The sequence below is a fragment of the Epinephelus fuscoguttatus genome, linkage group LG11, assembly GCF_011397635.1.
Source record: "Epinephelus fuscoguttatus linkage group LG11, E.fuscoguttatus.final_Chr_v1".
NCBI lineage: Eukaryota > Metazoa > Chordata > Actinopteri > Perciformes > Serranidae > Epinephelus > Epinephelus fuscoguttatus.
In genome coordinates this window covers 814,789-954,885 of record NC_064762.1, presented here as the reverse complement: position 1 = coordinate 954,885, position 140,097 = coordinate 814,789, and the positions used below count along the sequence as shown (strand labels likewise).

General features: G+C 46.0%; 11 protein-coding genes and 2 long non-coding RNA genes across 19 annotated transcripts in view; 5 read left to right on the top strand and 8 right to left on the bottom strand.

Moving 5' to 3' along the window:
- LOC125896708 (ankyrin repeat and SOCS box protein 2-like) overlaps positions 1-6,276 on the bottom strand; it is an 18,700-nt gene extending 12,424 nt beyond the window's left edge. Inside the window, exons 1-3 of the mRNA XM_049589520.1 lie at positions 6,107-6,276; positions 5,563-5,901; positions 1,687-1,797 (exon numbers count right to left, since the gene is read on the bottom strand). Of these exons, the coding sequence (XP_049445477.1) occupies positions 1,687-1,797; positions 5,563-5,894 (443 nt within the window). The 5' untranslated portion in view covers positions 5,895-5,901; positions 6,107-6,276. The remainder of the gene's footprint in view (positions 1-1,686; positions 1,798-5,562; positions 5,902-6,106) is intronic.
- A 3,613-nt stretch (positions 6,277-9,889) lies between these two features.
- On the bottom strand, positions 9,890-17,226 carry asb2a.2 (ankyrin repeat and SOCS box containing 2a, tandem duplicate 2). Its single transcript, XM_049589519.1, is given in 10 exon segments — positions 9,890-10,589; positions 10,591-10,718; positions 11,711-11,864; positions 11,954-12,485; positions 12,755-12,926; positions 13,016-13,261; positions 13,476-13,631; positions 15,284-15,453; positions 15,993-16,551; positions 17,091-17,226. Coding segments are annotated over 9 exon segments (1,989 nt in total). The 5' UTR covers positions 16,310-16,551; positions 17,091-17,226; the 3' UTR covers positions 9,890-10,475.
- Positions 17,227-31,897: 14,671 nt separating this feature from the next.
- ppp4r4 (protein phosphatase 4, regulatory subunit 4) lies at positions 31,898-57,919 on the top strand. Of its 2 annotated transcripts, none has more exons than XM_049590935.1 (25): positions 31,898-33,375; positions 38,227-38,300; positions 40,201-40,303; positions 40,447-40,594; positions 42,123-42,196; positions 42,629-42,735; positions 43,538-43,645; positions 43,731-43,852; positions 43,945-44,070; positions 44,820-44,959; positions 45,076-45,195; positions 45,485-45,562; positions 47,994-48,077; positions 48,244-48,417; positions 48,509-48,614; positions 48,862-49,009; positions 49,106-49,250; positions 50,260-50,298; positions 50,397-50,468; positions 50,553-50,610; positions 50,852-50,929; positions 51,340-51,430; positions 53,830-53,891; positions 54,037-54,601; positions 57,575-57,919. In XM_049590935.1, exons 1-25 carry the CDS (start codon positions 33,265-33,267, stop codon positions 57,618-57,620), a joined length of 2,979 nt encoding a protein of 992 aa, XP_049446892.1. In that variant the 5' UTR covers positions 31,898-33,264; the 3' UTR covers positions 57,621-57,919. The 2 variants fall into 2 exon arrangements, with proteins under 2 accessions (XP_049446892.1, XP_049446891.1); XM_049590934.1 differs by having other exon boundaries at positions 50,547-50,610.
- A 78-nt stretch (positions 57,920-57,997) lies between these two features.
- Positions 57,998-65,745, bottom strand: serpina10a (serpin peptidase inhibitor, clade A (alpha-1 antiproteinase, antitrypsin), member 10a). Its single transcript, XM_049590940.1, has 6 exons — positions 65,620-65,745; positions 61,984-62,277; positions 61,614-61,907; positions 60,818-61,091; positions 60,566-60,713; positions 57,998-59,100 (listed from the first exon to the last, which is right to left on the bottom strand). The coding sequence occupies exons 2-6, from the start codon at positions 62,261-62,263 to the stop codon at positions 58,921-58,923; spliced, it is 1,176 nt and encodes a 391-aa protein (XP_049446897.1). The 5' UTR covers positions 62,264-62,277; positions 65,620-65,745; the 3' UTR covers positions 57,998-58,920.
- A 657-nt stretch (positions 65,746-66,402) lies between these two features.
- Positions 66,403-73,226, bottom strand: xrcc3 (X-ray repair complementing defective repair in Chinese hamster cells 3). 3 transcript variants are annotated; one of them, XM_049590942.1, is made up of 7 exons: positions 73,028-73,226; positions 69,050-69,187; positions 68,752-68,964; positions 68,350-68,504; positions 67,837-68,049; positions 67,289-67,326; positions 66,403-67,119 (listed from the first exon to the last, which is right to left on the bottom strand). In XM_049590942.1, the coding sequence occupies exons 1-7, from the start codon at positions 73,080-73,082 to the stop codon at positions 66,906-66,908; spliced, it is 1,026 nt and encodes a 341-aa protein (XP_049446899.1). In that variant the 5' UTR covers positions 73,083-73,226; the 3' UTR covers positions 66,403-66,905. The 3 variants fall into 3 exon arrangements, with proteins under 3 accessions (XP_049446899.1, XP_049446900.1, XP_049446901.1); XM_049590943.1 differs by having other exon boundaries at positions 69,050-69,142; XM_049590944.1 differs by lacking the exons at positions 66,403-67,119; positions 67,289-67,326 and adding an exon at positions 67,416-67,576.
- LOC125897540 (uncharacterized) lies at positions 67,495-67,907 on the top strand. The gene is made up of 3 exons (XR_007450444.1): positions 67,495-67,595; positions 67,696-67,759; positions 67,824-67,907. It is a non-coding gene; the product is annotated as an uncharacterized LOC125897540 (long non-coding RNA).
- Positions 73,227-73,488: 262 nt separating the features above from the next.
- Positions 73,489-114,117, top strand: brf1b (BRF1 RNA polymerase III transcription initiation factor subunit b). 2 transcript variants are annotated; one of them, XM_049590936.1, is made up of 19 exons: positions 73,489-73,780; positions 76,707-76,915; positions 90,733-90,813; positions 90,977-91,150; positions 91,302-91,333; positions 91,408-91,480; positions 102,425-102,574; positions 102,674-102,767; positions 103,321-103,447; positions 103,533-103,572; positions 106,217-106,312; positions 106,391-106,705; positions 106,801-106,862; positions 107,035-107,116; positions 107,203-107,255; positions 107,430-107,710; positions 109,015-109,066; positions 112,887-113,076; positions 113,469-114,117. In XM_049590936.1, the coding sequence occupies exons 2-19, from the start codon at positions 76,732-76,734 to the stop codon at positions 113,504-113,506; spliced, it is 2,124 nt and encodes a 707-aa protein (XP_049446893.1). In that variant the 5' UTR covers positions 73,489-73,780; positions 76,707-76,731; the 3' UTR covers positions 113,507-114,117. The 2 variants fall into 2 exon arrangements, with proteins under 2 accessions (XP_049446893.1, XP_049446894.1); XM_049590937.1 differs by lacking the exon at positions 76,707-76,915.
- LOC125897531 (uncharacterized) lies at positions 78,727-89,888 on the bottom strand. Its single transcript, XM_049590932.1, has 20 exons — positions 89,543-89,888; positions 89,031-89,077; positions 88,703-88,795; positions 88,466-88,593; positions 87,993-88,133; positions 87,809-87,886; positions 87,290-87,460; positions 86,975-87,071; positions 86,654-86,877; positions 86,363-86,528; positions 85,433-85,641; positions 84,093-84,210; positions 83,804-84,012; positions 83,323-83,440; positions 82,869-83,038; positions 82,361-82,458; positions 82,090-82,205; positions 80,477-82,012; positions 80,009-80,377; positions 78,727-78,768 (listed from the first exon to the last, which is right to left on the bottom strand). Exons 1-20 carry the CDS (start codon positions 89,566-89,568, stop codon positions 78,752-78,754), a joined length of 4,131 nt encoding a protein of 1,376 aa, XP_049446889.1. The 5' UTR covers positions 89,569-89,888; the 3' UTR covers positions 78,727-78,751.
- btbd6b (BTB (POZ) domain containing 6b) lies at positions 93,252-102,407 on the bottom strand. Of its 2 annotated transcripts, none has more exons than XM_049590938.1 (5): positions 101,628-102,407; positions 100,009-100,276; positions 98,896-98,986; positions 97,427-97,545; positions 93,252-95,517 (listed from the first exon to the last, which is right to left on the bottom strand). In XM_049590938.1, exons 2-5 carry the CDS (start codon positions 100,194-100,196, stop codon positions 94,485-94,487), a joined length of 1,431 nt encoding a protein of 476 aa, XP_049446895.1. In that variant the 5' UTR covers positions 100,197-100,276; positions 101,628-102,407; the 3' UTR covers positions 93,252-94,484. The 2 variants fall into 2 exon arrangements, with proteins under 2 accessions (XP_049446895.1, XP_049446896.1); XM_049590939.1 differs by having other exon boundaries at positions 101,759-102,407.
- Positions 109,612-110,686, bottom strand: LOC125897539 (uncharacterized). The gene is made up of 4 exons (XR_007450443.1): positions 110,672-110,686; positions 110,442-110,551; positions 110,312-110,411; positions 109,612-109,761 (listed from the first exon to the last, which is right to left on the bottom strand). It is a non-coding gene; the product is annotated as an uncharacterized LOC125897539 (long non-coding RNA).
- A 102-nt stretch (positions 114,118-114,219) lies between the features above and the next one.
- Positions 114,220-120,246, bottom strand: LOC125897536 (activator of 90 kDa heat shock protein ATPase homolog 1-like). Its single transcript, XM_049590941.1, has 9 exons — positions 119,951-120,246; positions 116,212-116,402; positions 116,016-116,098; positions 115,815-115,932; positions 115,623-115,735; positions 115,416-115,553; positions 115,185-115,286; positions 115,055-115,106; positions 114,220-114,958 (listed from the first exon to the last, which is right to left on the bottom strand). Exons 1-9 carry the CDS (start codon positions 120,028-120,030, stop codon positions 114,801-114,803), a joined length of 1,035 nt encoding a protein of 344 aa, XP_049446898.1. The 5' UTR covers positions 120,031-120,246; the 3' UTR covers positions 114,220-114,800.
- Positions 120,247-121,695: 1,449 nt separating this feature from the next.
- On the top strand, positions 121,696-129,731 carry vipas39 (VPS33B interacting protein, apical-basolateral polarity regulator, spe-39 homolog). Of its 2 annotated transcripts, none has more exons than XM_049589127.1 (19): positions 121,696-121,752; positions 122,350-122,442; positions 123,391-123,499; positions 123,589-123,726; positions 123,826-123,864; positions 124,133-124,197; positions 125,493-125,549; positions 125,659-125,751; positions 125,832-125,865; positions 126,344-126,446; positions 126,552-126,579; positions 126,703-126,776; positions 127,240-127,315; positions 127,443-127,577; positions 128,531-128,572; positions 128,653-128,829; positions 128,980-129,069; positions 129,227-129,331; positions 129,407-129,731. In XM_049589127.1, the coding sequence occupies exons 2-19, from the start codon at positions 122,350-122,352 to the stop codon at positions 129,425-129,427; spliced, it is 1,479 nt and encodes a 492-aa protein (XP_049445084.1). In that variant the 5' UTR covers positions 121,696-121,752; the 3' UTR covers positions 129,428-129,731. The 2 variants fall into 2 exon arrangements, with proteins under 2 accessions (XP_049445084.1, XP_049445085.1); XM_049589128.1 differs by having other exon boundaries at positions 121,709-121,752; positions 122,321-122,442.
- An 829-nt stretch (positions 129,732-130,560) lies between these two features.
- Positions 130,561-135,502, top strand: LOC125896528 (probable G-protein coupled receptor 132). The gene is made up of 2 exons (XM_049589129.1): positions 130,561-130,697; positions 133,685-135,502. Exon 2 carries the CDS (start codon positions 133,690-133,692, stop codon positions 134,773-134,775), a length of 1,086 nt encoding a protein of 361 aa, XP_049445086.1. The 5' UTR covers positions 130,561-130,697; positions 133,685-133,689; the 3' UTR covers positions 134,776-135,502.
- Positions 135,503-140,097: the final 4,595 nt, after the last annotated feature.

Below are 140,097 nucleotides of genomic sequence, written 5' to 3'. Positions count from 1 at the left end.
AAATGAGAGGCAGTGTTTTTTTTGCTGTAAGACAGGCCACTTAATGACTGACTGTGTCACCTGGAGACAGGGGTCCCCTTTGAAACCAAAGGGGGTGGGGTTGATAAAAAACATCTCTCAGTGACACATCCATCGTGTCAGGAGTGCCAGATGACTGTTTTAAACCTTTCATTTTCTCCTGTCATTTGTCTCTCAAGCCGGAGGACCAGCATCTGGTGAGAGTCTTACGTGACACCGTCTGCTCCCGGTCTCTCATTCTTTCCAGTGTACTGCCGGCAGGTGTCACATCTGATGGGAGTGCTGTGGTTAGAGGGATTGAAATGGGTTTTGTTCCTGCACCCCTGCGTCAGGTACATGTGAAATCTGGTTTAGCCACTGGTTTTTTCCCTGTTGGTGTCCACTCCTGTTTTCCCATTGAAGGAATCGATTTCATCATGGGAAACGACATTGCTGGCCATAAGGTATATCCTGTGCCTGAGGTGGTTACCGAGCCTATTTCCCAGTCTGATAAAGATGATGATCGAGTTAAACGGCACCCTGATGTTTTTGCAGTTAGCGTGTTAACTAGAGCCCAGGCCTGTAAGCAGGCCCAGGAAGCTGATTTATCCGACTTTCTGTTTGTGTCTGCTCTGTCCCAAGATGTGTTGCCCTCTGGTGGTGGTTCGGTGGATTGCGGTCTGAAGGAGCCAGGAAAGGTGACTGAACCTGTTACTGATCCTGTCACAGCTCCTGCAACCCCCTTGCCCCTACGCCGTGAGGCACTCATCGCTGCTCAGGCAGCAGATCCCTCTCTAGCTAAGTGTAGGGCAGCTGCTGTGGAGAAACCTGATAAGTGTGATGGTAAACAGCCCTTTTTCTTCGATAAGGGTGTCTTGATGCGCAGAACTTGCAGCACCTGCCAAATTGGGAGATAACCTAATCAACCTCTGCCGCCTGCTCCCCTACAACCTGTCCCTGCTGTTGGTGTAGCCCTGCCATTCCTTTTGTTTGGAATGCTGACTGTGAATGTGCCTTTGCTGCTGCTAAGTCTCTCCTCTGCAGTGCTCCAGTGCTGGCTGCACCCAACTTCTCTATGCTGTTCAAACTCGAGGTGGATGCTAGCGCCACTGGAGCTGGAGCAGTGCTGCTGCAAGATGGTGACGACAACGTGTGTCATCCCGTGTGCTACTTCTCGATGTATAACAGCAACCAACGGTTGATGCGCTGGGCACTCCAAGCCCAGCATTACAACATTGAAATCAGGCACAAGAGAGGGGCTGAAAACCTAGTGGCTGACATGCTGTCCTGGGCGTAAGAATATTTCTTAAGTGTTGAGATGTGTTAAGGCCGTGAATCCAGCCTCTGTGAGTGAATTTATTTATTTATTTTTTGCCAACATACCTGCGGAATTGTGGTTTTCGGGAGTGAGAGTTTCATTCTTATGGGTGGGGGTGTTACGTGCCGTGTTGTGTTTGGTGTTGTTTTGTGTTTTCTCTCACGCCAGGCAATCGGCTCCCCTTATTTGGGAGCTTCTTTGGTGTTTTGCATCGTAAATAAATCACTGCCTTGCAGTCGCTTTAGTTTACTCCTGTGTTCTTCAGTATTCGTTATTGGTTATTTGTGTTAATTGTTACCTCCCCCTCCCCGAGGCCTTTAAGGGTTTGTAACACATTTACAGAGATGATTCATGAACAGGACTTGACTCACTCTTCAGGTTCCGGACCCACGTAGACCACAGTGTCGTCAGGCCTGCGATACGCCACCATTCGCTTCCCAGAACCCGTCACAAAGCGACTGATTGTCCCATTAAACGTCTTCCTGCCACATCAATGCCAAGAAAACAGCCAATCAGAGCACAGACACTCATCATCCATCTCAAAACTTACAACATCTTTTAACAAGCTCGTGGTGATCACTGAACGTGACTCTGACCTTCATCTTCTCAGCACGTCAAAGAAAAGAAGGTTTTAGTGCTGACACTCGTATCAAACAAGAGTTCCTCTCAAAATATTTGGGACTGGTGTCCTGAAGCTAATCACTGATCTGATCTCCTGACAGTCAACTGTTCAGACTGTGATCAATAACTGTCTGTAAATCTGGTCTGAGATCAGGAGGAGACTGTCTGTTGTGTCGTCATCCCGCTGGTGGACTGAGACTGGAGGTGCTTTTCAAAGTCAAGGATGCCTCTGCTTGCAACCCTTTGCTGCATGTCAGAGCACATGGAGGAAACCCACGCTGACACAGGAAGAACATGTCGGAGCACCCGGAGGTAACCCACGTTGACACAGGGAGAACATGTCAGAGCACCTGGAGGAAACCCACGCTGACACAGGAAGAACATGTCGGAGCACCTGGAGGAAACCCACGTTGACACAGGGAGAACATGTCAGAGCACCTGGAGGAAACCCACGCTGACATGGGGAGAACATGTGGGAGCACCTGGAGGAGACCCACGCTGACACGGGGAGAACATGTGGGAGCACCTGGAGGAAACCCACGCTGACACAGGGAGAACATGTCAGAGCACCTGGAGGAAACCCACGCTGACACGGGAAGAACATGTCAGAGCACCTGGAGGAAACCCACACTGACACGGGGAGAATATGTCAGAGCACCTGGAGGAAACCCACACTGACACGGGGAGAACATGTCAGAGCACCTGGAGGAAACCCACACTGACACAGGGAGAACATGTCAGAGCACCCGGAGGAAACCCACGCTGACATGGGGAAAACATGTCGGAGCACCTGGAGGAAACCCACACTGACACGGGGAGAACATGTCGGAGCACCTAGAGGAAACCCACACTGACACAGGGAGAACATGTCAGAGCACCTGGAGGAAACCCACACTGACACAGGGAGAACATGTCAGAGCACCCGGAGGAAACCCACGCTGACATGGGGAAAACATGTCGGAGCACCTGGAGGAAACCCACACTGACACAGGGAGAACATGTCAGAGCACCTGGAGGAAACCCACACTGACACAGGGAGAACATGTCAGAGCACCCGGAGGAAACCCACGCTGACATGGGGAAAACATGTCGGAGCACCTGGAGGAAACCCACGCTGACATGGGGAAAACATGTCGGAGCACCTGGAGGAAACCCACGCTGATACGGGGAGAACATGTGGGAGCACCTAGAGGAAACCCACACTGACATGGGAAGAACATGTGGGAACACCTGGAGGAAACCCACGCTGACACAGGGAGAACATGTCAGAGCACCTGGAGGAAACCCACACTGACATGGGTAGAACATGTGGGAGCACGCGGAAGAAACCCACGCTGACACAGGGAGAACATGTGGGAGCACCTGGAGGAAACCCACGCTGACACAGGGAGAACATGTCAGAGCACCTGGAGGAAACCCACGCTGACACGGGGAGAACATGTCAGAGCACCTGGAGGAAACCCACGCTGACACAGGGAGAACATGTCAGAGCGCCTGGAGGAAACCCACGCTGACACAGGAAGAACATGTCAGAGCACCTGGAGGAAACCCACACTGACACGGGGAGAACATGTGGGAACACCTGGAGGAAACCCACACTGACACAGGGAGAACATGTCAGAGCGCCTGGAGGAAACCCACGCTGACACAGGGAGAACATGTCAGAGCACCTGGAGGAAACCCACGCTGACACAGGGAGAACATGTCAGAGTACCTGGAGGAAACCCACGCTGACACAGGGAGAACATGTCGGAGCACCTGGAGGAAACCCACGCTGACACGGGAAGAACATGTCGGAGCACCTGGAGGAAACCTACGCTGACACGGGAAGAACATGTCAGAGCACCTGGAGGAAACCCACACTGACATGGGTAGAACATGTGGGAGCACCTGGAGGAAACCCACGCTGACACAGGGAGAACATGTCAGAGCACCTGGAGGAAACCCACGCTGACACAGGAAGAACATGTGGGAGTACCTGGAGGAAACCCACACTGACACGGGGAGAACATGTTGGAGCACCCGGAGGAAACCCACACTGACACGGGGAGAACATGTCGGAGCACCTGGAGGAAACCCACGCTGACACGGGAAGAACATGTCGGAGCACCTGGAGGAAACCTACGCTGACACAGGAAGAACATGTTGGAGCACCTGGAGGAAACCCACACTGACACGGGGAGAACATGTCAGAGCACCTGGAGGAAACCCACGCTGACACAGGGAGAACATGTCAGAGCGCCTGGAGGAAACCCACGCTGACACAGGAAGAACATGTGGGAGTACCTGGAGGAAACCCACACTGACACGGGGAGAACATGTCAGAGCACCTGGAGGAAACCCATGCTGCCACAGGGAGAACATGTCGGAGCATCCGGAGAAAACCCACACTGACACGGGAAGAACATGTCGGAGCACCTGGAGGAAACCCACGCTGACACAGGGAGAACATGTCAGAGCACCTGGAGGAAACCCACGCTGATACGGGGAGAACATGTCAGAGCACCTGGAGGAAACCCACACTGACACGGGGAGAACATGTCAGAGTACCTGGAGGAAACCCACGCTGACACAGGGAGAACATGTCGGAGCATCCGGAGGAAACCCAGGCTGACAAAGGGAGAACATGTTGGAGCATCCGGAGGAAACCCACGCTGACACGGGGAGAACATGTCGGAGCACCTGGAGGAAACCCACGCTGACGCGGGAAGAACATGTCAGAGCACCTGGAGGAAACCCACGCTGACACAGGGAGAACATGTCGGAGCACCTGGAGGAAACCCACACTGACACAGGGAGAACATGTCGGAGCACCTGGAGGAAACCCACGCTGACACAGGGAGAACATGTCAGAGCACCTGGAGGAAACCCACACTGACACAGGGAGAACATGTCAGAGCACCTGGAGGAAACCCACGCTGACACAGGGAGAACATGTTGGAGCACCTGGAGGAAACCCACACTGACACGGGGAGAACATGTCAGAGCACCTGGAGGAAACCCACGCTGACACAGGGAGAACATGTCAGAGCACCTGGAGGAAACCCACGCTGACACAGGGAGAACATGTCAGAGCACCTGGAGGAAACCCACGCTGATACGGGGAGAACATGTCAGAGCACCTGGAGGAAACCCACGCTGACGCGGGAAGAACATGTCAGAGCACCTGGAGGAAACCCACACTGACACAGGGAGAACATGTTGGAGCACCTGGAGGAAACCCACGCTGACACAGGGAGAACATGTCAGAGCACCTGGAGGAAACCCACGCTGACACAGGGAGAACATGTCGGAGCACCTGGAGGAAACCCACACTGACACAGGGAGAACATGTCAGAGCACCTGGAGGAAACCCACACTGACACGGGGAGAATATGCAAACTCCCGCAGAAGGGCTCCCCCATCCCGGGGTGCGAACAAGGAATGCTTTTACTGTGAGGCGACAATGCTAACCACTGAACAACTTTATCTGTAAACAGCACGTTCCCTTTAAATATTCTGAATCAGGCCTTGGTAGGAATTTTTGGATTTGGGAATAAGGTAAAAAACACCAGAATATTTTGTGCATGTAAACGTTGCTGAGTTGTAACAATATGGAGGAGGAAAATAAAAACTGTGTTACATACGGATCAGGAGGCTGTTCACGGGGAGGATTTGGAGAACTGTAGTGTACAGCGGTCTGGGCTGGAGGTGGATTGTGGGAGCTGTAGTTTGCAAGTAGATTGCGGGAGCTGTGGCTGGCTCGGTTGGTGTTCCTGGCTGCAGGGTATTGTCTGCTGCTGTCAGGTTGGTGCAGAGGTGCGGTAGCAGGAGCAGCAGTGATGGCGTGGGCAGTGTTGCAGGATGTTTCATCCAGACTGCGCTCGATGGCGAGCTGCAGCAGCTCGTCGTCACTCAGGCTACTGTACAGAGAGTAATCCTCCAAGGCTCCAGAGCGAGAGATGCGGGGTGCCGCCATGATGGAACTGTGACATCAGAGGATGAAAGCGTTTAAGAGAAACAAACTGTTCAGAACAAAGAGTACAGCTTCAGATGTTCATCAATACAACAGACAGCAGATGAAACACCAAAACATGTCAGTCAGACTTGACACAACCAGCAATACTCACAGTCAAACTTTGTTCAGTCAGCAGTGAAACCAGAATCTGACTGAACAAGAAAAGAACTCACCTCTTGCTCAAAGTGCTCCTTTATCAATCCAGCGTCTCCTCAGAGTTAATACACGCCTGTGTTTTGTTTGTCTGTCTGTAATCTGTCTGGAATAAAGACTGCATTTCACACTGTGTCTGTGTGTCCGTCTGTGTCTGTGTGTGTGTGTGTGTGTGTGTGTGTGTGTGTGTGTGTGTGTGTGTATGCATGTGTGTGGGGGGTGGGGGGGTACTTGAGGTTTATTTTAAGGACTTGAAGTCTGAGCCATTTGACCAGCTGACCTCTAATATTACAGGTAGACTTTCTAAACCTGCAGGGTCAGTGCAACAGAAGAAACATGGTTATCAAACATGTTCATATGCAATCTTTCAGGATTAATCACAGATCAGTTTCAGATTCATCTAATTTCATCCAAAAAATCATGTGTAATCTGTTACTCTGGTTTATTCTTAATTTTCTTCAGAGTTAATCTGAGGTCTTTCCATGAAAAATTTGCAATCTGACCCCAAATTAAGACCAGATTTGTCTCAAATAATCCCAAATTAGTCTTAAATTAATTCCAGATTTGCCTAAAATTAATCTCAGATTATTCTCACATTAACTCCAGATTTGTTATAAATTAATCTCAGATGTCTCAAAATAATCTCAGATTTGTCTTGGGTTAGTATCAGATCTTTCCAAATTTGATCAGGCCCAAATTAATCCTAAATCTGATCAGGACTAATCCCAGATTTTGGTAAATTTAATCTGTAATCTGTTGAGAGTTGAGACCCTGTTTAATCTGTTGTAATAATCCCACGTGGACCCTGTGGTCAGTGTGACAGATTCAGAGGTCACAGGACGGCTGTTTTTGTTTACCAGGTTTTCATCTTCAGGCTCAGCGAGTGCTCAGATTAAAGGAGCTGTTTGGCGACATTTGACTCTCCTAACACACGACATGCAGCGATCACGTGTCGGTCAGGAGGAACAGGTGGTGAAAACACAGAGCGTGAAGGATATAAAACACATCACAGAGACTATCAGCTCTGTAAACAAGGTGAGACAGAAACACAGTGGATACGTGAATCTGTTTATTTCAGCTCTGTGTTTATCACGGAGGCGACAGCTGCACATTCTGCAGCTCTGACACTGTGAGCTGAGTTCAGCAGGTTTAAACTGTCGCACATAGACACAGAAATCACTTCAGTCTGACTGAATATTATCTGTGATCAGTAATCAATGTTCCAATCAGTGATCTATCAGCTGGACAGCCGACAGTTTCCTGCATCACCAGCTGAGTTTGCTCTGCTGCACCTGCACCACTCCATCAGGTGTCATTACCGATGTTTACATGAATATTCACTCAGCTGAGAAGACAGAATATGATCATTAATATTCACTCTCTGAACATAAACTGGTTCGGACCAGGTGAGGTCTGCAGCATCAGTTACCATGGTGATGTAGCCAGGTTAACAGGAAGACTCAACACACCTCACTGACACGCTGACCTCACTTCCTGCTTCGGCCCAAGGAAACTATAAAAGAAGGAAAGGACATGACATCACAACATTTCCTCAGAGAGCAGTTTGTACGATATCATCTGAGTTACTGCCCCTCGAATGACGTTACGTCCTTAAGGTGGTGAAGAAGAACCTTAAAATGACTTAAAGTTCATGTGGTTTTGAACGGCTATCTCCTGGTGAAAGTCCAGGTCTTTGTATTCCACCACCACCATCTGCCTCCTCACAAGACCACTCTGACCTGCTTCCTTGTTAAATCCCGTCAGCACGTTGGTCACATGACTTTTCAAAACATGTACAAATGTGGATGACTTACTTCTTTGGTGTCGATCCTGTTCTCCTCCTGTAATGACGCACAGAGCTGTGATCTGTTTGGAGACGAATAACGAGGAAAACGAGCACACGTTTTAATAAAAACCATCAGGTGATGTTTGATCAGTTAAAGGTGAGACAAAGATATGACAGGTTATAGTAGGACGTGTCATGTCCGCCCCACTCACTTATACATAAGTGGCTCCAATGAAAAATTCAAATACCGTCACCGACCTCGTGACCTTCCCTTCTTTCATAGTTTCCTTGGTTCAGACCTCAGGTCTCAGATTTGTCTTCTCCACTAACATGGAGCCAGTTTGGTTCCAGTTCCTGCACCTGAGTTTGAACCAACTGGAGAATTTTGACCAAAGATAAACTGGTTCAGAACCTCAAGAGTTGGTGAATGACCTGTGATGACATCAGTGGGCGTGTCATATTCTACAAGGCGAAAGAAGAGGATGGAGACGGCAACAGTAGAGAAGTCAAGAGAGACATCACCAGAGAGTGTGCAGTGGTTTCAGTCGTAGCTGGTCATCGATTGGTTTTTGGGTTTTAAAAAAACAGAACAGTATTTGCATATTGGAACATTTTTAATGTTGCCCTGAGTGACGTGTGTCCGTACGAACCTCTGCTGTGTTTGAGAGAAACCAGAGACAAAGTTCCACGGAGGACAATGAAGTTCATTTTTTTATCCATCAATCTAAAAACAAATAAGTGTAATAATGAGGGCAAAACAAAATGTTAATGTCAATTAATTAATCACAGAAAAAATAACGTTTGAAAAATCAGCACTGATTAATGGCGTTCCCTGGTGACCTTTGACCCGCCACAACATTAACCCAGATGGAGCTGCTGATAGGAGCAGCGTTCTCTGAAGGTTCTGTTCGAACCATCGGAGAATTTTAGTCTGAAATACCACCTCAACACAAAGAGGTCCGAGCTAGCTCAGCCTCTGATGCTAATGCTAACAGTTAGCCTCCACCAGGTGAGTCAGTCTACCTGTGACCGACTCACTAACTCTCTGCAGACCAGTTTGGGTGGTCGAGGACAGAGGGACACCTGTGTCCAACATCCTGGAGGACAGGGGGACACCTGTGTCCAACATCCAGCAGCTTCACTACGATACATCTGATCAATAATCATTAAATACTTTCACAGTAATAACTGATGTGATGTTTGTGATGGTTCAGATGAACCAATCACAGAGCAGGTTGTTAATTAAATGAATTATTTCCTGATTGTAACAGAACTAAAGGTCAAAGTTCACAGTTCATTCGACAGCATCAAGGTTCCAGGAATCCTGAGCCGGAGCCAGAGGGTGAGAATGATGTCATCCAGACATATTAAAGTTTCATGTTGTGATAAATCTGTAGCCTGGCACTGGTTCCCAACTGGTCCACATTTCTACTGAGTCATGAGCTGAGGGTCCAAACACTTTAATATATTCATGTCGTTGAGCTGTCTGTTCGTCACTCACTCTACTGCAGGAAACGGCACTTCAAAATAAAAGCTCTGTGCAGGAAATTCACTGTGCCTAAAAATTAAGTGTGTTTTTTACAAACTCAGTGTTTATGAGTCACTTGTGGTCCATTCAGAATGAACCTATGACCCACTTTTGGACCGCCGCCCACCAGTTGAAACCCCATTTTATTTTTGGACTGAAACTACCTGATTAACCAGTGAACTGAAAACTAATAAATCACATGATTATATCTGACCTACTAACTCTGTGTGTGTGTGTGTGTGTGTGTGTGTGTGTGTGTGTGTGTGTGTGTTATTTTTAGACTCAGCTGCTGTAAACTGAGCAGACGGGTCGGAGCGGCGCTGCACGAGGCCTCAGCATGAAATAAAAACATATAAAACAGAGTGAGCGCTGACAGCGACATCGTTAATCTGAAGGTGAACTTTCTGATCACACAGCAAGCGTCTACACACCAGTTCACAACACACACACACACACACACACACACTGAGCACAAAGTGCGAGAAAAGCTTCAGAGTGAGACCTCCGTCTGCTGACGTGCAGCTTTATTTCTGTGTGACCTTTAATGACACGTTTTAAAAATCATATAACAGAGGTCAAAGGTCACTGACAAACATTCAGTTCTGTCTCCTTCAAGTCTAAAATCACCAGCGGTCTCACTTATAAAACAATGCACAGGATCCGGACTGAAAATATACATAAGGACAAAAGCCAAAAAATACTCAACAGTGTCTACAGTCAGGCTTCGACGTCACCGTCCGCGTCGCCAAAAGCTTCATTAGCACGCACCAAAGTTTCTCCCATCAAATCTGTTTTTAAAGATCACACCTTCTGCGTGTGAAGCGGCGTCCGCCTCTTTCAGGCCTTGTTTTGTGTGTACGCAGTGTTTATAAATGAGACACCTGCTCAGGTCAGTGTGGTGTAAAACCAGTGCGACCAGTTCAACTGCAACAACACAACAGATCAACCAGTGAAGTCAGCACCAACACAGGAAGTCTTTCAAATTCAGTTAAACTCAGCTAAGCTAACATGCTAACAGGCCAGCTAACTGGTGACCTTTATTTTCTCTCTTAACAAAACATTAGCGGTTAGCTCGTTAGCTACAACAGTCGACCACCGAGCCCTGCGAGCGCTCCCACATCATGAACATATACACGTCACTTTGTGGTGCGACCACACCACAGCAGGTGAGTTCAGGTGAATGAGCAGGTGATGTCATAGTGCAGGAAGCGGATGAGTCTGACAGGAAGTGGCAGCGTGTGGAGCAGTTTGAGTCTTCGGACTCCAACCTGACGTCTGATCTTCAACCTGCAGAGCTGCATCAGAGGATGAGGAGGACCTGGACATGAAACACAGAGGACAGGTGAGAGACCCCGCCCCCAGCTCAGCCAGCCAATCAGACAGAGGCAGTGATCTTTAATAGAGACAGAGCGCAACGTGTCATAATCTGAAAGCCACGCCCCCAAAGGGAAAACGAGGCCCGCTTTCCCCTCTGCTTCTTCCCTTGTTCGCTGTCATTCTGCCTCCGCAGCTGCGCCTTCAAGTCTCCACGACTGAATTGCTAGCTAGCTAATAATTATTAGCTATAGCTAGCTAATAATTATTAGCTATAGCTAGCTAATAATTAGCTAATAATAAGATGGCAAAGGATTATTTTAACACGCTATGCCTACCAGAGAGGCAACGGTATATTGATAAGCTTAATATTGTAGTGTCCCGTCTCCTTACCTTGCTCGTCTTGGAAAAAACATGATGTGGAGATTCGTTTCTAAGAAGATGAGCATTTCGGCATGCTCAGCCGTCAGCCTGCTCCTGCTACCACTACCACCCTTAAAGTGTCGAGTTAGCTTGCTAGCTAGCTAAATGAAGACCAACCTGCTGTACAGGAACCAGTGAAGGGAAGCAGGGAAACTTTACAGATATTCAACCAGCTCTGTGGCATCACAGTGTGTGCAGATGCCCCCAGAGCTCCATGCTCCGTGCAGGGTGCTGGCGGCGGCACGAGGGGAAGCCAAACACTGTTCATCCTCACACACTGTGATGCCACACAGCTGGTTAAAAATGCCAACGTTTCCCTTTAAATCCATCCTCTTCTGTCTCGATCATCAGTGATGAGTTGGTTCACTGTCACACTGTGATCTGAATGTTAGCCTTTAGCTACTGTCTTTAGCTTTCTGACCTGTTTCTGCTGATGAGTCAATTTGACTCCCTGATTTATCGTTCAAACACAAACTGCAGACTCTTCTCTCTAAAATCCAGCTTGATGGAGCATCACAAAGGGGCGGGGCTTACCAACGTGTCAATTGTCAGCATTGTTTTTGTTGTGCTTACGAGCTTTCAGTATGATCGGCATCCAGTCGCTGCAACTCCTCAGGACATCCTGCAGCTGAGAGCACAGGTGGACGTGGCTGACGTAGTCCAGCATCAGTGAGATGATGGGACCGGCGCTATGGCAGAAAGTCGGGGTGGAGACGGCCTCGCAGAACTGAAACAGGACAGAGACAGAGACTCTTTACTGTGCTGGACATTTCTGATTCGGCTTCATGCAGCACTGCGCGGTGCTGCTCTACTGACCTGCATTTCTTCAATGGGACGGCGTGATGGCATGACAGGATGTGGTTTTTGGCCATACGGACAGTCAAAGCAGGACTGAGCGTCGCAGCCGTTGTCCAGTAGCAGTTTGAGCATGGACGGAGACTCCATTCTCAGCAGGATAGCCGCCGGGAACGAGGACGGCTGGGTGGCGATCTGAGCATTGACGTTGGCGCCGTAGCTCAGCAGCAGCATTGCCATGTCCATCCGGCAGAGCCGGACGGCTATGAATAGTGGGTTGAAGACGTCCAGGTTGGGGTCAGCTCCGGCCTCCAGCAACATCTCAGCAGCCTCAAGGTTCCCGTTATAGACACTGAAGTAAAGTGCCGTGCTCCGCCGGTCCTCGTACATCTTGGAGCGGTCCTCTGACAGCTTGGTGTTGACGTCAAAGCCGGACTCGATCAGCAGCTCCATGATGTCATCACTGTTGTTCTCTGCAGCAATGTGCAGAGGACTGATACCGCTGGTCCGGATTCTGACCCTGCTGGTCACCGGGATCAGCAGCAACACGATTCTGGAAATACAAAAGATCAGTGAGGATTTAGGATCAAACACCTGGAAATGACCAGCAGAGACAGGCTGACTGTGGGTCAGCAGAACCCTGAGCCTGAACTTCTGGCTCCAGACAAACAAACAGGTGTCTACTTTACAGTTTGAGACCTCAGACGTCTTTGGTGTTTGTTCTGAAAGCTCTTAAAATATTGTTGATTTATTAGAAAGTATCAGTGAAACACAGAATGGTTGATAAAGGAGAGACAGTGACAGACAGAAAGTGTCTCAGACCGTGTGTGATCATTCTGAACAGCCACATGAAGAGGCAGCAGGCCAGACTTCGTGGATCGGTTAGCGTCGGCTTTCAGAGACAGCAACACCCCCACAGCAGCAAAGTGACCATTCTTACAGGCTTCATACAGCGGCGTGGCTCCGTCTTGTGCCTGTCCATTTATATCTGCACCTGAGGGACAAAAACACCTTAAGAAACACCTTCGTATCAGTTCCTGACAGACACGAAAGATAGTTTGCGGACAGGTTTGTAGGGCTTACCTTTCTTGGCGAGCAGGTGCAGGGCGTCGACGTGTCCGTGCTGTGCGGCGGTGAAGAACGCTTGGATGCCGTAGATGTTCCTGGTGTGTAGATTGGTTCCGGACTCCAGTAACGTTCTGCAGATCTTCACCTGTCCGTGTCTGCAGGCTTCATGAAGAGGACTCACTCCCTGAGTGCTGCAGCGATTCACCTGAGCTCCAAACTTCAGCAGCAGATCCACGATGGCTTCGTTCGGGTTCTCACAGGCTGAAAACAACGACAGTGAAACAAGAGGAGGTTTGTTTCATTTTTCTGAAGGTGTCCAGCTGAATACTCCCTAAACGTGCACAAACTTTACATGTTTGACAGAACATGAATCTCTCCATATAAACTGCTGTAAGATCCTAGGTTTCTTTTTACAACTGTGACATCACTGCACCTGTCAGCGGGTGCTGTGATGTCAGCTGTGATGTCACTTCACCTGAGAACAGTGGCGTCTCTTGGTCCTTGTTGGCGATGTTTGGGTCAGCTCCGTGTTTCAGGAGAAAATCGACACAGGAAACTTTTCCTCGGCCTGCAGCCAGCTGCAGAGCTGTCTGATTCCTCAAACTGCATCTGTTCACCGAGTCGGGATGAGCTGCAGACCGCAAGAGGTCAAAGGTCAAACTTTGGGTTTGTTTTTATAGTTCTGATCACATTCTCACCAAACCAAGTGGTGGCAGGTTGGGCTGAATAAACAACTGCAGAGGACGTGGACACTGACAGAGATTAAATAAAGCAGGAGGCAGTAATGTAACGAAGACGCCGGCTGCCAGAAACATCATAAATGATAAAACTGTTGGTTTGGTTGGAACCATTAAAGCGTACATAAAAATGTCAGTAATATTTCTGAAGAGTCCAGAATTATGATGGATGGCTGGTTCAAAAATTAAAATTAAAATCAAAATAAACCACACTGTCAACAGAAGCCTCTCGTGAATGAGACTTGGGTTTTACTGAATGAGTTGTGTCAGAGTTTGTGAGCACACGTTTCATCAGCAGCTTCAGCTCAGCATCTTCTTCAGAAATTTAACATAACACAGGGCCGAGTAACTGATGTACAAACAGTCATTTAGAGGGTGAAGTGTTCCTTTAAGAATCATCCTGCCATGAACCAAAGCGCTGGATAGTGGAACAGATGATTTATTTATGTGTTTATTTTTTCTATGCACACATAAAAAACTGTATAAAATCTAAATAGTAAAAAAGAAATAAAAATGAGGCTTCTCGACCTCTCCTGAAACATTTCGACGACCTCCCTTCGACTGAAGGAGAAAAACAGACAATGACAAAACACCTGAACTAACAGTTTACAGAACTGTTTACAGTTTACAGTGAAAAATAACCCAATAAAACTGAGTAATACAGAGAGCACAGAGCAGAGGAATCAAAAAGGGGAAAATATATTTATTTACAAGTCAAGAATTAATTAGACACCGGGAATCAAATGCAATAAAAATGTTCAAAGGATAAAGAGCTGCCAACAGCATTCCACCTCATCAGAAACTGGGGAGGGATTAAGAGGAATATTGGATTTCTCTGGAAGTAACTGGCGGGTAACACTGGCGGTCCCGGAGAGTGAGTGACCTGACATGGTGCGTTGGTAAATTCAGTCTGACGCTCTACACTAAAATGAGAGCCCTGTTGGTGGAAGAAACGCAGCGTTATATTTCTACATGAATGAACCAACGGTTAAGTTAATCACACATTCACTCCGCTCGGTGCTCTGCTGCTCCGTCTCCACAGACAGAGTGTCCAGAGTGCGCTCTGCCACTCTGAGAGTGCGCTGCTCTGGATAACCCAACGCTACATTCAGACAGCGCTCCCAATTTATCAACGCTCCAGTTTGTGTCAGAGTGCGCTCCCACACTCACAATGAGTGTTTCTGAACGCACCACTCACATCATCTTCCTCCATCGTCTAAAACAAGACAACACAACTTGTTAGCTAGCGCTAGCTAACGTCTGTGGAGAACTGTTTTGCCTCCAGCTAAGCCCCGCCCACCAAGAAATATCACTGTTCACCAACAGTAAAAGGGTCTAAAGATAGAAAGTAAAACAGGACCCAACACAAATCCCTGTGAGACACACGTTCTCTGTTACTGGAGTGAAGAGATGAAGCAGGTTTGGTCATGATGAAGAGTGTTGTGTAGTTCACTGTGGGGTCGATCATGATGTCGACATGAAAAACCAAAGAACAAACTAACTCAAACTGTCTCTTTGATCAGACGACCAGAGACCAGCTCCTCACCTGTGACGAGGACGATGACACATTGCAGCTGTCCATAATAAGCGGCTTCATGAAGAGCGATCCAGCCGTCATCATTCGGCTCCGTCAGACAGCTGGACCCACGTCTGACCAGATCCTTCAGAGCCTCTACGTCTCCGTTTATAATCAGAGACTGCAGAGGACTGAACTCGCTGAGACAAAGACAGAGACAACACTCAATACAAGGACAGGAAGCTGGGGTAGACAACAACAAGACACTGTAAACAAACATCTGGTAAACAGCCAACATGTGTTGAAGGACTCTGCTGGGTCAGCAGGAAGCAGCTGGAGCAGATCCTCCGTCTACCGAACTGAAGAGTGGAGAACCTCAGCTGGAGTTTAAACAGGTATCTGATGAACGTCTCTGTGGACTCAGAGTCCGTCTGTGGGGACAGGATAAATGGATGAAGGTGGGTGTACAGGCACCTCCATCCCATAATGTACAAAGAGAGGTGCACCACCTGAAGGAGGGTCCTCTAACAGGTCGTCTGCTTAACAAAGCAGGACTCAAAGATCCTGATTTTAAATTAGATTCTGTCAGAGATCTTTGACCCCTGCTGCGTCCTCTGGGACCTGGTCTGTGAGAAGTCTGCAGATGTTTGTTGGTTGTTTACAGATGTTTGTTGGTTGTTTACAGATGTTTACTGGTTGTTTACGTACTCTCTGGACAAGTCTGTCCGGACTGTCTCACCTCCTGATGCCTCTGTAGATGAACTGGAACAGGCCTGTTGGAGGGTTGACGGAGTTTTGGACACACGGCTGTGATGGAGGCGGAGGGTTGGGGTGTCTCTGTTCGGGGTTTGGGTTTGTTCGGGTTGGGGCAGCACAGGGAGGAGGTGCTGCTGCTGCTGCTGCTGATGATGATGATGATGATGAGCTCTGACCTGAGGGGAGGTGTGTGTCAGAGAGGCTCCTCTCGACAGCGATCTGCAACAGCTCCTCATCAGACAGGTGACTGTAAACACTGTAATCGTCCACATTCACATCAGCGGCGGCGGCGGCGGCCATGTTGGATCTGAACTCTGGAGAATCAGATTCAGTCTGTTGAGTTTAATGTCAGTGATGAAGATGTGAAGACTCAGAAGATGTCTCTCTCTGAGATCCAGCAGCAGTGGATCCCATCAGATCTCCAGTTACAGGTTTTGGCAGCAGCAGCTGATGGATGTCAGATCAGTGAGAGAGGTTATGGAGGTCAGTGGTGTTTCTTTTCTCCGCCCTCGATCCAAACTGTTTGCACTCACTGAGACCACCTGCATGAAAACCGTGTTTTATTTCTACAGTTCTGACCAACTGGACGAACATATCGACAAAGACCAACGACATTTACATGATGACATCATCTACGTTAAAACAGCTTCACAGATTCACTTTAACTCTATAACCTGTGACGCTGAGTTCATTCATCATGACATCACTCAAACCTCTCCTCACAACCTGACATGAGATGCTAGCACACAAAACATAAATACAACATAAAATGACATCATCACGTGATAAAATAACAGCATAAACACACGATACAGCAAACATTAAAACACCGTACATTAACTGATAATATAATATAAAGACGTAAATAACATCAGAACTATAGACAGTATATAATCATTTATGTCATGAAGCTGAAACACTGAAGATAAAAAACTGTTTCATTCATTCATCTGAATTTTAGAAAACACATCATCTGACTGAAGGCAACTCATCCATTCATCATTTATCAAAACATCTGGCAGTGGAGCCTGAGTCAGGATGAAACCTTTAATGAAGGGATGAAACGTGGACTCGGTCCTACCTGTGAAATGATCCAATCAGGACGCAGTCCTCTGTCTTCAGGTCTCAGCAGAGACGTCTCTGTGTGTCTCTGCTGTTCAACAGTCTGTTGGTTTAATGTGTTCACATGCTGCTGCGAGTCCAAGCCAAAACTCTGATACTGAAACTCTGCTGGCTCCGAGTCAAACACACCTCAGACACTTAATATATAAATACACAGTATACACACACACACACACACACACACACACACAAATATACTGTACAGACGAGATTTTTTATGTTCAAACTGATGAACAGTATTGTTGTAATAAATATACTCAGTCTGAATTTGATTTGACACATTTCAATAAAGTTGTGACAGCAGCAACAACAGAGTGAGAAACACCTGTGTGTGACCTTGCACAGGTAAACAGGTGAACAGGTAAACAGGTAAACAGGTGAACAGGTGAACAGGTAGCAGAGTGAAAGCAGCGCCCTCTAAGGCTTAGCTGTTCAGGACGGACACTTTGATACAAACTGTGAGGACAAACAGTCCAACAGTTTCAGATTTCACATCTACATCCCATAATATCATCAACAGAAATGCAGAATGCAAAAATCTCTGCATGTAAGGGACAAGGCTGAATGTCAGTGACCTTTGACCCCTCAGACTGTATAAAGGATATTACTACATGGGCTCTGGAACACTTTGGAAAACCACTGTCAGTAAACACATCGCTGCATCTACCAATGACAGTTCAGACTCTACCAGGCTCCGCCCACTTCTCTGAAGCCGAGCTCATCTGAGATGGACTCTGACCAGTCCATCAGGGATCTTGTCCTCCGGGACCAGCAGCCGTGGTGGATTGAGGTGCATCATGGGTAACTTCAAACACTGAATATACTTGATGTATCTCATACGATACATAAAATGACACGTCACGAACATCGAGTTAAAATGATCACATAGTTATTTTAAGCCACAGACACAGACTCTCTTCACTGTTTCAGTTCTGTCACAGACACACACTCATAAATGAGGACCCACAAACATGAGGCCACAGAGACTCACTGATATTATTAATATATAAACTGGAGAGCTGTTAGTTTGTTTTACAGCTGACAGGTAGTAAATCATCACATTTAACGACGACGCAGTTTAACTTTTAGTTTCGATTAGTGTGAGTAGATGGAGCATGTTTTTGTACCTTCAGAACTTCAGACTCCACCTACTGAGCCACATTTTGTGACCATGGAGCACCACCAAGACTATTTAGTCACATTTTGTGACCATGGAGCACCACCAAGACTATTTAGTCACATTTTGTGACCATGGAGCACCACTGTGACTATTTAGTCACATTTTGTGACCATGGAGCACTACCAAGACTATTTAGTCACATTTTGTGACCATGGAGCACCACTGTGACTATTTAGTCACATTTTGTGACCATGGAGCACCACCAAGACTATTTAGTCACATTTTGTGACCATGGAGCACCACTGTGACTATTTAGTCACATTTTGTGACTATGGAGCACCACTGTGACTATTTAGTCACATTTTGTGACCATGGAGCACCACTGTGACTATTTAGTCACATTTTGTGACCATGGAGCACTACCAAGACTATTTAGTCACATTTTGTGACCATGGAGCACCACCAAGACTATTTAGTCACATTTTGTGACTATGGAGCACCACTGTGACTATTTAGTCACATTTTGTGACTATGGAGCACCACTGTGACTCGCAGATATTGATATATGAAGTGCAGAGCTGTCAGTTTGGTTTCAGCTCACAGTGAATAAATCATCACATTTAACGACGACGCAGTTTAACTTTGTTTATCTATGATGTGAGTAGATGGAGCTTGTTTTTGCACCTTCAGAACTCCAGACTCCAACTACTGAGCCACACCACCGAGACTGTTAAGTCACATTTTGTGACCATGGAGCACCACTGTGACTATTAAGTCACATTTCTCTCTGTCTCTCTCTCTCTGTCTCATTGTGTCATACAGATTACTGTTAAGTTATCATGCTGATCTGTTCTGTACAACATCTATTGCACGTCTGTCCGTCCTGGAAGAGGGATCCCTCCTCAGTTGCTCTTCCTGAGGTTTCTACCGTTTTTTCCCCATTAAAGGGTTTTTTGGGGAGTTTTTCCTGATCAGCTGTGAGGGTCATAAGGACAGAGGGATGTCGTATGCTGTAAAGCCCTGTGAGGCAAATTGTGATTTGTGATATTGGGCTTTATAAATAAAATTGAATTGAATTGAATTTTGAATAAATCTTCAAGTTTAAAGGGCCAGTGTGTAAAATGGGTTGAAAACAGTGACATCAGTGGTCAAATTCTAGATTGCAGGGCTCACACACTCACCCCTCCCATCGGGTAAATGACGGTGGCCTCGTAGGGACAAAAAGCCTCGTGCAGACATGAGTTTTTCAGGAGTAGGTCTATCTACTGATGAGGTGAATATTTATTTAGAAATCTAAGCCATGTTATGATATTGTAATGAATATCTCATGCGCAGGAGACCAGAGGAGCGTTCGGGAAAAAGGCCAGTTTATTTGAGCACTCCAAAAACTCCGGTAACACTCCAGGGGGTAAAAGACTCCGTCCCAAACTCTGACTCTTCTAGCGTAACACACATACACTTCATAACTTTACACACATACTCGTTTACCATACTGAGTGGGGATCCCCTCCCCTCTCTGCTCCACCAATCTCCAGCCCGCACACTGACTGACAGCGTAGCCTGTAAACAGAGCTCAGCTGTTTATTTAGCCTAGCAATATCTCCGGACTATAGTAGCTGCAATGGACGACTTTGAACGCGATTTTGAAGAGTTTCTTGTAGCGGACACAGACCCAGAGCCATACCTGTTTGAGCCGGAGCACACAGATGAGGAACTCCATGTGTTTGATGCTGAGCGGCGAAGAGAGGCTGAATGCACAGAATGGGATTCGGTGCTACTGCTGCCATCGTTGGGGAGATATATCATCAGGAGGAAAAGCGCTGCAGAGAGTGCATCACAAGGAGTGAAGTTGCGTCTTCTTTTCCTCGCAGATGACCGTTCGGGTTCATTCTCTCCTGTTGCGTGGTAAGTGTGGTCCATTCACATACTTTATAACTAAAAAAACTTTTCACTACTCTCTATCGACGAACTACTAACACTCTCTGCTGTTTCCTCCTCCTTCTTCCTTCCTTCCGCTGTCTTCGTTGGTTTATTTATACACGCGAAACATGTTCTCTGGCTGGCTGGATTGTCCACTCGGTCTGCCGTACATACATGGCGGCGCAAGATGGCGACCTCACTAAAGCAAGGCCCTTGCTATATTATATATATATATATATATATATATATATATATATATATATAGATACTGAGGGGCCAATCCATGTAAGATTTTAAAAACAAACAACAGAATTTTGAAATGTATTCTAAAATGAACAGGAAGCCAGTGTAAGGACATCAGAACAGGTGTAATATGGTCCTGCTTCTTGGTGCCAGTCAGGAGGCGAGCCGCTGCATTTTGGACTAGCTGCAGGCGACGAAGGGAGCACTGATTTAAACTAACATAAAGAGAATTACAGTAATCAAGTCTTGATGATATGAAGGCATGAATGACCCTCTCCACCCTCTGGTGAGGGTGTTCAAATTATGAAAAGAGTAAATAGAACATTCTGCATATCCAAAGACAATAACCTCAGTTTTCGTATCATTCAAATTAAGGTGGCTTTAGCTCATCCAAAACTTGATGTCAGTCAGACAGGCTAATAAGGGATTCAGCGAGTGCTCACAGTTCATTTTTAGAGGGAGATAGATCTGTACATCGTCTGCATAACAATGAAATGATATATTATGCTTACGAAAAATGGACCCAAGAGGAAGCATATACAAAGTAAACAACAACGGTCCCAAAATAGACCCCTGAGGCACCCCACAAGTTAGAGGAGCCATGCTAGAGGAGAATTTACCCAACATTACAGAAAAAGTCCTGTCAGCCAAATAGGACTGAAGCAGCATGAGGGCCAACCCCCTGATCTCCACATACTGATGTAGACGCAACAACAGGGTCCTGTGATCAACAGTATCAAATGCTGCAGTCAGATCTAAGGTCACCAAGACAGCAGCACATCCTGAATCTACAGTTAAAATGATATCATTAAAAACCCTTAGAAGGGCTGATTCAGTGCTATGGCGGGGCCTGAAGCCAGACTGAAACTTCTCAAAAATATCATTTTTCTCAAGATAAGCTAACAGCTGATTAGCCATTACCTTCTCCAGCACTTTTGATAGAAATGACAATTTAGAAAAAATTGGAGAGGACAGAGGGGTCAAGATTGGGTTTTTTGAGAAGCGGCTACACTATAGCTCGCTTCAGCGGAGCTGGAAAACACCCTGAAACAAAACAAGCATGGACCAACATTAAGACAAAAGAACCAGTGGAGTTAAAAACCTTCTTGAAAAGGCTGGAGGGGATGCTGTCTGCTGGACAATTTGTGGGTCGGAGCTCGTTCACAACATCAGATAACTCAGACAGTGATATCAGCTCAAACTGGTCAAAAACAGCAGAACACATGGGGGGGGGGGGGGGGGGGGTCATGAGCAGCAACTGGTGAAGTTGACCGCAAAGTAAAAATTTTTTCCACAAAAAAGTTTAAGAAGTCATTGCAACGAGTAGGTGTGGGTATAATTGGGTCAGTATTGCCAGGGTTAACAAGAGAATCTAGAACATTAAATAAAACCTTGGGCCTGTTGATGTTATTGGAGACAAGCTTTGAAAGGTAGTTGGCTTTAGCAGCTTTCACCGCATTCTGATACTCTAGTAGGCAGTCACGCAAAATATCAAATGACACCTGTAGCTTGTCTTTCTTCCATTTTCTCTCAGCACGCCTACAGGAGCGCCTGAGAGCACGGATAGAGTCATTGATCCATGGTTCAGAGGGAGCCTTGGAGCATTTGCTCCGAAAGGGAGCAATAGCGTCCAAAATGCTAGTGCACTTAGATTCAAAGAAAGCTACAAGATCCTCAGGACTAAAAACACAAAACTCATTCATCGTTGCATTAACAGATGCATCAAAGATTGTGCAAAATTGAAGTGAGGTATCTGAATTAATAACACGGAACTGACGTGTAGGAGGACGAGCACTAACACCAGAGCAGGGGACATTAGCAGAGAAAAGAACAGGCAGATGATCAGAAATACAGGCACTGTCACAAATCTAATTTATACTAACAGGCAGGCCATGGGATAACACCAGGTCGAGTGTGTGCCCCTTTTCATGTGTTGAATCAGAGACCCACTGGGTAAGATCAAAGGATTCAATAAGAGAAAGAAATTCCTTAACCAGTGGTTTATCCTTACAACATACATGAATGTTAAAATCTCCTTGGATTAAACATTTGTCATTGGTCACCAAAATACTAGATAGGAAGTTTTCAAAGTCCTGCAGAAAGTGTGTACTATATTTAGGTGGACGATAAACCACTGCAAATAACATGGGAGGAGAAGAGTTCAGTTCAATCAGCTGCAACTCAAAACTGGAGTAGGTGGCAGATGGAATTTGTCTACAGTAGAAGCTGGACTTGTACACACACGCTGACCTGAGAGTAATTAACCACATCCAAGTCTAAAATAGCAGAAGTGATGACTGGGGTGATGGAGGAGCTGCCAATAGGACAGTAGGGGGGGCTAGCGATAGAAACAGTTTGCTCTAATGAAATCAGAGAGGAAGAGGAGGAGGGGGAAGTCAGTGATTGTGTGACGTCAGATGTAAACAGTCCGCTCCATGTGGCGAAACGCACAGCGTGTTGAATGTTGACGGTCAACATTTGATGGCCCAGTTTATTTGGGTGGATTCCGTCGTGACTGAGCAGAGGCCTTCGATTCCAGAAGAGATTAAAATTGTTAATAAAAGTCACATCATGGGCTCTGCAGGCGGACAGAAGCCAGTAATGAAGGGAGAGGACTCTACTGAAAAGGAGAGAGCGGTGCAGTGGGGCCGGAGATGAAGATGGATTTGCCAGATTGTTTTAAAAAGTTTAGAAGGTGGATAAAATCGGCCTTGGTCACTTCAGACTGTTGGCGAGCAGTGTCATTAATGCCCACATGGATGATGAGCCGTTTTCAGTTCAATCAGCTGCAACTCAAAACTGGAGTAGGTGGCAGATGGAATTTGTCTACAGTAGAAGCTGGACTTGTACACACACGCATTAAAAAAACGAACACTCCTAATTATTGAATCACCAATTATCAGTGTGCTGGGAGGAAAGAGTGGACAGGGAGATGGAGGCTTTGTGCTACCAGAAGGAGACGGCGCCCTCTCAGCAGTCGCAGAGCGGGGCGAATTCACCTGTTGAGGATGAGCAGGCTGGACTGGCGGGTGCTGTGGTGATGTGGAGCGGTCCGACACCGGGGGCTGTACACCACTGGACCGCAGGCAAGTCGAGCCGCTGGAGCGTCTGTTCACTGCCTCAATCAGCAGCCTGCGGCGGTGGGAGGAGGACTTCCCCGGCTGTTTGTTTTGCCGTCCCACGGTGGATCCAGCGGACCGGGTAGCCACGCGGTCAGCATCCACAACAGATGTCGCAACGACAGCAACAGGCGGAGAGGAGGCAGGCGGAGGAGACGGAGCAGCGGCAGGAGGAGCGGTGTTGCTGGCAGGCGGTGGAGGAGACGCAGCGGCAGCATGACGGGCCGCCAGAGCCGGAACAGCAGGTGCATCGCCAGGATGCACCAGAGCCTCCTCCATCAGGATGGCGAAGCGGTTGGAGAGAGCCACAGGTGGGACTTGCCTCCCATCCGGATCTCCCTTTCGACCACGGGACGCCACTGCTGTCCAGGGCAGCTCAGACAGCTTTGGAGTGGAGCTGTACACCGGGACCATGGGCCCATTTCCTGAGCCGACCTCCGGCCCAGCTGACGGCGGCGTTGTGATGTCTTGGTCCGCGGCAGCAGCAGTGCTGAAAATGCCCGGTGTTCCTACATCCAGCAGTCCTTCATCTAAATAAACCAGGAGTTAAACTGTGTGATTCCAGTGCTTTAATTATTACATCGACATCTTTTGTGTCGTTAACAACTGAAACTACACTCTTGGCTCATACAAGGAAAATTATTTTATTTATCTTTTTATTTAACCATGACTTCTCTGCTGTAATTAAACCTCCTCTAATCACAGTCAGCTGCTGCGTGTGATTTTAGAAGTTACCTGACTGACTGAGTCACTCTGTTTAGTTCAGCTGACAGTCTGAACTTTCTCTTTAGCTGGGGAGTATTTTATCTATCCATTTTTTGGTCGATCACCTGTGAACACATGGACACTGAGGGCCGAATTCAGAAAAGGATTGCGTGGCTTTTGCAGCTGCTAAACCGGTAAAAATGGAGCAAACAGATACGGTCTAATTCACAAAGCACGCGCAGAGGGTGAAATGCTCCACTAACTGCGCTGCCAAGCAGATTGCGTCTCGGTGCTCCGGTGTTATTTGCACGTATTTAAATGAGGTAATATGCATATATTTGGCACAAAAATTGCCCCTTTCTATGCAAATGCGCCTCACTGATAAACAACGTGTAATTCACCAACACCAGCGCTAACAGCCACACGCAGTTTGAGTGAAGTAAATAACGTCTTTAGAAAGCTGGTGCAAACTGGGCGCTCCTCTGTGGAAGCCTCTCGCCCAGACTTTCCAGTGATCGTGGCAGCAGTGATCGTCTGTTAAATCAGTCTGTAAATAATATTTTGACATTATTATTATAATCATTATTACTTTAATGGCATCCGAAGATACTGATGCGTTGAACAGGTGACAGTCTGCGGCCGTTGTCAAAACGCACTTCAAAAGCAACTTTCAATAATTTATTTTACGAAACGGGGGAAACAAACGTGAACAAAAACGGTTCCATAATTCATATGAAATTCAAAAGATAACGAAAAAACAGCTACAAGTGAGAGGGAATAGTGATAAAGTGGTCAAACTGGGTCAAATGGCTAATTGCAATCAGGGGCAAACGGCACTCAGCTGCCAAACTTTGTGGGCGTGTTTGCGCTGGTATATCATTAGCGCAATATCCTTTGTGAATAGGACGTTAAGACGGCGCAAACTGCGGGTGCAAGGGAAGTGCAATTCAAGGTGCTATCAGCGGCCGCAGTTCATTCTTTGTGAATTAGGCCCTCAATGTTATATTTTGCGAGCATGTGATTTTTTAATTGTGTTTTGTCATAATTTCATATCACATGTACATTTACAAAGTAGATTTGTTCTGTTACGTCACTTTTTGTTTTGACCCTCTCCTCATAAGTACAAGATAAGATTTGTAATCATGAGATCAGGATCTCGTCATCGTTGACGGCGCTGCCACAGTTAATCTGCTGTCACTTCCTGCTTGGTGTGAGACGTGTGGAAATATTAATGTTCCTTAAAATGAGGATACTTTTCATGGCTGTTATCTTTAATAGCTCCGAATCAAAGCCTCGGTTTTTTGGAGATGTTGGAAACTCATTCAGGCAGGTACCTCACAGTTTTAGTCAATACGAAATAATCAGAAATGACAACGCAGTAAAGAGCACAATGACATGAAAGTCTGTCCAATGAACCTGTGACTGATTTATGAATATACTGACATCAAATTACATGTCATGATTCTGTGACATCAAGTCACAACGTTAACAGCTGGCAGTTTGGGGGGGAGCCCTCGGCAAATGTGTTCGCATCATTGTCAGTGATGATCACCTTAAATCTGCACATTTCAGAGTTGTGATTTCAGTGGATTTCTCATGTATGAATGCTTTGATCTTTGTGGTAACTACGAGATAAGGTGTCATTTTTTTTTTTATCATTCAGTGACAGTAACGCCCTGCTGTACATCACTCTTTGATGTTTGAAAGTTAAATGAAAGCTTCCGTCACACACGATGTGTCTGAGGACAAAACTTTCTGCAGGTCAGGAAGGTTTGTTTTCTGCAAAATTCTGTGGTAAAATAAATTCAAAATACAACCATATAAATGTGTATGTCCCGCAGACACAATAAAAAGCTTCAGTCCCTCCCCAGTGCTTTAAGAATTATTTGACATGCCTCCCCCTTTTTGCCCCTCCTCCTCATACATAACAAACAGTCCCTAAACTGGTGTCTCTCAGAGCAGCTCTCAGCACTGTCAGACGTCATCACGACAATGATAATGATTCATTAATCTTACCCAGAAACAGAGTGTTGCAGACAAACTGGAGGTTCAGAAGCTTCCAGAGTGACGAGGCTGACAGGTGATAAACAACAGGTCAACATCCAGGTGAGTCCACAACAGGTGACTGGAGAACAGGTGACAGAGACAGATCAGACACTAATCAAACTCAGAGAGAAGAAGAACATGAGGACGTCTAACAAAGACTGAGAGGGAAAGGTTGTGAAGTTCAGAACTGATGAAGGGAGTCAGGACAGGTGTGCAGGCGGGAGAGGACGTCAGGTGACCTGGACTGAGAGTCTGAGGACATCTAGTGGACGGCTGGAGGACAGCAGGTCTGAGCAGTGAGTGCAGGGGACACAGAGACAGGGACAGACAGTCCTGATGACACATTTGGCTCCATGTGAGAAACAATATTCCAACAGATCTTCTTCTTCTTTTTTTTGTATCCAGGATTTGTCCTGATTCTGATCTCAGACTTTCTTTACTGCAGTAAAGGATCTGAGTTCCTCCTCCACCCCTGCTGAGACACTTTCACAGCCTCACAGGTGTTTTATTGTTGATGTGTTTTTGATTTTCCTGTAAAAACAGGACTGATGGAAAATCGTTTTGCTTGGTTTAAGTTTATTTAACATACTTTTCACTACTGCTGAACCTCTTCTTCTTACAGCCTGTTTTTGGTCTCATCTCTCCAGTTCTTTGGTTCATGTGTCAGAGTCTTTGCACACGGCACCACACCTGTCCTGATATGGTGTTTAGGGGGCGTTACCTGTGCTAACAGGTGACTGGTGATCGTTCAGCACAGCTGGGTCAGAGCAGGTCTGGATGGTAAAGAATGTTTTGTGCATCTGGAGCTGACTTCTATGAGAGAAATTAAAGAGCATGTTGCTCCATCGTGTCTGTGGGGAACCCCAGGGTTCTGTACTGGGTCCTCTGTAGTTCTCACTAGGTCCGGTTCTGTTTACAGTCCTGCTGATCCTGCTGCTCACAGACACACGGTAAATCATAAAACTGTAAATCATAAAACTGTAAATGTAAAACTGTAAATGTAAAACTGTAAATGTAAAACTGTAAATCATAAAACTGTAAATGTAAAACTGTAAATGTAAAACTGTAAATGCACAGCTACACCTCTGTCTGTGATTTACATTTATATTAATGACATGTGTCAATATTAATGTTGTTCATGTGAACATGTATAAGACAGACCCTGATGTGTCTCAGACCCTGATGTGTCTCAGACCTGATGTGTCTCAGACCCTGATGTGTCTCAGACCTGATGTGTCTCAGACCTGATGTGTCTCAGACCCTGTTGTGTCTCAGACCTGATGTCTCAGACCTGATGTAAAGACTGTCTCAGACCTGATGTGTCTCAGACCCTGATGTGTCTCAGACCCTGATGTGTCTCAGACCTGATGTGTCTCAGACCCTGATGTGTCTCAGACCTGATGTGTCTCAGACCTGATGTGTCTCAGACCCTGTTGTGTCTCAGACCTGATGTGTCTCAGACCCTGATGTGTCTCAGACCTGATGTGTCTCAGACCCTGATGTGTCTCAGACCTGATGTGTCTCAGACCCTGATGTGTCTCAGACCTGATGTGTCTCAGACCTGATGTGTCTCAGACCCTGTTGTGTCTCAGACCTGATGTGTCTCAGACCCTGATGTGTCTCAGACCTGATGTGTCTCAGACCCTGATGCGTCTCAGACCTGATGTGTCTCAGACCCTGATGTGTCTCAGACCCTGATGTGTCTCAGACCTGATGTGTCTCAGACCCTGATGTGTCTCAGACCTGTTGTGTCTCAGACCCTGATGTGTCTCAGACCTGATGTGTCTCAGACCTGATGTGTCTCAGACCCTGATGTGTCTCAGACCTGTTGTGTCTCAGACCCTGATGTGTCTCAGACCTGATGTGTCTCAGACCCTGATGTGTCTCAGACCTGTTGTGTCTCAGACCTGATGTGTCTCAGACCTGTTGTGTCTCAGACCTTGTTGTGTCTCAGACCTGATGTGTCTCAGACCCTGATGTGTCTCAGACCTGTTGTGTCTCAGACCCTGATGTGTCTCAGACCCTGATGTGTCTCAGACCTGTTGTGTCTCAGACCCTGATGTGTCTCAGACCTGATGTGTCTCAGACCCTGATGTGTCTCAGACCTGATGTGTCTCAGACCCTGATGTGTCTTAGACCCTGTTGTGTCTCAGACCCTGATGTGTCTCAGACCTGTTGTGTCTCAGACCCTGATGTGTCTCAGACCTGATGTGTCTCAGACCTGTTGTGTCTCAGACCCTGATGTGTCTCAGACCTGATGTGTCTCAGACCCTGATGTGTCTCAGACCTGATGTGTCTCAGACCCTGATGTGTCTTAGACCCTGATGTGTCTCAGACCTGATGTGTCTCAGACCCTGATGTGTCTCAGACCTGATGTGTCTCAGACCCTGATGTGTCTCAGACCTGATGTGTCTCAGACCCTGATGTGTCTTAGACCCTGTTGTGTCTCAGACCCTGATGTGTCTCAGACCTGATGTGTCTCAGACCCTGATGTGTCTCAGACCTGATGTGTCTCAGACCCTGATGTGTCTCAGACCTGTTGTGTCACAGACCCTGATGTGTCTCAGACCTGATGTGTCTCAGACCCTGATGTGTCTCAGACCTTGTTGTGTCTCAGACCCTGATGTGTCTCAGACCTGATGTGTCTCAGACCCTGATGCGTCTCAGACCCTGATGTGTCTCAGACCCTGATGTGTCTCAGACCTGTTGTGTCTCAGACCCTGATGTGTCTCAGACCCTGTTGTGTCTCAGACCCTGATGTGTCTCAGACCCTGATGTGTCTCAGACCCTGATGTGTCTCAGACCTGATGTGTCTCAGACCCTGATGTGTCTCAGACCTGATGTGTCTCAGACCTGTTGTGTCTCGGACCCTGATGTGTCTCAGACCTGATGTGTCTCAGACCTTGTTGTGTCTCAGACCCTGATGTGTCTCAGACCTGATGTGTCTCAGACCCTGATGTGTCTCAGACCTTGTTGTGTCTCAGACCCTGATGTGTCTCAGACCTGATGTGTCTCAGACCTGTTGTGTCTGAGACCTGATGTGTCTCAGACCCTGATGTGTCTCAGACCCTGATGTGTCTGAGACCTGTTGTGTCTCAGACCCTGATGTGTCTCAGACCCTGATGTGTCTCAGACCTGTTGTGTCTCAGACCTGTTGTGTCTCAGACCCTGATGTGTCTCAGACCTGTTGTGTCTCAGACCTGATGTGTCTCAGACCTGATGTGTCTCAGACCCTGTTGTGTCTCGGACCTGATGTGTCTCAGACCTGATGTGTCTCAGACCCTGATGTGTCTCAGACCCTGTTGTGTCTCAGACCCTGATGTGTCTCAGACCCTGTTGTGTCTCAGACCTGATGTGTCTCAGACCTGATGTGTCTCAGACCCTGTTGTGTCTCAGACCCTGATGTGTCTCAGACCTGTTGTGTCTCAGACCCTGATGTGTCTCAGACCTGATGTGTCTCAGACCTGTTGTGTCTCAGACCTGTTGTGTCTGAGACCTGATGTGTCTCAGACCTGTTGTGTCTCAGACCTGTTGTGTCTGAGACCTGATGTGTCTCAGACCTGATGTGTCTCAGACCCTGATGTGTCTCAGACCTGATGTGTCTCAGACCTGATGTGTCTTAGACTCTGATGTGTCTCAGACCTGATGTGTCTCAGACCCTGATGTGTCTCAGACCTGATGTGTCTCAGACCCTGATGTGTCTTAGACCCTGATGTGTCTCAGACCTGATGTGTCTCAGACCCTGTTGTGTCTTAGACCCTGTTGTGTCTCAGACCTGATGTGTCTCAGACCCTGTTGTGTCTTAGACCCTGTTGTGTCTCAGACCTGATGTGTCTCAGACCTGATGTGTCTCAGACCCTGTTGTGTCTCAGACCCTGATGTGTCTCAGACCTGATGTGTCTCAGACCCTGATGTGTCTTAGACCCTGATGTGTCTCAGACCCTGATGTGTCTCAGACGCTGATGTGTCTCAGACCCTGATGTGTCTCAGACCCTGATGTGTCTCAGACCCTGTTGTGTCTCGACCCTGATGTGTCTCAGACCCTGTTGTGTCTCAGACCTGATGTGTCTCAGACCCTGTTGTGTCTCAGACCCTGATGTGTCTCAGACCTGTTGTGTCTCAGACCCTGATGTGTCTTAGACCTGATGTGTCTCAGACCCTGATGTGTCTCAGACCCTGATGTGTCTTAGACCTGTTGTGTCTCAGACCCTGATGTGTCTTAGACCCTGATGTGTCTCAGACCTGATGTGTCTCAGACCTGATGTGTCTCAGACCTGTTGTGTCTCAGACCCTGATGTGTCTCAGACCTGATGTGTCTCAGACCCTGATGTGTCTCAGACCTGTTGTGTCTCAGACCCTGATGTGTCTCAGACCCTGATGTGTCTCAGACCTGTTGTGTCTCAGACCCTGATGTGTCTCAGACCTGATGTGTCTCAGACCTGTTGTGTCTCAGACCTGTTGTGTCTCAGACCTGATGTGTCTCAGACCTGATGTGTCTCAGACCTGTTGTGTCTCAGACCCTGTTGTGTCTCGACCCTGATGTGTCTCAGACCCTGTTGTGTCTCGACCCTGATGTGTCTCAGACCTGATGTGTCTCAGACCCTGATGTGTCTCAGACCTGTTGTGTCTCAGACCCTGATGTGTCTCAGACCTGATGTGTCTCAGACCTGATGTGTCTCAGACCTGTTGTGTCTCAGACCCTGATGTGTCTCAGACCTGATGTGTCTCAGACCCTGATGTGTCTCAGACCCTGATGTGTCTCAGACCCTGATGTGTCTCAGACCTGTTGTGTCTCAGACCTGATGTGTCTCAGACCTGATGTGTCTCAGACCTGTTGTGTCTCAGACCCTGTTGTGTCTTGACCCTGATGTGTCTCAGACCTGATGTGTCTCAGACCCTGTTGTGTCTCGACCCTGATGTGTCTCAGACCCTGATGTGTCTCAGACCCTGTTGTGTCTCGACCCTGATGTGTCTCAGACCTGATGTGTCTCAGACCTGTTGTGTCTCAGACCCTGATGTGTCTCAGACCTGATGTGTCTCAGACCTGATGTGTCTCAGACCTGTTGTGTCTCAGACCCTGTTGTGTCTCAGACCTGATGTGTCTCAGACCCTGATGTGTCTCAGACCCTGATGTGTCTCAGACCCTGATGTGTCTCAGACCCTGATGTGTCTCAGACCTGTTGTGTCTCAGACCCTGTTGTGTCTCAGACCCTGTTGTGTCTCAGACCTGTTGTGTCTCAGACCCTGATGTGTCTCAGACCTGTTGTGTCTCAGACCTGATGTGTCTCAGACCTGTTGTGTCTCAGACCCTGATGTGTCTCAGACCCTGATGTGTCTCAGACCTGTTGTGTCTGAGACCCTGATGTGTCTCAGACCTGATGTGTCTCAGACCCTGATGTGTCTCAGACCTGTTGTGTCTCAGACCCTGTTGTGTCTCAGACCCTGATGTGTCTCAGACCTGTTGTGTCTCAGACCCTGTTGTGTCTCAGACCCTGTTGTGTCTCAGACCTGTTGTGTCTCAGACCTGTTGTGTCTCAGACCTGTTGTGTGTGTTGTATAAACCGGACTTTGTGAATGAGTCTGGTCACTAACAGTCAGCCGTTTCCATGGAAACCGGTTTAGCTGCTGCAGTGCAGGGCGTTAGCCTCCAGCTAGCCCGCCCTGCTGCCGATCACCCGGTTCTGGTCCGGTGTCAGTCCGGTTCCGGTCCGGTGAGCCGGGCTTTGGCTCCATCAGCAGCGGGTCGGTGTGATGTGAACCAGACTTCATTCACATCTGTGACAACTGAACAGATTCACACTCCGTCCAGACCAAGACCCGCTGCAGGAGGCCGGATCCACATCAGCTCTCAACTTGTGTCAGGTCCTCTCTGCTCGGTAACGGAGACGGTTCCGCCCTCCGTGTGGGAGCGACCGGACGGACCCGGGTTCAGAAACAGCGCCATTGGATTGAATGACTTCAGGCTGGTGCAGCGAGAGGAGGCCGAGACAGGATGCTCTGAAACATCTCATTTTCTGGAGCTGTTCCGTGTCGCAGGTTCACAGCTGAGCTCAGACGCATCATAGCGCTCAACATTTAACGCAGTCCGGCGTGACGCTCCAACCGGACAGGACCTGACGGTGAAACGGGTGTAGTCGGTCTGGATTTGACAGAAAGATCTGATTGAGTCGGTGCTGTGTGTGCGCCGAAGTGAAGAAGACACCGTGTGGATGTGTTAGAGGTGTGATGTTTGAGGGGTCCTGGATTCTGCCTCTTATTAAATAGAAAAGAAATTGTGTAATGCGAATTTTGAACCGAATCTGGCGTGACGTTTCCTCCGCACAGCACAGAGCAGGAGGAGCAGGAGGAGCAGGTGTGAACGCTCCAGGTTTTATATAAATGTGTGATGAACTGAAGATCCGCCGAAATGTAAACGTGTCTCAGAGATGGATGCTGGTGTTCGGTTTGAAGCCTCAGCAGCTCTCCGGCTTCACTGCGGAGGATCAAACCTTAAAACGCTCATTTTTTAAACGCAGTCTGGTGTGAGGTTTCCTCCGCGTGGGAGAGACAGCGGGTTTGGGCCGATTGAAGGGTTCATGTGACGGTCACTGACAGCGGCTGCTGCCGGATCTGCTCCCTGCTCTCGGGCTTCTCTCCTCAACACATGATTTTAGAAAAGTGCAGATTTGGCTCAAACAGTCGCAGCTGGGAGGACGCAGTGTGCGCCGAACAGAAGACTGGACGGTGTTGGTGTGTGAAGTGTTCACTGTGAGTCTCTGACACATCGGCACATCTGCAGATGAGCCCAGATTTTTTATATCTTTATAATTGTGAACGGAGTCTGGCGTGACGTTCAGCTGGAGCAGCCATCTCCTTGGAAACGGTTAGTGACAGTCCCCCTCCCCTCTCCCCTCCTCTCATCGGGGATGGTTGGTACTGAGATCCTCCGCCTGCTCTCCCACTAACGACCAGTGTGATACTGGGACACTTCCAGTGGGCAGATGTTCTCCAGCAGCAGGATGACTGTGAACCAGTCCAGCCTGCTGTACGGACCTCTGGAGGAGCTGCAGGAGCTCGCCTTCATCGAGAGGCCGATCCGCAGGAGCCTCAAGGTAACTCATCATTTAGTACTGCATCTGAGAGACGTGATGATGATGGTGATGATGATGATGATGATGATGATGTGACATGTTGTATGAGTCAGTGGGAGGAAGATCAGCAGCCTCCATGCAGGAAGCAGAGGGGAGACCCGCTATCTGCGCAGCATGACGCAGTTTCTGTCTGTCTGTGTCTCTGCAGACAGACAGACAGACAGACTGTAGTACAGCAGCGTTCAGCTGAGAGTCTCCTCTTCTTCTCTGTCTGCATCATGAACATCCGGTCATCATGTGATCAATGCAGTAAATCACTTTATTAACTCAAACTGATGATGATAAAAAAAATCAATTATTAATAATCAATAACCGGAAATTATTTAAGATGTTTAATTTCATCATCGTTAATCAGACCGTGGAATAAATGTGTAATAATATAATGCAGCTATGAGCAGAGAGAGAAATGTTTTATATCATATCTGTTTAATTATCATTAATTATCAGTGATCACTGAGTTATAACTGTTAATAAACACATTAATAAACATTAATAAACACCTACAGCTCCTTTATTTCAGTTCAATTTGATTTTATCTTTAAAACCCTAAATCACAAACTTTACAGCATACGTCCTCAGGTCCTCTGTCCTCAGGTCCTCTGTCCTCAGGTCCTCTGTCCTTGGAACAAAGGTGGGGGAAATGAACACAGGGCAGTATCGCGATATTTTGTGCAGCAGTATTGCATCGATACGCTGACAGCAAGTGTTAGTTTTTTTATTATATAAATTATTAAAGTATAAATCAAACTTTTGGTGTCCTACTGAAATAATTAAATCTATTTATTCTCCTGGTTCACCACAAACATCGTGCTGCAATCAAAATGAGTGAAGTGAGAAACTTTAGGGGACAGGATGTACAGCTGAGAAAAAGTATTGAATCACAATATATCGTGATGTACGTTATCGACATAGTCAAGTGTTGTGATGTACTTGGACCCCGACAGCTGAAAACTTCCCAAAATAAAAACTGTGATAAACATCAGGAGAAACTGAGGAGGCTCCTCCACCGCCGTTACAAACCTGTTGTTATAAATGATTCTAACGTTAATAAAAACGGTCCTAACATCAGTTTGAGCTCATGACTTCTTCTTTTTACTGACAGACTGATGACATCATCGGATGATGTCAAACCTATCCATCAAACAGTTCATCAGCCAATCAGCTGTCTGGGGAAAAAAAGATGATGATGTCATAAATTAATAACAATTGTGCCCGTGAAGAATCGTGTTCGACAAACAGTTCGAAGAGTCTCAGCTTAGTGAGAAATAAAAGATTCAGCAGGAAATCATCTCAGTGTGGATTTAAAACTCACTGACACTTAAAACAACAATTATTATTATAATTATAATAATAGATAATAGATATTTGGGTTTTAAGTATAAAGTGTGGTTGACTCTTGATGATGAGATGGACGAGACTTTGCATCAGTGTATTTATATATTTCTGTCGTATTTGGTTCAGATCAGCTGTTTGTCTGAATTCAATCAGAAACATTCAGGATGAAAACTGATCACAGACCTCCTCCTCATCATCCTCTTCATCCTCTTCATCCTTCATCCTCCTTCTTCGTCTTCTTCTCCTCCTCACCTGAAACTGTGGGGGTGGAGGGGCGGGGCTTCATGATGACGACATGTGGGGGCGGATCCTGGGGGGGGTCTTCTTTTGGGAGAAACCCCGACGTCATGACGACGCAGTCACACACCCCCATTGCCTCCTACACACACACACACACACACACACACACACACACACAGGCCTGTCTGCTGTGTGTGTGGTGCCATCGTGCTCCGAAACAACAGGGGGCAGCGTTTCACCTCCTCCTCCTCCTCCTCCTCCTCCTGTGGAGACAGAGGACATGTTTCATCATGTCTTCATTTATTACAAAGATTCAGTAATTCAAAGCAACAAATATGAAACTGTCTGCAGTCACTGACATCAAGACAAATATCCTCTGAGAAATCTGACGACTCATCTGTGAGGTTTTGTTTGATGATTATTTGTGAACACAGCTGTATTCGCTGTGTGTAAGTGCTTCATTCAACAAGCCAACGTTAGAAAACTTCGCTCACTGCAGTTCGACTGAACCATTTTAAAATAAACCACCACAGCAGGTTCAGTGAACGCGTCTGTCAGACAACAAACAGTTCTAACTCACCTGTGACAGATTATTATGATCCACAGGTACATGTCATCAGACAGAAATGGTCCTCACACACTCCCAAAGGTCCAGACGATCTAAACCTGCTGAAATATTTACTCATGACACATTATTACAGCCATCATTTTTAACGTTTGTATATCTCAACATGTAAATATATCGACTGCTCGCTGTCAAAATGGAGGCCAGCTCCTGACCTTTTTATTGACACCCTGCTTGAGCCAACAGGAACTTCTATTCATTCATCCATTCATCTTCTAACCGCTTCATCCTCTTGAGGGTCGCGGGGGGGCTGGAGCCTATCCCAGCTGACATCGGGTGAGAGGCAGGGTTCACCCTGGACAGGTCACCAGACTATCACAGGGCTGACACATAGAGACAGACAACCATTCACACTCACATTCACACCTACGGACAATTTAGAGTCACCAATTAACCTGCATGTCTTTGGACTGTGGGAGGAAGCTGGAGTACCCGGAGAGAACCCACGCTGACACGGGGAGAACATGCAAACTCCGCACAGAAGGGCTCCCACGCCTGGGATCGAACCGGCAACCCTCTTGCTGTGAGGCGAGAGTGCTAACCACCACACCACCGTGCCGCCCCAGGAACTTCCAATACCTCCAATATACTGAGAACTCTCAAGGACCTGTAGTCTCAAGGGCCATGAGGACTTTCCAGAACCTGTACAACTCCAGGACCCCAAGAATCCTCCAGGTCCTGAGCACCTCAAGAACCCTAGGGCAGGCAGGACAGGTTATTGCTGACCCCTCCCCCCCCAGACACAAACTCTTTGAATCTCTCCCCTCTAGCAGGAGGTTGCTGTCCAAAGGTTCATACCACAAAAAAAAATGCTGCTGACCTCATCACCAAGGCCCAGGACCCCCACTGACACTGACTCTCACACCTGTTCTATCATTTTAAGGTCAGGGGTCAAGGACGCAACCACTCTGGTCATACAAGTGACCAAAAATCTAAACACATTTTTATCAGTGACAGCGGTGCACCAGACATTGATGCACATCATGTGGAACCAAAGTTCACAAGTGCAAGTTCCGCCAAAAAACCATGGGCCAGCCATGAGCCGTTAGCAACGTGTGCTGACGTTAGCATAAGAAGCTGATTGGTGAGCGTGTCAAGCGGAGCTGAGCTGACATTCAAGCAGCCCTTAGAAGCAAAAGCAGAACTGAATTTTAAAAATGACTCACGCAGTCTGCATTTGCACCGACATATAACCAGGATGGAGCTAACTGTAACACTCCCAATGCACATTTTTTATTATTCTGTGTACAACCAATGATTCCAAAAAAAGTCTGGACACTATGTGAAATGTAAATACAAACAGAATGCAATGATTTGTAAATCCTTTTTGACCTTTATTCAACTGAATCCAGTCCAGAGACAAGATCCAATCCCTGAAAAAGACGTTGTCTGGATGGCAGCATATGTTGCTCCAAAACCTGTACGTACAGATGTGAAGTTGTAAGTTGTAGTTGTTGACCCAAAAGCAGCACCAGGGACAGGCGGAAATACTGAGCTTTAATAAACCACTTCAACAAATCCAGGGAGAGCAGTCTAGTAAAGCAACAGACAGAGTCAGTGTTCTGGTTCAGAGCTTCTCAGGGGAACTGAGTCCGTCCACAGCTCTTGGCGTGGAACGTTGAAGCAGCACACAGGTGAGGTGGGGGCAGCAGAGAGCAATGTCAGAAGAGCTAGAATTCCAAAACCAGGAGTACTCACAGGAGAACCAGTTTTACCAATGTGAAGCCAGCCGTGGTCAGGGAAGAGCTTGTCAGTGGCGATGAAGAGTGGAATCCATGGTGCACACACAAAGGCAACGTGTGTAGCCACACAGCAAAGCACTCCACAGCTCAGTAGATCACAGGTGACTGAACCAGTAAACTCTCTTTGGAGAGCATGATGGCGGTCTGTCCAGAAACCCGCAGGAAACAGGCGAACAAGGCCCAGGAAGGCAGAGGCAGAACTCTTGGTCGAGGACAGAGGTCAGAGGTCAGAGTGGTTTAACAGGGAGCAGATGAAGAAGGAGCGTCAGGGAAAGTTAGGGTGGGACGCAGTCCGGAAACAAATGCTGGAAAGTCTTGCATGGAGGCAAAGAACAATCTGGTAAGGAGCATCTTTATAGTGACAGGAAGTGATGATCCACAGGTGAGCAGTGTCAGCCTGATGAGGTGGGCGTGGTGGACTGGCAACAGGTGATAGGCTGGCAGGTAGGTGTGGTGGATAATCAGGGAGAGTGGAAAACTATTAAATGAGCTGAGAAGATGGCAAGTATGGCAGGTAAACAGTGCCCACTGTGACAGAAGTTAGTCATGATGCCATGGGCACTAACACATCTCCATCCCATCACAGATGCTGGCTTTGAACTTCAGGCTGGTAACAATCTGGATGATCCTGGAGGACTGGACGTCCATGATGGACTGGTCAGACCACTTTGTGTCGGTCCATCTCAGATGAGCTCGGGCCCAGAGAAGTGGGCGGAGCTGTATCTGGATGTTGTTGATGTCTGACTTTCACCTTGCACAGATTTAGAAGTACAAATGTTTGTGTGTGTAGTGAAACAGTCCCATTACATCAAAACACAATTATTATTTTTACAATAAAGTGTTAAATAACTACCTGTATGTTTGTTTCAGACGGCAGAGGAGATCGATCAGCTGACTGTGGACGAAGACCTGAATGACATCGAGAGAGCTGTCTACCTGCTCAGGTAAGAGCTGTCTACCTGCTCAGGTAAGAGCTGTCTACCTGCTCAGGTAAATGCTGTCTACCTGTTCAGGTGAGAGCTGTCTACCTGTTCAGGTGAGAGCTGTCTACCTGCTCAGGTAAATGCTGTCTACCTGCTCAGGTAAGAGCTGTCTACCCTCGAGTACTGAGTTAAGTGTTTTTGACTGACAGTTTTAGAACATGCTAACACATAGCGTGTCGTAAGTCACAGGTATGTCGCTCACTGAAAAGCAAAGTGACCTGCAGCTGATCATGCGTGGAGTTTAAACCATATCAGTGTAAAACTTTCCTTAAACGTCAGTGGGTTTGTTTCTCGTTTGTGTTTCTGTGGTTGTTTTTTTTAGCTTCCTGTTTGACATCATCTCATGTTAAAACTAGCCTCAAAAGAACCCAATAAAAATAACCCAGAGTCTGTATTGGTGGAGAGACTTCAGGTGGAGGAGCAGCTCTACCCTCCTTCTGTCTGACCCAGTAAACTCTGAAGCTAATTAAACTCTGAAGGTAATCATCCTGCAGTCCGATCCCAGCGGCTCTGAACTAGTTCACTGAACTCATTCGCTGTCTGGACTGAAACACTGAAACCAGCCAGAGAACCAGGACTGAACCTCCAGAACCCCAAAGTCATGATTTGTGGAGAGAACTCAGGACATCACCTGAGGAAGCTATGAGTTTGATGTAGGAAGAAAAATGTCTGCATGTCAGGGGTTCAGATCCAAATTCAGGTGACTCTGGTTGTGGAGTCCCTCAGGGCTCAATTCTAGATCCTTGTTTTTCTTTTTTAGTCATTAGTTACTCACTAAAAATATCCTCCCCAGACCCTGTGTCCTCATATGAGAACATTGCATTTTGGGTTTACTGCACCTTATACATCATTCTGCTGAACTTTGACCTGTTGTACTCGTTCGTGGACACTTTTTTTGTGCCATGTTGTGGTAGTAAGACCACACTTCACTAATCCATGTAAAAACAAGATGGCAGCCATCTCTGCCAGGACAGTTTGCAGCTGAAAGTGGACAAGGTAGAAAACCTGATTAGATTTTATGGTTGAAACTTGTTTATTAATGATTAATAATGTTTGTAGTTTGATATGGCAACAATTTTGACCATTTTAGCAACAGTAGCTTAGTAGTTAAGACACTGTTAATTAGGAAGTTCTCTTTTGTAGACACTGGGAATTTTTCACCAGCTCACTGAAGGACATTGGGACTTTATTATCGTCTCCTTTGAGGACGTTAGGGCTTCATTGTTGTCCCGTTTGAGGATGTTAGGACTTTATTTATTTATGTATTTATTATGGTTGAGGATTTGTAGTTTTTTATACTTATCAAGTGCTACAAATCTCAAATAGCTAGGAAAAATTGAAAATGCATACCAGACAAAAGTTCAGGTCTCAGGAGGATATATCTTTTCTCTGGTCTGCCCACTGGGGGACCCCCTGAGAACAACACAACTTCTCTGGATTTCTTTGTGTTTGCATTTTCACCATTAATAAAAATGCTGAGGTGACATGAGCCGGACATCCAAGAATCTTACGTTTTGCCTTGACAAGTAAAAATCTGGTTGTATTTCCACTGTCCCATTTTGCTCAGTAAAGCCTGGACTTCACTGTCAGTCCATTTGTCCATGTTTTAAAAAATGACGGTGCTGTATTGGCTCATGTGTTCGACCATCACCATACACTTCCGTCACTCAGTGTTTCTCTTGTGTTGGGAAAGTAACTACTCTGAAAAAGGAGCTAAAAAAGCCCCTCAGAGTGGTGTTCTGAGAACTAAGATCGTTGGTCATTCTTGCAATGACAACACAGTAAAAAAAAGGGGGGTTCGTAAAACTTTGAAAAGGCTCCTTCAGCCTGAAAACGCCGAATGTTCTTCTGTTGTTGACAGTGTGGGTCAGGAGGTGCAGAGAGCCAGCGTCATCAGTAACCTGCCGAGCCTCGTCCGTCAGAATCCAGCGGAGACGTTTCGTCGGGTCGTCCCGAAGGTCCGGGTATGTACACAGTCCGACTTTCTGTCAGTGCTGTCAGTACTACACTGTGTGGAGGCTGGCAGCAGATGGACAGTCACTGTTGGGGAGGACAGGTTGGGTGTCCAAGTGTCACTGAGGTCACCTGTCCTGTCCACCTGATTCAGGAGGTCCTGAACGGAGCCGGGGCAGAAATCCAGCTGGCAGCAGCAGCATCCTTCTTAACCATCCTGCAGGACGACATCATCCTGATCCACACCCACACCTTCTCCATCCTGAAGACTGTCCTGCTTCACCTGAACCATCGAGACACAGGTAACACCACCTGAACCACAGACACACAGGTAACACCACCTGAGCCACAGACACACAGGTAACACCACCTGAACCACAGACACACAGATAACACCACCTGAACCACAGACACACAGGTAACAACAGACACACAGGTAACACCACCTGAACCACAGACACACAGGTAACAACAGACACACAGGTAACACCACCTGAACCACAGACACACAGGTAACACCACCTGAGCCACAGACACACAGGTAACACCACCTGAACCACAGACACACAGATAACACCACCTGAACCACAGACACACAGGTAACAACAGACACACAGGTAACACCACCTGAACCACAGACACACAGGTAACACCACCTGAACCACAGACACACAGGTAACAACAGACACACAGGTAACAACAGACACACAGGTAACACCACCTGAACCACAGACACACAGGTAACACCACCTGAACCACAGACACAAGGTAACACCACCTGAACCACAGACACACAGGTAACAACAGACACACAGGTAACAACAGACACACAGGTAACCACAGACACACAGGTAACACCACCTGAACCACAGACACAAGGTAACACCACCTGAGCCACAGACACACAGGCAACACCACCTGAACCACAGACACACAGGTAACACCACCTGAACCACAGACACACAGGTAACAACAGACACACAGGTAACACCACCTGAACCACAGACACACAGGTAACAACAGACACACAGGCAACACCACCTGAACCACAGACACACAGGTAACACCACCTGAACCACAGACACACAGGTAACAACAGACACACAGGTAACAGCACCTGAGCCACAGACACACAGGTAACCACAGACACACAGGTAACACCACCTGAACCACAGACACAAGGTAACACCACCTGAGCCACAGACACAAGGTAACACCACCTGAACCACAGACACAAGGTAACACCACCTGAGCCACAGACACACAGGTAACACCACCTGAACCACAGACACAAGGTAACACCACCTGAGCCACAGACACAAGGTAACACCACCTGAACCACAGACACAAGGTAACACCACCTGAGCCACAGACACACAGGTAACACCACCTGAACCACAGACACACAGGTAACACCACCTGAACCACAGACACAAGGTAACACCACCTGAGCCACAGACACAAGGTAACACCACCTGAACCACAGACACACAGGTAACACCACCTGAGCCACAGACACAAGGTAACACCACCTGAACCACAGACACAAGGTAACACCACCTGAGCCACAGACACAAGGTAACACCACCTGAGCCACAGACACAAGGTAACACCACCTGAACCACAGACACACAGGTAACACCACCTGAGCCACAGACACAAGGTAACACCACCTGAGCCACAGACACAAGGTAACACCACCTGAACCACAGACACACAGGTAACACCACCTGAACCACAGACACAAGGTAACACCACCTGAACCACAGACACAAGGTAACACCACCTGAGCCACAGACACTTGATGTGGACGTTGTGTTTGTTTGACAGTGGTGAGCAACGCCTGGTTGGAGACTTTGCTGTCGGCCATCAACGCTCTACCCAAAGAGACAATCAAACAGGAGGTACAGTGATCAGGGTTATTGATCAACACTATCAATTACTGATCAGTATTAGAACAGTTTAAAGTTCTACATTATAACATCAAAAATGTTACCTCCATACCTGTCCTTCTACCTGTCTCTTTCTGTACCTGTCTCTCTCTCTGTCTCTCCTTCTCTGTACTCATCTCTCTCTTGACCTGTCCTTCTACCTGTCTCTCCACCCTTTTCATATTAACCTGTTTACCTGCATTCTTCTTCCACATCCTGAACCCTCATCCTTTTCTTCTCTAGCTGTCTGTCTCTTTCTGTACCTGTCTGTCTCTCCAGGTGTGGAAGCCTCTGCTCAGTCTACCTGTCTCTGTCTGTCTCTGTTCAGGGCTCCAGGTGTTTAACTCCCAGCTGTCTCTTCCTGTACCTGTCTGTCTGTCTGTCTGTCTGTCTGTGTCTCTGCAGGTGCTGAACCCTCTCCTCTATCAGTCTCAGCTGTCTCACTCTCTTCAGGCTCGTCTGGCCAGCTGTCGCATTTTAGGGAAAGTCGCCTCCAAGTTCGACTCTCACATGTGAGCTGCAACACAGCATGTACACACTGTCGTGCTGCTAACCTACAATCCTATATATTAGTATCATTAGTCTGCATGTCTGTATATGGAGCTCAGGTGTGTTGTTGTACAGAAGCTCCACCATGAAGCGAGATCAGTGTGTTTGTGAGGTGTGTCGACTCGAAAGAGTTTTCAGAAGCTCCTTTCACACTGCCTTTCCAAGGCAGGAATTTCATGTCATTGTGCCGCCTCGCCATTCCGTATAAAAGGTACAGCCGTGGAATAGGGGGCAGAGTTGTCTCGCCTTTAAGCCGGCATTGGATATAGAAAAAGCGCTGAAATAAACGGGTCAGGACAGAGTCATGACGACATGTTCTACATGTGACCCACAATGCTAGATTTACATAGATTTCAGTAATACCTAGATACAGAACGCCAAGATGACGCCTATTCATTCCAGTGGAGCGGCTCGCCTGGCACATATATGTCAAAAAAAGTTGCTAGCTTCCTTCTGCTGATCCCGCCTGTGAGTTCCCGCTGCATAACACATTGTCAAAAGTCACACCATGCTGTCCATGATCCCGTCCTGCCAGCTGACCTGCAACCATAGCCGTAGTGTCGGTGCTGTTACTACCTCTGCTTCCAGCTTAAAGGTGAGACATCTCTGCCCCCCCACTCCATGACCGTACCTGTTATACAAAACAGCGTGGCAGAAAAACTGCATGATATTCCCGCCATGAAGAGGAGGTGTAAAGGGGCATCTGCTGGCTTCATGGTACACCTCTCAGGTCTGATATTAACAGGTGTGTTTCCTGTGTATCAGAGTGAAAAAGGAGCTGCTGCCGTTGGCTCGGTCTTTATGTCAGGACGTAGAGTTTGAGGTTCGAGCTTGTATGTGCCGTCAACTGGAGAGCATCGCCAGAGCGACTGGGTAAAAACTTCACCGCACACTAAATGAAACCATACACAAACAAAACATCTTGCTGTGGTGAGACAGCATGTCTCCTGTCCTTCAGGGTGGAAGACACCAGGACGGAGCTGCTTCCTGAACTAGTGGAGCTCGCCGGAGACGAGGAGAGCAGCGTCCGCCTTGCTGCTTTCGACACCATCATCAATCTAATGGAGATGATCGACAGTGGTGAGTCATCAGACAGAGCTGTGGTGAATAAAAAGGTTCTTTGATCAACTCAAACAGAAGCACCTGAAGCAGCTTTGTGTCTTCTCTCTCAGATGACAGACTCCATGTCGTGGTTCCCCTGGTGATGTCAGTGTGTGAGGTGTCTTCATCGCAGGTGGACGATGCCCTTGTGGCGTCTTTGTCGTTTCAGTTTGGGAAGCTCTGCAGCGGACTGACAGGTGAGACTCAGCACTGATGTCAAACAGTAGAGACAGTAGAGACAAATTCTACTGAAACTAAAGCAGAACAAGGTCAGATTAGGGCGGGACGCTGGGACATGATGAGACTACTCCTGCAGTAAGATACGCCCTGAGGTATCTTATAGGGGGTTCTGCAGGAGTTTTGGGTACAAGAGCCCTTATTATGAGACATTCAGAGTGAGAGTCAGTGCTTCTCAGAGTCAAGGAAGGATCCTTAAATGGCTGAATTTCAAGGAGGCTATGTCATCAAATCCCGCTGAAAGACTGTTCTAATGTCAAGGATCCTTTGAATTCTGCCAAAAAACGAGTTTTTCCCTTACAGCATTTTCAAGGATCCATGTGTGAATCCTCAGCAGACATAAAGTACCCACAATTTTTTGGGCACGCTTTGCCAGAATTGAAGGCGGGGCCTCTGCACTGATGCACACCTGGGCACTTGCTAGCCCTTTCCAATGTGTGCTCACCGAATGCCATGAAGGAGTCTTGCCGAGCCTCTGTAGGACCCAACTTGAAGGGACCCGTCCTACCCAGGAAGCACCCTTGAGCTTGAGAAGCACTGCGTGTCTGCACTCTCAGCAGGATATCAAACAAGTTCTTAGACTCCACCCATTCAGTTTGTGATTTCCATGAACAGAATCTGAAGGTGCAGTCGAGGTGTGGAGTGTTGGTGTGGTGACCTCAGGACTGACAAGTCATTGTGTCTGTGATGAGGCGTTGTTCTGTTTCAGGCTCTCTGTCCGATGAGCAGAAGGGGCGGTTGCTGCAGAGGTTTAAGGTGCTGTGTGTCGCCGGTCTGCAGACTGAAGGAAACCAGACTGATGGCAACGAGTCGACGCTGATCCGCTGCAACTGCTGCTACAACCTGCCGGTACAGTCAGGAACACACACACACACACACACACACACACACACTCACAGCAGAGCTTCAGAGTTCAGTTCAATCTTCAGTCCTCCAGATGGCTGATGTCACTTCCTGCTCTCCAGGCCATGGTGGTGTTTGCTGACTCAGCTCACTTCCTGTCAGAGCTCTACCCGTCTTTCTCCAGTCTTTGCTGTGACCAAGAGGTCAGCGTTCGACGAAGTGCTGCAGCCAGTTTCCACCAGGTCAGTTAACATCCTGATGGTTTATCTACTTACTGGTCGACGAGCAGCTGTTGAGTTATGTGTTGGATGGAAACACAGACATGATTCTCAGGTCCTGCTTCTCACTGGGAAAATAAAATGTTTGAAAGAATGTTAAAAAGCAGAAAAAGCACTGACGTTGATCCATTGTTGAATTTTGACTGTAAATTTTCAGACCTGCAGAATAGAATAACAGCTCTCTGCATCAGTTTATAGTTTATGGGTTGAAAGCCAGTCTTGTCACATAATTTGCCCCACCCCTTCCTGTCAGGTGGTGAAGCTGCTTGGTTCAAATGTCCAGCTGATCCACAAAGAGCTCCTCGCTCTGCTGCAGGACGACGCTCTGGAGGTGAGTCCACACTCAGTCCATGTTCCAGTGTGAACGTTGTTTACAAATGTTCTCTTGTGGTTCTCTGGGTCACGTTTTTTGCCTCCGCATCAGTGATAGCCATGTCTGTAGGTTTTATGTTTTCAGGCTCTCAGTTCATCTGTCCGTCCCATTCTTGTGAATGCAGTATCTCAAGGATGCTTTGACATAATTTTTCAAATTTGGCACAAACATCCACTTGGACTCAACGATGTACTGATTAGTTTTTGGTGGTCAACGTTCACTGTGAGCTTGTCTATCATATTCTTGTGAATGCAATGTCTCCAGAACACCCTGAGGGATTTTTTTCAAATTTGGCACAAACGTTTTCTTGGACTCAACAATGAACCAATTAGAATTTGATGTTCAAAGGTCAAGGTCACTGTGACCTTGTCTCTGTCTCATCCCTGTTCATGTGTTATCTCAAGGAGGCCTTCAGGGATTTTCCCTAAATTTGGCACAAACATCCACCTGGACTCAAGAATGAACTGATTAGAATGTGGTAGATGGTTAAGGTTCTTTTTTACCTTACAAAATATGTTTTTGGCCATAAAAACAGGATGTCTAACAGGATGAAATAATGAAGGTCAAAGATCAGCTTGACTGTGACATCATCATGTTTTAACGTCATATCTCAGGAACAGAAGGGGAGACATTTGGTCAGATACTGAATTGGTGACTCTAATCTTGACACTGTGCTGATTGTATAGATCTTCTGTGTGTGAAGCATCCATGTTTTCACTGACATGGATGGAGACTGTCAGAGACACTGGACTGGTGGGTGGAGTCATACAACCACAGTGTGGACTGGTGGGCGGAGTCATACAACCACAGAGCGGGCTGGTGGGCGGAGTCATACAACCACAGGGTGGACTGGTGGGCGGAGTCATACAACCCACAGGGTGGACTGGTGGGCGGAGTCATACAACCACAGGGTGGACTGGTGGGCGGAGTCATACATCCACAGGGTGGATTGGTGGGCGGAGTCATACAACCCATGGGGTGGACTGGTGGGCGGGGTCATACAACCACAGAGCGGGCTGGTGGGTGGAGTCATACAACCACAGGGCGGACTGGTGGGCGGAGTCATACAACCACAGGGTGGACTGGTGGGAGGAGTCATACAACCACAGAGTGGACTGGTGGGTGGAGTCATACAACCACAGGGTGGACTGGTGGGCGGAGTCATACAACCCACAGGGTGGACTGGTGGGCGGAGTCATACAACCACAGGGTGGACTGGTGGGCGGAGTCATACAACCACAGAGCGGGCTGGTGGGCGGAGTCATACATCCACAGGGTGGATTGGTGGGCGGAGTCATACAACCCATGGGGTGGACTGGTGGGCGGGGTCATACAACCACAGGGTGGACTGGTGGGCGGAGTCATACAACCACAGGGTGGACTGGTGGGCGGAGTCATACAACCCACAGGGTGGACTGGTGGGCGGAGTCATACAACCACAGGGTGGACTGGTGGGCGGAGTCATACAACCACAGAGCGGGCTGGTGGGCGGAGTCATACATCCACAGGGTGGATTGGTGGGCGGAGTCATACAACCCATGGGGTGGACTGGTGGGCGGAGTCATACAACCACAGAGTGGACTGGTGGGTGGAGTCATACAACCACAGTGTGCACTGGTGGGCGGAGTCATACAACCACAGGGTGGGCTGGTGGGCGGAGTCATACAACCACAGAGTGGACTGGTGGGTGGAGTCATACAACCACAGAGTGGACTGGTGGGTGGAGTCATACAACCACAGGGCGGACTGGTGGGCGGAGTCATACAACCACAGGGTGGACTGGTGGGTGGAGTCATACAACCACAGAGTGGACTGGTGGGTGGAGTCATACAACCACAGTGTGCACTGGTGGGCGGAGTCATACAACCACAGGGTGGGCTGGTGGGCGGAGTCATACAACCACAGAGTGGACTGGTGGGTGGAGTCATACAACCACAGAGTGGACTGGTGGGTGGAGTCATACAACCACAGGGTGGACTGGTGGGCGGAGTCATACAACCACAGGGTGGACTGGTGGGCGGAGTCATACAACCACAGGGTGGACTGGTGGGAGGAGTCATTCAACCACAGGGTGGACTGGTGGGCTGAGTCATACAACCAGGGGGCGGGATTCTAGTTGTTTTTGGAAAGATTTGTAGGATTTGTAGACAGGTTGTCTTTCTGTCCGTCTTAGGCTGCACGTATTATCTTGCAGACTTGAAGGAATACTCTGATATTTCGTTTGCTCACCTGAGTCAGACGCATAAATCAACACCACACAATGTACCAAACATTCTGCAGTCCAGACCAAGCGCACACACACTTCTTATGAACATCCAGCTTGTTTTTATTTCAGATATTCATTTTGTTTGTCTTAGTTTGACATACTGAAGCTTTTCTTGTTGTTGAGGTGTTGGACGCTCTCATGAATCACCTGGAAGAAACTCTGGAAGTGGTTTTATCCAGAGGAGAGAACCTGGCTATGGACAACAAGGTGAGAAGCAAACCTCCAACATTTCAAACTAGCTCAGAGTTTAACCCTGGTTAATTGTACCTCCTTTAGTTCCTCTGACATGTGGTACCTTTCTGATACTTTGTTGCCTCTCCTGGTTTTCTCATGTCTTCTTGTTCCTATACGTTCTCCTGTGGTTCCTCATCAGTTCCCGGAGCTGCTGTCAGCTCTGCTGATAGCAGAGCAGAAGGTTGGATGCTCTCTGCGTTGGCGGCTGCATGAGAAGCTGCTGCAGCGTTACAGCTGTCTGGCCAGACTACTGCCTGGAGAACTGTTGCACCAGAGCTTCTCCCCTCGCATCTTCACCATCCTCACCACCAATGTGAGCACTACAAGACACGATACAACTCGACAAGATGTGTCCAAAGCAGGTGAACAGAGCGTGACTTCCTTTTCGGTTCTTGTTGTTGCAGAAGGTGTTGCCAGTTCAGAAGGAGGCGGCTCGGACATTCTGCACATTCCTGCGTTACAACCGCAAACAGGAACAGCGACAGGAGATGATGGAGCGACTGATCCAAGGTCAGAATACTGTGGTCCTCCAGTCTCAGGTGCTCTGTGTGTGATGTCACGTACAAGCAGGTGACTTCAATTACGTCAGGTTGATGTATTTTGAAAGGCTAAAGCTCCTGTGTGAGCCGGGGGACTCTAACAGTCAGTGTGTGCGATGCAGGGGACTTTGGATCTGTCATCAGTTTGAAAAACTGTGTGATCGCAGCAGAACCTTCTAATAGCTGTCAAAATGCTGACTGTTTGTCTTGTATTTCAGATCTGGCACAGGGGAGGAGCTACTGGAACCGTCTCAGGTTCCTTGATGTTTGTGAAATGGCCACTGAGATCTTCTCCAGAAAATACTTTAACAAACACTTCCTGATCCCGGCACTGGATCTGGTCCATGACCCCGTCGCCAACGTCAGGTAGCTCTGTCAACGTTCTGTCCAGTGAGGGAGGTAAAATCTAACTCTCTGACATCACATATAACACACCTGTCTACCTGTTCACCTGTCTGTAAGGTACAAGCTGTGCCAGTTGTTGCCCAGGTTACGTTCGTCGCTTCGCCTGCCGGCTGACAAACAACTACTGCAGCAGCTCGACTTCTGCGTCCAGAAACTCCTCTGCAGAGAGAAAGACAAGGACGTGGTGGCCACCATCCGCAAGGTAACATCTTAACTAACATCAGTCCAGACCCCCTGTCAATGAATGAATGAATGAATGAATGAATGGATGAATCAATCAATCAGTCAATTTTTTTGGCACATTAAATCAAAAGATGCATTTTCAGTGAAATGTAATCCTGTCAGTTCCTTTAGTTCATGGATATAAAGTTAGGTGGTCTTGGGCAGGGTCCTCATTTAGGATCCTTGTGTCCTGAAGGTAGAAGCTCTTCCTGAGCCTCTCAGTGCTGCGTGGTGTAAGTGGATCGTCCTCCTCAACCTCAGCAGGGAGAGAAGGCTGTTATCCAGGTGATTGGGATCTTCAGTGATCCTCCTGGCCTCAGTCTTTCAACGCCTGGTATAAACATCTTTATGCAGTGAAGAGCAGCACCTATGATGTGTTCAGCTGACCGATCTACTCTTTGCAGGGCCTTGCGGTCCTGTTCAGACTAGGTAGTGATGACGTCCCCGTCAGGACACTCATGAAGTAGAGTAGAAATTCGTTAGTATTTGAGGGGATACTCTGAATGTCCTCAGAGGTCTGACATAAAACAGTCTCCGACTGAAGCTCTCCACCCTTTCCACTAAGGACCTTCAGGAGTAGGTCATTGTCCTGACACTAGGTCAGGTCCTCTTTTCATTGTTATCTGTGATCAGGTCCACCACAGCTGTTTTATTAGCAAACTTAATGATGGTGTTGGAGTCTGAAGTGGCTACACAGTCATGTGTGTTCAGGGAGAACAGCAGGGGACTCAAAACTCAGCCCTGAGGTGCTCCTGTGTTAAGGATGAGGCTCCACCCGCTCTCACCACCTGGGGTCTGCCTGTCAGGAAGCACAGTGAGGTGTTTAATCAGGCTCCTTGAGCTTTGTGGCCAGCCTGGAGGAAACTATGGAAGGTCTAAGAGATTCATCTAGTCTACAGAGACCAGTACAGACCCTCTGTCAAATGACTCTGTGACTGAGGGACAATATTAACCTATGATGGATTAACTGTGTTCATTGAATTTTTCAGACAGTGTTGGAACTAGACAAACTGGACCTGGCAGAGCCTGTAAGCACCTTTATTTTTTACTCAGTGTGGAATGAATAAATCACAGCTGAGTGTTTGGTTTCACTCTGACCTTCATTTGCTCTGTTGTGTCTTCTCAGTTTCACAAGCGGCAGGAAAGGGATCTGCTGGACCAGAAGAAGGAGAAGGAGGAGACTCTGCTGCTGGAGATGGTGAGTCTGATGCTGACAGCTCGTCTTCAGTCTGACTCACTGTCTGTGTTGTTTTAATGACGTCTCCTCTGTGGTCAGGAACAGCTGGAGCGCCAGCAGAGTGAAGGCAAACTGAACTCTGAGAAACACACAGAGAGGAAACGTGAGCAAAACATTTTCATTTTTTCATTTTCATTTTTTTTTCATTTTATTTTTGTATGAAATTATTTGCAGAGTGAGGAGTGTATGCTGACTGATTTTTAATCTGGAATATGACAGTCTGTTGAACAGATGTGAAGGCAAAGGAAAAACTGTGTATCATTTTTGCTGACTCGAAACTAGTTTATTAATCATAATGTGTCTCTGCTTTGTAGTCCACAATGAAAACTGTCTTTCTTTGACAGGAAGAGACAGTAAGACCAGTCTATCTGCAACCAAATCCATGTCCGTGTCCTCGTCTGGAGCAACTTTGTCCTCCTCCGGTAAGACAAAAATATGAACGACAATGAGCTGCGGTTGCTTTTGAAGGTGTGGCCACTAAGATGTTTTGCCAGTGAACTTTGAAAACAGTGCTCATGTCTTCTGTTGGAGGCCTTTTATACCTCTCTACCTACTCAGGTACTCTGTCCTCTACCTTTTCAGGAATTGGTAGAGGCCACAAAAAGAGTTAAGAGATAGTGAATATTGGCCTGTCATTCATGCTGAAAACTAGCAGACAAAAACATCAATCAAAGTGGGTTTAGTTTGGTATAGTCTGGGGACGCGTCACATCATTACCTGTATATTGCCGGGGGTTCAGTACCTGACAGCAGTAAGCATCCCATCTCAAAACACAGATGAATCATCTTTGCAATACAAACCGTGGTGATAATGATGGTTCTTCTTCTTACAGGTAAAGAGATGAGAAAGGCTAAACTGTCACGGAGTCGATCTCTCAGCAGTCAGCCGTCATCGTCCAAAGCTGCCAACTCAGAACGACCTCTGTAAGAACCGCTGACCTTCCTGAAGTTTAAACTGTCACTTAACATCAGCTTCAGGTTTGAGTATCTCAGGTTCAGAAGCAAGTGAAAAATTATATAAGAATGATAGGTGCACTCTCACCTCACAGCGAGAGGGTTGCCGGTTCGATCCCTGGTGTGGGAGCCCTTCTGTGTGGAGTTTGCATGTTCTCCCCGTGTCAGCGTGGGTTTCCTCCAGGTGCTCCAGCTTCCTCCCACAGTCCAAAGACATGCAGGTTAACTGGTGACTCTAAATTGTCTGTAGGTGTGAATGTGAGTGTGAATGGTTGTCTGTCTCTATGTGTCAGCCCTGTGATAGTCTGGCGAGCTGTCCAGGGTGAACCCTGCCTCTTGCCCAGTGTCAGCTGGGATAGGCTCCAGCCCCCCCGCGACCCTCAAGAGGATGAAGCGGTTAGAAGATGAATGAATGAATGAATGAATGAATGAATGAATGAATGAATGATAGGTGCATTGTAGAGCGCGGCTTGTATTTTGTGAAAACTTTTTTTTTGTTGATTTCAGATCTTTAAGACGTTTTGCTCTTCATCTGTCCTGCCTCGATCTTCTTGGCCCAGCTGGTTTGTGTCAATTCTTTTTGACTTGGACCTTAGCCCAGGTCCTTGTAACAAACTTACGATGAGCATTGTGAGGGAGTTTGATCAAAGTCTAAAGGCTTTTATCAACAAGAGCCTAATTCTGGTGGATGTCATCTGCGATAGGCACTAGCTGCCATTTTGGGGTGTGAACAACACAAAGGCAACGTGGCCCATCTGAAAAAAGCTCTAACCTCATGAGGACAAGCTGGGAGCAGGAAGGATGTTACAGCTTCCAAATGGCCCAAATACCTTTCACTTGTTCTCTACTGACCTCTAGTGGTTGAGGATGTCCCCTTCCTGCAGACTGTGGTCAGTACGCTCTTTTGGTTGTGGTCACAGGTGCAGCTTTGAACATGTTGCTTGGAGTTAACGCTGTGGCAGGCAAAAATCTGGGAAAGGCAATTTGAAAATACAACCTCTGGCAGCTGTCCACCCTCTGCTCTAAGAGCACCACAGGCATATGCACCCGCTCCGTACAGTAACCCAATGTTTCCCATACACAGATGTTTCAATTTTATTTCATTGAAGATCTACGTACAGCCTCTGTGCTCAACCTTTTCATGCCCCACTCTTTGTTTATCAGATCACAAATGAGACAAGAAATTCAGCCACTGCAAACCCCCCAGCACAGGGTGTCACAGCAGGCTGGTGATAACAGTAGGGCCAGGTCTGACCTGTGTAACAGCAGCAACAAAAAGTTTGCTGATCCAACAAGAAATCGGAGCTGTCCGGACCCACAGAGCTGGGGTTTGCGCCGGCAGGATTCAAGTTGCTGTGGCCGCCGATTGAGGGTCCGTCTCCATATCATCCACCTGCTTTCCTTCCGGTGAGGTGGACACATTATTGGTGATTGTCAAATTGCTTCATTGGTAGGACAGGTCCTTCCAAGTTGGGTCCTGCAGAGGCTAGACAAAATTCCTTTCTGGCATTTGGTGAACACACATTGGAACAGGCTAGCAAGTGCCCAGGTGTGTGTCATTAAAAGAGGCCCCGCCTTCAATTCAAGCAAATCGTACGCAGAGAATTGTGGGTACTTCATGTCCGCTGAGGATACATACTTGCATCCTTTAAAATTTGTAAAGGGAAGGACTCCTTCCTCGGTAGAATTCAAAAGATCTTTGACATTGGAACAGTCCTTCGGCAAGATTCAGTGATGTAGCCTCCTTAAAATTCAGTCGTTTAAGGATCCTTCCTTAATTTTGAGAAACACCATGTAATTCGAGACTGTAGCTAATGGTAGCTACACACATGTGAACTTGAAGCCACAGCCGTGAGCCTCCTTCTCTTGTTAGCAGAAGGCTAAACTATTAGCACTTTGCTGATATTGACACGTTTTGTTTTGTTTACTGTCAGATTCTCTTTCTGAGCAGTCCATCTTCGTTTTCTGGGTTGCTCTGCAGTGTAGGCAGTTGTTGTCGATGCTGGAATAGCAACTCTTTCTGCAGGATTCTCCACTATTGAACAGACTTTCACCATCTGAAGGGATGTGCATGCACATCTGCATTTGTAGAACAGCCAATAGAGACACCCTCTCTCTGAAATGACCTGTAATTGGTGAAAGTGTCCATCATGGTCTAGATTTTCTACAGTCTGAAAACAGAGCCAAGAGGAGGTGCAGAAGTCTGCTCTTCTCTCCGTCGACTTGAATTACTATATGCTCAAAGTTAATCATGGGATTTTTTGTGAAGCCATATTTAGCCTATATTTACTGTGGAGGTCTTCTTGGTATTTGTCATCTGGGATGTTAAAGCAAGTATGTTCTTAATGTTTTTTGACCCTGCGTTTCAGGAAAGTGAAAGAGCTGAGCGGTATTTCTGGATCCGGAAAGTCCTCCATGTTAACAAGCAAAGGTACCACCTCCTTCATACACCTGCATGTTTAACACACCAACTCTGTCTTCAGTCAGGTGGCAATTTTCAGGACTGCAGGACCGTGACAGTCAGAGAGGACAGTCCATGTGTTCGTCCTTATTCATACATCATTTGTCTTTTTCAGATGACTCCATGAGGACTGCACACTTCTCCATGGCGACCCAGTCCACCTCCTCCATGCCGGTCCTGATCCGCAGCAACACCACCAGCCTTCTGGAGAGGGCCAGTACTCTGGACCACAGAAGCAGCACTATGGACCACAGGACCAGCACCCTAGATCAGAGAGATCACAGGACCAGTACACTGGACCACAGAGCCAGTAACATGGACCACAGAAACAATATGATGGAGCAGAGAACCGGGACAATGGACCATAGAACCAGTAACTTGGACCATAGAACCACTAGTATTGACCAGAGAGACCACAGAACCAGTATTATGGACCAGAGAGACCATAGAACCAGCACCCTGGACCAGAGAGACCATAGGACCAGTACCCTGGACCAGAGAGACCATAGGACCAGTACCTTGGACCAGAGAGACCATAGAACCAGTACCTTGGACCAGAGAGATCATAGAACCAGTACCTTGGACCAGAGAGACCATAGGACCAGTTCCATGGACCAGCGCAGTAAAACGATGGACCGGGGGTGCGGGGTGAAGGACAGCCAGTCCAGAAAGCTGTCGATGTGAGTTCCTGCTAAAATGTTCAGCTGTAGAACCCAACAACCTCATGACTCCTCATGGTTTTTATAGTTTGTAACTCAGAGGCCCCTAAGACCAGGTCCAGAAGTGGCCCTCATACAAAATTCTCTTTGAGCTTTTTGAACCAGTCACAGCGGTCTTCATGATTCATCGTTTGTGTGGTTCCTCATTTGAGACTCTCTCTCCCCAAATTCTCCAACCACAGTCATTTAAGGAGTGGTCAACTTTTATTTAATCTCTAACCCTAACTTTTGATCTATGCCCGACCTCAGCCCTGGTCCAACCCCTTAAGGCCCTGTGACTGTTTATCTCCATCAGATTTCAGCCCATCTTAAATATTCTTTCCTCACTGAAGCCCTGTTTTTTTTAAAACACCGATTTAAACTCTGGATGATCTTAAGTAAGCCCTATTATTTTTCAGTTCAGTCCTTAGTCAGGTTTAAACCCAGGTTTTTTTAATAGATCAGCTCTACCTTTTACGCAGTTTTAGCCACAGATTAGCTTGAATTAGTCCTGCTTTAATCCTGATGTAGCCCTGTTTCTAGTTGAAAAATGGATTAGGTTTCTTTTAGCCCCCTCTCTGCCCTACGTTTACACTGAGCGCTAGATTTGCATTGTTTAATTTAGTTTTGATTCTGTTTTAACCTTGTTGTGGTTTAATGCTACTGTTACAATTAGTGCCCAACTGAAACTGATACCGAAACAGATTGTAGAGGGGATAAAGTCTTTTCTAAGTGCACTTTGCACCAATTTTCCACTGATACGACTAAGGTACTCAGAAAGCTACCTGAAGAAATAGCTTATTGAATAAAATCACAAATTATCTCAGCAACTGACTCTGGGCTTTTAACCATTCTTGTTCGTATCGATCTGAGCCCAGCCTTCAGTACTATTTCCCATAACAACCCTCTCGAGAGACTAGCTACCATTTGTATCACTGGCACTGTTCTTGCCTGATTTAAATCATATCTCTCTGGTTGCACTCACTCTATTTAATTTAAAACATTCAGTTCCGACTGGACTAACAGGTACTAGTGATGTTCCTCAGGGCTCAATCATAGGTCCCCTATTATTTATTGTACCTCTTACCCCTATCTTGAGAAAATGTGGTGTTCAGTTCCACTGCTACGCTGATGAGCCCCAGCTCTATCCACCAAGCCTACTTCCACTCGTCCACCCAGTTCTCTTTCTTGCTGCTTATTGGATATTAAATCTTGGCTTTCATAAAACTTCCTCAAACTTCTCCTTGTAGGTACTGAACTGCATAATTTCTCTCTGGCCATTGATAACTCCATGGAATATTTAAGGTTATTACACATTGTAGACTAGCTCTAGAGATGAAGAGATGACAGAATTTGTTAGATCCCTGGCTCATCTGCTTGCAGTTATTTGCAGACAGCTACATCACCATTTGTGGAGACATAATCCCACACCTTACTGTGTGTTACCTGATCATATATTTTATGTATAAAATGAATCACCAAACTATCCAGTAACCACAGCTGTAAATAAATGCAGTGCAGTAAAAGGTAAAATATGTCCTGAGATGTAGTGGAAGACAAAGTATAAAGTAGCAGAAAATGGAAACACTCAAGTAAAGTACAAGTAACGATACACTGTACAGTACAGTACTCCAGTGAACGAGTTACTTTGTACTGCTGCTCTTTATTAAACCATCAATCTAGCTCTGAGACTGATGCTACAGCTTTGTTCCTGTCCTGAAGCTTTATTTCAGTGGACTCAGAAACCCGTTATTTTAGCGTATTAAAACACGCCATCTGGCAGCATGTTGCTGTTAGTGTAAAACATGAATGGTTATGAACAGTAACTTGTGGGTCACTGCTGTCGAGTTCAGAGATGAACAGTGGCACTTTAATACGGAGACCGTGTTTTGCTTTGAACGTTCAAACTTCTAAATTTTAATGGCTAAAACAAAAGAGGCGTGACATGTAACACAACAGCGTAAGCCTCTAGTGTGACATTTAACATACATGTCAGCAGCTCTTTATAAACAATAACAATCATTTAGCGTCCCTGTTATATGGTGGCTGATCTTGTCCTATGCTCGGAGGGTAAGGAGCTCCTGGACCTCATTGTTTTCACTGTTTGTGGACATTTTCTGTTCTGTTCTTTCTTCTTCTTTGAGTTAGCTGCTAACTGCTAACAGCTGCTGTTCTACTTTCACTATGTTCACTTCTTTGAACTGTTGCTGCTTTTCAAACCTCCCACGGTGGGTTGCACACATAACACATCATCACACCCGTGCTGCTCACGACCCCGTCCTCCCGACACTCCCAGTTATAGTGACGCTGTTTCAGCACTGTTACCTCAACTCTGTTCCCCATTCCACAATCGGACCTTTTACAGAGAAAGGCGAGGCAGCATAAAGGAGCTAAAGCTTGCAGATTTTACCCCACTAGTTATGTCAAGAAGGTGCTAGAGACCGACTTCCAGGAACCAGAGTATAAACAAATGGTATCAGTGTTTGTTGCTGGAAAACGACCAACCTTCCCTCTTCTTCATAGTTCCACCTGCAGCACCAACAACATTCTGTTCATTCATCCCTCTTCCTCTTCACCATGGTTACAGATAAAAATGGAAGAGAAAGGATGTGCAAGAATACAATGTCGTTGGTGCTGCAGGTGGGAAAGTCTGTACTCCCACTGGCCAAAGTCACGGTCATGAGGGAGCACGTCGTGGAAGGTAGAATAACATATGAACATGCTCGTCTCTGACAGGACGCTGTGAGGTGTCCCTGACATAGTGTCAATTATCATCCACTGTGAAACACTGCGCAGGATAAAATTATTAATTGTTGTTCTCTATCTCAGCCGACACCCTCGGACGGTTGGGTGGGGCCAGGTTCAGGCCGCTATCCTGTAGCCTGAACTAGTCATAACTCCACCTTCACCCGCATGATTCAAATGATTTATGTGCTTTTCTTTTTAATTCCACAGAAACAGGAAGTCGAACTCTTTCAGCGTCCAGTCGGGACGAGACTGAAGATGATGATGTCATCATACCTCCACCAGGCTGTCAGCCAGTCAGCAGTCAGGTTTCATGGGTTAATGGATGAATAAAGGCTTCAGAACATTACCCAGAATGCAACGGGACATCATCTCTTCCTTACAGTCACTAACGGAGACAGTAGAGTCTGACTTCTATTTGTATCTACTGAGCTGCTTTTATTTTCTGAGCACTGTGTATTCTGATGATCTCATCCTGTCACCTGATTGGTTCAGTAAACTCCACACATACTAACTATTGGTGTGTTCTTATTGGTTAGTGGTTCACCTGCTGACGTGTGATTGGTTTGGATTATTGTGATGTCACTGTGATGGTTAATGATGTCATGTGTGGTCAGTGAGGTCAGACAGTAGTTCACTGGAAAAAGTGACATTTTAATGTTGAGTGTTTTACAGAGGAGGTTTACTGCAGGTCGTACATACATGTTTCATATATTTAAATACAGTTAGGCCAAAGTACAGGAAGTGTTTTCACACATGACCTATAAACAGTACACATGCTATGATAGTGGTTGTCATGCCAACGTTTACTTATGGAGCTGTAAACACAAAGTCCAGCTGACATTATTAGTTTATTATTGATTATTACTCTTTCACTGTCACAGCGTTTCAATTGTTTTAATATCAGTAACTCTAACGTCTCCACCAGGCTCATTAAATTTATCCAAAATATGTACTGCTCCTCCAGTTAGACCAGTTCAACCAGTGTCTGTAAGTTACAACACTTTCCACACGGTCTGTAATTTACGACTAGTTTAACTAGTGTCGGTTAGCTACGAGTATCTGGATGTCACGACACCTTCGACCAACTTCTGTAGGTTACGACACATTTAACCAAATTCTGTAACCAGTGTTGGTAAGTTACGACACGTTCAACCAACTCCTGTAACTTATAACACTTTCAATCAGTGTCTGGATGTTAGGACATGTTCAACCAACTTCTGTAAGTCAAGACATGTTTCAGCAGCGTCTGTACGTTGCAGCACTTTCAATCAGCGATCTTTTTTTATTATTATTATTTCTGAGGGCTGGAAAGAGACTCCAGTAACTTTCATCACGATCCATGTTGTTGACAGCACAGATTAGACACGTCTGAAAACATAAATGTAATTTTGTGTTGTGTAAGTATTGTCTCATCTCAGATGTATCCAGTGACCACTCGGGGGGGACTCGAGGCCTCAGGTTGGACAGCACTAGAAGAGAGAGTTACTGACATTAGTATATTTTATACTGATTAGTTTAACAGGTGTAGCAGCAGTCACTGATGTGGGCGGGCTTTATTTCTTGGACGGGTCGATGACTCGGCCAATGGACAGCACGCTGCCACTCGTCTCATGGTAGATGATGAAGATGAAGGGTCTGTTGATGGTCAGTCGAGGAGGAAGAGTGGAGAACACGCTGCCTGCAGTGACATCATCGCTGGTCTCGTCAACGGATATGACGGATTTATGATAAACCTAAAAACAGAAAAAAGGAAGTGTGTCTTCAACAGGAAGTGCTTCACAATAAAAGACAAAACAGACATAAAATAGAGACGTTAAAAAGAACGATTAAAATTAATTAATTAAGCCAAGAGATGTCTAGAAGACTTGTTGGTTCCGGTGGTTCAGCTCAGAGGTGTCCACAGATCTTAAGATTAGGCCTCAGAGACCTGCTCCAGTCTATCTCTGATGTGGGACCCTGTAGATCTGCACCTTAAGGAACCTTGATAATCGCTGCCATCGCTGAGTCCATCCTCACCTCCTCTATCACAATCTGGTACACTGCTGCCAAGGACAAGGACAGGCAGATTGCAGTGAATAATCTACTCTGCAGAGAAGGTGACTGGCTGCAATCTGCTGTCCATCCAGGACCCTGAAGACCCTCAAAGACCTGTACATCTGCATGACCCCAAGGACCCTTTAGGACCCTGAAAACCCTCAAGAACTTGTACATCTCCAGGACCTGAGGATGCTTCGGGACCTGTATGACTCCTGAACCTGTACGTCTGCAGTACCTAAGGATCCTCCAAAACTTGTATGTCTTCAGGACCTGAGGACCCTCTCGGACCTGCACATTCACATTCAGGACCCAAGGATGCCTCAGGACCTGCACTACTCCAGGACCTATACATCTCCAGGACCCTGATGACAAAAACCTCACGACACAAAAAACAGTTCCTTCACATTTGACGCTGGCCTCATGAATTCAGTCCAGGACCCCACTGACACGCACTCTTACTGAACGCAAAATGCATACAATGCATACAAGCATACAATCTGGAACACGGCGTTGGTTTCTTAAGGTTCCTTCTGGTTTTTAAGGTTTCTGAATCAGAAGTTGGTTTTGTTGCCAAGTAGGTTTTCACGTACAAGGAATTTGGTTTGGTGTTTTGGTGCATAGACTAGAGACATGAATATAAAAAGAAAACAATCTATATTAGAAAAAAACGATCTACAACACTGATTCCACAAAAGTTGGGACGCTGTGTAAAATGCTGATGTCAGCACCATCCTGAAACACCTGACTGAACCCAGCACCTGAAGGACCTTACAGAACCAAGGCCTCCCTGCTCCTGAAGGATCTTATGGAACCAAGGCCTCCCGGCACCTGAAGGATCTTGTAGAACCAAGGCCTCCCGGCACCTGAAGGATCTTGTAGAACCAAGGCCTCCCGGCACCTGAAGGATCTTGTAGAACCAAGGCCTCTCGGCACCTGAAGGACCTTGTAGAACCAAGGCCTCCCTGCTCCTGAAGGACCTTACAGAACCAAGGCCTCCCGGCACCTGAAGGATCTTACAGAACCAAGGCCTCCCGGCACCTGAAGGATCTTGTAGAACCAAGGCCTCTCGGCACCTGAAGGACCTTGTAGAACCAAGGCCTCCCTGCTCCTGAAGGACCTTACAGAACCAAGGCTTCCCTGCACCTGAAGAATCTTACTCACCTGTGTCAGTTTGAGTGTTTTATCTCCCCCTATGTTGCTGATGTCAGCGCCATCCTGAAACACCTGACGGATGTTAAGAGTCTGCAGGGCGTCACGCAGAGAATAGGAACGCTCCAACAGGAAGCGAGGAAGCTGCACCTCCAACTTCCTGTTTACAAAATAAAACACCAGAAAACTCAGCACACATGGAGGCTCTGATACACGTTTAATTTCTGAGGGTCAGAAAATGTTTCTGTTCAAAAGGTGTCTCACGTCTTCTTGAGCTTGCTGATCCAGGCCTTGATCTTCTCTCCGGTAACCTCTTCTTCCACCCCCGTGATGTCTACGTCTTCATCCGGCAGCACAACCAACATGGCCGCCCCGCCTGTCATCGTCAGCTGCAACACACCAGCCTTCACCAAGCTGTCGTACGCCAGGAAGTACTTACCAGACCTGAACATCATGGGAACCATGACAACGTGATACTTGTCCACGTAGAAACGCTCATCCTGAGTGGAGGACACGTTGAAGGATGGACTGAACCCGGCTGGAACAGAGACAAAACTTAGTTTATACACACAGATAAGTTTAAGTGTCGACACTAATGGTAAGTTTAACTGATTCTTAAATTCAATAAAGTTTTTTTTTTACAAGTCTCTATTGTGTGAACTGCGGATGACACTGTTCTCAGAAAAGGCTCAGAAAACCCCGCCCTCAAACTGATAGACCCGCCCCTAAAAAAATAACCCCACTCTTAGAAAGGCAGATACACTCTCTGACTGATAGACCCATCCTCTGAAATCAAACCCCGCTCTTAGTATAGATCCGCCCTCCACCTGATGGCCCCGCCCCAAGACAGATACCCCCGCCCTTAAAATGATGCGTTGCATATAAAAAGTGTGAATTTCCCCTCCTCTTGTCATGTGCGTCGACTTGTGTAAATTTATGTCTACTGGCATCTTTGTATGGACTCTGTATGTATTCTGTGTGAACTGTCCTCAGACAGTTAGATCCGCCTTCAGACAGTTAGCCCCGCTCCCCCCCCCAACATGTGATTGGTGATCTGTACCCTGGTGGAAAGCAGCGGTGGCGAGCAGCAGCTGGGTCTGTGGGTCCAGGGTGGTCACCAGTTCCTGCACCTTATCTCCGGTCTCCCCCTCAGCCCAGCGGTTGATGGTGTCGGTGGCCTCGAGCGGCACTGTGTAGGCAATACTCTGGGCGTTCCCTCCAAACTTCGTCTGAACCAGGTCCAGGTACGAGTGCGACACCTCAAAGGCTTGGGCAGGTAAGACGGCCATGCCCTGCTTTAGGTTCATGGTGAGGCTCCCCTGTTGGACGGCGGTCCTCAGACCCAGAAACAGATCTGAGAAAAGCAGAGACAGACTGTCATCTCACAGTTTAGAGCTAAAGTTCTGACAGGCTCCTGATCCCTGACCTACCTGGGAGGGTCTCAGGGTCCAGTCCAGTCAGGCTGAGTCCCTGCAGCAGCTGGTCCCGGGTCGACCCATCGGTGCCACTCAGCAACGCCAAAAGTCCGGCGGACAGTGTGAATGTAGACAGGAAGACATTGTCGTCGGTCCGGCTGGAGACGACTCGGTACAGCCGGGCGGCGAAGTCCGCATTTCTATTGGTGAGATCCACCGAGGGGTCAGTGGTCTCAGAAGAGGCCAAACCCAGGAACAGGAGACCGACCAATGAGAGTGGGAGGGAGGGAGTCATGGTCACAGCGCCCTCTGGTGGAAGAAAGGGGAACAGGGACTGAGCCGACTGTAAAATTTTCTTCCTGTAAAAGTCAGCTTTTTACATTCATATAAAACAAATGTAAAATAAAACTGCTCCTTAATACTGGACCAAGATGGAGAGAGACTCCATAACGTCTCTAATGTCTGTTGATGACTCTTTCATATGTCACTTATCCTCTCTAATGGAGGCCTAATAACATCCATCTCATCCACAGAGCTCTGATCCGTCTGTGAGTGTTTCTACATTAAAGTGTGAGACAGTTTTTGGCGTGAAGCTGAAGCTGTGAATGTTTGTTCGTTTTCACGACAGTTCTGATTGTCAGGATATAAATCCAACAAAAAAGCTCACAGTGAAATTATTTTTTAAGTAATCTTCTCTATTAGAACTTTTTCCAAAACATCTGAAACGTTGTACGTTTCCAAATACAGTGACACAATGTTCCTCTGTTATCTGTACATTGTGTGCAGACTGTTTGTCAGCTATGTTTTTGTTGCATTGATTTAATTTAACTGGAGTCACATTAGTCCACATTAACCATTTATACTGTTAATTTGAGCCTTGTATTTATAGCCTCAGTATCAGCGTCAGAACCAGCTGTGCTCAAATCTTCATCCTAAATTTCAGTTTTCCTTCCAGGCCTTCACCTTATACTGAGAATCTTTGGTTGAGTAAGATGTGAGCTAGTTGTAAAGCTCTGATGTGATTTTTATCATCATCTCTTCCAAAGGTGAGTAAAGCACTATTTGGATGGGATTAGATTTACATGGGCACGTGGGGTAATGTCACTTTACCACAGGTCTTCGATAATATTATTGGACAATTCACACGGGATAAGAAATATCACTAAAACTACCACCAGTGGGAGGGGTAAATCCATTCACGCGCTGCCGTCCCCTCCTGTCGTCATGTGCGTATGACGTTGCTTCCTGTGCATACCACACTCGAACACACTTGAATCATGTTCGTCGTAGGCCCACAGTACCTGAGGTTTCACACAGACTTGTCCGACTGTGAAGTGCAAAGCTGAGTGCTTCTTCAAGAGCCTCCATGCTTGAAAATCCGCGAAAAACCACTTGTAAACAGGATATGATGAAATATCTACACACATTAGGGCTGTCAAAAGCACCATGAAATTGAGTTTGAATAACATTTGAATTTATTATTTATTTATTTTTTTTATTTTTTTTTTTTTTACAAAAAAACAAAAAATAAGATGCTTATTGCTGACGCAATATGAACGTGACACTCGGATGAAAACACCCGTTCTGACCTCACTGAAATGCCAGGTATGACCAACTTCTGTCTCGCTATCTGAGCAATGTTTGGATATTTCAGTGCGTAGTTTTCCACCACAGCAGTGGATCCTGGTCGGCTCGTAGTGGTGTCTCATTCTGGTAACAAGGAGGCAAATTTAGGTTTGAAAATATATATATTTGAATATATTTCGAACTTCGAATTTTTTTTTGACAACCCTATCACACATATTTACTGCTGGTCTATTCGCACGAGATTAGTATTACCTGCGGTAATTGTCCGGGACCCTTTTACAGAAGGTAAAAGTCGCGGTATTCTTTACTGACATCGTGCGGTAATGATTACTGACATGGCACATTCGGACGGGACTAAAATCTCTGGTAATTATTACTTTACCCCACGTACCTATGTAAAACTAGTCCCGTCCGAATAGGGCTAAAGACAGAAGTTTTTATCTTTACAAAACAGTCTGAGGTCTCACATGGCTCCTCTTTTAAGCGCCGTTTCCACCGAGCAGTCCAGCTCAGTTCATAGTTTCTGTCTCCACAGTGAAAGTTGTGGATGGTCCCAACAGAAGCGTTCCTTAGCGTCCCCATGTTTGGTCCCCCCTCTGTTGGGGTACCTAGCACACAGATCTGGTACTAAAAGGTGGAGCTAGAAACCCTGCAGTCTGATTGGTCAGTAGAGGACGCTCACTCTGGTTTTATGTAACCTCTGTTCATACATCAGTAAACTACAACTATAAAATGAAAGAGAAAAAAATCACTTCATTCACTGGGCCGACTGCCGGCAACTTTTAAGGTGGAACGTTAACTTGTAATGTTACTCAATGCATGAGTTGATGACGTGAATCCATCAGCACACCTTAAATTTCACTGTGACAACTTTGACCATCACTTTAGTTTTTATATGACACACACTTTTAGTAATGACTTTAAAAATATAGATTCATTTGGAGCGGATCATGTGAAGGTCATATATTCTAATCCTCACTTCCTGTGGGCTACAGCAACACTAAACCCCTGAGCTTGCCTGAGAAGGACTAAATGCACAAAGCTGCTATTTTGAAATATCCCATGGAGAGAGACTCTCACTGCAGCCTGTTCTATTTTGTTGTGAAAATGTGGGCGTGCAGCCTCGTTCTGTGGACGATAAACCAGGTGCAGACTTCCATCTGTGTCACCGCTGATGAGGAAATACAGCGAGTGCTGGACGGAGCAGTGAGTGACAACAACCCCGCCCACATTTAAGAGGACTGTCTGAACACACCGAGGGTCTAGGTACCATGACTGAAGGCTTACTGCTGGTTCCAAAGGGACTGGACTGGAAGGGTTGAATGAGGCTTTACAGAACGAGTCTGTCCTCCTGCGGGTCCTGGACCTGGAGTCAGACCCTGAACTCTACATGGTTTTAAACTGAGAATAAAGGAAGTGGTCACAGCTCGCTGCAGCTGCTTTAACTGACACAGACCTGTTGTTGTTTGTGTTTGATGCTGCTGTCTGACGGTCTGGACTCAGTGTCACATACAACAGAGGTTTTAATCTCACTGTGACTTATAAAGGTAAATATACACTCATTATATATAATGTGTATATATGCATATACATGCTGACTATGGTAAACATATCAGTGGGCCTAATATATAATAGTTATGAATTAAACTGTAAACGCAGTCTGAAACATTTTCTTCAGCTGTTCGTCTTAAACTGATCAATAATATTAATTTTAGATTAGCACAGAGCAGCATAGAGACTTCCGGTCTGCAGGGCCACGCCCTCGGACAGTTATTTATTTATAAGGCTATTTGTTTATTTATTTATTTAGTTGTTGTTTACCGTTTTTGAAGCAGGCTTTTACATTGAAAGGATTGTTTATTCCTGTTTGGAAGCTGTCGGATCAATAACAGATATTATCATTATGTCATCTTCTGATCAGCTCTTCTGTCACAATAACATCCTCCATCAGTCTGATCTGATCGCTCTGTACCGATCAGGTTACCCACCGATGACGTAGTGATGACAAACAGCTGATCTGCAGCATCTCAGTCTGTAAACAAACAAACAAACAAACAGTCTGACCTTATTTTGATCTTCGATCTGTGATTTCTGTTCAGACGAATTTCTGCTCTGATGCTTCACGAGCTGCGCATCACCATCAAGCTCGCGCACCGATCACCGTCAGCATCACTTCCGGTCACATCCTTTCACAATAAGAGTCCTATCTTCAGAAGAGCTGAGAGGTGAAGAATTTGGATTCTACAAACAGTCCAACATGTCAACATCAACATTTGATCTGAAACCAATCTGTTTATTGACTCTTAACTGATTCTATAAAAACACTGTTTTCAGTTTCAACATTTGTTCACCTGGAGCTTTCATCCACAACTCATGCTCTTCATCAGCGTTGCCATGGATACGTCTCAGTTTGGACATTTGAGTGTCTGTACGACAGTTCTCACTGCTCACTGAAGATTAGGAGGAAATTAGTTAATCATCAGACGCTTCAAACACATCTGACAGCTGATCAAACTCACCAGAAGACGCAGCAGAGATAAGCACACAGTGGAACATTTAAACACTGTGACACGCAAATGTTTCATGTGAAACATCTTCAGTGATTCAAATTTTAAACCAAATAAAAACTTTTTATTTCACCCTGCTGTCGCCAACGCGGTGCTTTTATTTTGAAAGCAGCTTCTCAGACCTCCAGTAATGTTTTCTTCTGTGGCTTAACTGACTGCGCAGGCGCAATAAGGCCGCCTGACGTCATGGTATCATTACCTATAATTGTCAGCAGGAGGCGCTGCTGCTGCACGACACAGAGAGAGAGAGAGCGACTAACTGAGCACAGAATATAAAACATTTGAACTTTAATCATAAAAGTTTATTTACAACAGAAAAACATCTTAAACATCAATATTTATTGAACAAAATGATCCAGTGATGAAGACAGTGAGACAGGCTGAAAGCTCCAGAATATAAAAGGTGGTTTAATCATCAGAGTAATTCAGAGAAACAAATAGTGTTCTAACATGTAGTGTTTGTACCTCTGTAATATTACATGGTAATCATTCTGTGATCAGCTGACATGAAACTGAAGGAGGATCAATAAAGCTGATCAGAGTAAATACAGCTGCTGTCCAGAGACTCATGAACATGTTTTCTCATCAGTTCATTTAAAATCTGACCTGAGTTCAGTTTCACCTCCGACGGTCACACTGCACATAACGACCCAAACAGTGACATCATCTCATTTATAACCTTTAATGTCATCAGCTCTCACATGCCTCACTTTATACACTCACGTTTATATATGTTTACACATGTTTACATGTATTTACAAAGGTTTAATCTGGACTGTCAGATCATGTCTGAACTCCTCGGACCCCCTCTCTCCACACAGCGGCGTCTCGCCCATCTCGGGCCAGGTGAGGAGCAAACACCACCTCCAGCCTGCGGAGGGCACTGCTCTGGTTGCCACGGGCGACTGTCCCCTGAAGACGCCGCATCATCAGCCGAACCATCACCTGATTGGCCCAGACCAAACCCAGAGCTGGGGACACGCTGGAGGACAGAGGGCTGAGAGAGGAAATATGATCAGTCTGAGAATGTTCCTGAAATATGTTCATGTGTTCATGTGTTCATATGTTCATGTGTTCTCCTTCTCTACTGAATCTCTATATCAATTTTCACTTTAATCAAACTTTTAAATCATTTTTCTGAAAGAAAACATGAAATTATTTTTTACCCCAAACTGTCGTCTGAGCTGCTGAAAACATCCGTCACCTGAAACACAGACAGGTGTGTGTGTTACCTGTTAGTACAGAGGACAGGTGTGTGTGTTGCCTGTTAGTACAGAGGACAGGTGTGTGTGTTACCTGTTAGTACAGAGGACAGGTGTGTGTGTTACCTGTTAGTACAAAGGACAGGTGTGTGTGTTGCCTGTTAGTACAGAGGACAGGTGTGTGTGTTACCTGTTAGTACAGAGGACAGGTGTGTGTTGCCTGTTAGTACAGAGGACAGGTGTGTGTGTTGCCTGTTAGTACAGAGGACAGGTGTGTGTGTGTTACCTGTTAGTACAGAGGACAGGTGTGTGTGTTGCCTGTTAGTACAGAGGACAGGTGTGTGTGTGTTACCTGTTAGTACAGAGGACAGGTGTGTGTGTTACCTGTTAGTACAGAGGACAGGTGTGTGTGTTGCCTGTTAGTACAGAGGACAGGTGTGTGTGTTGCCTGTTAGTACAGAGGACAGGTGTGTGTGTTGCCTGTTAGTACAGAGGACAGGTGTGTGTGTTACCTGGTTGATGCAGAGGACAGGTGTGGTGAACTCCAGGCTCAGGTGGTGCAGTGTGGAGGAGAAGGTGATCAGTTGTTTGCTCCTCTCCAGCCAATCAGCAGCCTGGAACTCAGCCCTGAAGAGAGCCGCCACAGAGTCCACCACCAGGAGGCGGACCAGACCGCGAGCCAGCAGCAGGGGGACACGGCGGGACAGACACACCTGCAGCGAGTCCTGCAGGTAAAGAACCACCTGTGAGACAGATACAGATACAGAGACAGAGACGGACACAGAGATGGTCCTGCCTGTCCACGTGGTCGGGATCGTAGCTGCTGTTTATTTACATGTGAAAACCTCGAGCGGCAGCAGCGGAGTCAGAGGGAGGAGACTTTACCAACTCTGTCCTGACGAGTGACTCACAGCCACGTTATTATCGTCCAACATTTTTCACAAAAAGTACAACTGGTAAAAAAGAAGATCATAAATCTGTATAAATGTTGTGGAGCTGACGGAGACGCGACCGGACAGACTCACCAGGTCGGCAGCATGTTCGATGTAGATGTGGTCACTGAACTGGAGGCTGCTGATCAGGGACGGAGGGACGTCGGTGCGCAGACTGGACTGTTCTCTGATCAGCTGCTGCAGACGTCTGTTGGGAAACGAGTCCTCAGTGCAGATGTACACCGCTCCTGCAGACAGACACCCACAGGACTAAGCTTTTTTTTCCAGTACAGTGAACTTCTGATGATGATTTGGTCCCCAGATTTTACTGCAGAGTGAGCGCTCTTGACTTTCATACTAATCTTTGGTACAGACAGCTGCAGACACAGAGGAGGAGAGGTGAGTTCAGAGGTGATGGTGTGTTCACTGACCTGTGCTCAGAGGTGATGGTGTGTTCACTGACCTGAGCTCAGAGGTGATGGTGTGTTCACTGACCTGAGTTCAGCCCTCTGTACTCTATCGGGTACTGCACAGACAGACAGAGCTGCAGAGCCAACTGAGTCTTCCCCGCTCCGCTCTCTCCCGACACCTCAGTGATGCCGCCCGCAGGTAGACCCCCCCTCAGCAGCTCGTCCAGTACGGGACACCCGACACTGAGTCTGAGGTCAGACTTGAACCCGCCACACTCTCCACGCTGGAGGAGGAGGGCTGTAAACACAACAACACAAGGTTTATAGCACGCTATGACATCACTCTGTGATGTCCAATTAGAACTCGCCACCGCTGATCTGACCTGGGGTTGGAGGGTGACGTCTGCAGGTGGTGGCGGCGGCGGTGAGCAGCTGCTGGACGTCTGAGCGTGACAGGCCGGTGAGTCTCTGCAGGTTTGGACCAGAAACACACAACACGTCCCTGACGGACTTCAGTTTAGCTGGAAGGAGAAACAACTGGGTAACCATGGTAACAACAACAATAACAACAGCTGACAGGCCTGTTTCACAGACACTTCTGAGGAAGCTTTGACCAAACTCCAGACTAAACCTGATTGTTTTAACTTAAAGCTTCATCTCATCTTTATTTTTAATGATTTTTATTCCAATGTGCAGAACAAGAGGGGAAACGTTCACGTTCATTAAGTTCAAGGTTAAAGAAATGACCAAATAAACAACAGGACAGTAAACAAATGTAAACATGTTACAAGATTTAAAACTGATAAGAAAGAAAATGATTTCACTCTAAGTTCTGAGTGGACATGAAACAACAAAGAGGAATGAAACAATAAGATATGGGTGAATAACATAAATTTATCTCAGTTATCTGATAAAGCGCTGCTTTTGACACCACTGATCACTCCATCCTCATCAGTTGACTGAATACATGTGTTGGTATCTCAGGGAAAGCCCCACAATGGTTCATGTCATATTTGTCAAATAGACGTTTTTCTGTCTCCTCTCTATGTGTCCTCGTCCACTCCGCTGTTATATGGGGTGCCCCAGGGCTCAATCCTTGGTCCCATTCTTTTCTCATTGTATATGCTTCCCTTGGACCAGATAATCAGTCGTGTTGGTTGTATATCCTATCATTGCTATGCGGATGACACTCAGCTATATTTTTCAGTAAAGCCAGATGATCTTAGCAACCTAAGCACTCTCCACAACTGTTTAGCTGTGATAAAGGACTGGATGTCTGTCAAGTTTCTTCAGCTAAATTCTGACAAAACTGAGATTCTCATTTTTGGCCCTGAAAATACTGCTCCAGGCATCTTTCAGCATATTGGCCCACTTGCCCCCCATGTCAAAATTAACACTAGGAATCTTGGCGTTATATTATAACTTATATTATAACGCCCTAAATTACCCTAAACTGAAACTTGAACAACATGTCAATAAAATGGTTCAATCCTGCTTTTTTCAACTCAGGAACATTGCAAAAATCAGACCATTACTGTTAGCCTCTGAGTTGGAACATCATTCATGCCTTCATTGTTTCCCATCTCGATTACTGCAACTCCCTTTTCACCTGCCTTAGCCAAGCTGACCTGTCACGTCTCCAGCTTGTACAAAATGCAGCAGCGAGGCTATTAACTTAGGTCTTCCAACCAAAACCTGTTGGCCATACCACGTGCCAAACTAAAAACCAAAGGTGACTGTGCTTCTGCTGCCCTGACACCCAGACTTTGGAACAACCTTCCCACTTCCATTAGATCAGCTGTGTCTGTTGACTGGTTCAAAAAACACCTAAAAACCTACTTTTTTAGAATGGCTTAAATAACATTTGATAAATTCAAGTGTATACTCTGGATGATGACTGCATGCTCGCTGTGCTCGTATATGTGTGTGTGTTGTCTGTATGTGTTCTTGAATGTGTCTTTTATAGTCTTGTGGTCCTCTTTTCTTTGTGTCCCAATGTCAATGTAAAGCACTTTGTAACCTGCGCTTAAAAAGGTGCTATAAAAATAAAGTTTTACTTTTTTACATAAAGTGGGAAAATGTTTTAGAATATTGTACAACTTGTGTTTTTATTCCTCTTACTAATCTTAAAGATTTTAAGTTCTGTTTAAATTCATTTGGGAAAAAACTTCAGGATTCTGTTACAGGTATGAAAATATTATTGGACATTTAATTACATTACAACAGAGTTCATTATTTCTGTTTTCATACCAAATGTGTCAGACATGTTATTAACTGAATTTTTATCAGATTTGTGTAAGATGCCTTTTTCCTTTTTCTGTCTTTCAGAGAATCATTTTTAGTGAGACAGTTTCTTATTTAATGATAATTATATTTCTTGTCCAAGATAAAAATCCCTTGAGTTGATGATCACGTGGATAAATTGATATCTGTTATCGGCCAAATGAGTTGTTATATATCAGCAAATAATCCAATGCATTCATCTCTATTTATAATCTAATAAATTACCTCTGGCATCCATTTAATCAGCTGTATATCAGATATTTTTCTCAAACCAATCTTCATAAAAGAAAGACTTATTTGGACAGAGTATATATGTATTATTCCACAGATTAGGAGAATGTGGTGAAAAGTTATGCACAACATTTTCTAATTAGGGTTGCAGCAGCATACCGCTTTAAAGCTACACTATGTCAGAGATGGGTAAAAATGCATCAAAATGTATTTTGATACAAAATACCCCTCAAATAAATCTATCAAAATAAAATACATGTATTTTGTATTTTCAAATACAGAAAATACCTTTTTTTCTTTTTCTCTTTAGCAGCGACCTGCAGCTCTACAGGTCACTCTGTCGGTCGGTCGGTCCACAAAGCTTTTTGTGAAAAACTCAAAAAGTCCTTGACTAAAAATGCTCAAAATGTGCATACTGCAACTAGAGACCATGAGTAACTATACCAGAAAGAACAACCATGATTCTTCCATTAATGGCGCGATAGAAGCAAATTTGCTCTTGTTTTCTCACAGTTTGGTGTGACAATCTGTTGAACTTGGAAGACGTGAGCAGCAAGGTAGTCTACTGGTAGTGTGGGTCCATGCACGTGAGCAGCATGCCTGGCAAGTCCAGTCTAGCTGTGCTGTGAACTGTCCACCAACGGTCGAGCTGAACAGCAGCAAGACACTGTAGCTACTGTAGCTAGTTCACTTGTTTGCTGTCTAACTTAGAGCCCTGTGTTCAACTCTTTCAAATGACAAAGAGAAAACAAAGCTAGGGACATGTAGGCTACCCTAAAATATTATTTACTGATTCAGATTTAGATTCAGACAACTTTATTGATCCCACGTGAGGCAGTTCATTTGTAGCATACTCATCCCAAGCATCAACCACAACAACACACAGTTTCCTATGTGATGCACAGTCCAGTGAAACAGACCACGAGGTCACTGAAGGGCCCAAGTTTAAAAAACATATAGATAAAAAATATTTTTTAAAAAAGATAAATAAAAAATATTGTTACATCCAATATATTAAGAATGTGTAGCCTATTATTTTTGTTTGTTGATTCGTGGGGAAAGTATTCTGAGTATTTTAAATACAAAATTACTCCACTCAAAAGTATTTAGTTACAAATCACATTTGCTTTTTATCGGCCTTATCAAATACAAATTACAAAATACTCAAATGTAATTTCATTAAGTATTTTAAATACAAGTAATAGAAATACTGCCCATCCCTGCCTGTGTTATTCAAACTGACAGTGATGATACTGTATACGGAGAATCTCAACTTTTAGTTTTTTTCAAAAAGTGACACTTTTCACACAAACTTCAATTTTTCAAAAAATAGTTTCAAGTTTCAATTATAGTAATAAAACAATTGTTCAACCAACAATAACTCTGCTGTTTCCATTCCTTCAAGGACAGTTTGACCTGTAATCATAATAATTCTGTAATACCGTGAAACCGGTGAAAATCTGGCACTGTCTCAGCCCAATGTCTGATAGAACAGTATTTGTTTATAGAACTCTCATAATAATTAAACAGGAACTTTACTAACATCAAAGTCCGTCATAAGAAGCTTCACCTTACCATCATCATCATCATCATCATCATCATTTAGGAGAACTGAGAGTACATTCATTTATCATCAATTTATAACAAAGCTCCTACATTACTGCACTTTCTATGACGTCAAAGTCTGTGAATATATCAGCTACACTCACGCCGAAAGAACTACAAAAACACAAACTATAAGATAACACGTTTGTTCATGTTCTATAATTCCCGTGTATTTGAGGAGAAGCGATGAAGTATTAAAGTGTCATATTTCTGATTGCAGTCTGGTGCAGCGGCTCGTTTACCTCTCCGGACGGCCGCTATGATCCGCGGGTGGAGCTCCAGCTGGTCGCAGTCCATGTCCCCGCTGAGGACATGCTGTCCCCGCCGCTGCTTCAGTCCCACAGACCGGCCTAACGTCTCAAACACGATTTTATTTGACAGTAACTCTGTTTGTTCGTTTGTTTGTTTCTGTCACTAAAACTTTACACCCAAACCGCGCGCCCGAACACCAGACGTCATCACGCTGCGCCGGTTGGAGCCATTTCCCGGGGTCTGTTGGGGGGGGGGGGGGGGGGTCGGTCACTGTTTAAAGACAGAAACAAGTTAATTGTTCTCCATTGTCCACGGTGATAATGTTGATATACTCTGTTTCTATGGCAACAACACGGAACATGAACGTTTCATGTTAAATAACAATTAAATTTCTCCGCCATCGATTTTCAGACACCCCCGCGCGGTCTCCGGAACAACTGACGTCATCACACTGCGTCACAGGAGGAAAACAAACACAATAGACTCTGATCAGTTTCTATGATCTTTGATCGGTATTTAAATGATTGATCGTTTAGATAATCGGTTAAATATCTGTGTGTTCGGTTCGACCGGAAAACAAAATGGACTCCAGCGGGAAAACAAAACCGAAGACACGAACATCTTCACCGTGTTTCTAACCGCCAAACTCCCGTTGTTTCCATCTACTGACTGGACTCTACTGGTTTCTATTAACTGGACTCAAACTGGGCTCTGTAGTTTTTAATAACTGGTTTCTACTGTTGGTGAGTTCATCAGATCAGTTTTATTAAAGTTAAATCATTTCTCATCAAACTGTGATCAGCTGTTGTTTTCAGTAGTTAATAATCGATTTATTATCGGTAATGACCCGTTAATGTCTCTGCAACACGTCATGTAATGTGTTGTTGATCGATCAGCTGTATCGGCCCAACATCAGCTCGGTTGTGTCTGAGGTTTATTCAAATATAACAGTGTTATAGTTTGATTATGGATTAATCTGTTGATGATTAGTGACTGGCGGCACGGTGGTGTGGTGGTTAGCACTGTCGCCTCACAGAAAGAGGGTTGCCGGTTCGATCCCGGGCGTGGGAGCCCCTCTGTGCAGAGTTTGCATGTTCTCTCCGGGCACTCCGGCTTCCTCCCACAGTCCAAAGACATGCAGGTTAATTGGTGACTCTAAATTGTCCGTAGGTGTGAATGTGAGTGTGAATGGTTGTCTGTCTCTATGTGTCAGCCCTGTGATAGTCTGGTGACCTGTCCAGGGTGAACCCTGCCTCTCACCCAGTGTCAGCTGGGATAGGCTCCACCCCCCCGCGACCCTCAAGAGGATGAAGTTAGAAGGTTAGGTTAGGTTAGAGGATGAATGAATGATTAGTGACTGTTGTCAGAGGTGGAAGTGACGTCTCAAGTATTATCATCAACATGTATTTAAAGAACCAGCAGTAACATTAACAGATCTGATAGAATAATAATAATAATACATTTTATTTCTGGGCACCTTTCATGACACTCAAGGTTGCCTTACAGAGTAAAATACAATAAAATACAGAGTACAAGATAATTTAACATTTTACAATAAACAAACAAATATCAGTTTAAAAAGCAAACAAAACAAACAAACAAAACATCTAACCACTCAAAGAGAGAAGGAGAGCCTGAACAGGTGAGTTTTCAGCCTGGATTTAAAGTGTGGGAGTGAATCAATATTTCGGAGGTCAGGGGGGAGTGAACTCCAGAGGTCTCTCTGCTCCCCATGGTAGTGAGGCGAACGGAGGGGACAGTGAGGTGAACAGAAGAGGAGGATCTGAGGTTGCGAGCAGGTTTGGTGATAGGAAGGAGGTCAGAGAGGTACGGAGGGGCGAGGCTGTGGATGGTCTTGCAGCTCAGAAGTATATTTTATAGTGGATGTGGGAGGTGATGGGGAGCCAATGGAGCTGCTGTAAGATGGGTGTGATATGACGGGTGGATGGGGTCCAGGTGATAATACAGGCGGCGGAATTCTGAACCATCTGCAGTTTATGGAGGATTTTCTGGGGGAGACCAAACAGGAAGGAGTTGCAGTAGTCAAGCCGGGAAGTGACAAGACTGTGAACCAGTATGGCAGCGGTGTGAGGTGTGAAGGAAGGGCGTAGGCGGTTGATGTTGCGGAGAGGAAAGTAGGCTGACTGGGTTATGTTGTTAATGTGGGATGAGAAGGAAAGCATGCTGTCAAGGATGACACCCAGACTCTCTACCTGAGGGGAGGGGAGGATGGAAGAATTGTCCATCGATATGGCGAAACTGTGGGCTTTGGCTAGAGAGGATTTAGTGCTGATTAGTAACATTTCTGTTTTATCACTGTTTAATTTGAGGAAATTGCATGTGAACCAGGACTTTATTTCATGAAGGCAATCAGTAAGGAATGAGGGAGGGTGGAATCAGGTTTGGAGGAGATGTAGAACTGGGTGTCATCCGCGTAGCAATGGAAATTAATGTGGTTTTTACGGAAAATGTGAGATGTAGATGATGAATAGCAGGGGCCCCAGGACAGAGCCCTGGGGCACACCTGTGGAGACTGGGAGGGGGTGCGAGGTAAATGATTTCAGCTGAATGAACTGAGTGCGACTGGATTATTATGACTGATACATTAATGCATTGATCAGTTTGATGTTGTCATTTTAAAGACTGTATATCCTGCTGGGTAGCTTTATAACACCCTGTCATAATAATCATTATTTGGTGTGTGTTTTGTATGAACATATAAAACTGCTATAACTAAAGCGGTCAGATAAATGTGGTGCAGTGAAAAAGTGTCATATTTGCCCCAATGTTTAGTCAAGTAGAAAAAGTAAAATACAAGAATCTCAAAAGTGAGCTTAAGTAATTGTACCTACTTCCTGTCCTCCACTGACTGTAGGTTAATAGTGTGGTAGTAGTTTAGAAATACACAAATACTGTATATTGTAATTAATTTATCAGAGATCAACAGACACTCGTCAACACTGTTGTGCACATGCCACCATAAAAATACAAAACACAGCCAACACAGAAACACTCACCCTGAGGGGTCAGTCAGTCCTTCAGTGGGTGAGTTGGTTGGTTAGTCAGTCGATGGGTCAGTGAGATGATCATGGGGGGGGGGGGTGTCATGGTTTTGTGTCACCTCTGCTTATGTTTGACTTCTGTTTAAACGAAACCTGATCCAGGAACAAACACGTTATTAAACTGGTTCAGTTTCTGAGCTCTGACAGTAGAACTCAGACTGAGAGTTCAAGATCAGAGGATTCGCTTTACCATGATGATGACGACGATGATTTTCACCACAGTCTGCAGCAGATGAGATAACTGACTGAGGGTAACAGAGGATGATGTCATCATAAACCTGATCCAGAACCTGATTTAACACAAACAGGATTTTCTGTTTAACTCTGTGAAGTCACAGTTAATGTAAACATACATCTCTGCAGGGCGGAGAACGTTCACTGTCTACAGGAATACTCCAGGTTAAAGTGGTGTCAGTGTGGAGTCGTGTGATTGGCTGGTGATGTGTAACCACAGATCTGTGATCAGCAGCTCCGTCAGATCAAAAATCATCTCCTCAGTTATTTTACATTTGCTGATCAGTGACGTTTTGTTGAAGGGTTTGAATGTGTCAGACATTAAAGACGTCTCCCTCTGCTAACAGCTGACATCCTCCTCTCTGACCTGCAGGCTGTGTTGACCTTTGACCTCCACCATGAGCTCCAGGGTGTGCAGGACCTGCGGAGGGTCAGATATAGATGTGGATCAGGCCCGGGGCAGCGCGGTGTGCACCAGCTGTGGTTCTGTTCTGGAGGACAACATCATTGTCTCTGAGGTCCAGTTTGTGGAGGGAAGCGGAGGAGTGTCGTCTGCTGTGGGACAGTTTGTCTCTGCTGACGGTGAGACACCAGTAGGAAGTGTTAACACTGAAACATTAACGCTGTTCACTCCTGGTCAGCAGTGACACCACCCCCTGCTGGTGGTGCCACTGTCTTCCTACAGGGGGAGCGGCAGCACCCAACTTAGTGGAAGCGCTGTCCTCTGTGTGGCGCACTGTTCAAAACTGTCTCTGAGCACTGCGCTCACAGTTCCAAGTATTTCAACTTTGACCTTGGTTACTGGTGACCTTTCAAAGAGCAGCCAATGAGATAACAGCTGTTGGACCAGTTGGTAACTACTTGTGACTCCACCAGACGCGCCGCAGCACATGTTAGAACTGTCTTTGTAAAAACACGTCCAGTCTATTTCTGACAGCGTCACGACGCACTGCTCAGAGCAAATAGAGCCGAGCAGGAAGTGTACAGCAACGTCCTGTCAATTTACAAATTAAACACCCTGCACAGTTCCCACAGGCATGAAACTCCTGGAAAGTTATGAAATTAGAAAAGCTGTTTTCCAGGCCTGGAAGGGTTTGAATAATCGTTGTTTAAAATAAGTTCATAAAAATCCCCAAACATGCAACAGAAATACGTTCTTGTCGTACTAATTTAAAATCTAGTGCAGCACCATGTGACTGTTGAAATGTCTCCAGGTCTCAAAGACACGTTTAACCAGAACAAATGCACGCAGACTTCGCGCTGACATCTATCTGCAGGATCTTCAGTTTTCTGTCCCCCAACAGGGGCATGGCCTTGACGTTTGAAGAGCCCATGTATGTTGGTCTGGTCTGTTGGTGTATGCAGCCAGTTAACAGCTGGACTGTCTAACGAGCATCAAAGTTAACAAGTGTTAGCAGTTTATTCACAAAGGCCAGGGAAGCACATGTTCAATAAAGTAACTCATTATCGATATACAGGCCTCCCTTTTTAAATTACGGAAATAAAGTCATGGAAATTGGTTATAATATTATAAAGACTTTATGGAAAAGTTTTTGAAATATATTGGCTAAAATGTGTGGGAACCCTGACCCCATAAATGTAAACATAGATCATTATATTTAATAATTATGAGGATGAATGTATTTTAACGACTGAAACAGCCACAGATATTAACTATTAACACCATGTTAACTTTGTCTGTTGGCTGCAGCACAACAATGTAGGAAACAACAAGGAGCACAATAAAACAGACAAAATAAGAAACATTTAACTTCACAGCCACTGAATGACAGAAGGTAGAAGCAAAAATCAGAGAAATAAAATCTGCAGCTCTACAAAATCCAGCAGGCAAAACACTTCTGAGACGCTCCTGGTGTGGTATGACACCGTGCGAAGGATGGAACGAAACCGGCGTCGCAGCCAGGACACAGTGCAGCTGCGTACGGTGTAATCCAGACATTAATCCTCATATTTAGAGTCGTGCACAGCGCTCTCTCTGCGCAGTTTAATACGTCGGATTCTTTTGAGACACGACAGCTTTTAGAGCAAGAAACAAAAGCAGCTTCTACCAAACCTCATCATTTTAACTTTGTGTCCTTATTCACAGGAACAAAGAAACAAATAGAGTAAAAATCTTAAATGTTTAATTTGATGTCGCAGGAATGTTTTGTTTCAGTCGACTGCAGCTCAGCGCTGAACTGAACCAACTCTGTCACCAGTATTATGATTCTCTGTGAATGAAACATGAGGCCTCTGAACATCAGTGCTTCCTATAATGAGGTTAGTTTGTAATGTTTATCTAATACACAGGGTGACATCACTGTGAAGTCATATGACAGAGCATCAAACAGCTGAGTGTGAACAAACTGAAGCTTTATTGAATCAGATTCTGCAGACGGTGTTTGATTCTGTTCTTCATCAGCTGATCCGTTTACCTGAGAGGACAGGAACATGTTTACACCCTCAGAGACAACAACACCTGGCAGGAAACTGATACCTCCTCTAACACTGACTGTTTAAACTAAAACAGGGCGACACGTTCCCTTTTTCCACCACATTAGCTCTGGTTCTGTTCTAGTTTCTTGGAGCCATCTCATGAACCAGCCTACGTTTCCATCTATTGTAATCAAGCATGTGTCGTCAGCGGTGGACGCTGCACAACAGAAGTAAACAGCTGAAGCAAAAACAAACAAACAAACAGATTATCTGTGAACTTTTGTTCTGTTTGTACAGATATTTGTTTTTACCCAGTAACAAGCATGAACCAGCTGTTGATGACACCGCTGCACGCTCCTCTGTAGTCTCTAGATTTCTCGCTTGACTCCGTCCTCACTTTCTGACCTGTACGATATGATATGACACGCCCACCGATGTTGTCACAGTTCACACTTCAGGTCAATAAAAAACTTTTTGGGTTCTTGACCAGTTTCTGTTTTTTTTGTCGAAATGCTCCAAACAGTTCAAAATTAGGTGTGAAACCAGAATGGAACTGGTCCCATGTTGGTGGAAGAAGGGATAACTAGGGATGCACAATGTTGGATTTCTAGCCGATATCTGATATGTTGGCCACTAACCAATATATCCATGTAAAATGATGCAGCCGTCTTCCCTGAATCCTCTGAGTGAATATACCTCTTTGTGTGATCGCACCCAGATTTATCTTTATTTTTATATGTGTTTCTTATTTGTGTATGCCTACGTATGTGACACTCTGTTATCTTTGGTTAACGGCCCTTTCATCGTCATTTACAAGCATGTCAGAGTTTCTTTTCTGCTTCGTTGCTTTGGTGCGAATCAACGTAGCAGGCAGTGGCTGTGAAATGGTTACACTGATTTATTTTATTGACTGATTATCTGTCTTAATTTGTGGCATTTCTATATTCTTCATATACGCTTGTATATCTTTCATATATGTTGTTTTGTTACCTGTGCCGAATCATTTACATGATGTTTTGCACATGCTAACTTTGTCAATTTGAAAAAAAAAAATTGCTTTGTCATCAACAAAAAAAAAAAAAAAAAAAACTGCATGTTGGGCAATTTCAATATTTGATTGTAAAGCCATTATCATCTGACTGATGAAGAGCGGATATTATCGTGCATCCCTACGGCTGCAGGTCCATTTTATTAATTGTGAACAGACAAACAGAATCTATGAACACCTGTTCTTCGTACCTCTCATGATGCCTTGGTGAACACTGGCTCCATAACGACCGCCACAGTCAGACCTGGTGTTGATCTGTAGGTCTGAAGCTGAACCATCAGAACCATTAGGACCTGTGTGGGAACCAGTAAACCCAGCTCCCCCTACACTGGGACTGAGGTCCTGGTTGCTGTTGGGATTGTTCAGTGGATATGCTCCGATGTGTGCAGGAGTGTTCGGGATGTTCTGTGGTGCGACGCTGAGGTAGGACGTCCTGCGGGTTGTTCCTCTGGTGTCAGACTGAGTGGTGGGGTTCAGGAAATTCTGCGGCTTGTGTTCATCACGGGTTTGGAGTCTTCCCGAGAGACTGGGAGCAAGTTTGACTCTGATGTGAGATGGTCCTGATGGTGGGGACGAGTAGAAAAACAGAAAAATATAGATTATAAGTTATAACACAGTGACCGGGATCTTTATTTTTAATTCAACTATTTTTTTAATACCTGTTGGTTGATGCACATTTCTCAATGGAGAGACCTGGTCTCCACTGTTTCCTTTATCAGCCACTGATTGGACCAGTTTCTGCTGGTGTTCTTGCTGGTTTGGGGACAGTTCTGTGAGGCGGATCATTGCAGGCTGATCTGATTTGACTTGGACACCATGAACACCTTGTTCCTGCTTCAGTGTTGAGAAACCCGTTCTCTTAGGAACATGTTCCTCTCTTACGTTTGAACCTCTGTGTTCAGGACGCTGTTGGGAGGTCCAGCGGTTCCTATTATTGCCGACAGCCGTCGGACCAGTGTCATAGTGGGAGAAATTAGACATTTGTTTGTTTGCTTGTTTGATAAGATGTTTCTGGTTGAGCTGTTGTCCAGAAGAAACAAATTTGCTCAGAGGTTTAACTCGGATGTTTTGCACTCTGGACTGAACAGTCTCGATGTTCCTCCGTTCAATGGCACCTGGTCTTTCCAGGTTTTGGTCGACTTGGCTGGTTGCGATAGATGTTGGTTCAGTGCTGATGGACCCCTCTGTGTCTCCAGACAAGTCAGACACAGTATTTTTGGATTCAGTGGTTTTGGTACTTGCAGGGACGTATTTCTTGTCTTTGCCAGGCAGAAGTTGTTCACTGCTGTCAGGGTGGTCTGGGTTGTACTGAGCTGATGGTTGAAGAACTGGGTGAGGCTGAGACGTTTGTGAAGGATCGTTCTTATTTGGAGGTTGGTATCCAGGTATCTCTTCAGTGTTGGCCATTTCCGTATCACCACCTGAGGACCTGTAAAGGCTCAAATCCAGACTTGCCTCATGTAGCTGGCTCAGTTCTTGCACACCAGGAGAAAGATTGACTTGAGGACTCTGCATTTCTTCATTTGGACTAATGAAACCATTTTGGCGAAGACTGGGCTGGTCCCATGTTAGGCCCGAGTGCCAAACATTGTTACCTAAAATGTTCAGTCCTTGAAATGTCGGAGTCTGACCGAAGCTTCCCCAGTGACTTTCCAACGGTTCCATAACTGGAGAATCAGGAATCCTGCTGGAAGAACTCAAGCCCCCAGCCGGGTTTTCATCAGTGAGTTTCTCACGTCTCACTTGTTCATAGTTGAAGCTCTGTGTGTTGAGGTTTGATAGCTGGATGCTGTCATCCGGTAATGGGTCATATCTGGGAGGAACGTTGGGAAGATGGCCGTCAGTTTGAGATTTGAATACATGTTGGTCCTGCATCTGAAACATGAGAGGACCAGGAAGAGATGAAGCCTGCAGAGGGACTTGGTGGGTACCAGTAGTTTGACCCTCAGAGGGAGGAAGATTAAAGCTTGGAAAACTTTGGAGGTTTTGGGAGGAGTAGAGCGGCTTGTTGTGTCTTCCTGGTATTGTGATGAAGTGACTGGGCCCCGGTTTGGGCCGAGGCCTGATGCCAGAGTTAGGCAGGACTCCCCCTGCGGCTGGGGTTTGGTATGTTTGGTAGGCCTGGTTAGTCGGGGTGTTGACAACATTTCCAGGTACCTGATGTGAACAGTCTTTGTCAGGGAGATGTGCTGACCCTGCAGGAAAAAAAGATTTTAAGAGCCTGTCATTCAAACAAAACTGGCTTTGGATCATTGATAACTCAGATTGTGACCTTTAAGGCTCTTGAAGACTTTGACGGAACCAAATCCAGGAGTCTCTGATCTGAAGATTCTGTCCACAGACAGTCTGTTGACTCCATTAAGTGGATAGAAGCACCTCACTGTCAACCTGTTCAAGAATCAGACATTTCGTCATCAGTAGTCTCTCACATTTGAGTGTTTGTTTAAATCAAGGTTTGTTTCAGGTATTGATGACGGGCCGAGTCCTTTCAGAGAGAATCAGGCAGCACCAGGTTATGAAGTGTTCAGATGTGTTTTCCTTACTTGAACTGAGATTCTCTGGAGATGAAGTTTGGTCCGTCTGCGATTAACTGTCTGTCATGGAGGATCTCGTTCTCATAAACCATGTATGACTCCCCGACCTGTTAAAACATCTTCACTTTACAAAACTTTAAAGACACTCATCTGAACACAATCAACACAATCATCTTGGTTACTTGGTCGCTCTTCTTGCTTTGTACAAATGTCATCTCCGTAAAACATCTTTATAAATGATGTTCTGTGGGTATTAAGGATTAATCCAAAACCCAGAGGTATTCAGTCTGTGATGACAGAAGACATTAAGAACCAGCAAATATTTACAGTCGAGAAGCTGAAACTATTGAATTTTTGGTGTTTTAGAACAAAATTACTCGAATAAGTAACAGTGTCAAAACTGTTGCACTCGGATCAGCTAATAGTTTCAGCTCTTTTCAGTGGTGAGGTGCTCCTTGTAAGCTCTCCACTCTTACAAAGAGCTCCCCCAGAAATCTTTAAAGTATTTAAGACTTACCATGGCTCTGGTCCCACAGGAGTCCAGCTTGAACTCAAATAGGACTTTGGATCTATCTGTCTCTTTGGGTCCACAGGTGGGGTCAAGCAGGGTGGTTGCTGTGGGCTTTACTGTAGGCCAGGTGGAAGTCGGTGTTGTCACCACCGTCATGGTCCCATCTGCAGAACAGACTGAGACACCACAGAGGGTCAATTAGGACTGTATTTGAGTCAGGGACCAATCAGGGTCATTGTTAGGTCTCTATCCAACTCAGGGACCGGTCCAATTAGAATATGTGTTAGGCCTGAATCAGAGTCAAGGGCTGGACCAATCAGGGTCAATATCAGACCCATATCTGTCTCAGACTAACTTTTATGTGGTCCAGTAAGAATGTGAGGATTGTGTAAACAAACTTTACCTGGCTGACGACATATTGACCATCTAAACTGAGCTTAAAGAGAGTATTGCAGGTTACCTATCATGTCCTCGGTTTTGAAGAGGCAGCGTTTGGAGGTGGACGTTTGGACCTCCAGAGTTTTAGAGTCCCTCAGAAGAAGTTTAAATGTCCCATAAAAGTTTGACAGGTTGATGTCCTGGGAAGAAAAGATGACTCTGATGAGATGGAGAGTTGACTGATGGCTGAAACTTTTTCACTGTTGATTCATTTAAATCGTGATATTTTCATTAGTGTTTAAACGGCCTGATTCACTGAAATTAGAAAGATTTAAACTATGGAGAAGATCCAGCTGGGATCAGGCAGTCTCCTGATACTTGAATTAAGTTTTCTGACGGCTGCCATCGATGGACTCTGTGGTTCATGTGTCCCTCAGCTCGCTGTGGATTTACAATGTTCCATTTCATTAACTCAGCAGTGAACTGGGAGAAAATCCACTATCAGGTTGTATATTTTCAGCACCACTTAACAGTACAGACCCCCATGTGTCGTGGACTCTTACTTCATAGGTGTATCCGATGGAGAACACAGGGACTTCTAGGGTGGTCTTGTGAGTGTCATTGTGGAGGCGGTAACCTCTTTGGGCTGCTAGATGTGATGTCAGAGGCTCATGGTCAACGCCCACCTCCCAGAGACTCTCAGCTCGAGGCGGTCTGACCACGCTGAAAGTGATCCCTTCATCTGAACACTGAGCCGTGATCTCTGGAGGAACTTTAAAGGAGAAAGTCTGTATTTAAAACTAAAGAACCACAGGTGGTTACTGTAGACGATCAACGACCAGATGTGCTTACATGCGTTTAATACTCGTGCTGTGATGACGGTGTGGTGGTAGTACGAGTCTCTCTGTGGCATGATGGTTAAAGTGAAGTTTATATCTATGGAGTAATGCACCACACCTTGACCCAGGTTCTGTTGGGATGGAAACAGTGTCTCAGCGACAGGAGGCAACAAAATGCTTCAAAGAACAAAAAATAATTTACATATTTACTTTGTGTTTCAGTGAGATGACTCAGGTGTCTGTCGTCACTTCAAAAGACTAACAGTTGTGATAAATCCTGCAGGAATCATCCTAATAAACATTTTAGATTAGCATAATTAACTCACAAGTTCAACAGGTTCAGACAGCAGCAGTAACCCCCACTGCTCACAGAGACTGAGATCAGGCCAAAAATCTAAAGCCAATTTTACACTGCACGAAACACCTGCTAACACTAGTTAACATCCAGCTTTTAAATGCAATGGAAAAGGTTTCAATCAGCATTCACTACCAGGTCAAATGACTCTGCAGCAGTCGTGTATTTATCGTCTCCGATCGACAGTGATGGAAACTCAACGCCCAGATGAATGCGCTAATTTTAGTCCCTTAACCAGAGAGATGCAATGACATGCCACTACATGAAACCGTCCGTCTCCGTCTGAGCAGCGTCAAACAACGATCCAAATTAGTCTGACAAAGCGACTCGATAAGTTAGAGATGTATGAAAAGACGTAACTGCTGTAAAGTTTCCACTGACCTCCGTGCGGCTTTCTGCTGTTTACTAACCTGTTTTCCAGCCTGTCTGATGAACGTGACACATAGAAAGGCGTACTCGTCTGCTGCAGAGCCGTCGACACAGCTCTGCTCTGCTGGCAATGGGAAAGAGTCTATTGCCTGTGTTTAATGGGATTTACAGTGTTTAAAAAAACCTGCTTACACACATTAAGTTTGGTGGGGTTTTGACAAACACAAATCAGACCCAGACTTTTCCTCAATGAAGCATTTGCTGGCTCAGAAACTTGTTAAAACTGGACCTCAGCCAGCCCAAATCCAGACGCAGATGGGTCAGCTCAGCAGCACCAGGCTGAACTTCTGTCCAAGAACCCAACAAGAAAAACAAGACAGATTAATTACCTCCATCAAATTTCGGATCGCCTGCAGCTCTTGACAAAACTCTGACAGCTGTCCACAATTTTTTAATAACTGAATCTCTTTTTTTTACCGTATAATTATTAGACCTCTTAAAATACGTTGCTCGTTGAAGGTGTTTTTTTGAGCCAGTTGAAGTTTGGTCACATGATCAGGGTGGAGCCACCTCCGCCTCATTAAAGTTAGGATACCCAGGCTGATCCAGGTTCTGTGTTGTGTTCTCACCATCCAGTGCACCACCGAGTCCTCGAAGGGCAGCCGCAGCTCGTAGGCTCGGCTGCCATTGATGTGAACAACAGGAGTGACGCTGTAGCCCCGCCCAGCGCTCTCCGACATCATCAGCTGTTTCCCATTGACTCGGACTTCCTCTAACATGACATCAGCGGGAATGTTTCCCAGGTAGACGCTGAACACGTGGTCGTCACTCACGGTGTCTACAGGAAGAACCAGAAATCCAGACATGAGACATTGACACATAAAGACAGAAATATTATGACAGAGGACATCTTCATCTAAATATCACACATTCACTCCTCGCAGGGCTCCTCATTTTATTATGACTTAATTTATGTATCATTTGATAATCAATTTGGTCTGAAATGTGTCAACAGCACCAAGTTATTCCTTTAACTGTTTCCTCAGTCTGATCCACAGATTGTCAGTCAAGAGATTAGACCCTGGATGAACTGAAAGCATCATAATTATTAAATCTGTTACTGATTGATTTTCCATCGATTGACGACTCGACTGTTTGTTTCAGCTCCTGCAGAAAGTGATTAGACTCACTGACGTCTGTTATTATGAACATGTGTGTTAATATTAACCTCGACAGCCTCGGTGAAGTCCGGTCAGATCACTCAGCAGCGTCTGAAACTGACAATCATCTGACATCACACACACGTTACGCAGTGATTGGTCAGGTGTGCAGAGGTGTAGGAGTAGGTGGAGTTTAACTTCTCTCCAAGCTCTCCATTTTCAGCACTTTAACTCTGAGGTGACATTGGTCAGATTGATGGTGTGGAGACTCCAGAGGCAGATAAAGAGCGTCGGGGGGTGTCAGCGGGGTGTTTGAAAGGATCAGGGAGGAGGTGGGATGCAGCCAGGAGGAGGATTAAGAGTAGGTTAGTTCTTACTGGTCTACACTGGAAGACTTACGGTCGAGATGGAAGGGTGGACGGCAGAGCAGCGGTGTGTCGAGCACTCGGACCATTCGGTGTCTTGTGTCGACGCTGCTGCCGTCTTCATACAGCAGAGAGAAGACGTGTTCGTACAGCAGGAAGATCACATACGTCTCCTTGTACACGTTGTTCACCACCAAACTCTGCAGAGAGGAAGAGGAAACTGACAGATGCACAGTCTGCCGTCGATCGTGATGTCATGTGCATGTGTCGTGTGACTCAGAACAAAACGTGTCCCTGTCTGAAGTTTGGATGGGACTGACCGTACCTTCCTGTAGCCGCCCTCCGCCCCAAAAGGAACCCCAATCTGGACCAGGTGTCCTTGTTGGACCAGACTGAATCCTCTGGTTGCAGCAGTGACTTCGTCCAGCAGGACCCCCTCCACCCCCACACTGAGGCCCTTACTTTCAAAACCCGCTCCCTCCCCGACCAGAGGGGTCACAACCCGTGGGACGTCCCAGAGCAGCCGGGCGCCGTCGAAAGAACCCGAATCTGAGGGAGGATCAGCAAAATAACCATTGGCACCATTTACCTGTCGGACAGAAGCAGCTTCCTGTTCATTCAGGTGTGTTTGTGTGAGAGAACTTACTGACGGTGCAGGCCATGGACACATCGATCATCATCACTGTCAGCTTCTGCTTAAAGAACAAAGAAGCCTGGACAACCTCCACAGGGATGCCGTCCACCTGAAGATAAACAGGAAGATTCATTTCTTTAAAAAAAAGAAAAGGAACAACTTCAGTGTTTCACCACCGTTCACTCAACTCACATGACCTCCTGCTCCAATCCCACCTTTCCCCCTTAGACCTATGCCTACGCCAGGAAACGCTCAGAGTGTGAAGTCACCTCTTCATTAAAACATTTTGTTTGACACTGCATCCGTGAACCTCAGAAGGTTACCCACCATGATGAGCTCAGCGTGCGGCGGTTTGTATTGTGAACGAAGCACCACCCTCCGGGCGGTGGTGGTCAGGCTGTAGCCCCACCCCTGGGCTTCACTGATGGACATGGAGGACGCCTGTCCGTCCCTCTGCAGGAACGTCAGCTGCCAGACTGAAGACGCCGCCCTCTGAGCCTGAACGCCACAAACCAAACATGTCCGAACATTACAGAGGACTCAGGAGAACTATGAAAGCTGCAGATTTGACCAACCAGTCTCAAATCCAGTTTAAAACCATTTTAAGTTCTGAGTCAAGTATTTAAATAAAAACACTGTCAAGACCAGCCCGTGTTGAAAATCAATTTTACGCGTTGACCTCAGCTCAGAGTCATGACTGAACCACCCTGAGTGCTGGTTTTCAGATATCAAATATCACTGCAGATAGCGAGCAGATTCCTTAACATGGGCGACAGAGTGTGGATGAAGAGCGGCCTCCTCAGAGATAACGAGTGTTGCAGTTTATTTGTGTCGGTGTGATTTTACCTGAGAGAAGGCGGCCTGCCACATGTCTCCACTGTCCCCCCGCTGACCTCCACATGAGGACTCTCTGTTCACGTTCACCTGGTCCACATCAAACCACATCAGTCTCAAGACAGTTCACTTTGACATAAGTCTGTTCCAAGACTTCATGTAAGGACAGACTCTCAGAGATAGTAGTAGTTCTGACCTCCATGTAGTCCTCCTCGCAGATGACCTCTCTGTGAGTCCAGCTCAGACCAGAACAGACGGCAGAAACAGGCCGACTGATCCACGATCCACCAGCGTCACTCACCATCACGTTAAATCTGAAGGTGAACACCTCGTCATCCTGGAAACACAGACTGATGTCAGGCTGAGCTCTGACATCACCACAGGGAATACACAGGAGACACCTGATGATGGGTGGAGCTACCTGATATTGGAGAGCAGGGGCTACCTGGTGGTCGAGAGGTGAAACTACCTAATGGTGAAGAGTTGGAGCTATCTGGTTGTGGGTGGAGCTACGTGGTGGTGCAGAGGTAGAGCTGTTTCATAGTGAGTTAAAGTGTCTGGTGATGAAGAGGCAACACTACCTGATCGTGGGTGGGATTATGTGGTAATGGAGAGGTGGAGATATCTTGTAGTGGATGGAGCTACCAGGCGGTGGAGAGGTGGAGCTACCTGGTTGTGGGTGAAGCAGGAGTAATATGAAGCTCTGAAGGTGGTGAAGCCATCCATCTTGAAGGTGCTGATGGTGTAACCGCAGTGGGAGGCGAGCTGCTTGCTGATGGAGTAGACACCATTTTCATCTATGTCAGGATGGATGGAGTGAGATCAGGACAAACGCCACAGGACAGGTAGATGGACAGGTGTACTCTGGGAATGAGGACTACAGAAGCATCAACATGAAGAACTGACCTACAGCCTCAAAGCGAGGCATCTGCACTGAGGTCACCTGGATCCACAGGTAACGATCCCGACACTCGGACCAAACAGCAGCATCAACAAAACCTGACAGAGAAACTGAACCACGTCAGCTACAACTAAGTATTCTCTACAGGACGTGGAGGTCCTGCAGGAGGTCAGGTCACAGAGGTTCAAGTTAGTTTCTGTGGTTGTGAAGAAAATAAATGAAACACATATAAAACATATATACCCCCCCCCCCCCCCCCCAAAAAAAAAATCAACAGTTACTGTTAGAAGACCCAGTAACAACCCAGTACATCCACCAGTAAAACCAGTTTACCTTCAGCTGTAGCTTGTTCTGTAAAGTCACAGCAGATAAAGACGAGTCTGGAAAAAAAGGAGTCGTCAAATTCAGTTTTCAGGTTAGTGCTGTTACCTGTGCAGGTGAGGTTTGTGTTTTTACCTGTGTAGGTGAGGTTAGTGTTTTTACCTGTGCAGGTGAGGTTTGTTTTACCTGTGCAGGTGAGGTTAGTGTTTTACCTGTGCAGGTGAGGTTAGTGTTTTACTTGTGCAGGTGAGGTTAGTGTTTTACTTGTGCAGGTGAGGTTAGTGTTTTTACCTGTGCATGTGAGGTTAGTGTTTTTACCTGTGCAGGTGAGGTTAGTGTTTTTACCTGTGCAGGTGAGGTTAGTGTTTTACCTGTGTAGGTGAGGTTAGTGTTTTTACCAGTGCAGGTGAGGTCTGTTTTACCTGTGCAGGTGAGGTTAGTGTTTTTACGTGTGTAGGTGAGGTTTGTTTTACCTGTGCAGGTGAGGTTAGTGCTGTTACCTTTGCAGGTGAAATTGAACTCACCCAATGATGAAAGCAGCAGTTTTCATGTTGAAGCTGCAGAAACCTTCTCTGTGTCTCCTCTGTGTGTCTGTGGAGGAAAAACTTCCCCTCTGCTCTCAGGTGAGCTAATCACCTGGTCGTCATGGTGACACAGGAGCCAGGTGAGGCTGGTTGAGTCTGATTACAGCTGGAGTTTCTCCTCATGTCTTCGGTGGTTACTGATGATCAGAATATTAATACACAGTAGACTCTGTATAGTTTATGATGAATGTGTTCAGTCTGTGACGACTAAACTTCACCATCAGTCACACAACATGTTTCTGTTACACAATAAACCTTCAGATCAGACAAATCAAATTTAAATCTCAGAAATTCGACAAAAATAAAAGTTTATCTAAAACGTCATCTTGTTGCGTCGACATCTGAACCAATCAGCTGTTAGATCAGGTGAGAGCCAGGCGGTGCAGTCGGTGGAGAGCAGCTGCAGCGCCTGGCTCTAAAAACTGCGGCCGCCTCGCTCTCGTGGCTTTATCACCGTCCACTTTTGTAATACGTCAGAGCAAGTCGGGTTGAAGTCGGACAAAAAACTAACAGGCATGCATTGTGCTCTGATTGCCAGTGATCGAATCTAAAGCTCTGAAGGTGGTGAAGCCATCCATCTTGAAGGTGCTGATGGTGTAACCGCAGTGGGAGGCGAGCTGCTTGCTGATGGAGTAGACACCATTTTCATCTATGTCAGGATGGACAGAGTGAGATCAGGACAAACACCACAGGACAGGTAGATGGACAGGTGTACATCCCAATCCTTATCCAGATTCTGACCAATCCAGATCCAAAACCTGATCCTGATCTCAATCCTTATCTTGATTCTGATCCTAATCTCGATCCTAAATCTAATCTTGACCCTGACCCAGATCCAGAACCTGATCCTGATTGGTCTGTTCACTGTTGCTGGTTCTGGGTCGCTCAGAGTTCTGTATCACGCACTCATTAACACTCACCTGTCCTTCAGACACCTGCTCAGGGTGGAGGTCTCCATGTGGGCAGCAGGAGGGTGGAGATCTGCTGCACCTGCTGAACAAACTGTGAGCACGAATAGTTCAGACAGGTGTGTCTGTCTCTGTGGACTCTGACAGGGAGACAGGTTAATTGACCTTAGATGATAAAAGCTGTCTGTCTGTCTGTCTGTCTGTCTGTCTGCCTGCGTGCAGGTCCAGTTAAGGCTCCTCTTCTCGGTTCTGGTTTTCACACCAGTGTTGGAAAAGAGTCCAGAGCCCAGACCCTGCAGGGCGGTGAGTACCGTCATCATCATCATAATCATCATCATCATAAGACACATCAAGTCCCAGATCAGGTCCACACAGACTGCTTTACACTGATTAATCATCTGTGTGTGTGTGTGTGTGTGTGTGTGTGTGTGTGTGTGTGCGTGCGTGCATGCGTGTGTGTGTCCAGGTAAGCGTCAGATCCAGCAGCTGGGCAGTCAGCTGCAGTTGAATCAGCACTGTTTGGACACGGCCTTCAACTTCTTCAAGATGGTCGTCAGCAAACACCTGACGCGAGGACGAAAGACGGAGCACGTCATTGCCGCCTGCCTCTACCTGGTGTGTCGCACCGAGGGGACGCCACGTATCCTAGCAACCACGGACACACGCTGTGTCGTGCTGTGTGTGTGCATTTCATCTTGATTTGAAGGTTTGAACTGAATTATGTCAATGTGGACGTCACTGTCACCTTTGACCTTCAGACGTTCTGCTGGTTTTCCTGAACTGTGTTTCAGACATGTTGCTGGACCTGAGCGACCTGCTGCAGGTAGGACTGAGCTCAGACCTGCAGAGACCTGCAGAGACTCTGTGCAGTTCTAACTTTGAGTTTCATGTGTTCAGGTAAACGTTTACATCCTGGGAAAAACCTTCCTGCTGTTGGCTCGTGAGCTCTGCATCAACGCTCCCGCCATCGGTGAGAACTCTCATTCACTCTGTTTACTCTGAAACTAATTATATTATATTCTGAACACACTCAGTGACTGATCTGATGAGATGGTGACAGAACTCTGATAAAACCACTGCGTCTCCGGAGAATTCATCAAGACACCACCGCTTTATACAGAAGGCAGAAAGTGCCCGTGCTGCGATTGTATGACTCCTCCCACCAGTCCACCCTGTGGTTGTATGACTCCGCCCACCAGTCCACCCTGTGGTTGTATGACTCCTCCCACCAGTCCACCCTGTGGTTGTATGACTCCGCCCACCAGTCCACCCTGTGGTTGTATGACTCCGCCCACCAGTCCACCCTGTGGTTGTATGACTCCGCCCACCAGCCCGCTCTGTGGTTGTATGACTCCGCCCACCAGTCCACCCTGTGGTTATATGACTCCTCCCACCAGTCCAGTGTCTCTGACAGTCTCCATCCATGTCAGTGAAAACATGGATGCTTCACACACAGAAGATCTATACAATCAGCACAGTTTCAAGATTAGAGTCACCAATTCAGTATCTGACCAAATGTCTCCCCTTCTGTTCCTGAGATATGACGTTAAAACATGATGATGTCACAGTCAAGCTGACCTTTGACCTTCATTATTTCATCCTGTTAGACATTTGGGTCAAGTTTGGTCAGAATTAGTGAATGAATTCTTCAGTTATGGACAAAAACATGTTTGTGAGGTCACACTGACCTTTGACCATCAATTATAATCAGTTCATCAATGACCTGGAGTGGATGTTTGTGTCAAATTTAAAGTAATTCCCTCAAGGTATGAGTTATCGTATTCATGAGAATGAGACGGATACAAGGTTACAGTGACCTTTGACAAAGAAAAAGATCTTAGCAGTTCCTCGTTGAGTCCAAGTGAATGTTTGTGCCAAATTTGAAGAAATTTCCTCAACATGTTCCTGAGATTTTACGTTCAGAAGAGTAAGACAGACAAGGTCAAGGAGACCTGACCTTTTACCTTTGACCACCAAAATAAAATTACTTAATTGTCAAGTCCAAGTGGACCTTTGTGCCAAATTTGAAGAAATTCCCTCAAGGTGTTTTTGAGATATCATGTTAGCAAGAGTCAGACAGACAAGGTGACTTTGCCCTTTGACCACCAACTATAATCAGGTCATTGTTCAGTCTCAGTGAACACTGGTTCCAAATTTGACAAAAATCCCTTTAAGGCCTTCGTAAGATATTTCGTTCCTAAGAATGATACATACACAAGGTTACAGTGACCTTTGACCTGTGACCACCAACATATTATCAGTTTATCATTGAGTCTGAGTGGATGTTGGTGCCAAATGTTAAAAGCCTTTCTTAAGTATTGCATTCACAAGAATGGGACAGACAGACGGAGATTTCAAAATCATGATGCCTCAAGTTATGGCCATGACTGGCGTGGAGGCATACCGACAGCTGTCAGTGTCTGGACGTGCATCACGCGCCATCGTTGCCTTGACGTCACCCCCTCTCCTCATATAGAAAATAAACACAGCTACAGACTCGGATCTGACACGGAGCAGTGTTGTTGTTCGGAGACTGTGACCTTCAACATTATATCCTGTTCTCCATCATTTGAGTTTTGACTGGAACTCTTTGAATCACCTCCTCTTCTTCTCATGTCACGTCAAGTTCAGCTTTATTGTTGTTCTGCACCGACCACGTCTGTATTAATCATCATCATCACCATCATCATCAACACCGTCATACTCACACTCACACAGCAGGAGGGGGTCGGAGACAGGACTTCAGTCAGGGTTTATTTTACTTTCATTTTCTTTCTGGAGTTCATATTCAAGCTAAATTTGGATGAAACTTGATCATCGTGAGACGAACATTTAAAGGTGAACTCTGCAGGATCATCGGTTACTGTTTTTAAACACCAGTCATATTAAAACCCCACATTCACTGACATTTGTCATTTCTGAGATACCTGGGGTTTACCTCAATTACCTCAACAGATACCTCAATTATAAAGACTGTGTACGCACAAAAACAAGGCTTGAAAGAGGCGTACGTCACTTCCCATGGAAAAGAGAAACTTTGACCCATTCTTACAAACATTTAGGAGATGGGAAATTGGTGACGCAGGCGGTGAGGTGGAGCCTGATTGTAGAAATTGTTGAATATTTTTTGGTGCACACCATTTTTGGCTTTTGTCTGTGTGTACATCTTTAGTCTGGATCCTACGTTTTATTAATGAGACCCTGGCTGCCTACAGTCTGACACCTGGTCACTACCTTTTTATTAAGCCCCGCCCTCATCTGAGTGCTTTGAGGGTACACACCCAGAAACATCCAAATGCAGGAAATAAGAAGTAAATAATAAAATCCAGACTGATAAATACACCAACACACTGAGAGGGTCCTTTGTCATGATTCTGAGTCTGTATGTAGTTTTTCAGAGAATTCTGCAGAGTTTAACTTTAAATCTGAACGAACAGAAACACAATGCTTTGACCTCAAACTAAAAAGGTTCCAGAAGTATGAAAGATAAATATCGAACATCACTGATGTTTAAATAGAAAATGAAACAGAACATTTAATCTCTGACTCCATGTGAATTTTTTCAGGTTTAAATCAAATCAGAGTTTGGGGTCAAATACATTTTAGATATAAAACATAAACAAACAGAATCATGTCAAAGAAGGAAACAATGAGCTGTGGATCCTCAGGAGCTGCAGGACACGGCTTCTCAAAGTGCATCTACGGAACTACATTTCCCACCAACCACTGTCAACTACAAGGTCTCAAGCTATAAGATCCTGCTCTCCAGTGACACCTGGTGGCTGCTGTCAGAATCTACAACATCAAACAGTCCCTCCAGCAGGACCCAGAGAAGCAGCAACGCACGTTTAGTTTTAGTCACTTTACTTTTCACTCATGACTCCAGTCCAGTGAGCTTCCAGTTCCACCTCCACCGTCCAATCAGCTTCTAGCTTCCTGATTGATGTAAGGCTCTGAGTCTGTCAGGTTCTGGTTCAGCAGTAGAAGACCAGTTCAGGGATCTGCCCCCCCTGCACCCCGGTGCCATTGGTGCTGTCCGATGAACACTGGAACTGGAAGGTCACTTTCCCACACTGCACCTCGGTCATCCCCTCCTGACCAAAGTAACTCAGCTCGTTTCCGTCCAGCACAGCGCTGACAGTGTAGAAGGTGTCCTGTTCCACCTGGACCGGGTGTTCAAACCACACAGGGAAGGTGCTGCTTGATCCATCAGACAGGAACTTGGTGAGGTTCTGAGCCAGAACGGTTCCCTGCCTCTTCAGTTCGATCTTCACGCTGTACTCAGCTTTCCCACCACTCGACCCATACAGACCTAGTCCAGCTATGAAGATCCGCCGGTCCACTGCGAACTGGATGCTGTCGCATCGCCCCCTGTAACGCCACTGGTTGCTGCGGTAGGCTGAGGACTGGAAGCGGTGGCACCTCTGCGGTGCCAGTCCAGCCCGCTTCACCAGGGGGAACTCCAGTCTGGGTTTCCTGGAGGCAGTGAACCACAGGAAGACATCGTGAGTCTCTTTCAGCAGCAGGACGTCTGACTGCGCCGCCCCGTCTGCAAATTCCTGCAGCGTCATGGAGGGGATCCGGACCAGGTACAGAGCCTTACCCAGCACTGCCCGCTGGTTCCTGGGGTTCACTGGCAGGCCCTGACGTCGACACTCAGCCGCCGCCCAGTTCAGCACCGCTTGGAAGATCACGACCTCACGGACGTTGAGCGATTCTCTCTGCAGGATGATCTCCAGTGTGGGCAGGTCGATCTCACAGAAGCCTTCAGATCGCAGAGCGAGCTCCGCCTGAGCGTCGATCACCTCCCAGCAGCGCTGCGTCAGCTCAGGCTCCTCAAACAGCCGACTCTGAGACAGAAGGACGCAGGCATTCTTTGCCTCCAGACTTGTCTCCAGAAAGGTGACGCAGGCCTTTGCCAGAGCAGGAACGATGTACTTCTTAGCAGCGTAGAGCGTGGCGAGCACGGTGTCAGCCTCCAACTCGATCTCATCACTGTACATGTACCTGAGACAGAGGACACAACGCATCAGCAACCTGAGAGACAACATGCAAATGAACATACGTGACGCCTACAACAGGTTGAACTGAGTATTTGTACACACAATCACTATCAGCCCTTTTTAATCTGCTTCTTCGAGGCGGGAGTTTCACGCCGTTATTTCACCTCACTGTTATATATAAAAGGTACAATTGCAGAATGGGGGGACAAAGTTGTCTCGCCTTTAAGTCGGCAGCGGAGGGAGTAACAGCGTCGAACCAACATATGTGTAAAAGGGACAACTAGCAGGATGGGATCCTAGACTGCACAGGTGTGAGGTTTTGATGACTTACCACAAGAGATTTAAAAAACAGCTGTTAGCAGTTAGCAGCTAACTCAAACAATGAGGTCCAGGAGCTCCTTACCCTCCAAGCGGAGGACGAGATCAGCCGCCATGTAATAAGGACACTAAATGATTGTTATTGACATGTGGTGTCATTGTTATTGTTTATAAAGAACTGCTGACACGTATGTTATATGTCACACTAGAGGCCGACGCTGTTGAGTTGAGGCTCGTTTATTCTCCATTTACAAACAAAAATAGATCTGTCTATTTTTTATGGTTGTTGACATCACTGCCCTCATACGTCCATGTGTCCTCTGTGCAGTCATAGATTCAGCCAATAGATGGCACTAGAAGGCGGAGTCAAAAGTTTCACACAACAACAAACGAGGTGACGGTGGTCGAGGTCATAGTGTTGTACCTTTAAATGGAGGCAGCGTTGTAGACATTATACACATCTGAACATGTGGACAAAGTACTCTTTTCACTATATTCCCATTGTTCCATAATGTCATAATTTAAATGTCTTCGTCATCTACGGTTGTATCTTGCTTGAACTATGCTACTCTGCCTCCACGATCTCTGGTGGTTTTACTCCGATTCGTCCGCATCTTTTAGGTAACGTGCACTAATACAGACGACATCAATAGAGTACAGACAGAAGGCTCTGTTTGTCTAAATGAGCCCTCACACGTCACACTCGTCTTGTCTTTTTTTGCTTCAGTGATGTCATCATGCTGTCTAAAAATCACACACTGGAGAGACATGATGCCGGCGTTGTTTGGTTCTGTGTAAAAATACAAAGGCGACATGAAGAATGGACTTCAGCGGCTCTGTAGCGCCATCTCTGTATGAAAAGGACTGATGAGGAAAACTGAGCAGGTGTTCAGACTGTACTGTTTGAAAGTTCAGCCTTTTGTAACTTACTGATCCAAGATCCAATCAGGGATCACTGGAGACCTCAATGGATCACTGGGACTCCCACCTGGAGCCCCGACCCGTTCTCAGACACTCTGGATACCCCAGAGGACGACTGAGGGGCTGCTGTAGCTCAGGTGGTGGACTGGGTTGTCTTTAAGTCATAAGGTTACGCCCTCGCCATGCTCAAAGGGTAAAAGGTATGTTATAAAAAGTGTGCAGCCAATCAACTCGTTATGTTCCAATAGCCAATCAGGTTTCAGGAGTGAAACAGTCCGAACAAGTCATTTAGGACGAGTGTTTGGAATCCTGACTGACTTTTTTAGGACTTGACACACAAAGTTCAGGGCTTGGACCTGACTTGGGAATTTAAAGGACCAACACGATGAGTTTGTCCCCCCTGTGGACTCGACTGAATCCTGACTGTGGATGTTGGTGCCAAATTTGAAGACATTCCCTCAAGGCATTGTTACGCTCACCAGAATGAGACAGATGAGGTCACAGTGACCAGAATATTCAGACCTTTACTTTGACTGAGAACAAAATCAGATTTGTCTCTTCGTTCTAACTGGTGGTCTTGCGGTTGTATTTCTGAAACTTGCTGTTCGTTCAGTCGTCCTTCGAGCAGAAGACAAACATGTGGACACAAGAACTCGTCTCCTGACTGGACTCACTTTAACAGAATGAGGAAAGCAGCCGGCTCCACGTCAGGGATGTGGATCTCAGATCGTCCCTCAGCCAGGTCTCCATAAAACATGGCTCCAAATACCGAACTGCCCACCGCCAAGACATACTGAAACACAGAGACAGGGAGCCAATCACAAGACAGAACCAGAGGGGACAGGAAGTACTGAAACACAGAGACAGGGAGCCAATCACAAGACAGAACCAGAGGGGACAGGAAGTACTGAAACACAGAGACAGGGAGCCAATCACAAGACAGAACCAGAGGGGACAGGAAGTACTGAAACACAGAGACAGGGAGCCAATCACAAGACAGAACCAGAGGGGACAGGAAGTACTGAAACACAGAGACGGGGAGCCAATCACAAGACAGAACCAGAGGGGACAGGAAGTACTGAAACACAGAGACATGTTGCCTGGCAACAGTGTCAAATCAGTGTGTCGGAGGTGTTGTCCAATCAGCAGAGATGTGTAAACATAATTCTAGTGGATCTTTCATTTTTGGCTCCTGTAACATGATAATTCTAGTCACATAATGAGTGATGTTATGACTCGTGTAATGTGATGACTTGTAACATTATGACTCATGTCAGATGATAACTCGTGTCACATAATGACTCATGTCAGATTATAACTCGTGTCACATAATGACTCATGTCAGATTATAACTCGCGTCACATAATGACTCGTATCAGGTGATGACTCGTGTCACATAATGACTAGTGTCAGGTCATGACTTGTGTCATATAATTACTCGTGTCAGGTGATGACTCTTGTCACATAATGACTAGTGTCAGGTCATGACTTGTGTCACATAATTACTCGTGTCAGGTGATGACTCTTGTCACATAATGACTAGTGTCAGGTCATGACTTGTGTCACATAATTACTCGTGTCAGGTGATGACTCTTGTCACATAATGACTAGTGTCAGGTGATAACTCGTGTCAGGTCATGACTCGTGTCACATAATGACTCATGTCACATAATGACTCACATCAGATTATAACTCGTGTCACATAACTAGTGTCAGATTATAACTCGTGTGATGACTTGTGTCCGGTGATGACTCCATCACATAATGACTCGTGTCAGGTGATGACTCTTGTCACATAATGACTAGTGTCAGGTGATAACTCGTGTCACTTAGTGACTTGTGTCAGATTATAACTCGTGTCACATGACTAGTGTCAGATTATAACTCGCGCAATGACTTGTGTCAGGTGATGACTTGTAACGTTATGACTCATGTCAGATGATTAGTCATGTCACATAATGACTTGTGTCAGGTGATGACTCGTGTCACATAATGACTAGTGTCAGGTGATGACTCGTGTCAGGTGATGACTTGTGTCAGGTGATGACTCATGTCACATAATGACTAGTGTCAGGTGATGACTCGTGTCACATAATGACTTGTGTCAGGCGATGACTCGTGTCACGTGTCAGAGAGGACTGACCTTATGAGCAGGGACTCTCCGAGTGTCTCCTGGAGGACCGACGATGAAGTGAACGTCAGCCATCTGCTCGTTGTTGAACATCAGAGCGTTCCTGAAGGAGAACGACAGAGGTCATGTCTTTATTCATCAGTCTCAGGCTGCTCCTACTGCGCTGATTAAATATGGACGAAAAGAAGATTTATCAAGTAAAATGTCAACATAAACACAGTTTGAGTTCAAATAAGAGATACATAAAATATTTAATAATAAATGAATATATTTATTTCAATGTGTGTGTGTGTGTGTGTGTGTAGACTGTCCATGTCAGTCCAGACTCACACGGAGCCATGACAGAGGACGCTGTTTTAAATCTGGGTGTTTCTGCAGAGACGCTACAGACTCTAAAATATGTCAATATAAAATGTCATCACTTCATTATTTTATTTTATCCTGCGAGACGTTTGTGTGAAGTTTCGTCATAATTAGTGTCTGAATTCTTGAGTTATGGTCAAAAACATGTTTTGTGAGGTCACACTGACCTTTGACCTTCAACCAGCAAATTGTAGTCAGTTAATTGTTGACTCCAATTGGACGTTCGTGCCAAATTTAAGGAATTCCCTAAAGGCGTGCTTGAGATATTGCATTCATGAGGATCCAATGTAAGCAAGGTCAAAGTGACCTTTGACCACCAAAATCCCTTTAAGGAGTTCTTGAGATATCGCATTCAAAACAATGAGACTGATGAGGTTACAGTGACCTTTGACCAAGAAAATCTAATCATTTCATCACCGAGTCCAAGTGGACGTTTGTGACAAATGTGAGGAAATTCCCTCAAGGTGTTTTTGTGATATTGCATTCACAAGAATGAGACAGAACAGGTCACAGTGATGTTTGACCCTTTCATCGCTGAGTCAAGTTGGACGTTTGTGCTAAATATGAGGGAGTGAGATATCGTTGTCACAAGAATGAGACAAACAACATAACACCTCTGACCACAACTACTGCCTGCGTGGAGGAATATAAAAACATCACTAGTGTTTCCCTGCTGTCCAATCAGAGCAGAGTATTGTGTTGCTGCTGTCCAATCAGAGCAGAGCATTGTGTTACTGCTGTCCAATCAGAGCAGAGTATTACCTCTCTCTGAGTGTGGGCTGTGTTTCCTGCCAGCTGTCTCCGTCCTCTCTGTCACTGCTCGTCTGAACGTCGTCTTCTTCGTTGGTGTTTTCAGCCGGCGGCACCGGTTCGTTGGGCTGGATGAAACTCTTCTTCACCTCCTCCTCGTTACTGAGAGGGAGGCTGGTAGAGTAAAGTTCAGCCGCCATCTCCTCCCCCTCCCCCTCCTCCTCCTCCTCCTCGTCACAGAGCCAATGAGGCGGCGACCTCACAGCATGATGACTGTTTCCTGTCAGAGATGAATCAGATTGTAATCCAGATTACTGCACTGACAAAGGATTAATCTGAGGGTTGTTTTCTAACTGAGACCTGGTGACGTGGTGTCAGAGTCGTCATCTCAGTTTGATGTGTATGTTAAACACTGACTGATGAACTGGTGCTGGTTATTTATATTATTGTGGCGTATTGATTATGAATACAGTCCATCTGATGCTGGTTTTGTTTCATCACTGTAGCCAGTATCTCACTATCACTATCCTCATTCAGATTTTAAGAAGCTACAAATTATATTCAGCCACAAACTAAGTCTGAAAAGCTGCAAATCAGAACGAAGCACAGAGAGTCGTTGACTAGAGATGATACGCCGTCTCATGGCGGTCACTTCCTGTCAACGTTACAGATCAGAAGCACAGAGAGTCGTTGACTAGAGATGATACGCCGTCTCATGGTGGTCACTTCCTGTCAGCGTTACAGATCAGAAGCACAGAGAGTCGTTGACTAGAGATGATACGCCGTCTCATGGCGGTCACTTCCTGTCGACGTTACAGATCAGAAGCACAGAGAGTCGCTGACTAGAGATGATACGCCGTCTCATGGCGGTCACTTCCTGTCAGCGTTACAGATCAGAAGCACAGAGAGTTGTTGACTAGAGATGATACGCCGTCTCATGGCGGTCACTTCCTATCGACGTTACAGATCAGAAGCACAGAGAGTCGTTGACTAGAGATGATACGCCGTCTCATGGCGGTCACTTCCTGTGAACCAGCAGGTTGTTCTTTACAAAACGGAGTGTTGACAGTAGGTGTTTGTTTCGATCTTTGGGCTGAACGTTTTCCCTGCGGCTCACAGTCATCATCCCTCTCAGCTCAGCTTCCTGTTCCATCAGCACAGACTGCCCTCTGGTGGCAGGAGTTGTGCACTACAACACATCATCTCAATACAGCATCTCTGTATCAGTTTAATAAAGACAGCAGCATCTGTGTTTCACAGTGTAGATAATGACTCCTTCAGGATTTCTGAGTAGCCCAGTCTACCCTAACACCTGGACACCACCTGAGTCTGATGTTTGGAGCTCCTGTTATTGATTATCAGAGTTTTGTCTCGTCTCTGGTTGATTCTGTGGTTCACTATCAATACTCAATAATCAGATCGATCAGGCTGTCAAGTCCTGTTAGCCCCCCCCCAAGAATGTACTCAGAGTACATTTTAAGTCGATGCTTGTATCTGAGTACATTTATTAATTTAGTAATGAGCTTCAACACCTGAACACCACCTGCACCAGTCTGCTGTGTGTGTGTGTGTGTGTGTGTGTGTGTGTGTGTGTGTGTGTGTGTGTGTGTGTGTCCTGCCGTTAACGTTACCGTCATCTTGTTGTCGTTAGCTTCTCTCCGTTAAACCGTTTCACGTCACAGACAGCGCGGCCGCCTCGGAGCGACCTGTGACTGTCTGTGGGTCTGTCCGACAGACGGAGGGTGTGTCGGTGTGTTTTTACCTGTCAGAGTGCCGGTACCGGTTCTTTCTGCCGTTAACGTTAAAAACTGTCAAACAACAGCTGCTGGGTGTTCATCATCATCATCATCATCATCATCCTCTTCTTCTTCTGCTGCTGCTGCTGCTGTAGCTCTTCTTCTTCTTCTGTTTCACTGTCCGCCCACAGACCAGTGTTGAAGCTGTGTGTCGCCACCTGCTGTACCGGCGGTGTGACGTCATAACTTTAAATATTACAAACGATCAGAAAAAGACAAATAAAGAAGTTAGGGAGTGTTTACTGATCAGGGTGTGAGCCCTCTCCACCATACATCACTCGTTAGATTGTTGATGTTTGAAAGTTTATTTTGGGACAAATTTTAAATGAGACAAAGAATAAAGTGATTTTGATTAAATGCCACTATTTTAAAATCAGGTTTGGATTTTTTTTTTATTGTGATGGAGGTGTTCGTCACATGATGCATTCAAAGACCGTCGGAAATTTAAAACCCAAGGATGATTTCTGTTTTTACGGTTTGTGTCTGATAAATGATGTCATGTTGACTTTCAAACGTGTGCTCTGTATGCTCCTCCTTAAAGACAAAATAAAAAACATAAGTTCCTCCCCAGTACTTAAAGACCTCACCTCCTCTCCTCTCCTCTCCTCTCCTCTCCTTCCCTCCCTCCTCAGACCCTTGCCTGTACATCCCTCGGTTTGCTCACATGTTGGAGTTTGGCGTGAAGACTCATGAGGTTTCCATGACGGCTCTTCGTCTGGTTCAGAGGATGAAGAGGGACTGGATGCACACGGGGCGCCGACCGTCTGGACTCTGTGGAGCAGGTACGACATTTCCGCCGGTATTATGGCAACAAAAACCTCAACAGCCGTATATTTACCCTTCATATTTACCTTCCTCCTCCTCCTCCTCCTCCTCTGCAGCTCTTCTGGTCGCGGCTCGGATGCACAAGTTTCGTCGTACAGTCAAAGATGTGATCAGCGTGGTGAAGGTCTGCCAGACCACTCTGAGGAAGAGGTGAGCGCTGAGCTGGGTCACAGCAGATCATACTAGATCACAACAAATCATATTAGATCACAGCAGATCATATTAGATCATATTAGATCACAGTAGATCATATTAGATCACAGCAGATCATATTAGATCACAACAAATCATATTAGATCATATTAGATCACAGCAGATCATATTAGATCACAGCAGATCATACTAGATCATATTAGCTCACAGCAGATCATATTAGATCATAGCAGATCACAGCAGATCATATTAGATCATTTTAGATCACAGCAGATCATATTAGATCACAGCAGATCATACTAGATCACAGCAGATCATATTAGATCATTTTAGATGACAGCAGATCACAGCAGATCATACTAGATCACAGCAGATCATATTAGATCATATTAGATCACAGCAGATCATACTAGATCATATTAGATCACAGCAGATCATACTAGATCATATTAGATCACAGCAGATCATATTAGATCACAGTAGATCATATTTGATCACAGCAGATCATATTAGATCACAGCAGATCACAGCGTCCTCTCCGGTCCTGCAGGTTAACAGAGTTTGAGGACACGCCCACCAGTCAGCTGACCATTGATGAGTTCATGAAAGTAGATCTGGAGCAGGAATGTGATCCACCCTCTTTCACCGCTGCACAGCACAAAGCCAAGATGCAGCAGGTAGATCCCTACTTCTCTGATTGGCTGCTGACAACCAATGATCAATAACCAAACCAATCATCTTCACTGTCCTCTTCTTCTGCAGCTGGAACACGAGCTGGCCAGGAAGCTGGACGAAGTCGAAGGTCAGTTGCTGCCTCTGCCTAAAGATTCAACTAGATTCACTAAAGGGATCATTTAGAACACTTCAGAGGGCACTAAAGGGAACATTTAGAACACTTCAGAGGGCACTAAAGGGAACATTTAGGACACTTCAGAGGGCACTGAAGGGAACATTTAGGACACTTAAGAGGGCACTGAAGGGAACATTTAGAACACTTCAGAGGGCACTAAAGGGAACATTTAGAACACTTCAGAGGGCACTAAAGGGAACATTTAGGACACTTAAGAGGGCACTAAAGGGAACATTTGGGACACTTCAGAGGGCACTGAAGGAGTCATTCAGGACACTTCAGGGGGCACTAAAGGGAACATTTAGGACATTTCAGAGGGCACTGAAGGGATCATTTAGGACACTTCAGAGGGCACTGAAGGGATCATTTAGGACACTTCAGAGGGCACTAAAGGGATCATTTAGGACACTTCAGAGGGCACTAAAGGGATCATTTAGGACACTTCAGAGGGCACTAAAGGAATTATTTAGAACACTTCAGAGGGCACTAAAGGGATCATTTAGGACACTTCAGAGGGCACTAAAGGAATTATTTAGAACACTTCAGAGGGCACTAAAGGGATCATTTAGGACACTTCAGAGGGCACTAAAGGGATCATTTAGGACACTTCAGAGGGCACTAAAGGAATTATTTAGGACACTTCAGAGGGCACTAAAGGGAACATTTAGGACACTTCAGAGGGCACTAAAGGGATCATTTAGGACACTTCAGAGGGCACTAAAGGAATTATTTAGGACACTTCAGAGGGCACTGAAGGAGTCATTCAGGACACTTAAGAGGGCACTAAAGGGAACATTTAGAACACTTCAGAGGGCACTAAAGGGAACATTTAGGACACTTAAGAGGGCACTGAAGGAGTCATTCAGGACACTTAAGAGGGTACTAAAGGGAACATTTAGAACACTTCAGAGGGCACTAAAGGGAACATTTAGAACACTTAAGAGGGCACTGAAGGGAACATTTAGGACACTTCAGATGGCACTAAAGGGAACATTTAGGACACTTCAGAGGGCACTAAAGGGAACATTTAGGACACTTCAGAGGGCACTGAAGGAGTCATTCAGGACACTTCAGGGGGCACTAAAGGGAACATTTAGGACACTTCAGAGGGCACTGAAGGGATCATTTAGGACACTTCAGAGGGCACTGAAGGGAACATTTAGGACACTTCAGAGGGCACTAAAGGGAATATTTAGAACACTTCAGAGTGCACTAAAGGAGTTATTTAGGTCACTTCAGAGGGCACTAAAGGGAACATTTAGAACACTTCAGAGGGCACTAAAGGAATTATTTAGGACACTTCAGAGGGCACTAAAGGGAACATTTAGAACACTTCAGAGGGCACTAAAGGGATAATTTAGAACACTTCAGAGGGCACTAAAGGGAACATTTAGGACACTTCAGAGGGCACTGAAGGAGTCATTCAGGACACTTCAGAGGGCACTGAAGGGAACATTTAGAACACTTCAGAGGGCACTGAAGGAGTCATTCAGGACACTTCAGAGGGCACTAAAGGGAATATTTAGAACACTTCAGAGTGCATTAAAGGAATTATTTAGGTCACTTCAGAGGGCACTAAAGGGAACATTTAGAACACTTCAGAGGGCACTAAAGGAATTATTTAGGACACTTCAGAGGGCACTAAAGGGAACATTTAGAACACTTCAGAGGGCACTAAAGGGAACATTTAGAACACTTCAGAGGGCACTAAAGGGAACATTTAGGACACTTCAGAGGGCACTAAAGGGAACATTTAGAACACTTCAGAGGGCACTAAAGGAATTATTTAGGACACTTCAGAGGGCACTAAAGGGAACATTTAGAACACTTCAGAGGGCACTAAAGGGAACATTTAGGACACTTCAGAGGGCACTGAAGGGATCATTTAGGACACTTCAGATGGCACTAAAGGAGTCATTCAGGACACTTCAGGGGGCACTAAAGGGAACATTTAGGACACTTCAGAGGGCACTAAAGGGAACATTTAGGACACTTCAGATGGCACTGAAGGAGTCATTCAGGACACTTCAGAGGGCACTAAAGGGATCATTTAGGACACTTCAGAGGGCACTGAAGGAATTATTTAGGACACTTCAGAGGGCACTAAAGGGAACATTTAGGACACTTCAGAGGGCACTGAAGGAGTCATTCAGGACACTTCAGAGGGCACTAAAGGGAATATTTAGGACACTTCAGAGGGCACTGAAGGGATCATTTAGGACACTTCAGAGGGCACTAAAGGGAACATTTAGGACACTTCAGAGGGCACTGAAGGAGTCATTCAGGACACTTCAGAGGGCACTAAAGGGAATATTTAGGACACTTCAGAGGGCACTGAAGGAATTATTTAGGACACTTCAGAGGGCACTAAAGAGAACATTTAGGACACTTCCGAGGGCACTGAAGGAGTTATTTAGGACACTTCAGAGGGCACTAAAGGGATCATTTAGGACACTTCAGAGGACACTAGGTTTATCATTTAGGACAATTTCGAGGGCACTAAAGAAAGGGGAATTGTTGAGGACACTTTAAAGGATACTAAAAGAATTATTTAAAAAGATTTAAAGGACTAAACTCGGTCATTCTTTCCCGTCAGGAGAGATCAGCTGCTACAAAGATGAGATTGAGACTGAGCTGGAAAAGAGCCGTCCTAAACTCAGAGGAATCTACGCTGCCTATGCCAAAGAAATCGGTCTGTACTGGTCCTGAGTCAGCGGAGTCCATCTCAACACCTACAGCATTTATTTACTCTTTCATTCTTGGTTTTCAGACCCCGAGGACGTTGAGGTTCTGTCCTCCAGCTCTGAACCTGAGGTACCAGAGGTCGACGACGCCGAGCTCCAAGTTGCCGCCCAACACCTGACTCAGGACTTCCTGTGTCAGGTGATCCAAGAGGAGGAGGGGCGGGGCAAAAAGACATGTGACAGCGAGAATGAGGCGGGGCCAGACAATGAGGGGGCAGGCCATCAGCGTCAGGCCGCCCCTCTAGCCTCCATCCTGGGAAAGCTGCCAAGCGCTGCCAGCCTCGGCCTCCAACAGACCTTCCAGACCTTCACCGAGTCAGAGACAGGCGAGAACCCAGACGGTACGTATTACATCATCATTACTTCACCATTACCTCATCATGGATTCATGGCCAGGTGGTAAACAGGTGAGGTGGTGGTTATCATGTGTTTACAGACGAGCAGTCAGAGAGTGGCGAGCTGGACCTGAACGGTATCGACGATCAGGAGATTGATAAGGTCAGTTCATTCAATTGATCAGTCAGCTCTGTGTTTCTGTCCTGACTTCTTCTGTGGTTCATTTCTCTGTTTGTGATGTCATCTCTCTGTGATTTACAGAGGTAGTTTTTATTGTGAAAGGTTGAGTGAACAGGAAGTGGTGTCTTCTTCTGACTCTGATTTTCTGCTGCAGTACATCCTGAACGATCGGGAGGTCCAGGTGAAGACAGAGCTGTGGATGAAACAGAACGCCGAATACCTGAAAGAGCAGAAAGGTGAGGAAGACGACTCCCTCTCATCATCATCATCATCATCATCATCTTCATCAGTGTGATGGATTAATGACTGTTTGTGTCCACAGAGAAAGAGGAGAGGATCAGGAAGGAGAAAGAACAGGGGACGTATAAAGAGAAGGTGAGTGTGTCTGTGTGAAGAACAGGGTGTCCCGGCCTGGAGTCCAGGGGCTGTCCTGGGTCCACTGAGGATCAAGACTGGATTACTGACCTGAGGCCCCTGAGGGCCCGGTGCTCTGAGGATACATATATATACCAATAATATAAACATAAAATAAAAAAATTCTGTGTCCAGCCGAAGAAGTCCAAGAAGAAGAAGGAACAGATTCAGGCGTCGACGGCGGGCGAGGCGATCGAGAGGATGTTGGAGAAGAAGAAGATCTCCAGTAAGATCAACTATGACGTCCTCAGAGACCTGAACAGCCGAGGGACAGGAAGTGGGGGGGGCAGTAGTCCCAGCAGAGCCTCCTCTGACACTGTCGCCGCCACACGGAAAAGACTCAACCGCCGCCGCCGCAGGAAGAACAGCGACGCTAACCGAGACTTAGCGGCTAACACTAACATTATGGGAAAGAGGTACTATCAATCACTGTCACAATCTATACATTATCCATAATCTATAGTTACACTCCAAACAGTCTATAATCACTTTATAATCTATAATCTGTATATACTCTACAAATGCTCTATAATTTCTAGATCATATATATATAATCTATAATACACTTTATCTGTAATCTGTATATGATATATAATCTATACATTATCAATAATCTGTATACTATATTGTATATACATCTTTTCGATCTTTATATAACTGATAAATGCTCCATATTCTAAAAATCTATAATCTACATTTATTCTTCAAATGCTATATAATCTCTATATATTCTATAAAGGATTTACAAGCTTTATGTAATATATAATCTATAATCTTTATATACTCCATAAATGCTCTATAGTCTATATATAATCTATATCTATTTATATTCTATTATATATATATATACTCTACAAATGCTTTATAATCTTTATGTGTTCTATATATAATCTCTATGCTCCTTAATCTCTAATCTCTATATATTCTGTACAATCTATTTAATCTATAAATGCTCTATAATATCTATATAATCTATAAATTATCTATAATCTATGTAGACTCTATAAATGCTCCATGATATATGTATTATCTATATAAAATCTATGAACGCTCCTTTACCTCTATATAATCTGTAATCTGTATATTTTCTGTATGTTCTATAATCTTTATATAATCTATAAATGCTCTATAGTCCATTTATAATCCAAATAATATATAGATATATATCTTATAGTTTATATAATCTTTAATCTATATATAATTATAATGTGTTTATATTCTATTAATGCTCTATAATCTATAAACATAATATATTTAATAAATAGATAATGTACATGTTGTATGTCATATAATCTGTAATCTGTGTATAGTCTATATAAAATGTTTACTATATATCTATAATCTCAGCCCTCTCTCCATGTCAGATTTTACATGTTGAGATTTCTCTTCTCAAACATTCAGATTGTCTTTGATACCATTTCAGTGTGTTTAGTCTCAGGCAGACTGAAGCTTCAACGATTAATCAGTTAATCGATCCAAGAAAATTAACTGATAACTATATCGATAATCAAATCGAAGTTATTTGTTGTTCGTTTCAGTTTGTCAAATCTGAGGAATATCATTTTTATATCGCAGTGAACTGAAACTGAAACGGAATAATTTAATACAACACACTGACTCTTTGATCTTTCACAGGTCACATGATTAATCAATTAATCAGAAAAACTCTCAACAGATCAATCGATAATAAAAATAAATAAATATGTGTATTTTATTGCAGGGTCCGCCTCCTCCTGTCCTCCAGCTCAAAGAGGAAGAAGACAGCCGTCCAGGTCAGCGACCACACCTGACTCCATCTGACCACACCTGACTCCACCTGACCACACCTGACTCCACCTGACTCCACCTGACTCCACCTGACCACACCTGACTCCACCTGACTCCACCTGACCACACCTGACACCACAGCCACACCTGGCTCACCTGACAGCCACCTGGCCACACACAGCTCCACCTGACTCCACCTGACCACACCTGACCACACAGCTCCACACAGCCACACCTGACCACACAGCCACCTGGACCACCTGAGTCCACACAGCTCCACCTGACTCACCACACACCTGAGCTCCACCTGACCACACCTGCTCCACCTGCACCACCTGGCCACACAGCTCCACCTGACCACCTGACCACACACAGCTCCACCATACCAGAGTCCACACAGCTCCACCTGACCCCACCTGACCAACTGTCTCCACCTGACACCACCTGACCACACAGCCTGCTGCTCTCACCTGACTCCACCTGACTACACCTGACTCCACCTGACCACACCTGACTCCACCTGACCACACCTGACTCCACCTGACCACACCTGACTCCACCTGACACCACCTGACCACACCTGACTCCACCTGACTCCAGCTGACTCCACCTGACCACACCTGACTCCACCTGACTCCACCTGACCACACCTGACTCCACCTGACCACACCTGAGTCCACCTGACTCCACCTGACCCCACCTGACCACACCTGACTCCACCTGACTCCACCTGACCACACCTGACCACACCTGACTCCACCTGACCACACCTGACCACACCTGACCACACCTGACTCCACCTGACTCCACCTGACCACACCTGACCACACCTGACTCCACCTGACTCCACCTGACCACACCTGACTCCACCTGACTCCACCTGACCACACCTGACACCACCTGACCACACCTGACTCCACCTGACTCCAGCTGACTCCACCTGACCACACCTGACCATAACTGACTCCACCTGACCACACCTGACCACACCTGACCACACCTGACTCCACCTGACTCCACCTGACCACACCTGACTCCACCTGACACCACCTGACCACACCTGACTCCACCTGACCACACCTGACCACACCTGACTCCAGCTGATTCCACCTGACCACACCTGACTCCACCTGACCACACCTGACTCCACCTGACCACACATGACTCCACCTGACCACACCGGAGTCCACCTGAGTCCACCTGACTCCACCTGACCACACCTGACCACACCTGACTCCACCTGACCCCACCTGACTCCACCTGACCACACCGGAGTCCACCTGAGTCCACCTGACTCCACCTGACCACACCTGACTCCACCTGACCACACATGACTCCACCTGACCACACCTGACCACACATGACTCCACCTGACCACACCTGACTCCACCTGACCACACCTGACCACACCTGACTCCACCTGACCACACCTGACTCCACCTGACCACACATGACTCCACCTGACTCCACCTGACCACACCTGACTCCACCTGACCACACCTGACTCCACCTGACCACACCTGACCATACCTGAGTCCACCTGACTCCACCTGACCCCACCTGACCATAACTGTCTCCACCTGACACCACCTGACCACACCTGACTCCACCTGACACCACCTGACCCCACCTGACCACACCTGACTCCACCTGACACCACCTGACCCCACCTGACCACACCTGACTCCACCTGACCACACCTGAGTCCACCTGACTCCAGCTGACTCCACCTGACCACACCTGACTCCAGCTGACTCCACCTGACCACACCTGACTCCACCTGACACCACCTGACCACACCTGACTCCACCTGACCACACCTGACTCCACCTGAGTCCACCTGACTCCACCTGACTCCAGCTGATTCCACCTGACCACACCTGACTCCACCTGACCACACCAGAGTCCACCTGAGTCCACCTGACTCCACCTGACCACACCTGACCACACCTGACTCCACCTGACCACACCTGACTCCACCTGACTCCAGCTGACTCCACCTGACCACACCTGACTCCACCTGACCACACCGGAGTCCACCTGAGTCCACCTGACTCCACCTGACCACACCTGACCACACCTGACTCCACCTGACTCCAGCTGACTCCACCTGACCACACCGGAGTCCACCTGAGTCCACCTGACTCCACCTGACCACACCTGACTCCACCTGACCACACCTGACTCCACCTGACCACACCTGACCACACATGACTCCACCTGACCACACCTGACCACACCTGACTCCACCTGACCACACATGACTCCACCTGACTCCACCTGACCACACCTGACTCCACCTGACACCACCTGACCACACCTGACTCCACCTGACTCCAGCTGACTCCACCTGACCACACCTGACTCCACCTGACCACACCTGACTCCACCTGACCACACCTGACCACACCTGACTCCACCTGACTCCACCTGACCACACCTGACCACACCTGACTCCACCTGACTCCACCCGACCACACCTGACCACACCTGACCACACCTGACTCCACCTAACCACACCTGACTCCAGCTGACCACACCTGACCACACCTGACTCCACCTGACCACACGAGTCCACCTGACTCCACCTGACCACACCTGACTCCACCTGACCACACCTGACTCCACCTGACCACACCTGACCACACCTGACTCCACCTGACCACACCTGACTCCACCTGACTCCACCTGACCACACCTGACTCCACCTGACCACACCTGACTCCACCTGACTCCACCTGACCACACCTGACTCCACCTGACTCCAGCTGACTCCACCTGACCACACCTGACTCCACCTGACTCCACCTGACCACACCTGACCACACCTGACTCCACCTGACCACACCTGACGCCACCTGACCACACATGACTCCACCTGACTCAACCTGACTCCACCTGACCACACCTGACTCCACCTGACTCAACCTGACTCCACCTGACCACACCTGACCACACCTGACGCCACCTGACTCCACCTGACCACACATAACTCCACCTGACTCCACCTGACTCAACCTGACTCCACCTGACTCAACCTGACTCCACCTGACTCCACCTGACCACACGACTCCACCTGACCACACCTGACGCCACCTGACTGCACCTGACCACACATGACTCCACCTGACCACACATGACTCCACCTGACCACACCTGACCACACCTGACGCCACCTGACTCCACCTGACCACACATGACTCCACCTGACCACACCTGACTCCACCTGACTCAACCTGACTCCACCTGACCACAACTGACTCCAGCTGACTCCACCTGACCACACCTGACCACACCTGACTCCACCTGACCACACCTGACTCCACCTGACTCCACCTGACTCCACCTGACCACACCTGACTCCACCTGACCACACCTGACGCCACCTGACTCCACCTGACCACACCTGACGCCACCTGACTCAACCTGACCACACCTGACTCCACCTGACTCCACCTGACCACACCTGACTCCACCTGACCACACCTGACGCCACCTGACTCAACCTGACCACACATGACTCCACCTGACTCCACCTGACCACACCTGACTCCACCTGACTCCACCTGACACACGTTATCCACAGACCATAGAAATACAATGACAGTAGAATGGACACTCTGATTCAAATCAACATATCAGGACAGTCAGACGGCGGCCATTTTGATGTGTACCGTTGTCACTGTGCCCGTTGGCCCGATGACAAATAATCTTATTTCTGTGATACAGACATGTGATCATAAACACATACATGTGATATACATGCAGAGTGTATAGATGAAGAAAACCAGTTATTATTTAACCTGGACACATTTCACCTCTCAGGTCGAAAACCCCGTCACCATGACAACAGATACAACAACAGAGGCTGCACCTGAAGTGACGCCTGAACCTGAACCTGACACCAGCTCCGCCCCTCCTGCTCCAGCCATTGTGGCAGTGGAGGAAGAGGAGGAGGAGGAGGAGGAAGAGGTGGAGGTGGAGGAGTGTGTCAGCGCTCTGCAGCTCGTAGGAGGTCAGTTCACGCTTTTATTCTGAAAACCCAGAGGAAGGAGAGGTCGGAGACGCAGGCTCACCTCCGTCTGTTCTTCCTCATGGTCGCTTCGTGTTGACGTCTCATCTTCGTAGTAAATCCTCCACAGGTCATGTGACCTCAGTCAGCACAGCAGAATCAATGAACCCAGACAGTGTGAAATATGAACCAGATACAGATACAGATCATATCTGAGGAAACAGCTGCAAAGATCTGAGATTTATAAACCTTAACTTTTAACACAGAAGTATAAATAAAGTTTTTAAGATGTTAAGTTTTTTGAAAACAGGTGTGTCAGGTCTGAGAGTATTGATTGATTGATTGATTGATTGATTGATTGATTGATTGATTGACTGATTGATTGTGTTTTCCAGATTACGGCTGTGAGGCGGAGGAGGAGGAAGTCTTTTAGCTCCGCCCTGCTAACCTTTGACCTCCAGTGAATGAACTCTCTGTCCCGTCAGACTGAGGCAGCTACGCTGAGACCGATCAGTGTCACAGATCAATAAACAGTACTGATCATCAACTAAACGTGTTCAGTTGTCACTGAGACGAAACCAAAATCTTTTTTTTTTCTTTATATTTTAACTTCTGATTTGTTTTTAAGTGACGACTGATCGGATGATGATCAGCGAGCGGCTCGTCACTGTCGGATAACCTCACTGCACTGAGCCGCTCGCTGATCATCATCCCGATTATTACACGGCTAGTTTTTAAATAAATCAATCATTTTATTTCAAAATGATTTTATTGTTTCCTACAGGGTCTACGATCACAACTGTTTCCATAGCAACAGTCTGTAGTCAGAAATAACAGACCTAGAACTGACCAATCAGAAGGCAGCGCCGTGTAATAATGGATTTTGTGACACTGAGGTTCTCGTGTTGTTTATATTGTAAAAAGTAAAGTTTGTGTCTGAATGTAAATCTGATCGTTCACATTCCTCTGACGACTTGTCAGCTTTTAACTCTTCATCTCCTTCAGTCCTTTACTTGTGTGATAATGAATGTGTGTACTTTGTGTATTTTAACTTTGTGTTTGTTTCTCTGAATGAAATGTAAAAAAAAAATCATGTTCTGAAAAAAGAAAAAACAAAGACAGAATAAAGAAAGTAAAAACTAAAACTTGAATTCTGCTGATGTTTTATTTTCATATTTTTCCTCCTCCACTGTCGAACTTGTTTTCTACATAAATCACATTTTATTTTTGCCACTCTGATGTTAATAATCCAGACTGTGATTGGTCCTGACGACAGGAAGACAAACACAATCCAAACTTTATTCACACAGTGATTCTGTCACATACAACAGATCAGATTTTAAAGGAACAGTCCAACACTTAAGACAATTGTTGAGTTGGTTTTTTGTTTAACTTTGGATGAAGAGTCAAAGAGTTTCCTCTTCCTCAGGTCTTTATGCTAAGCTAGGCTAACCACATCCTGCACGTCTGTCTGCATCCACAGAGATGAGACTGATGTAAGACAGAGAACAGGACTAAAGTGTGGGACTGTTCCTTTAATTCTGCTGAGGTTTAACAGAGACGAGAGGTTCCAGGAATCCTCCCTGAGGGACTCCCTGAAGGAATCCACAGGATAGACCAGGACTGAAGTGTGGGACTGTTCCTGTCAACAGGTTTACCTCATGCTGACACATCATGACTCAGTCTGCCTGTCAGACAAGCTTGAGGGTTCAGTGTCTCAGATTCTCTCAGTATCCAAACGTCTGTTTGATGGCGTGGAAGTAGAACCGCCTCCAGCCCTCCCTGGTGGACTCCTCCTCCCCCGCAGGGACTCCTCGACACTCCATCCTCAGCTCTGTCTCATCTCCTCTGTCCTCCAACTCCAGACTGATGGTGGCGTAGTGCTCTGATGGAGAGACGACAACACACAAAGTTCAGATGTCAGACTGTCCCTGAACGCAGCGGTGGAGAGGGCTCATGACATCATCACAGGAAGACGTACCGCTGGGCCAGGTCCTGAACCGCCACCTCATCTCGATCCTCCGGTCCGGTACCTGCAGGCAAGAGCAGCGTGTGGTTACCATGGTGATGTGACAACTTAGCACTGATTGGCTGAGCAGCTGTGACCTCACCAGCTGTGTAAACTCTCCACTGACACTCCCGTCCAACATCTGGAACCTCCCTCCACGCCTACCGTCCACTGTCGCCGCCGAGCGCGTGAACACCTGCACAAACTGTGGAGACAGAGAGTGTTAACTGTGGTCTGGTCTGTCCTGGTCTGTCTTGATCTGGTCTGCCCTGGTATTGGTCAGTCCTGGTCGGTCCTGGTCTTGCTCAGACCTGGTCTTGGTCAGTCTTGGTACCTCCTGGCCAATGAAGGTCCGGTACAGCTCATCAGGAGACGTTTGGAAAGTTTCCTTCAGGTCAAAGTTGCAGGTTGAGATTCGAACACCTTCAAGGCAGGGGGCAGGGCTAGATGAGCACTTGGTGACGGAGCTTTTCTGTAGGAGAATACAAAGAGGTCAGAGGTCATATCCACACCTGACTCACCTGAGCACCTGGATGCATACCGGCGGTTTACTGGTCTGGATGTGAATCATCTGTTTCGGGGTCTGAGGCTGAGGCTGAGGTTGAGGCGGCTTCGGCTGGTCGGCGGTGGGAAGAATCATCCCCTGACTGAACTCTGTGAGGTCAGAGGTTGCTCAGGTTACTAAGGGGATCAGCTCTGATTTGTCAGTCCTGCTGCATTCTGGGTAACAGACCTGACTTGAGCTGAAGGACGTACTCGCCCAGAACCCTCCGGACTTCCTGAACGCCACTCTTCCTCATGAGGTTGAGGAGGGGTGTGTCGGGCTGGTCTTTACTCAGAGACACCGAGATCTGGGCGGGGACAAAGTCATCAATATGATCATTGATACTGTGATCAATACAGTGATCAATATGATCAGAAGTTGTTGACTCACGTCAAGGTCGTCCATGTCGTTCTCGTCTGACAGGTTGGACACGTCAAGTGTTCCTCGGTACTTCAATCCGGCACTGGACGTCCCTGCGGAAGACGGCAGGTATCCGTTATGTTTCTTTAATACAGTTTATTATGTAACATGACGGTAGTGTGATGTCATCAGTGGGCCTGACATCATCAGTGACATCATCACTGACCCAGCCAGCTGGCCCTCAGCTGCCACTCGTAGAAGAAGAAGAGTTTTCCCTTGCGGTTGTTGATGGACGCCTCGCCCTCCAGTTTGTTGATGTCGGTCAGCTGGGCGACGCCCTCAGGTCCCTCCACCCGCACCGCCAGCAGCAGCTGACGGAGGCGCTCCGAGGACCAGCCGCTGACATCACGCTCTGTCCTGAGGGGCAGGAGGAGCAGTGGATTTCTGAATGAAACCATCACTGACCAGGTGAACGCACACACATCAACTATAGCCCCGCCCCCTCTGACATCACAGCCTGTCCTCCAGCTGGCTGTGTTTAAAAAAGTGTTTAAAAATATCTGAACAGCTGAACTAGGCGGAGGATCAGGTAACACACACACTCTGCAGTCCGAAAATAACACACACACACACACACACACACACACACACACACACGTTCAGAATTTACTAGACTCTTCTTCATGTGACATGACTAAACTGATCCACTGACTTTTATCATCATCATCATCATCATCATCAATAATGTCATTTGGTTTATAAAAAATAAAAATAAAGATCTGATATATTTATTTTCTTAAAACTGTTTCAACAATCAGAGCCACATTATATACTGTGTAGTGTGTATGTCAAACTACACACATTTATTTATATACATATATATATATATATATATATATGTATATGTATCCCCTCTCATGGGGATGGTTCAGGTCCTCTTACAGAGTCCTGGGAGTTTGAAGGTTCAGTATCTTGTCTGTTGCTAGGACTGTGCTCCCATAACCACTGGCACAACTGTTGCCTTTACTCCCCACATCTTTTCCAGCTCCTCTTTCAGCCCTTGGTATTTCTCCTTCTTCCTGATGTTGCTGTCATCCATCACCACTGCCTTCTTCTGTTGTTTGTCCTCGACCTTGGGACTTCCAGCCCATATTCGGTGCAGATGTTCCTGTACATGATGCCCGCCACTTGGTTATGGTGTTCCATGTACGCTCTTCCTGCCTCCATCTTACATCCTGCTGTTATGGTCTGAACTGCCTCAGGATCACCTGGGGTCCAGTCTGCTGTGGTAGACCCCTGCTTCTATTGATCTGGTACTAAGTTCCTGTTTCTGTGCTGCCATGATTTGTGCTTCTGTGCTGTCTTTCAGTCCAGCCTTTTCCAGACACTGATAGGATTTCTTCTTCAGTCTGTCGGTGGTACACGCCATGATGATGGCTCGTCTTCCTCTTCTGCTGCCTGAGGTATTCACTCAGCAGCTCATCTTTGGGGGCCATCTTCCTGATGTAGTCCTGGATCTTGGTTGGTTTGTCCTGGACAGTGGCTCTGATGCTCACCAGTCCTCAGACCCCTTCGTACCACTTAGTGTGCAGTCTCAGGGTGCCAGACTTAGTGTACAGTCTCAGGGTGCTGGACTTAGTGTACAGTCTCAGGGTGCTGGACTTAGTGTACAGTCTCAGGGTGCTGGGCTTAGTGTACAGTCTCAGGGTGCTGGACTTAGTGTGCAGTCTCAGGGTGCTGGGCTTAGTGTACAGTCTCAGGGTGCAAGACTTAGTGTACAGTCTCAGGGTGCTGGACTTAGTGTACAGTCTCAGGGTGCAAGACTTAGTGTACAGTCTCAGGGTGCTGGACTTAGTGTACAGTCTCAGGGTGCCGGACTTAGTGTACAGTCTCAGGGTGCTGGACTTAGTGTACAGTCTCAGGGTGCTGGACTTAGTGTGCAGTCTCAGGGTGCTGGACTTAGTGTACAGTCTCAGGGTGCTGGACTTAGTGTACAGTCTCAGGGTGCTGGACTTAGTGTACAGTCTCAGGGTGCTGGACTTAGTGTGCAGTCTCAGGGTGCTGGGCTTGGGATGAAACCCTCCCTGCATTGTGAGAAGTTTCCTGGTCTTGATATCAGGGGCCTCTATCTCCTCCTTTGACCAGCTTATTATACCAGCAGGGTATCTGATGAGTGGCGAGGCGTACGTGTTGATGGCTCGGACCTTGTTCTTTCTAGTCAGCTGACTTTTCAGGACCTGCCTTACTTTGTGGAGGTGTTTGGCTGTGACTTCCTTGAGGCCTCCTCATGGTTCCCATTTGCCTGCGGGAGCCCAAGGTATTTGTAGCTGTCCTGAACATCAGTAATGCTGCTGTCTGGTAGTTCAACCTCCTCGGTTCTGATCATCTTCCTTCTCTTTGATACCATCCAACCACACTTATCTGGTCTGAATGACATTACGATGTCATTGCTGTAGATCCTGGACCCTAGATGTTGGACATTTCCAAACAGTCCAGCATCCATGTGTGTGGCACTGAGTCAAAGGCTGTCCTGAAGTTGATCCAGGTGGTGCACAGGTTTGCCGGCCTGGTCTTGCAGTCTTGGGTGACTGCTCTATTGACCAGTAGCTGGTGCTTGGCTCCTCTGGTGTTGCTACCAATTCCTTTCTGGCCTCCGCTCACGTATTAGACCATGTGCCTGTTCATCATAGCTGCTATGATGCCTGACAGGGGCTTCCATGTTGTACAGAGGAAGGGTATTGGCCAGTAGTTGGATGGGGCCACGCCCTTATGGGGATCCTTCACGATCAGGACTGTCCGTCCCTGGGTCATCCACTCTGGATCCTTCACGATCAGGACTGTCAGTCCCTGGGTCATCCCCTCTGGATCCTTCACGATCAGGACTGTCAGTCCCTGGGTCATCCCCTCTGGATCCTTCATGATCAGGACTGTCCGTCCCTGGGTCATCCACTCTGGATCCTTCACGATCAGGACTGTCAGTCCCTGGGTCATCCCCTCTGGATCCTTCATGATCAGGACTGTCAGTCCCTGGGTCATCCACTCTGGATCCTTCACGATCAGGACTGTCAGTCCCTGGGTCATCCACTCTGGATCCTTCACGATCAGGACTGTCAGTCCCTGGGTCATCCCCTCTGGATCCTTCACGATCAGGACTGTCAGTCCCTGGGTCATCCCCTCTGGATCCTTCACGATCAGGACTGTCCGTCCCTGGGTCATCCACTCTGGATCCTTCACGATCAGGACTGTCAGTCCCTGGGTCATCCCCTCTGGATCCTTCACGATCAGGACTGTCAGTCCCTGGGTCATCCCCTCTGGATCCTTCACGATCAGGACTGTCAGTCCCTGGGTCATCCCCTCTGGATCCTTCACGATCACGACTGTCAGTCCCTGGGTCATCCACTCTGGATCCTTCATGATCAGGACGGTCAGTCCCTGGGTCATCCCCTCTGGATCCTTCACGATCAGGACTGTCAGTCCCTGGGTCATCCACTCTGGATCCTTCATGATCAGGACTGTCCGTCCCTGGGTCATCCACTCTGGATGGGTCTATCAGCAGCTGGTTCATTTGTGTTGCCACGTTCATGATGTGCACTTACTCACTTTCATTAGCCACTTCTGTGCAGTGTATATATCATTTGTTGTTATATTACATTGTTATACACACAACATATATACTACACAGTAAATAATGTTTATATATAATATGTATATGTATATATACACACACACACACACACACACACACACACACATTATTATACACTGTGAGGTCTATATATCATCATATATATATATATATATATAAATATACATATATATATCATTGTGTATACAGACATAATTACAGATTAACTGCAGATCTGTTAACGTTTGTTAAAAACATTCAAAGTTTAATTTTTCTCTCTGATCCACTTTTAAAGACATGTAAACAACAACAATAACAAACAATAATAATAATAACAGACCAGTGCCAGTTGTTGACGTTGGTGGCGTCGGCTCTTTGCTCAACGATCCATCGAGGATCTCCCTGTCCCCATTTAGCCATGACTGAGTACCGCGAGCACTGAAGTACTGAAGTACTACTGACTGAAGTACCACTGACTGAAGTACTGAAGTACTACTGACTAAAGTACCACTGACTGAAGTACTGAAGTACCACTTACTAAAGTACTGAAGTACCACTGACTGAAGTACCACTGACTGAAGTACCACTGACTAAAGTACTGAAGTACTACTGACTGAAGTACCACTGACTAAAGTACCACTGACTAAAGTACTGAAGTACTACTGACTGAAGTACTGAAGTACCACGAGCACTGAAGTACTGAAGTACCACTGACTAAAGTACCACTGACTAAAGTACTGAAGTACTACTGACTGAAGTACTGAAGTACCACGAGCACTGAAGTACTGAAGTACCACTGACTGAAGTACCACTGACTAAAGTACCACTGACTAAAGTACTGAAGTACTACTGACTGAAGTACTGAAGTACCACTGACTAAAGTACTGAAGTACCACTGACTGAAGTACTACTGACTGAAGTACCACTGACTGAAGTACCACTGACTAAAGTACTGAAGTACTACTGACTAAAGTACTGAAGTACCACTGACTGAAGTACCACTGACTAAAGTACTGAAGTACTACTGACTAAAGCACTGAAGTACTACTGATTCAAGTACCACTGACTAAAGTACTGAAGTACCACTGACTGAAGTACTGAAGTACCACTGACTAAAGTACTGAAGTACTACTGACTGAAGTACTGAGGTACCACTGACTGAAGTACTGAAGTAATACTGACTGAAGTACTGAAGTACCACTGACTGAAGTACTGAAGTACCACTGACTAAAGTACTGAAGTACTACTGACTAAAGCACTGAAGTACTACTGATTCAAGTACCACTGACTAAAGTACTGAAGTACCACTGACTGAAGTACTGAAGTACCACTGACTAAAGTACTGAAGTACTACTGACTGAAGTACTGAAGTACCACTGACTGAAGTACTGAAGTAATACTGACTAAAGTACTGAAGTACTACTGACTGAAGTACTGAAGTACCACTGACTAAAGTACTGAAGTACTACTGACTGAAGTACTGAGGTACCACTGACTGAAGTACTGAAGTAATACTGACTAAAGTACTGAAGTACTACTGACTGAAGTACTACAGTAGTATTCCTGCTGCACTTACTGTACTCTCACTGCAGTACTTCTTCCCTAACAGTCTCCGATCGTCTCCTGAGTCTCTGCCTCTTCAGCTGAAACTTAAAACCAGCTTCACACTGTCACTTTAACTACTTCCTGTAATGCCTTTCAAAGTAAAACAACCAGCAGAGTCACGTGGTTTAACAGTATTAAAACATTTTAGGCGTTTGGTCTATATTTAAGGGTTAAATTGTATTTTGTCTACTTCTCTCCAACATCACCATGTAATGTGTTATTTACTCTTTTATTATGTTGTATCATTTGTACTTAAATTTAAATTAAACATGTTATCTGACATAAATGTGACTGAGCTCCTGAAGGAGACGCGTCGGGTTCTTCTGTTCAAAAGATAAAAATGTTGTTGTTTATTTTCCTCATCAAAGTGTTTCATAATATTTGACTTTAATAAATATTTTCAATTTAAACCGGAGCTTTACTCTGACGCCTTCCGTTGTTTTTCAGCTCCGGATCACTACAACTCCCAGCAGCCTCCGCGCGGCCGGAAGTACTCAAACCTCCGTCGGCAAAGAAGAGGAGCTGCTGCAACGGAAGGTAAAAACAGCTGATCGATTCTGATCGAGTATCAGTTTTAAACACAACATCTGTCGGATCAATACACAGGATAAATGTCCGCGTTTTATGACGTCACTGCTCCCGCTTTTTTCAACGTGAAACAAATAGTTACATCCGGTTTAAACTCTGACGTTATCCGTTAGCCTGCTAGCATGCTAACTAGCCTCCTGCTGTCAGACAGACAAAATCCTCCAGCTGTGACACAAAATACACAATAAATACACACGAAATACCTACAGTAAATACACAGGTAACACACACACGATACACAGGAAATATATAATAAATACACAGGAAATGCACAGTTAATACAATAAAGGCATACAAAATAAACTCAAATGCAGTGAACACACACTGTACTCAGCAGTCTGTTGATGTGTGTGACTGAGGCTGCTTGTGAACAGCTGATCTGCTGAATGTGTGAACGACACACACCTGTTCGATCGAGTCAGAGTCTGAGGACACCTGGACAGATGGAGACGTGCAGGTGCTGGAGGAAGTGACAGGGACAGAAACGTGTCTTTATTGTTCCTGTTTGCGTCGACAGGTTAAATAAAGTATGTGCTGTGTGTCCAGATGATGAAGAGTAAAGCAGACGAGGAAGACTACTGGAACAGCTCCAAGTTTAAAGCCTTCACCTTCGATGATGAAGATGACGAGTTCAGCAGGGTAAGAAACTGCACAGTGAGATGAGTGAGTCTGCAGAGGGGTATTCCAGAAAGCAGGTTATGTGAAAACTCAGAGTAAGTTAACCCTGAAATGAGGGAAACTCTGGGTTTTCAGTTCCAGACAGAGAGGTAACTGAAACTCTGAGTCAGTCACCATGGTAACAGACTCTGTGAACATAACCTGCTCGCTGACAGGTTTTCTTCAATAAACCCTGAGTTTCTCTCTGTCTCCTCCCTCTTACACGCTGTTTCATTTCCTCATTCATTCAGTCCGTGTCAAAGCTTGTATCGAAGCGCATTCATTAGCGGAATGTCTGTGATCTATAGCCTAGCCTATATGTTTGAAATCTTCTGCCTCCTGTGTTTTTCCCCATCAGATTAAACCTGAACAAATATATTATGATATATTATTAATATAATGTAATGTATCTACAGCCTGATACACAGTCAGATTCCACCACTTTATCTTCATTAAGGAAATGTAAGTCTGATAAATGATGAATAAACTTTTTTATTAACTTTATGGTTAACTTATTGACACTTTCCTCGCTCTGACTCAGGCTCTTCTTTTAAAGATAAACGTGCACCGTCTGCTACACATGCATTAATATCTCTGCATCCACTGGATTAAAATGGAGGCGCTGTCTTTTATTGACCTGTTGCCATGGTGAATCGTGGAGGCGGAGCTCCATTGATGATGGCTTTTTATTGTCGGCTTAACTCAGAGTGAACATACTCAGAGTTGACTGAACTAACTCAGATCAGCTGTTCTGGAACCGGTAACTCAGAGTTTCCCATCTCAGGGTAAATCAGCTCAGAGTTCAGGGTTAGACTCAGAGTTTGTTGAACCTCCTACCTGGAATACCCCTCAGGTGTGTCGGCCACCTGTGTAACCTTCAGGTGTGACGGTCACCTGTGTAACCTTCAGGTGTGACGTTGTGTTTGTCAGTTAAAGGAGTCGCGGCAGGCGGTGAACAGCATCCGGCGCCTGGTGGAGGATGATGATGATGATGATGACGAGGTGGTGAAGGTCAGCTGGAGCGGGGAACCTGTCGGGAGTAAGACTCTTACTATTGTTAATCACCTGTGCAGAATCCTGAGCTGCGATTGGCTGCTGGGTGTGAATCATTGTCCTGTGTGTCCTCAGGTATCTCCTGGTCTGTCAGTGAGACAGCAGCGTCCAATCAGAGGACAGACAGAGAGCCCGCCTTCCCCAAAATCAGCACAGAAACAACAACGCTCAGCAAGAGTAACTCAGGGTACTCTCTGAGCTCTCTGTTCAAAGGTGAGACAGCGGGACAGACAGGGGGACAGACGGGGACAGACGGGGACAGAGGTGTGAGACAGGAATATGAATGAAACAGTTGTCTCTGTGTCTCTGCAGGAAAAACTAAAGGAGGGAACTTCCAGTCGTTCACTGACTGTGAGTCTGAAACTACTGAACACTGTGTGAATGAGTGAGGGAGGGAAGGTGAACGGATGAGGATGAGTGGGTCAGAGAGTTAATGTTTGGTTGGAGGAGAGAGTGAGCAAATGAACTGGTAAATGAATGAGTGCCTTAAAAATGAAAGCATGAATGGACGAATGAGTGAATAGATTGACAAATGAATTAAGTGACTAAGTGAGTGAATCAGTGAGTAAACAGATGAATGAATGAATCAGACTGATGTTGATATTTTTGTGTGTGTTAGCGTTCAGTGACTCGTCGGTTCGACTCTACGCTCCTGAACTCCGAAAACCCAAATCTGAATACAAGGTAACAACAAGAAGATAATCTGATTAAAGACTGATAATCTGATTAAAGACTGATAATCTAATTAAAGACTGATAATCTGATTAAAAATTTATAATCTGACTAAAGATTGATAATCTGATTAAAGACTGATAATCTGACTAAAGATTGATAATCTGATTAAAAACTGATAATCTGACTAAAGATTGATAATCTGATTAAAGACTGATAATCTGACTAAAGACTGATAAACTGACTAAAGATTGATAATCTAATTAAAGACTGATAATCTGACTAAAGACTGATAAACTGACTAAAGATTGATAATCTAATTAAAGACTGATAATCTGATTAAAAACTGATAATCTGACTAAAGATTGATAATCTGATTAAAGACTGATAATCTGATTAAAGACTGATAATCTGACTAATGATTGATAATCTGATTAAAGACTGATAATCTGACTAAAGACTGATAAACTGACTAAAGACTGATAATCTGACTAAAGATTGATAATCTAATTAAAGAGTGATAATCTGATTAAAGACTGATAATCTGACTAATGATTGATAATCTGATTAAAGACTGATAATCTGACTAAAGACTGATAAACTGACTAAAGACTGATAATCTGACTAAAGATTGATAATCTGATTAAAAACTGATAATCTGACTAAAGATTGATAATCTGATTAAAGACTGATAATCTGACTAAAGACTGATAAACTGACTCAAGATTGATAATCTAATTAAAGACTGATAATCTGATTAAAGACTGATAATCTGACTAAAGATTGATAATCTAATTAAAGACTGATAATCTGATTAAAAACTGATAATCTGACTAAAGATTGATAATCTAATTAAAGACTGATAATCTGATTAAAGACTGATAATCTGACTAATGATTGATAATCTGATTAAAGACTGATAAACTGATTAAAGACTGATAAACTGACTAATGATTGATAATCTGATTAAAGACTGATAAACTGATTAAAGACTGATAATCTGACTAAAGACTGATAAACTGACTAAAGACTGATAATCTAACTAAAGATTGATAAACTGACTAATGATTGATAATCTGATTAAAGATTGATAATCTGATTAAAGACTGATAAACTGATTAAAGACTGATAAACTGACTAATGATTGATAATCTGATTAAAGACTGATAATCTGACTAATGATTGATAATATGATTAAAGACTGATAATCTGACTAATGATTGATAATATGTGCAGCCTCACAAACTGTGAGGCTGCATTTCCTTTTTTTCTGGTGTACTAATGATGATGTCATCATGTGATATCAGGATTATGTCAGTGATTGGTCACCTGAGGAGACAGTCCACAGGATGCAGCAGGGAAAGGTAACGCCCCCACCTGTCCGTCAACATGTCTGTGGCTCTGTGATTGGCTGGAGGGGGAGTATCACAGTGTGTAGTGTCACAGTGTGTATTTGTACTGTGTGTGTTGCAGGTTGTATCTCTGGAGAAGTTTCGGTCTCTTCAGGACAAACTGCTGCTGCTGGATTACGCCGTCAGCGCGCACGATGGAAACGTCATCACTGCTGTAACTTTATTTACAACCTGACCCTCAACATTATCTAAACTTTATCAACACCACCTGACAACATGTTTTTTTTCTTACAGGTGTTAATTTATTTGAAGAGGACTCTGAGTAAAGGTGAGTCCGCTGGTTCAGACTCTGTACCGTGAGACAGGACATGTCGTTAGGGAGGTAACGTTAGCTTTAACCCAGGGTTTTCAGGGTACACTGCTGCGCTAACTGCACACCTGACCTGCTCCAGGCAGGTTACATTGGCGATATCAGAATTAAAGCTCCGCCTACTGACCAATCAGTTCTGTTGGAAAATGGCGTGTGTAGTACCAGTCAGACCTGGTCCTGGATCAGTCAGATCTGGTCCTGGATCAGTCTGATTTGGTCCTGGATCAGTCAGATCTGGTCCTGGATCAGTCTGATTTGGTCCTGGATCAGTCTGATCTGGTCCTGGATCAGTTAGACCTGGTCCTGGATCAGTCAGATCTGGTACTAGGTCAGTCAGACCTGGTCCTGGATCAGTCAGATCTGGTCCTGGATCAGTCTGATTTGGTCCTGGATCAGTGTGTCTGGTGTTGTTGACTCTTTGTGTTTCTCTGTTCAGAGGTTTTGTTTCGGGAGCTGGAGTCCAGGCAGACGGCTCTGAGACACTTCATCCACTATCTGACTGAAACCAAAGACCAGAGGCTGCTGCTGGAGCTGCTCAGGTCTCTGCTCACACCTCTACCTGTATCTGTGTGAACACCTGGACACACCTGGGTAACATACATGTACTGTATTTATCTTATGTGTCTTCTTCCTGTCCTCCTCAGAGCTCTGGGCAGGACAGAGGACGCAGCGGTATGTTCACACACTATAAACACACCAGCAGTACGCAGTACTGCTACACATCTAAAGTATCAAAGGTACAAATCAGACCAACAGGAAGCTGATGTCATTTCCTGTGTGTCTTAATGGCAAAAGCTGCTGCAGTACAAAGAACACCTGACCATTGCAGACGAAAACAAGAGGCGGGACTTCCTGAAGACCTGCATCAGGTGAGAGACTCCTGCAGGCAAGCGTACTACGGCACGTATACTAATACTTTATACTGATACTCTGACCTGATGAAGTGTACTTACTTTGACACGTATATTAATACTCTGACCTGATGAAGTGTACTTACTTTGACACGTATACTGATACTCTGACCTGATGAAGTGTACTTACTTTGACACGTATATTAATACTCTGACCTGATGAAGTGTACTTACTTTGACACGTATGCTGATACTCTGACCTGATGAAGTGTACTTACTTTGACACGTATGCTGATACTCTGACCTGATGAAGTGTACTTACTTTGACACGTATGCTGATACTCTGACCTGATGAAGTGTACTTACTTTGACACGTATGCTGATACTCTGACCTGATGAAGTGTACTTACTTTGACACGTATGCTGATACTCTGACCTGATGAAGTGTACTTACTTGGGCTCATTGATTGTTTCTTTCCAGTCTTCCGTTTTCTCCGGAGGACTCTGCTCATGTTCAGGATCACTACACTCTGCTGGAGAGACAGATCATCATCGAGGTCAGGAACGCAAAACCAGTTTGATTTCCGTCACCCAGCCCACTTTACCTATCCCAGTGTGCCAAAAATGAACCCAGGAGTCATTCAGGTGCTATCCCAGTTTAACTCCAGTTTGCCTTGTTGCCAGGCAACCGACCGGCAGGCTGAGCGCGGAGGGAAGGTGGAAATCTTCCAGAAGTTTCCTAGAAGAGCTTCGATTCTCAACATGCCGCTGATCACCACCCTGTACTACTGCTGCTTCTATCACTACACAGAGTCCGAGGTCAGTTTAACTAAACCAGACTGTAGTGGTTTCCACCACTACACAGAGTTGAACCAGATCAGTTGAGCCAGATCAGTTGAACCAGATTAGTTAAACCAGATCAGTTGAACTAGATCAGTTGAACCAGATTAGTTAAACCAGATCAGTTGAACTAGATCAGTTGAGCCAGATTAGTTGAGCCAGATCAATTGAGCCAGTTCAATTGAACCAGATTAGTTAAACCAGATCAGTTGAACCAGATTAGTTAAACCAGATTACTTGACTCAGATCAGTTGAACCAGATTAGTTAAACCAGATCAGTTGAACTAGATCAGATGAGCCAGATTAGTCGAACCAGATTACTTGACCCAGATCAGTTGAGCCAGTTCAATTGAACCAGATCAGTTGAACCAGATCAGTTGAGCCAGATCAATTGAACCAGATTAGTTGAGCCAGATTAGTTGAACTAGATCAGTTGAGCCAGATTAGTTAAACCAGATCAGTTGAACCAGATCAGTTGAGCCAGATTAGTTGAACTAGATCAGTTAAACCAGATCAGTTGAACCAGATCAGTTGAGCCAGATTAGTTGAACTAGATCAGTTGAGCCAGATCAGTTGAACTAGATCAGCTGAGCCAGATTAGTTAAACCAGATCAGTTGAACCAGATCAGTTGAGCCAGATTAGTTGAACTAGATCAGTTAAACCAGATCAGTTGAACCAGATCAGTTGAGCCAGATTAGTTGAACTAGATCAGTTGAGCCAGATCAATTGAACCAGATTAGTTGAACCAGATCAGTTGAGCCAGATCAATTGAACCAGATTAGTTAAACCAGATCAGTTGAACCAGATTAGTTAAACCAGATCAGTTGAACCAGACTGGTTGAACCAGATTAGTTAAACCAGATCAGTTGAACCAGACTGGTTGAACCAGATTAGTTTAACCAGATCAGTTGAACCTGCTTTCTGTTTGCAGGGAACCTACAGCAGTCCACTGAACATCCGTCAGACCTTTAAGGTGAGAGGAGACATTGTTTAATCATATTGAAGGTAAATGTTTTGTCATCAATGTCTCACCTCGTTGACCTTTGACCCCAGATGTCGGAGAAGCAGTACTTTGTGACGGCGTTGGCGGCGCGGGCGAAGCTGAAGGCGTGGTTGGACGTAGATGCTCTATTCACCAGCAGGAACTGGCTCGGCTTCACCAAGAAGAAGTCACCCCTCAGCTTCCAACGAGTCGTCGACATCCTGCAGAAAAACTCTGCTCCCACACAGGTGAGGTGGGCGGGGCCAAAATAACATTACTCACAATAAAAACAGGTGTTGTCCAGGTGTTTGATTGACAAGAGGAAGAGATAAAAAAGAGAGGTGTGTTTTTACAACAGGTGTGTTATGTGATTAACAGGTGTGTTGTGTGATTGACAGGTGCTGCAGGACTACGTGGCGCTGGTTGATGATGCGGAGCTGAGGATCACTTTGGCTCAGAAACATAAATGTCACGACATTGTCATCAACGTGAGACTGTTTACATTCTTACTGCTCTCTGATTGGACGATTATTTAATGAACCACTCAGAATCAAATGTCCTCTGTGAAACCTGACACCTGTTGATATTACTGATGCAATGTGTTACTGTGATGTCATGATGACTACGTGTCTCTGGGCCAATTAGACGTACCGGGACCTGAAGGACCGGCAGCAGTTGCTAGGATACCGGGCGAAGGTGGAGAGAGGGTCGGCGGAGGAGAGGAAGATTGATGAGCTGCTCAACAACCAGGTGAGGAGGAGGAGGAGTCATCTTCATCGTCTTCCTCCTGTGACCTGTCTCACGTCTTTTCTTCTTCTCTTTCAGCAAATCCGGTGGAAGAACTGAACGTTTAACTAAAGACTTTTACTTTGAAAGAAAAGAGGCTGTTTCCTGTGTGAAGAGTTGAGCGTCACCGTGACAACAGGAACGTCCTGTCAGATCACGCCCGCTTCATCCTCATTGGTCGCAGAGAGGAGTGTTCAGATTGTCCCCGCCCACAGAATTCTGGGTGGGTGGGGTTTATATTTCTGCTGAGTCATCTCACAGCCATCACAGAGTCATTGGCGAGTCAGCGACAAGACATCACAGAGTTATTGCCGAGTCGTCGCTTCAACATTCCTAAAACAATAAAGTCATTTAAAAATGTGAATCAAGTCTTTTTATACTGGAGGAGGAGAGAAGGAGGAAGGAGGGAGGAGAAAGGAGGGAGGGGAGGAGGAAGGAGGGAGGAGATGAGAAAGGAGAGAGGAGAGGGGTAGGAAGGAGGGAGGAGAGGAGGAGAAAGGAAGGAGGGAGGACATGAGAAAGGAGGGAGGAGAGGGGTAGAAAGGAGGGAGGACATGAGGAGGAGAGGAGGGTAGAGAAAGGGAGGTGGAGAAGAAAGTGAAAAAAGGAAGGAGGAATCATGTAAAGGAGGAAATACAGAGAAGAGGAAAACGAGATAGCGAAGGAAAGGAGGGGAAGAGGAATTATTGAAAGAAAAGAGGAGATAGAGAAGGAAATGAGGTGATTGAGGAGGTAGAGAAGGAAGTAAGGAGGGAGAGAATGAAAGGAGGAGATGGAGAAGGCAAGGAGGAGAGGAGGAACAGGTAGAGAAGGAAAGGAAATGTGGAGTAAGAAATGAGAGAAAGAGGAATTATTGAAAGATATGAGGAGATGGAGGAAGAAGAGAAGGAAGAGGACCAGACAGAAGGAAATAAGGGGGTAGAGAAGGAGAGGAGGAGACAAAGAAGGAAGGAGCAGACAAAGAAGGAAAGGAGGAGAGGTGGAGGAGAGGAGGCGTCGTCCTGCAGTAACAAAACGCGGCCACAAGATGGCGGCGGTTTCTTTCAACATTTCTAAGTTGATGGTAGTTCTGTTAATATGACGTCACTCAGTGATCGCCGATCAATCAGAGTGAATATTGATGATCAATTCTGATCAGCTTCCGGTTGTTTTTCCATCAGAAGATGACAGGGACGAATAAATGAAGATGAAGCGATGAATTAAAGATGAATGAATGATGCTCCTCCTGGAGTCTCTGCTGTCAGGTGACCCGCAGCGGCGCCCGTCACGTCACTTCATTGAGAGTCAGACGGCACGAGGAGGAGACACACGGAGGATGCACGCGACCGCGGTGAGTTTTTACTTTTTAATTAAATTTACTATCAAAGGTTCACACCTGTGTAACTTTACACGGTATCAGAGTATCATCTCAGTACTCGGATACTCGAGTACACAGAGTATTACTGTCATATTTAATATCAATATATTATCAATACAAACAGCTATCACATGATGATCATAAAATACTTGAGTAATATATCTGTGATATTTTACTTCACACACAGTCAGAGTCTCTGTTGTAATAATCAGTAATCAATGAATCATTTATTAATTCTCTATAAATATAAAAACAGTTTAGCAGGTTGTGATATATTAATATTAATATTAATATATATAACAACAACGGAAGCAGTGGGGAAACACAAACACTGGTCAAATATGTGATAAATAAAGATTATTGATTTACTTATTGATATTTATGATCAGTGTATTAACAACAAACAGCAGTCCGACATTAATAAACTGATTTTACATGAATAGATTTTTTCAGTACAACTAAAATATATTCGATAATGAATAAAATCTCTATAATATGAACATAATATTTTATGAGTCCATTTATTAGATATGTTTTTACTGTAATATAAAATCTGAAATACTTTATAAATACTTTGATATATAGATATATGGGGGGGGGGGGGGCACTGCTTTGACACTCACAAGACAAAAATAACTTCTATAATAACGTGATCATGTATTGATACTGCAGATCAATAATATAAATAACAACAGTAATCGTCTGCTGTCGTTTGAGCTTCTTATTAAACAGTTAATCAATAAATTTGCTTCGTGCGTGAACCGATCGATGATCAATAATATTAAGACAAACATGTTTGTTTTTGAAGCATCTGTTGTTCATCATTATTTAATTCATGTTTCAGCAAAAAAGGTCAGTGATCAATAATTCAAACTCAGTCCCGCCCACCTCCAACATTCAGAGCACCTGATTGGACGCTGCTGTCAGTCACAGTTTGATTGACAGATGTTTTAAAAACAACTTTAATTTATTCAGTCTGTTAAAATTTAATTATTGATCAGAGGTGGACCGACATGAACTCGTACGTCGCTGATCTTCTGCTGCTCTTCGTCAGGAGTCACAGCCGCCGCGTGGAAAAGATGTTTTTGTTCGTTTTTCAGACACAACGAGGTCAGAGAGTAACGAGCCAATCACAGCACAGCTGCTGTTTCCAGTAGAGACAAAGAACATCAGAGAGGATGATGGGAGATTAGTCTCAAACAGCTGCTTTTATCTTTATGTTGAATTAGACGACTGAACTTGAGAATGACACACACACACACACACACACACACACACACTTCTGTGGTTTTGATTCTTTCCTGGTTCAATAAAATAAAATCACAAATATTTGTTATTAATTTTTTCTCAGTTTAAAACAATTAAAAAGAAAAACAGTCACATGTTTTAATAAAAAGTCAAATGATTGAACTATTGTATGAAAACCACGTATCTCCAGGTCAGACAGTGACGAACTGAATCTGGAGATATATGGTTTCCAGCAGACGTTTCACAACCTGACACCCAGAAAGAGTCTGAGAGACGGTATTGTGGCGGGGACTTCCTGCTGACAGTCAGACAGGAAACTGAAACACTGATGCAACATTTCAAACAGTGATTCAGGTCCTGATGAACATTTTATTTTCTCGGCAGCGACAGGAAGTCAGTCGTGATCGGACGATGATGATTAAAACTGACAAACTTTAATCTGATGTGAAAATCAAAAACCATAAGATGACTTCTCGGAATCAATCTGAGGCGCTGTCTGTCAGACCACATGATAACAGCAATTAGTAACAGACGGTGATAAGTGAGGAAATGTGTCACTGAAGACTGAAGAGTTTATCGGCTCAGATAATCAGTTCAGATTTTCTTCATTGAGTCGAAGTTATCAAACGTCCCTGAGACATTTTTTTTTAAAGTTGTCAGTCTGACACCGTCTCCACCAAACCCTTTCAGTCCAGCACCTCTGGAACCAGCAGTAAGCCTTCAGACATGGTACCTAGACCCTCGGTGTGTTCAGACAGTCCTCTTAAATGTGGGCGGGGTTGTTGTCACTCACTGCTCCGTCCAGCACTCGCTGTATTTCCTCATCAGCGGTGACACAGATGGAAGTCTGCACCTGGTTTATCGTCCACAGAACGAGGCTGCACGCCCACATTTTCACAACAAAATAGAACAGGCTGCAGTGAGAGTCTCTCTCCATGGGATATTTCAAAATAGCAGCTTTGTGCATTTAGTCCTTCTCAGGCAAGCTCAGGGGTTTAGTGTTGCTGTAGCCCACAGGAAGTGAGGATTAGAATATATGACCTTCACATAATCCGCTCCAAATGAATCTATATTTTTAAAGTCATTACTAAAAGTGTGTGTCATATAAAAACTAAAGTGATGGTCAAAGTTGTCACAGTGAAATTTAAGGTGTGCTGATGGATTCACGTCATCAACTCATGCATTGAGTAACATTACAAGTTAACGTTCCACCTTAAAAGTTGCCGGCAGTCGGCCCAGTGAATGAAGTGATTTTTTTCTCTTTCATTTTATAGTTGTAGTTTACTGATGTATGAACAGAGGTTACATAAAACCAGAGTGAGCGTCCTCTACTGACCAATCAGACTGCAGGGTTTCTAGCTCCACCTTTTAGTACCAGATCTGTGTGCTAGGTACCCCAACAGAGGGGGGACCAAACATGGGGACGCTAAGGAACGCTTCTGTTGGTACCATCCACAACTTTTACTGTGGAGACAGAAAAAAATTAATTAAATTAACTGAACTGCTCAGCCTTCATCAGCAACATCATCATCATCATCATCATCGGCCGACAATAAGAATGAAAACCCAGAGACGTGATGATGATGGTACTGATGATGTGGACATGATAACAGCTTGTCTCTGAATCTCACTTCTGATTCTGTGACATTTAGTTTTTGTCTTCTTTGTCAAACTGATCTTGAATCTGATTGGTCGTCTCTGTCTTCCTGCAGACATCATGCACGGATCTCCGACAACCGAGACACTTCCTGTGACGAACACCACTGGTTCCTCTTTGTGTGAGCCTCTGTATGAAGAGGGCCGTCTGCCACTGGTGCTGCTGTACAGTCTGGTGCTGGCGGTAGGACTGCCCGCCAACCTGCTGACCGTCTACCTCACCTGGCTGCAGGTGTGCAGGAAGAACGTGCTGGGCGTTTACCTGTGGAGCCTGTCGCTGTGTGACCTCACCTACCTGGGAACGTTGCCGCTGTGGGCGCACTACGTCAGCAGAGGTCACTTGTGGTCATGGAGCTCAGCCGCCTGCAAGCTAACGGGCTACATCTTCTTCAACAACATGTACATCAGCATCTTCCTACTCTGCTGCATCTCCTGTGACCGCTACGTCGCCGTGGTCTACAGTGTCGAGTCCCGTGGCCTCCGCCGACAGCGCCATGCTGCCCTAATTGCTCTTGGCATCATGTTGCTGGTCGCTGTCGGTCACGCCCCCGTCTTCACCATGACGGAGGGCGACGCCGCTGAGGGCAATCGCCGCTGCTTCGAACCAAGTCAGAGCAGCCCCAAGGTGACGGGCTTCAACTATGCCCGCTTCATCATTGGCTTCCTGATCCCGCTGCTGGTGCTGGTGGTGACAAATCGGGGCATCCTGGCCAATGTGCGGCGCAGCACAGGGCTGCGGCAGGAGCAGAAGGAGCGTGTTCGCTGGCTCGCACTGGCGGTGGTGGTGCTGTTCCTGGTCTGCTTCGCCCCATACCACGTCATCCTGCTGGTCCGAGCCGTCCTCTTCCACTTCCCCAAGCTGGAGGACGGCACCTGTCTGTTTGAGAGGACGATATACACACCCTACACCATCTCGCTCGGCCTGTCCACCATCAACAGTGCCGTCAACCCCATCCTCTACGTCCTGTCCAGCGACAACATCCGCAAAGAGCTGAGCCGAGGCCTCGTGCGGGTCTGTGACCGAGCGCACCTGAGACCACGATCAGACAGCAGCCAGAACAAGATCCAGCCCAACAGGAACTCGTCAGAGCTGCATGTGATGACCGAGACCGAGAGACCACAGGGAGGACCGCCACCAGGGACCTGACCCACCTCAGCTAGACTCTACTGGTCTCTTCTGGAATCTACTGGATTCTGGTGGTCTCTGCCAGGCTGTACTGGACTCTGCCAGATTCTACTGGACTCTTGTTGTCTCTGCTGGACTATACGGGTCTCTACTGGTGTCTGGTGGTCTCTACCAAACTTAACTGGACTCTGGTGGACTCTACTGGTCTCTAAAGGTCTTTACCAGACTCTACTGGTCTCTGGTGGTCTCTGCCGGACTCTGCTGCACTCTACCAGACTCTGGTGTTCTCTACCGGACTCTGCTGGACTGGTGGTCTTTAATGGACTCTGCCGGACTCTACTGGTTTCTACTGGTCTCTGGTGGACTCTGCATGACTTTAGTGGACTCTGGTGTTCTTTACCAGACTTTGCTGGACTGGTGGTCTCTAATGGACTCTGCTGAAAGCTGGTGGACTCTGGTGGTCTCTGCCAGACTCTGCTGAACTCAACTGGACTCTACCAGACTCTGCTGGACTGGAAGTCTCTAATGGTCTCTGGTGGACAGTGGATCTGAACAGTTTGTCCTGACTGGGCGCTGAAAGGAGACAAGGACTACTCCTGCTGGTCTGGACCAATCAGGACACAGAGGATCAATAAATGTTATAAATAAAGTTTCAGACGCCTCCATCAGAAGAACTCAAACTGTTTCCTGTTTTTAAAACCCTCTCATTCTGTGTTCGTGTTCAGTTTGTCTTTGTAAATAAAGTTGTTTTCATCACAGAAGCAGCAAACGTGTCCTTCAGTCAAAACTCAAACAGGAAGTCAGATAAAAAACTGACCTCAGACCAGCCGACACACTTTTACATTTCTGCTTTTTATTTTTGTAGCCAGAAAAAAACCTGCTGTGATGTCAGACGATGCCGGCGCGGTTTGTTCGCAGTCTGATCAGTGTCAGACTTTTTTCTGTCTCACTGACTGAACCGTGTTTGTCCTTCCCGTCACCTTCAGTTCCCCTCTGATCAGCCAACCATCATCCTCATCCTCCATGACACGCCTCAGATCAGAACAGAACAGACATCACTCTGTCCCCTGAGGTGTCCCCTGAGGTGTCCCCCAGGGTTCAGTGCTTGGTCCTCTTCCTTTCATCCTCTAAACACTCAGACAGATCCTCCGTCACCGCTGCCACTCACTCCACCCGCTCCACCTGCCTGACAGACATTAAAGGGATAGTTCAGATCTTTTGAGGTGGGGTTGCAGGCTGGAGTACAGAAGCTTAGTGATGTCCTGCTGTGGACGAGGTCAGCAGCAAAATGTATTTTAGACATTTAAAAAATCTGTATCGGTGAAAGTGTTCGCTATATTGAGAATATTTTCACAGCTTCACCTTCATGTCACTCAGTGATTTCCAACAGCAAACTGGAGCTGTTATGTCTCTCTCGTCACAGCCAAACTCCAGTGCATAAAACCAGTGATTTAACATGGGTGAACTCAGGAGCTGCTTGTCGACTGTTAATGTAGCGTGAAGTTAAACTGATACTGATTTTTTTTTTAGGTGTCTAAAATACATTTTGTTGCTGACCCCGCCCACAGCACGACATCACTGAGCTGTCATGTCCAACTGGGGACGTACTGACTGACGTCTCCTGTCAGTAACACACTGACTGTGGTTCAGTAACTGATACAACTCCACCTCAAAAAATCTGAAGTGTCCCTTTAAAACAAAGATGCAAAAAAATGTTCTGAAACTAAACTGCTGTGAGTCTGAATCTTAATCACTGACAACCCCCCTTCAGAATTTCACCATCAGTACTGGGTTTGCCACATCTGAGTCATCTCTGACACCACCGCCCTCTACTTCCTGCCATAAATCAACCACTTCACCAAAACAGCCTCCCTCCACCTCTGTTATGTCACCCACCTCTGACCCGTGTGTGTGTGTGTGTGTGTGTGTGTGTGTGTGACTACACAATGTAAAAACTGAATTTCCCCTCGGGGGTTAATGACATATAGCTTCCTCTTCTTGGTCTAAAGCAGAGGAAGTGAAACAGTGAAACAGAGCAGACTCTCTGACCCTCTGTTGTGGACTCAACACTGAAAATTAACTGTACTCCATTTTTCTGAGAACCGCAGCTCTGTGATACCAAAGACCCTATTAACACAGAGATGGCACCATAGAGTCGCCACGCCACCTTCTCATTTTTACACAGAACCAAACAACAGCATCATCATGTGGCTCCAGTGTGTGATGTCAGACAGCATGATGACATCACAGAATCAAAAGAGGCGTGACATGTAACACAACAGCGTCGGCCTCTAGTGTGACATATAACATACGTGTCAGCAGCTCTTTATAAACAATAACAATGACATCACATGTCAATAACAATCATTTAGCGTCCCTGTTATATGGCGGCTGATCTCGTCCTCTGCTCGGAGGGTAAGGAACTCCTGTTAGCTGCTAACTGCTAACAGCTGCTTTTTAAATCTCCCGCTGTGGGTCGAACACATAACATGTTGTCAAAACGTCACACTAGTTCTGCAGACAACTCTGTTCCCCAGTTCTGTGATCATACCGTTTATACAGAACAGTGAAGCAGCACAACGCCTTAAAGAGACAGTGTAAAAGTGGCAACTGTCGTTAACAGATGTAGGTATGTACAGAACTCTGCTGCCTGCCTGCTAACCAGTCCATCCTCATATGACCACGTCACCCCAGTCTGCATGACCTCCACTGGCTTGAGTGAAACTCAAGAGACATTTCAAGATTCTGCTCATCACCTGTAAGGCACTGAACAACATGGACAAAGAGCCAACAGAGGGCCGGCCCTCTGTCATCACAGGGTAGGCCTTTAGTCGGTACGTGGCCGACTAAACTGAAACAAAGCATTTATTTTCGTCTGTGAAGACTTCATCAGACTGACAGCAGCAACTTCCTGTGTGTGATGTTGCACTGCAGCTTCCTGTGTGTTACCATGACAACAGGGAATTAGATGGGGGGAGTCAGAGTACAGTCAGCTGTCTGCAGGTTCATTAATAACAAGAAAACTGGCAACTAATCAGTCCGGCCGGATGTGGTCACACCTGTGGTTGTCACGGTAACGGCAGGTACCTGCATACTGCAGGAGAGATGAGTCGACTAGGTAAGACCAGATCCAGCTAAGACCAGATCCAGGTCAGTCCAGAGGAAACTGAGGCTGCTCTTGTTCCATCTTTAGTATGTGTCGACACTTGCTCTCATTTCACAGGTCACACTGAGGTTTCCTCCCACACAATCACAAGTTTCAACACACTGAAATAAAAGGTTTTTTTTGTGACTGATCAGCACGGTCTGATCAGCACGCACTGATCAGCACGGTCTGATCAGCACGCACTGATCAACACGGACTGATCAACACGGACTGATCAGTCCAGTCCGGTCCAGGATGGTTCGATCCAAATATCGCAGCAATAACACGCACAAAGGAAACGACGGAGACAGCAGCAGACAGGTCGTCTGTCTCTGACATCACATAAAATAACACACTGCACTCTGCAGAGTTTCACTATCTCAAGACACATCAAAGAAAACCTCCTTCCTGTTTTCTGCTTTGTTTCCATGGTGATGGAAAATTATAGAACTGTGAGGATGGAACCACAAACAGGAAGTGACACCATTCGGTCTTTTTGCTCTCCAGGTGAAACTTCGGGGCCCAGCTTCTCAAACTCTTTCATATCTGGAGATGCCACGTTGTTCTGTCCAGGAGCTGCTGATTCATTTCAGTTTGGTGACAGTTCTTCAGAGCAACAGTGGATCAGATCTCCCTGATCCAGATCCAGATCCAGACTCTTTAAGATCACCTGATCCAGATGATCAGAGCTCTGAATGAAACTACAGATCAGCATCGACTGCTGGATCTGTGAGAACAGGTGGAACAGTCAGTGTGAGCTCAGTGTTAGTGTTTCACCTGAAGAGACAGGAAACAGCACTGAGGATCAAACTGTCAGAAAACACTTTGATATAAAGACATAAGATTAAAATTAAATTAATTTTCTCAAAGTTTTTATTTAAATGGGATTATTTCATGATAAACAAACATGAATCTGACTGAAAGGCTGAACAGGAAGTCTGATCTTTACTATGATTATTATTATTATTATGGGAATGCAAATTAGCCTCTTCATCTATACTGTGGAGGGAGACTACACCTCCTTTTAGTCTTTGGAGAGGGCAGGCTTCAATAATATGCTCCATGGTTTGCTCCTCTTCACAAGCACACAGTGGGCTCAGGCTGCTCCCTCGTCTGTGAAGACTGGCCAAGCAGGGACCTTGACCAGTCCTAAATCTGTTCAAGGTGGACCACTGTCTCCTTGGGAGGTTGGTGCAGAGACTGGTTGAGTCGGGTCTGACACTAGATGTTTGTTCGGGGTGTCTTTGGATTCTAGATCGGAGATGAGCAGGTGGTGGGTGGGCATCTTCACTGAATCATCTTAACGGTTACATTAATCGTATAATTAATTTGAAAGTTTCATTACATTTTATTCCTTAAATCCAGTCCAGCCCTCTACTGGTCCAAGCGTCAGATGGAGCGGTGTAAAGTACACCGACACCGGACTGTGGAGCAGTGGACACGTGTTCTGTGGACTGACGAATCACGCTTCTCTGTTTGGCAGTCAGATGGACGAGTCTGCTGGGAGAACGTTACCCACCTGGTGGAGGAGGGATGATGGCTGTTGTTCAGGGTTTGGGCTCCACCCCTTGTCGCCAATGAAGGACAACCTTTAAGGCCCTGACACACCGAGCCGACAGTCGGCCGTTGATCAAAGTCGGGCCGTCGGTGAGCGTCTGTCGCCCTAGTTTTTGCGGTGTGTCCCACACCGTCGGCACTTCGGTGTCGGCGGCTTTTCGGCCAATTGAGCATGTTGAATCGGCGGCGGAGCTTGTCAGTGAGAGAGATCACTCTGATTGGCTGTTCAGGTTTTATTTCCTCGCCCCTGTAGCGAGTGAATCTGCCTGTAGTGAAACCGGGGCTAACCGGTGCTTCCTCCTCAGGCTCCACTTCACTCAGCTGCCCCACAGACCCGCTGCTTCTTCACACTTTAACCTGAATAACAAACCGGAGCTAGCTGGGAGCGGCTAGCGGAGCGTTAGCCGCAGCATGACCGGAGGGAAGCACAGCCAGTTAGCCTCCGCTAGTCTCTGAGCTAGCCCCGGCTCTCCGTTTGGATCCAACCGGAGCACCGAGCCCTGGTTTGTTATTCAGGTTAAAGTGGGAAGAAGCAGCGGGTTTATCGGGCAGCTGAGTGAAGTGGAGCCTGCGGAGGAAACACCGGGACCGTCTGGATGTAATAGTCCGTGGAGGTGCTGCGGTGCTCGGCTGCACAGATA

What these genes read in the sequence shown, in the direction of transcription:
- LOC125897536 (XM_049590941.1), bottom strand. Translation starts at nt 120,030, where the DNA reads ATGGCTAAATGGGGACAGGGAGATCCTCGATGGATCGTTGAGCAAAGA. An exon ending in ACGACATGGACGACCTTGAC is followed by an intron (nt 115,933 to 116,015) that starts GTGAGTCAACAA and finishes GTCCCCGCCCAG; the next exon opens with ATCTCGGTGTCTCTGAGTAA. An exon ending in GGACCTTCATTGGCCAGGAG is followed by an intron (nt 115,287 to 115,415) that starts GTACCAAGACTG and finishes CTGTCTCCACAG; the next exon opens with TTTGTGCAGGTGTTCACGCG.
- btbd6b (XM_049590938.1), bottom strand. Translation starts at nt 100,196, where the DNA reads ATGGCGGCTGAACTTTACTCTACCAGCCTCCCTCTCAGTAACGAGGAG. An exon ending in GGAGAGTCCCTGCTCATAAG is followed by an intron (nt 97,546 to 98,895) that starts GTCAGTCCTCTC and finishes TCTGTGTTTCAG; the next exon opens with TATGTCTTGGCGGTGGGCAG. An exon ending in GCTTTCCTCATTCTGTTAAA is followed by an intron (nt 95,518 to 97,426) that starts GTGAGTCCAGTC and finishes CCTCTGTCTCAG; the next exon opens with GTACATGTACAGTGATGAGA.
- vipas39 (XM_049589127.1), top strand. Translation starts at nt 122,350, where the DNA reads ATGATGAAGAGTAAAGCAGACGAGGAAGACTACTGGAACAGCTCCAAG. An exon ending in GAGCGGGGAACCTGTCGGGA is followed by an intron (nt 123,500 to 123,588) that starts GTAAGACTCTTA and finishes GTGTGTCCTCAG; the next exon opens with GTATCTCCTGGTCTGTCAGT. An exon ending in AGAGACAGATCATCATCGAG is followed by an intron (nt 127,316 to 127,442) that starts GTCAGGAACGCA and finishes CCTTGTTGCCAG; the next exon opens with GCAACCGACCGGCAGGCTGA.
- ppp4r4 (XM_049590934.1), top strand. Translation starts at nt 33,265, where the DNA reads ATGTTCTCCAGCAGCAGGATGACTGTGAACCAGTCCAGCCTGCTGTAC. An exon ending in AGAGCTGTCTACCTGCTCAG is followed by an intron (nt 38,301 to 40,200) that starts GTAAGAGCTGTC and finishes TGTTGTTGACAG; the next exon opens with TGTGGGTCAGGAGGTGCAGA. An exon ending in TCACCATCCTCACCACCAAT is followed by an intron (nt 48,418 to 48,508) that starts GTGAGCACTACA and finishes TTGTTGTTGCAG; the next exon opens with AAGGTGTTGCCAGTTCAGAA.
- brf1b (XM_049590936.1), top strand. Translation starts at nt 76,732, where the DNA reads ATGAGCTCCAGGGTGTGCAGGACCTGCGGAGGGTCAGATATAGATGTG. An exon ending in GTCTGGACTCTGTGGAGCAG is followed by an intron (nt 102,575 to 102,673) that starts GTACGACATTTC and finishes CCTCCTCTGCAG; the next exon opens with CTCTTCTGGTCGCGGCTCGG. An exon ending in GAAGCTGGACGAAGTCGAAG is followed by an intron (nt 103,573 to 106,216) that starts GTCAGTTGCTGC and finishes CTTTCCCGTCAG; the next exon opens with GAGAGATCAGCTGCTACAAA.
- LOC125896528 (XM_049589129.1), top strand. Translation starts at nt 133,690, where the DNA reads ATGCACGGATCTCCGACAACCGAGACACTTCCTGTGACGAACACCACT.
- xrcc3 (XM_049590942.1), bottom strand. Translation starts at nt 73,082, where the DNA reads ATGGACTGCGACCAGCTGGAGCTCCACCCGCGGATCATAGCGGCCGTC. An exon ending in CATAGCGGCCGTCCGGAGAG is followed by an intron (nt 69,188 to 73,027) that starts GTAAACGAGCCG and finishes TTCTCCTTCCAG; the next exon opens with CTAAACTGAAGTCCGTCAGG. An exon ending in AGCTCAGACGACAGTTTGGG is followed by an intron (nt 67,120 to 67,288) that starts GTAAAAAATAAT and finishes TTCCTCTCTCAG; the next exon opens with CCCTCTGTCCTCCAGCGTGT.
- LOC125897531 (XM_049590932.1), bottom strand. Translation starts at nt 89,568, where the DNA reads ATGAAAACTGCTGCTTTCATCATTGG. An exon ending in ACTGCTGCTTTCATCATTGG is followed by an intron (nt 89,078 to 89,542) that starts GTGAGTTCAATT and finishes CTTTTTTTCCAG; the next exon opens with ACTCGTCTTTATCTGCTGTG. An exon ending in ACTCGGTGGTGCACTGGATG is followed by an intron (nt 84,211 to 85,432) that starts GTGAGAACACAA and finishes CCATCCCAACAG; the next exon opens with AACCTGGGTCAAGGTGTGGT.
- serpina10a (XM_049590940.1), bottom strand. Translation starts at nt 62,263, where the DNA reads ATGACTCCCTCCCTCCCACTCTCATTGGTCGGTCTCCTGTTCCTGGGT. An exon ending in GGACCCTGAGACCCTCCCAG is followed by an intron (nt 61,908 to 61,983) that starts GTAGGTCAGGGA and finishes TGCTTTTCTCAG; the next exon opens with ATCTGTTTCTGGGTCTGAGG. An exon ending in CACCGCTGCTTTCCACCAGG is followed by an intron (nt 61,092 to 61,613) that starts GTACAGATCACC and finishes TCTCTGTTCCAG; the next exon opens with CCGGGTTCAGTCCATCCTTC.